Here is a 144,179-nt window from a genome sequence, read left to right as displayed (position 1 = left end):
CATTTCCGTCCACGTATTCATACTTTTTTTCTGAATTTTCTTGATGTCTTTTTCTTTCACCACTGAATCATCGCATCTCCCCGTTTATTTTTCTGTCACACAGACATTACTGTTTCCTTTTCTGAAATTGTATGCTGTTCTGATCTTGCCAGTGTAGAAGCGAAATTTGAGTGAGGCTGGCTCCTCTCGCAGATTCTGGTGTCTTTCGAACCGGACCGAATATTTCCCAACAAACTTCATCATCGGATCGTCGCAGATTAGCCTGTACGAAACTGAGCCGAATCGGCAAAGAGCGACAAACTCGACTCGCTCTTAACCGCGGATTCCTCTTGAAACACATCAATCGCGGTTTCTGCTGCTTGAGCCGCTGAAGAAAGACGCGTTACAGCCTGCTGCCGTTCACTGAAGTGCGGCTTTAAAACGTAGCCTGCTGCGCTCTGTTTCCAACATAAAAGTGATTGCCCTTTCGACAGACTCCGTTCTTGGAGTTGTCGATAGAGATGGGGAGGACCCCGGTTTTAAGCTGGGGGAAAGATTCTGTTCCCTTTCTGCTCTGCTACGGTCGGCAATATATGTCTGCATCAGACGATCTTTTCCGTCCACGTATTCATACTTTTTTTCTGAATTTTCTTGATGTCTTTTTCTTTCACCACTGAATCATCGCATCTCCCCGTTTATTTTTCTGTCACACAGACATTACTGTTTCCTTTTCTGAAATTGTATGCTGTTCTGATCTTGCCAGTGTAGAGGCGAAATTTGAGTGAGGCTGGCTCCTCTCGCAGATTCTGGTGTCTGTCGAACCGGACCGAATATTTCCCAACAAAATTCATCACCGGATCATCGCAGATTAGCCTGTACGAAACTGAGCCGAATCGGCAACGAACGACAAACTCGACTCGCTCTTAACCGCGGATTCCTCTTGAAACACATCAATCGCGGTTTCTGCTGCTTGAGCCGCTGAAGAAAGACGCGTTACAGCCTGCTGCCGTTCACTGAAGTGCGCCTTTAAAACGTAGCCTGCTGCGCTCTGTTTCCAACATAAAAGAGATTAACCGTCTGACAGACACGGTTCCTGGCTTTGTCGATAGAGATGGGGAGGACCCCGGTTTTAAGCTGGGGGAAAGATTCTGTTCCCTTTCTGCTCTGCTACGGTCGGCTATATATGTCTGCATCAGACGATCTTTTCCGTCCACGTATTCATACTTTTTTTCTGAATTTTCTTGATGTCTTTTTCTTTCACCACTGAATCATCGCATCTCCCCGTTTATTTTTCTGTCACACAGACATTACTGTTTCCTTTTCTGAAATTGTATGCTGTTCTGATCTTGCCAGTGTAGAGGCGAAATTTGAGTGAGGCTGGCTCCTCTCGCAGATTCTGGTGTCTGTCGAACCGGACCGAATATTTCCCAACAAACTTCATCACTGGATCATCGCAGATTAGCCTGTACGAAACTGAGCCGAATCGGCAACGAGCGACAAACTCGAATCGCTCTTAACCGCGGATTCCTCTTGAAACACATCAATCGCGGTTTCTGCTGCTTGAGCCGCTGAAGAAAGACGCGTTTCAGCCGGCTGACGTTCACTGAAGTGCGGCTTTAAAACGTAGCCTGCTGCGCTCTGTTTCCAACATAAAAGTGATTACCCGTCTGACAGACTCCGTTCCTGGCTTTGTCGATAGAGATGGGGAGGACCCCGGTTTTAAGCTGGGGGAAAGATTCTGTTCCCTTTCTGCTCTGCTACGGTCGGCAATATATGTCTGCATCAGACGATCTTTTCCGTCCACGTATTCATACTTATTTTCTGAATTTTCTTGATGTCTTTTTCTTTCACCACTGAATCATCGCATCTCCCCGTTTATTTTTCTGTCACACAGACATTACTGTTTCCTTTTCTGAAATTGTATGCTGTTCTGATCTTGCCAGTGTAGAGGCGAAATTTGAGTGAAGCTGGCTCCTCACGCAGATTCTGGTGTCTGTCGAACCGGACCGAATATTTCCCAACAAACTTCATCACCGGATCATCGCAGATTAGCCTGTACGAAACTGAGCCGAATCGGCAACGAGCGACAAACTCGAATCGCTCTTAACCGCGGATTCCTCTTGAAACACATCAATCGCGGTTTCTGCTGCTTGAGCCGCTGAAGAAAGACGCGTTACAGCCTGCTGCCGTTCACTGAAGTGCGGCTTTAAAACGTAGCCTGCTGCGCTCTGTTTCCAACATAAAAGTGATTACCCGTCTGACAGACACGGTTCCTGGCTTTGTCGATAGAGATGGGGAGGACCCCGGTTTTAAGCTGGGGGAAAGATTCTGTTCCCTTTCTGCTCTGCTACGGTCGGCAATATATGTCTGCATCAGACGATCTTTTCCGTCCACGTATTCATACTTTTTTTCTGAATTTTCTTGATGTCTTTTTCTTTCACCACTGAATCATCGCATCTCCCCGTTTATTTTTCTGTCACACAGACATTACTGTTTCCTTTTCTGAAAATGTATGCTGTTCTGATCTTGCCAGTGTAGAGGCGAAATTTGAGTGAGGCTGGCTCCTCTCGCAGATTCTGGTGTCTGTCGAACCGGACCGAATATTTCCCAACAAACTTCATCACCGGATCGTCGCAGATTAGCCTGTACGAAACTGAGCCGAATCGGCAACGAACGACAAACTCGACTCGCTCTTAACCGCGGATTCCTCTTGAAACACATCAATCGCGGTTTCTGCTGCTTGAGCCGCTGAAGAAAGACGCGTTACAACCTGCTGCCGTTCACTGAAGTGCGGCTTTAAAACGTAGCCTGCTGCGCTCTGTTTCCAACATAAAAGTGATTACCCGTCTGACAGACTCCGTTCCTAGAGTTGTCGATAGAGATGAGGAGGACCCGGTTTTAAGCTGGGGGAAAGATTCTGTTCCCGTTCTGCTCTGCTACGGTCGGCAATATATGTCTGCATCAGACGATCTTTTCCGTCCACGTATTCATACATTTTTTCTGAATTTTCTTGATGTCTTTTTCTTTCACCACTGAATCATCGCATCTCCCCGTTTATTTTTCTGTCACACAGACATTACTGTTTCCTTTTCTGAAATTGTATGCTGTTCTGATCTTGCCAGTGTAGAGGCGAAATTTGAGTGAGGCTGGCTCCTCTCGCAGATTCTGGTGTCTGTCGAACCGGACCGAATATTTCCCAACAAACTTCATCACCGGATCATCGCAGATTAGCCTGTAAGAAACTGAGCCGAATCGGCAACGAACGACAAACTCGACTTGCTCTTAACCGCGGATTCCTCTTGAAACACATCAATCGCGGTTTCTGCTGCTTGAGCCGCTGAAGAAAGACGCGTTTCAGCCGACTGACGTTCACTTAAGTGCGGCTTTAAAACGTAGCCTGCTACGATCTGTTTCCAACATAAAAGAGATTAACCGTCTGACAGACACGGTTCCTGGCTTTGTCGATAGAGATGGGGAGGACCCCGGTTTTAAGCTGGGGGAAAGATTCTGTTCCCTTTCTGCTCTGCTACGGTCGGCAATATATGTCTGCATCAGACGATCTTTTCCGTCCACGTATTCATACTTTTTTTCTGAATTTTCTTGATGTCTTTTTCTTTCACCACTGAATCATCGCATCTCCCCGTTTATTTTTCTGTCACACAGACATTACTGTTTCCTTTTCTGAAATTGTATGCTGTTCTGATCTTGCCAGTGTAGAGGCGAAATTTGAGTGAGGCTGGCTCCTCTCGCAGATTCTGGTGTCTGTCGAACCGGACCGAATATTTCCCAACAAACTTCATCACCGGATCGTCGCAGATTAGCCTGTACGAAACTGAGCCGAATCGGCAACGAGCGACAAACTCGAATCGCTCTTAACCGCGGATTCCTCTTGAAACACATCAATCGCGGTTTCTGCTGCTTGAGCCGCTGAAGAAAGACGCGTTTCAGCCTGCTGACGTTCACTGAAGTGCGGCTTTAAAACGTAGCCTGCTGCGCTCTGTTTCCAACATAAAAGTGATTGCCCTTTTGACAGACTCCGTTCCTGGCGTTGTCGATAGAGATGGGGAGGACCCCGGTTTTAAGCTGGGGGAGAGATTCTGTTCCCTTTCTGCTCTGCTACGGTCGGCAATATATGTCTGCATCAGACGATCTTTTCCGTCCACGTATTCATACTTTTTTTCTGAATTTTCTTGATGTCTTTTTCTTTCACCACTGAATCATCGCATCTACCCGTTTATTTTTCTGTCACACAGACATTACTGTTTCCTTTTCTGAAATTGTATGCTGTTCTGATCTTGCCAGTGTAGAGGCGAAATTTGGGTGAAGCTGGCTCCTCTCGCAGATTCTGGTGTCTGTCGAACCGGACCGAATATTTCCCAACAAACTTCATCACCGGATCGTCGCAGATTAGCCTGTACGAAACTGAGCCGAATCGGCAACGAACGACAAACTCGACTCGCTCTTAACCGCGGATTCCTCTTGAAACACATCAATCGCGGTTTCTGCTGCTTGAGCCGCTGAAGAAAGACGCGTTTCAGCCGGCTGACGTTCACTGAAGTGCGGCTTTAAAACGTAGCCTGCTGCGCTCTGTTTCCAACATAAAAGTGATTACCCGTCTGACAGACTCCGTTCTTGGAGTTGTCGATAGAGATGGGGAGGACCCCGGTTTTAAGCTGGGGGAAAGATTCTGTTCCCTTTCTGCTCTGCTACGGTCGGCAATATATGTCTGCATCAGACGATCATTTCCGTCCACGTATTCATACTTTTTTTCTGAATTTTCTTGATGTCTTTTTCTTTCACCACTGAATCATCGCATCTCCCCGTTTATTTTTCTGTCACACAGACATTACTGTTTCCTTTTCTGAAATTGTATGCTGTTCTGATCTTGCCAGTGTAGAAGCGAAATTTGAGTGAGGCTGGCTCCTCTCGCAGATTCTGGTGTCTTTCGAACCGGACCGAATATTTCCCAACAAACTTCATCATCGGATCGTCGCAGATTAGCCTGTACGAAACTGAGCCGAATCGGCAAAGAGCGACAAACTCGACTCGCTCTTAACCGCGGATTCCTCTTGAAACACATCAATCGCGGTTTCTGCTGCTTGAGCCGCTGAAGAAAGACGCGTTACAGCCTGCTGCCGTTCACTGAAGTGCGGCTTTAAAACGTAGCCTGCTGCGCTCTGTTTCCAACATAAAAGTGATTGCCCTTTCGACAGACTCCGTTCTTGGAGTTGTCGATAGAGATGGGGAGGACCCCGGTTTTAAGCTGGGGGAAAGATTCTGTTCCCTTTCTGCTCTGCTACGGTCGGCAATATATGTCTGCATCAGACGATCTTTTCCGTCCACGTATTCATACTTTTTTTCTGAATTTTCTTGATGTCTTTTTCTTTCACCACTGAATCATCGCATCTCCCCGTTTATTTTTCTGTCACACAGACATTACTGTTTCCTTTTCTGAAATTGTATGCTGTTCTGATCTTGCCAGTGTAGAGGCGAAATTTGAGTGAGGCTGGCTCCTCTCGCAGATTCTGGTGTCTGTCGAACCGGACCGAATATTTCCCAACAAACTTCATCACCGGATCGTCGCAGATTAGCCTGTACGAAACTGAGCCGAATCGGCAACGAGCGACAAACTCGAATCGCTCTTAACCGCGGATTCCTCTTGAAACACATCAATCGCGGTTTCTGCTGCTTGAGCCGCTGAAGAAAGACGCGTTTCAGCCTGCTGACGTTCACTGAAGTGCGGCTTTAAAACGTAGACTGCTGCGCTCTGTTTCCAACATAAAAGTGATTGCCCTTTTGACAGACTCCGTTCCTGGCGTTGTCGATAGAGATGGGGAGGACCCCGGTTTTAAGCTGGGGGAGAGATTCTGTTCCCTTTCTGCTCTGCTACGGTCGGCAATATATGTCTGCATCAGACGATCTTTTCCGTCCACGTATTCATACTTTTTTTCTGAATTTTCTTGATGTCTTTTTCTTTCACCACTGAATCATCGCATCTCCCCGTTTATTTTTCTGTCACACAGACATTACTGTTTCCTTTTCTGAAATTGTATGCTGTTCTGATCTTGCCAGTGTAGAGGCGAAATTTGGGTGAAGCTGGCTCCTCTCGCAGATTCTGGTGTCTGTCGAACCGGACCGAATATTTCCCAACAAACTTCATCACCGGATCGTCGCAGATTAGCCTGTACGAAACTGAGCCGAATCGGCAACGAACGACAAACTCGACTCGCTCTTAACCGCGGATTCCTCTTGAAACACATCAATCGCGGTTTCTGCTGCTTGAGCCGCTGAAGAAAGACGCGTTTCAGCCGGCTGACGTTCACTGAAGTGCGGCTTTAAAACGTAGCCTGCTGCGCTCTGTTTCCAACATAAAAGTGATTACCCGTCTGACAGACTCCGTTCTTGGAGTTGTCGATAGAGATGGGGAGGACCCCGGTTTTAAGCTGGGGGAAAGATTCTGTTCCCTTTCTGCTCTGCTACGGTCGGCAATATATGTCTGCATCAGACGATCATTTCCGTCCACGTATTCATACTTTTTTTCTGAATTTTCTTGATGTCTTTTTCTTTCACCACTGAATCATCGCATCTCCCCGTTTATTTTTCTGTCACACAGACATTACTGTTTCCTTTTCTGAAATTGTATGCTGTTCTGATCTTGCCAGTGTAGAAGCGAAATTTGAGTGAGGCTGGCTCCTCTCGCAGATTCTGGTGTCTTTCGAACCGGACCGAATATTTCCCAACAAACTTCATCATCGGATCGTCGCAGATTAGCCTGTACGAAACTGAGCCGAATCGGCAAAGAGCGACAAACTCGACTCGCTCTTAACCGCGGATTCCTCTTGAAACACATCAATCGCGGTTTCTGCTGCTTGAGCCGCTGAAGAAAGACGCGTTACAGCCTGCTGCCGTTCACTGAAGTGCGGCTTTAAAACGTAGCCTGCTGCGCTCTGTTTCCAACATAAAAGTGATTGCCCTTTCGACAGACTCCGTTCTTGGAGTTGTCGATAGAGATGGGGAGGACCCCGGTTTTAAGCTGGGGGAAAGATTCTGTTCCCTTTCTGCTCTGCTACGGTCGGCAATATATGTCTGCATCAGACGATCTTTTCCGTCCACGTATTCATACTTTTTTTCTGAATTTTCTTGATGTCTTTTTCTTTCACCACTGAATCATCGCATCTCCCCGTTTATTTTTCTGTCACACAGACATTACTGTTTCCTTTTCTGAAATTGTATGCTGTTCTGATCTTGCCAGTGTAGAGGCGAAATTTGAGTGAGGCTGGCTCCTCTCGCAGATTCTGGTGTCTGTCGAACCGGACCGAATATTTCCCAACAAACTTCATCACTGGATCATCGCAGATTAGCCTGTACGAAACTGAGCCGAATCGGCAACGAGCGACAAACTCGAATCGCTCTTAACCGCGGATTCCTCTTGAAACACATCAATCGCGGTTTCTGCTGCTTGAGCCGCTGAAGAAAGACGCGTTTCAGCCGGCTGACGTTCACTGAAGTGCGGCTTTAAAACGTAGCCTGCTGCGCTCTGTTTCCAACATAAAAGTGATTACCCGTCTGACAGACTCCGTTCCTGGCTTTGTCGATAGAGATGGGGAGGACCCCGGTTTTAAGCTGGGGGAAAGATTCTGTTCCCTTTCTGCTCTGCTACGGTCGGCAATATATGTCTGCATCAGACGATCTTTTCCGTCCACGTATTCATACTTTTTTTCTGAATTTTCTTGATGTCTTTTTCTTTCACCACTGAATCATCGCATCTCCCCGTTTATTTTTCTGTCACACAGACATTACTGTTTCCTTTTCTGAAATTGTATGCTGTTCTGATCTTGCCAGTGTAGAGGCGAAATTTGAGTGAGGCTGGCTCCTCTCGCAGATTCTGGTGTCTGTCGAACCGGACCGAATATTTCCCAACAAACTTCATCACTGGATCATCGCAGATTAGCCTGTACGAAACTGAGCCGAATCGGCAACGAGCGACAAACTCGAATCGCTCTTAACCGCGGATTCCTCTTGAAACACATCAATCGCGGTTTCTGCTGCTTGAGCCGCTGAAGAAAGACGCGTTTCAGCCGGCTGACGTTCACTGAAGTGCGGCTTTAAAACGTAGCCTGCTGCGCTCTGTTTCCAACATAAAAGTGATTACCCGTCTGACAGACTCCGTTCCTGGCTTTGTCGATAGAGATGGGGAGGACCCCGGTTTTAAGCTGGGGGAAAGATTCTGTTCCCTTTCTGCTCTGCTACGGTCGGCAATATATGTCTGCATCAGACGATCTTTTCCGTCCACGTATTCATACTTTTTTTCTGAATTTTCTTGATGTCTTTTTCTTTCACCACTGAATCATCGCATCTCCCCGTTTATTTTTCTGTCACACAGACATTACTGTTTCCTTTTCTGAAATTGTATGCTGTTCTGATCTTGCCAGTGTAGAGGCGAAATTTGAGTGAGGCTGGCTCCTCTCGCAGATTCTGGTGTCTGTCGAACCGGACCGAATATTTCCCAACAAACTTCATCACCGGATCGTCGCAGATTAGCCTGTACGAAACTGAGCCGAATCGGCAACGAGCGACAAACTCGAATCGCTCTTAACCGCGGATTCCTCTTGAAACACATCAATCGCGGTTTCTGCTGCTTGAGCCGCTGAAGAAAGACGCGTTTCAGCCTGCTGACGTTCACTGAAGTGCGGCTTTAAAACGTAGCCTGCTGCGCTCTGTTTCCAACATAAAAGTGATTGCCCTTTTGACAGACTCCGTTCCTGGCGTTGTCGATAGAGATGGGGAGGACCCCGGTTTTAAGCTGGGGGAGAGATTCTGTTCCCTTTCTGCTCTGCTACGGTCGGCAATATATGTCTGCATCAGACGATCTTTTCCGTCCACGTATTCATACTTTTTTTCTGAATTTTCTTGATGTCTTTTTCTTTCACCACTGAATCATCGCATCTCCCCGTTTATTTTTCTGTCACACAGACATTACTGTTTCCTTTCTGAAATTGTATGCTGTTCTGATCTTGCCAGTGTAGAGGCGAAATTTGGGTGAAGCTGGCTCCTCTCGCAGATTCTGGTGTCTGTCGAACCGGACCGAATATTTCCCAACAAACTTCATCACCGGATCGTCGCAGATTAGCCTGTACGAAACTGAGCCGAATCGGCAACGAACGACAAACTCGACTCGCTCTTAACCGCGGATTCCTCTTGAAACACAACAATCGCGGTTTCTGCTGCTTGAGCCGCTGAAGAAAGACGCGTTTCAGCCGGCTGACGTTCACTGAAGTGCGGCTTTAAAACGTAGCCTGCTGCTCTCTGTTTCCAACATAAAAGTGATTACCCGTCTGACAGACTCCGTTCTTGGAGTTGTCGATAGAGATGGGGAGGACCCCGGTTTTAAGCTGGGGGAAAGATTCTGTTCCCTTTCTGCTCTGCTACGGTCGGCAATATATGTCTGCATCAGACGATCATTTCCGTCCACGTATTCATACTTTTTTTCTGAATTTTCTTGATGTCTTTTTCTTTCACCACTGAATCATCGCATCTCCCCGTTTATTTTTCTGTCACACAGACATTACTGTTTCCTTTTCTGAAATTGTATGCTGTTCTGATCTTGCCAGTGTAGAAGCGAAATTTGAGTGAGGCTGGCTCCTCTCGCAGATTCTGGTGTCTTTCGAACCGGACCGAATATTTCCCAACAAACTTCATCATCGGATCGTCGCAGATTAGCCTGTACGAAACTGAGCCGAATCGGCAAAGAGCGACAAACTCGACTCGCTCTTAACCGCGGATTCCTCTTGAAACACATCAATCGCGGTTTCTGCTGCTTGAGCCGCTGAAGAAAGACGCGTTACAGCCTGCTGCCGTTCACTGAAGTGCGGCTTTAAAACGTAGCCTGCTGCGCTCTGTTTCCAACATAAAAGTGATTGCCCTTTCGACAGACTCCGTTCTTGGAGTTGTCGATAGAGATGGGGAGGACCCCGGTTTTAAGCTGGGGGAAAGATTCTGTTCCCTTTCTGCTCTGCTACGGTCGGCAATATATGTCTGCATCAGACGATCTTTTCCGTCCACGTATTCATACTTTTTTTCTGAATTTTCTTGATGTCTTTTTCTTTCACCACTGAATCATCGCATCTCCCCGTTTATTTTTCTGTCACACAGACATTACTGTTTCCTTTTCTGAAATTGTATGCTGTTCTGATCTTGCCAGTGTAGAGGCGAAATTTGAGTGAGGCTGGCTCCTCTCGCAGATTCTGGTGTCTGTCGAACCGGACCGAATATTTCCCAACAAACTTCATCACTGGATCATCGCAGATTAGCCTGTACGAAACTGAGCCGAATCGGCAACGAGCGACAAACTCGAATCGCTCTTAACCGCGGATTCCTCTTGAAACACATCAATCGCGGTTTCTGCTGCTTGAGCCGCTGAAGAAAGACGCGTTTCAGCCGGCTGACGTTCACTGAAGTGCGGCTTTAAAACGTAGCCTGCTGCGCTCTGTTTCCAACATAAAAGTGATTACCCGTCTGACAGACTCCGTTCCTGGCTTTGTCGATAGAGATGGGGAGGACCCCGGTTTTAAGCTGGGGGAAAGATTCTGTTCCCTTTCTGCTCTGCTACGGTCGGCAATATATGTCTGCATCAGACGATCTTTTCCGTCCACGTATTCATACTTATTTTCTGAATTTTCTTGATGTCTTTTTCTTTCACCACTGAATCATCGCATCTCCCCGTTTATTTTTCTGTCACACAGACATTACTGTTTCCTTTTCTGAAATTGTATGCTGTTCTGATCTTGCCAGTGTAGAGGCGAAATTTGAGTGAGGCTGGCTCCTCACGCAGATTCTGGTGTCTGTCGAACCGGACCGAATATTTCCCAACAAACTTCATCACCGGATCATCGCAGATTAGCCTGTACGAAACTGAGCCGAATCGGCAACGAGCGACAAACTCGAATCGCTCTTAACCGCGGATTCCTCTTGAAACACATCAATCGCGGTTTCTGCTGCTTGAGCCGCTGAAGAAAGACGCGTTACAGCCTGCTGCCGTTCACTGAAGTGCGGCTTTAAAACGTAGCCTGCTGCGCTCTGTTTCCAACATAAAAGTGATTACCCGTCTGACAGACACGGTTCCTGGCTTTGTCGATAGAGATGGGGAGGACCCCGGTTTTAAGCTGGGGGAAAGATTCTGTTCCCTTTCTGCTCTGCTACGGTCGGCAATATATGTCTGCATCAGACGATCTTTTCCGTCCACGTATTCAAACTTTTTTTCTGAATTTTCTTGATGTCTTTTTCTTTCACCACTGAATCATCGCATCTCCCCTTTTATTTTTCTGTAACACAGACATTACTGTTTCCTTTTCTGAAATTGTATGCTGTTCTGATCTTGCCAGTGTAGAGGCGAAATTTGAGTGAGGCTGGCTCCTCTCGCAGATTCTGGTGTCTGTCGAACCGGACCGAATATTTCCCAACAAACTTCATCACCGGATCGTCGCAGATTAGCCTGTACGAAACTGAGCCGAATCGGCAACGAGCGACAAACTCGAATCGCTCTTAACCGCGGATTCCTCTTGAAACACATCAATCGCGGTTTCTGCTGCTTGAGCCGCTGAAGAAAGACGCGTTTCAGCCGGCTGACGTTCACTGAAGTGCGGCTTTAAAACGTAGCCTGCTGCGCTCTGTTTCCAACATAAAAGTGATTACCCGTCTGACAGACACGGTTCCTGGCTTTGTCGATAGAGATGGGGAGGACCCCGGTTTTAAGCTGGGGGAAAGATTCTGTTCCCTTTCTGCTCTGCTACGGTCGGCAATATATGTCTGCATCAGACGATCTTTTCCGTCCACGTATTCAAACTTTTTTTCTGAATTTTCTTGATGTCTTTTTCTTTCACCACTGAATCATCGCATCTCCCCTTTTATTTTTCTGTAACACAGACATTACTGTTTCCTTTTCTGAAATTGTATGCTGTTCTGATCTTGCCAGTGTAGAGGCGAAATTTGAGTGAGGCTGGCTCCTCTCGCAGATTCTGGTGTCTGTCGAACCGGACCGAATATTTCCCAACAAACTTCATCACCGGATCGTCGCAGATTAGCCTGTACGAAACTGAGCCAAATCGGCAACGAGCGACAAACTCGAATCGCTCTTAACCGCGGATTCCTCTTGAAACACATCAATCGCGGTTTCTGCTGCTTGAGCCGCTGAAGAAAGACGCGTTTCAGCCGGCTGACGTTCACTGAAGTGCGGCTTTAAAACGTAGCCTGCTGCGCTCTGTTTCCAACATAAAAGAGATTAACCGTCTGACAGACACGGTTCCTGGCTTTGTCGATAGAGATGGGGAGGACCCCGGTTTTAAGCTGGGGGAAAGATTCTGTTCCCTTTCTGCTCTGCTACGGTCGGCAATATATGTCTGCATCAGACGATCTTTTCCGTCCACGTATTCATACTTTTTTTCTGAATTTTCTTGATGTCTTTTTCTTTCACCACTGAATCATCGCATCTCCCCGTTTATTTTTCTGTCACACAGACATTACTGTTTCCTTTTCTGAAATTGTATGCTGTTCTGATCTTGCCAGTGTAGAGGCGAAATTTGAGTGAGGCTGGCTCCTCTCGCAGATTCTGGTGTCTGTCGAACCGGACCGAATATTTCCCAACAAACTTCATCACCGGATCATCGCAGATTAGCCTGTAAGAAACTGAGCCGAATCGGCAACGAGCGACAAACTCGAATCGCTCTTAACCGCGGATTCCTCTTGAAACACATCAATCGCGGTTTCTGCTGCTTGAGCCGCTGAAGAAAGACGCGTTTCAGCCGGCTGACGTTCACTGAAGTGCGGCTTTAAAACGTAGCCTGCTGCGCTCTGTTTCCAACATAAAAGTGATTGCCCTTTTGACAGACTCCGTTCCTGGCGTTGTCGATAGAGATCGGGAGGACCCCGGTTTTAAGCTGGGGGAAAGATTCTGTTCCCTTTCTGCTCTGCTACGGTCGGCAATATATGTCTGCATCAGACGATCTTTTCCGTCCACGTATTCATACTTTTTTTCTGAATTTTCTTGATGTCTTTTTCTTTCAACACTGAATCATCGCATCTCCCCGTTTATTTTTCTGTCACACAGACATTACTGTTTCCTTTTCTGAAATTGTATGCTGTTCTGATCTTGACAGTGTAGAGGCGAAATTTGAGTGAAGCTGGCTCCTCTCGCAGATTCTGGTGTCTGTCGAACCGGACCGAATATTTCCCAACAAACTTCATCACCGGATCGTCGCAGATTAGCCTGTACGAAACTGAGCCGAATCGGCAACGAGCGACAAACTCGAATCGCTCTTAACCGCGGATTCCTCTTGAAACACATCAATCGCGGTTTCTGCTGCTTGAGCCGCTGAAGAAAGACGCGTTTCAGCCGGCTGACGTTCACTGAAGTGCGGCTTTAAAACGTAGCCTGCTGCGCTCTGTTTCCAACATAAAAGTGATTGCCCTTTTGACAGACTCCGTTCCTGGCGTTGTCGATAGAGATGGGGAGGACCCCGGTTTTAAGCTGGGGGAAAGATTCTGTTCCCTTTCTGCTCTGCTACGGTCGGCAATATATGTCTGCATCAGACGATCTTTTCCGTCCACGTATTCATACTTTTTTTCTGAATTTTCTTGATGTCTTTTTCTTTCACCACTGAATCATCGCATCTCCCCGTTTATTTTTCTGTCACACAGACATTACTGTTTCCTTTTCTGAAATTGTATGCTGTTCTGATCTTGCCAGTGTAGAGGCGAAATTTGAGTGAAGCTGGCTCCTCTCGCAGATTCTGGTGTCTGTCGAACCGGACCGAATATTTCCCAACAAACTTCATCACCGGATCGTCGCAGATTAGCCTGTACGAAACTGAGCCGAATCGGCAACGAACGACAAACTCGACTCGCTCTTAACCGCGGATTCCTCTTGAAACACATCAATCGCGGTTTCTGCTGCTTGAGCCGCTGAAGAAAGACGCGTTACAACCTGCTGCCGTTCACTGAAGTGCGGCTTTAAAACGTAGCCTGCTGCGCTCTGTTTCCAACATAAAAGTGATTACCCGTCTGACAGACTCCGTTCCTAGAGTTGTCGATAGAGATGAGGAGGACCCGGTTTTAAGCTGGGGGAAAGATTCTGTTCCCGTTCTGCTCTGCTACGGTCGGCAATATATGTCTGCATCAGACGATCTTTTCCGTCCACGTATTCATACATTTTTTCTGAATTTTCTTGATGTCTTTTTCTTTCACCACTGAATCATCGCATCTCCCCGTTTATTTTTCTGTCACACAGACATTACTGTTTCCTTTTCTGAAATTGTATGCTGTTCTGATCTTGCCAGTGTAGAGGCGAAATTTGAGTGAGGCTGGCTCCTCTCGCAGATTCTGGTGTCTGTCGAACCGGACCGAATATTTCCCAACAAACTTCATCACCGGATCATCGCAGATTAGCCTGTAAGAAACTGAGCCGAATCGGCAACGAACGACAAACTCGACTTGCTCTTAACCGCGGATTCCTCTTGAAACACATCAATCGCGGTTTCTGCTGCTTGAGCCGCTGAAGAAAGACGCGTTTCAGCCGACTGACGTTCACTTAAGTGCGGCTTTAAAACGTAGCCTGCTACGCTCTGTTTCCAACATAAAAGAGATTAACCGTCTGACAGACACGGTTCCTGGCTTTGTCGATAGAGATGGGGAGGACCCCGGTTTTAAGCTGGGGGAAAGATTCTGTTCCCTTTCTGCTCTGCTACGGTCGGCAATATATGTCTGCATCAGACGATCTTTTCCGTCCACGTATTCATACTTTTTTTCTGAATTTTCTTGATGTCTTTTTCTTTCACCACTGAATCATCGCATCTCCCCGTTTATTTTTCTGTCACACAGACATTACTGTTTCCTTTTCTGAAATTGTATGCTGTTCTGATCTTGCCAGTGTAGAGGCGAAATTTGAGTGAGGCTGGCTCCTCTCGCAGATTCTGGTGTCTGTCGAACCGGACCGAATATTTCCCAACAAACTTCATCACCGGATCGTCGCAGATTAGCCTGTACGAAACTGAGCCGAATCGGCAACGAGCGACAAACTCGAATCGCTCTTAACCGCGGATTCCTCTTGAAACACATCAATCGCGGTTTCTGCTGCTTGAGCCGCTGAAGAAAGACGCGTTTCAGCCTGCTGACGTTCACTGAAGTGCGGCTTTAAAACGTAGCCTGCTGCGCTCTGTTTCCAACATAAAAGTGATTGCCCTTTTGACAGACTCCGTTCCTGGCGTTGTCGATAGAGATGGGGAGGACCCCGGTTTTAAGCTGGGGGAGAGATTCTGTTCCCTTTCTGCTCTGCTACGGTCGGCAATATATGTCTGCATCAGACGATCTTTTCCGTCCACGTATTCATACTTTTTTTCTGAATTTTCTTGATGTCTTTTTCTTTCACCACTGAATCATCGCATCTCCCCGTTTATTTTTCTGTCACACAGACATTACTGTTTCCTTTTCTGAAATTGTATGCTGTTCTGATCTTGCCAGTGTAGAGGCGAAATTTGGGTGAAGCTGGCTCCTCTCGCAGATTCTGGTGTCTGTCGAACCGGACCGAATATTTCCCAACAAACTTCATCACCGGATCGTCGCAGATTAGCCTGTACGAAACTGAGCCGAATCGGCAACGAACGACAAACTCGACTCGCTCTTAACCGCGGATTCCTCTTGAAACACATCAATCGCGGTTTCTGCTGCTTGAGCCGCTGAAGAAAGACGCGTTTCAGCCGGCTGACGTTCACTGAAGTGCGGCTTTAAAACGTAGCCTGCTGCGCTCTGTTTCCAACATAAAAGTGATTACCCGTCTGACAGACTCCGTTCTTGGAGTTGTCGATAGAGATGGGGAGGACCCCGGTTTTAAGCTGGGGGAAAGATTCTGTTCCCTTTCTGCTCTGCTACGGTCGGCAATATATGTCTGCATCAGACGATCATTTCCGTCCACGTATTCATACTTTTTTTCTGAATTTTCTTGATGTCTTTTTCTTTCACCACTGAATCATCGCATCTCCCCGTTTATTTTTCTGTCACACAGACATTACTGTTTCCTTTTCTGAAATTGTATGCTGTTCTGATCTTGCCAGTGTAGAAGCGAAATTTTAGTGAGGCTGGCTCCTCTCGCAGATTCTGGTGTCTTTCGAACCGGACCGAATATTTCCCAACAAACTTCATCATCGGATCGTCGCAGATTAGCCTGTACGAAACTGAGCCGAATCGGCAAAGAGCGACAAACTCGACTCGCTCTTAACCGCGGATTCCTCTTGAAACACATCAATCGCGGTTTCTGCTGCTTGAGCCGCTGAAGAAAGACGCGTTACAGCCTGCTGCCGTTCACTGAAGTGCGGCTTTAAAACGTAGCCTGCTGCGCTCTGTTTCCAACATAAAAGTGATTGCCCTTTCGACAGACTCCGTTCTTGGAGTTGTCGATAGAGATGGGGAGGACCCCGGTTTTAAGCTATGGGAAAGATTCTGTTCCCTTTCTGCTCTGCTACGGTCGGCAATATATGTCTGCATCAGACGATCTTTTCCGTCCACGTATTCATACTTTTTTTCTGAATTTTCTTGATGTCTTTTTCTTTCAACACTGAATCATCGCATCTCCCCCTTTATTTTTCTGTCACACAGACATTACTGTTTCCTTTTCTGAAATTGTATGCTGTTCTGATCTTGCCAGTGTAGAGGCGAAACTTGAGTGAGGCTGGCTCCTCTCGCAGATTCTGGTGTCTGTCGAACCGGACCGAATATTTCCCAACAAACTTCATCACTGGATCATCGCAGATTAGCCTGTACGAAACTGAGCCGAATCGGCAACGAGCGACAAACTCGAATCGCTCTTAACCGCGGATTCCTCTTGAAACACATCAATCGCGGTTTCTGCTGCTTGAGCCGCTGAAGAAAGACGCGTTTCAGCCGGCTGACGTTCACTGAAGTGCGGCTTTAAAACGTAGCCTGCTGCGCTCTGTTTCCAACATAAAAGTGATTACCCGTCTGACAGACTCCGTTCCTGGCTTTGTCGATAGAGATGGGGAGGACCCCGGTTTTAAGCTGGGGGAAAGATTCTGTTCCCTTTCTGCTCTGCTACGGTCGGCAATATATGTCTGCATCAGACGATCTTTTCCGTCCACGTATTCATACTTATTTTCTGAATTTTCTTGATGTCTTTTTCTTTCACCACTGAATCATCGCATCTCCCCGTTTATTTTTCTGTCACACAGACATTACTGTTTCCTTTTCTGAAATTGTATGCTGTTCTGATCTTGCCAGTGTAGAGGCGAAATTTGAGTGAAGCTAGCTCCTCACGCAGATTCTGGTGTCTGTCGAACCGGACCGAATATTTCCCAACAAACTTCATCACCGGATCATCGCAGATTAGCCTGTACGAAACTGAGCCGAATCGGCAACGAGCGACAAACTCGAATCGCTCTTAACCGCGGATTCCTCTTGAAACACATCAATCGCGGTTTCTGCTGCTTGAGCCGCTGAAGAAAGACGCGTTACAGCCTGCTGCCGTTCACTGAAGTGCGGCTTTAAAACGTAGCCTGCTGCGCTCTGTTTCCAACATAAAAGTGATTACCCGTCTGACAGACACGGTTCCTGGCTTTGTCGATAGAGATGGGGAGGACCCCGGTTTTAAGCTGGGGGAAAGATTCTGTTCCCTTTCTGCTCTGCTACGGTCGGCAATATATGTCTGCATCAGACGATCTTTTCCGTCCACGTATTCAAACTTTTTTTCTGAATTTTCTTGATGTCTTTTTCTTTCACCACTGAATCATCGCATCTCCCCTTTTATTTTTCTGTAACACAGACATTACTGTTTCCTTTTCTGAAATTGTATGCTGTTCTGATCTTGCCAGTGTAGAGGCGAAATTTGAGTGAGGCTGGCTCCTCTCGCAGATTCTGGTGTCTGTCGAACCGGACCGAATATTTCCCAACAAACTTCATCACCGGATCGTCGCAGATTAGCCTGTACGAAACTGAGCCGAATCGGCAACGAGCGACAAACTCGAATCGCTCTTAACCGCGGATTCCTCTTGAAACACATCAATCGCGGTTTCTGCTGCTTGAGCCGCTGAAGAAAGACGCGTTTCAGCCTGCTGACGTTCACTGAAGTGCGGCTTTAAAACGTAGCCTGCTGCGCTCTGTTTCCAACATAAAAGTGATTACCCGTCTGACAGACACGGTTCCTGGCTTTGTCGATAGAGATGGGGAGGACCCCGGTTTTAAGCTGGGGGAAAGATTCTGTTCCCTTTCTGCTCTGCTACGGTCGGCAATATATGTCTGCATCAGACGATCTTTTCAGTCCACGTATTCAAACTTTTTTTCTGAATTTTCTTGATGTCTTTTTCTTTCACCACTGAATCATCGCATCTCCCCTTTTATTTTTCTGTAACACAGACATTACTGTTTCCTTTTCTGAAATTGTATGCTGTTCTGATCTTGACAGTGTAGAGGCGAAATTTGAGTGAAGCTGGCTCCTCTCGCAGATTCTGGTGTCTGTCGAACCGGACCGAATATTTCCCAACAAACTTCATCACCGGATCGTCGCAGATTAGCCTGTACGAAACTGAGCCGAATCGGCAACGAGCGACAAACTCGAATCGCTCTTAACCGCGGATTCCTCTTGAAACACATCAATCGCGGTTTCTGCTGCTTGAGCCGCTGAAGAAAGACGCGTTTCAGCCGGCTGACGTTCACTGAAGTGCGGCTTTAAAACGTAGCCTGCTGCGCTCTGTTTCCAACATAAAAGAGATTAACCGTCTGACAGACACGGTTCCTGGCTTTGTCGATAGAGATGGGGAGGACCCCGGTTTTAAGCTATGGGAAAGATTCTGTTCCCTTTCTGCTCTGCTACGGTCGGCAATATATGTCTGCATCAGACGATCTTTTCCGTCCACGTATTCATACTTTTTTTCTGAATTTTCTTGATGTCTTTTTCTTTCACCACTGAATCATCGCATCTCCCCCTTTATTTTTCTGTCACACAGACATTACTGTTTCCTTTTCTGAAATTGTATGCTGTTCTGATCTTGCCAGTGTAGAGGCGAAATTTGAGTGAGGCTGGCTCCTCTCGCAGATTCTGGTGTCTGTCGAACCGGACCGAATATTTCCCAACAAACTTCATCACTGGATCATCGCAGATTAGCCTGTACGAACCTGAGCCGAATCGGCAACGAGCGACAAACTCGAATCGCTCTTAACCGCGGATTCCTCTTGAAACACATCAATCGCGGTTTCTGCTGCTTGAGCCGCTGAAGAAAGACGCGTTTCAGCCGGCTGACGTTCACTGAAGTGCGGCTTTAAAACGTAGCCTGCTGCGCTCTGTTTCCAACATAAAAGTGATTACCCGTCTGACAGACTCCGTTCCTGGCTTTGTCGATAGAGATGGGGAGGACCCCGGTTTTAAGCTGGGGGAAAGATTCTGTTCCCTTTCTGCTCTGCTACGGTCGGCAATATATGTCTGCATCAGACGATCTTTTCCGTCCACGTATTCATACTTATTTTCTGAATTTTCTTGATGTCTTTTTCTTTCACCACTGAATCATCGCATCTCCCCGTTTATTTTTCTGTCACACAGACATTACTGTTTCCTTTTCTGAAATTGTATGCTGTTCTGATCTTGCCAGTGTAGAGGCGAAATTTGAGTGAAGCTAGCTCCTCACGCAGATTCTGGTGTCTGTCGAACCGGACCGAATATTTCCCAACAAACTTCATCACCGGATCATCGCAGATTAGCCTGTACGAAACTGAGCCGAATCGGCAACGAGCGACAAACTCGAATCGCTCTTAACCGCGGATTCCTCTTGAAACACATCAATCGCGGTTTCTGCTGCTTGAGCCGCTGAAGAAAGACGCGTTACAGCCTGCTGCCGTTCACTGAAGTGCGGCTTTAAAACGTAGCCTGCTGCGCTCTGTTTCCAACATAAAAGTGATTACCCGTCTGACAGACACGGTTCCTGGCTTTGTCGATAGAGATGGGGAGGACCCCGGTTTTAAGCTGGGGGAAAGATTCTGTTCCCTTTCTGCTCTGCTACGGTCGGCAATATATGTCTGCATCAGACGATCTTTTCCGTCCACGTATTCAAACTTTTTTTCTGAATTTTCTTGATGTCTTTTTCTTTCACCACTGAATCATCGCATCTCCCCTTTTATTTTTCTGTAACACAGACATTACTGTTTCCTTTTCTGAAATTGTATGCTGTTCTGATCTTGCCAGTGTAGAGGCGAAATTTGAGTGAGGCTGGCTCCTCTCGCAGATTCTGGTGTCTGTCGAACCGGACCGAATATTTCCCAACAAACTTCATCACCGGATCGTCGCAGATTAGCCTGTACGAAACTGAGCCGAATCGGCAACGAGCGACAAACTCGAATCGCTCTTAACCGCGGATTCCTCTTGAAACACATCAATCGCGGTTTCTGCTGCTTGAGCCGCTGAAGAAAGACGCGTTTCAGCCTGCTGACGTTCACTGAAGTGCGGCTTTAAAACGTAGCCTGCTGCGCTCTGTTTCCAACATAAAAGTGATTACCCGTCTGACAGACACGGTTCCTGGCTTTGTCGATAGAGATGGGGAGGACCCCGGTTTTAAGCTGGGGGAAAGATTCTGTTCCCTTTCTGCTCTGCTACGGTCGGCAATATATGTCTGCATCAGACGATCTTTTCCGTCCACGTATTCAAACTTTTTTTCTGAATTTTCTTGATGTCTTTTTCTTTCACCACTGAATCATCGCATCTCCCCTTTTATTTTTCTGTAACACAGACATTACTGTTTCCTTTTCTGAAATTGTATGCTGTTCTGATCTTGACAGTGTAGAGGCGAAATTTGAGTGAGGCTGGCTCCTCTCGCAGATTCTGGTGTCTGTCGAACCGGACCGAATATTTCCCAACAAACTTCATCACCGGATCGTCGCAGATTAGCCTGTACGAAACTGAGCCGAATCGGCAACGAGCGACAAACTCGAATCGCTCTTAACCGCGGATTCCTCTTGAAACACATCAATCGCGGTTTCTGCTGCTTGAGCCGCTGAAGAAAGACGCGTTTCAGCCGGCTGACGTTCACTGAAGTGCGGCTTTAAAACGTAGCCTGCTGCGCTCTGTTTCCAACATAAAAGAGATTAACCGTCTGACAGACACGGTTCCTGGCTTTGTCGATAGAGATGGGGAGGACCCCGGTTTTAAGCTGGGGGAAAGATTCTGTTCCCTTTCTGCTCTGCTACGGTCGGCAATATATGTCTGCATCAGACGATCTTTTCCGTCCACGTATTCATACTTTTTTTCTGAATTTTCTTGATGTCTTTTTCTTTCACCACTGAATCATCGCATCTCCCCGTTTATTTTTCTGTCACACAGACATTACTGTTTCCTTTTCTGAAATTGTATGCTGTTCTGATCTTGCCAGTGTAGAGGCAAAATTTGAGTGAGGCTGGCTCCTCTCGCAGATTCTGGTGTCTGTCGAACCGGACCGAATATTTCCCAACAAACTTCATCACCGGATCATCGCAGATTAGCCTGTACGAAACTGAGCCGAATCGGCAACGAGCGACAAACTCGAATCGCTCTTAACCGCGGATTCCTCTTGAAACACATCAATCGCGGTTTCTGCTGCTTGAGCCGCTGAAGAAAGACGCGTTTCAGCCGGCTGACGTTCACTGAAGTGCGGCTTTAAAACGTAGCCTGCTGCGCTCTGTTTCCAACATAAAAGTGATTGCCCTTTTGACAGACTCCGTTCCTGGCGTTGTCGATAGAGATGGGGAGGACCCCGGTTTTAAGCTGGGGGAAAGATTCTGTTCCCTTTCTGCTCTGCTACGGTCGGCAATATATGTCTGCATCAGACGATCTTTTCCGTCCACGTATTCATACTTTTTTTCTGAATTTTCTTGATGTCTTTTTCTTTCAACACTGAATCATCGCATCTCCCCGTTTATTTTTCTGTCACACAGACATTACTGTTTCCTTTTCTGAAATTGTATGCTGTTCTGATCTTGACAGTGTAGAGGCGAAATTTGAGTGAAGCTGGCTCCTCTCGCAGATTCTGGTGTCTGTCGAACCGGACCGAATATTTCCCAACAAACTTCATCACCGGATCGTCGCAGATTAGCCTGTACGAAACTGAGCCGAATCGGCAACGAGCGACAAACTCGAATCGCTCTTAACCGCGGATTCCTCTTGAAACACATCAATCGCGGTTTCTGCTGCTTGAGCCGCTGAAGAAAGACGCGTTTCAGCCGGCTGACGTTCACTGAAGTGCGGCTTTAAAACGTAGCCTGCTGCGCTCTGTTTCCAACATAAAAGTGATTGCCCTTTTGACAGACTCCGTTCCTGGCGTTGTCGATAGAGATGGGGAGGACCCCGGTTTTAAGCTGGGGGAAAGATTCTGTTCCCTTTCTGCTCTGCTACGGTCGGCAATATATGTCTGCATCAGACGATCTTTTCCGTCCACGTATTCATACTTTTTTTCTGAATTTTCTTGATGTCTTTTTCTTTCACCACTGAATCATCGCATCTCCCCGTTTATTTTTCTGTCACACAGACATTACTGTTTCCTTTTCTGAAATTGTATGCTGTTCTGATCTTGACAGTGTAGAGGCGAAATTTGAGTGAGGATGGCTCCTCTCGCAGATTCTGGTGTCTGTCGAACCGGACCGAATATTTCCCAACAAACTTCATCACCGGATCATCGCAGATTAGCCTGTACGAAACTGAGCCGAATCGGCAACGAACGACAAACTCGACTCGCTCTTAACCGCGGATTCCTCTTGAAACACATCAATCGCGGTTTCTGCTGCTTGAGCCGCTGAAGAAAGACGCGTTACAGCCTGCTGCCGTTCACTGAAGTGCGGCTTTAAAACGTAGCCTGCTGCGCTCTGTTTCCAACATAAAAGTAATTACCCGTCTGACAGACTCCGTTCTTGGAGTTGTCGATAGAGATGGGGAGGACCCCGGTTTTAAGCTGGGGGAAAGATTCTGTTCCCGTTCTGCTCTGCTACGGTCGGCAATATATGTCTGCATCAGACGATCTTTTCCGTCCACGTATTCATACTTTTTTTCTGAATTTTCTTGATGTCTTTTTCTTTCACCACTGAATCATCGCATCTCCCCGTTTATTTTTCTGTCACACAGACATTACTGTTTCCTTTTCTGAAATTGTATGCTGTTCTGATCTTGCCAGTGTAGAGGCGAAATTTGAGTGAGGCTGGCTCCTCTCGCAGATTCTGGTGTCTGTCGAACCGGACCGAATATTTCCCAACAAACTTCATCACCGGATCATCGCAGATTAGCCTGTACGAAACTGAGCCGTATCGGCAACGAGCGACAAACTCGAATCGCTCTTAACCGCGGATTCCTCTTGAAACACATCAATCGCGGTTTCTGCTGCTTGAGCCGCTGAAGAAAGACGCGTTACAACCTGCTGCCGTTCACTGAAGTGCGGCTTTAAAACGTAGCCTGCTGCGCTCTGTTTCCAACATAAAAGTGATTACCCGTCTGACAGACTCCGTTCCTAGAGTTGTCGATAGAGATGAGGAGGACCCGGTTTTAAGCTGGGGGAAAGATTCTGTTCCCGTTCTGCTCTGCTACGGTCGGCAATATATGTCTGCATCAGACGATCTTTTCCGTCCACGTATTCATACATTTTTTCTGAATTTTCTTGATGTCTTTTTCTTTCACCACTGAATCATCGCATCTCCCCGTTTATTTTTCTGTCACACAGACATTACTGTTTCCTTTTCTGAAATTGTATGCTGTTCTGATCTTGCCAGTGTAGAGGCGAAATTTGAGTGAGGCTGGCTCCTCTCGCAGATTCTGGTGTCTGTCGAACCGGACCGAATATTTCCCAACAAACTTCATCACCGGATCATCGCAGATTAGCCTGTAAGAAACTGAGCCGAATCGGCAACGAACGACAAACTCGACTTGCTCTTAACCGCGGATTCCTCTTGAAACACATCAATCGCAGTTTCTGCTGCTTGAGCCGCTGAAGAAAGACGCGTTTCAGCCGACTGACGTTCACTTAAGTGCGGCTTTAAAACGTAGCCTGCTACGCTCTGTTTCCAACATAAAAGAGATTAACCGTCTGACAGACACGGTTCCTGGCTTTGTCGATAGAGATGGGGAGGACCCCGGTTTTAAGCTGGGGGAAAGATTCTGTTCCCTTTCTGCTCTGCTACGGTCGGCAATATATGTCTGCATCAGACGATCTTTTCCGTCCACGTATTCATACTTTTTTTCTGAATTTTCTTGATGTCTTTTTCTTTCACCACTGAATCATCGCATCTCCCCGTTTATTTTTCTGTCACACAGACATTACTGTTTCCTTTTCTGAAATTGTATGCTGTTCTGATCTTGACAGTGTAGAGGCGAAATTTGAGTGAGGCTGGCTCCTCTCGCAGATTCTGGTGTCTGTCGAACCGGACCGAATATTTCCCAACAAACTTCATCACCGGATCATCGCAGATTAGCCTGTACGAAACTGAGCCGAATCGGCAACGAACGACAAACTCGACTCGCTCTTAACCGCGGATTCCTCTTGAAACACATCAATCGCGGTTTCTGCTGCTTGAGCCGCTGAAGAAAGACGCGTTACAGCCTGCTGCCGTTCACTGAAGTGCGGCTTTAAAACGTAGCCTGCTGCGCTCTGTTTCCAACATAAAAGTAATTGCCCGTCTGACAGACTCCGTTCTTGGAGTTGTCGATAGAGATGGGGAGGACCCCGGTTTTAAGCTGGGGGAAAGATTCTGTTCCCTTTCTGCTCTGCTACGGTCGGCAATATATGTCTGCATCAGACGATCTTTTCCGTCCACGTATTCATACTTTTTTTCTGAATTTTCTTGATGTCTTTTTCTTTCACCACTGAATCATCGCATCTCCCCGTTTATTTTTCTGTCACACAGACATTACTGTTTCCTTTTCTGAAATTGTATGCTGTTCTGATCTTGCCAGTGTAGAGGCGAAATTTGAGTGAGGCTGGCTCCTCTCGCAGATTCTGGTGTCTGTCGAACCGGACCGAATATTTCCCAACAAACTTCATCACCGGATCATCGCAGATTAGCCTGTACGAAACTGAGCCGTATCGGCAACGAGCGACAAACTCGAATCGCTCTTAACCGCGGATTCCTCTTGAAACACATCAATCGCGGTTTCTGCTGCTTGAGCCGCTGAAGAAAGACGCGTTACAACCTGCTGCCGTTCACTGAAGTGCGGCTTTAAAACGTAGCCTGCTGCGCTCTGTTTCCAACATAAAAGTGATTACCCGTCTGACAGACTCCGTTCCTAGAGTTGTCGATAGAGATGAGGAGGACCCGGTTTTAAGCTGGGGGAAAGATTCTGTTCCCGTTCTGCTCTGCTACGGTCGGCAATATATGTCTGCATCAGACGATCTTTTCCGTCCACGTATTCATACATTTTTTCTGAATTTTCTTGATGTCTTTTTCTTTCACCACTGAATCATCGCATCTCCCCGTTTATTTTTCTGTCACACAGACATTACTGTTTCCTTTTCTGAAATTGTATGCTGTTCTGATCTTGCCAGTGTAGAGGCGAAATTTGAGTGAGGCTGGCTCCTCTCGCAGATTCTGGTGTCTGTCGAACCGGACCGAATATTTCCCAACAAACTTCATCACCGGATCATCGCAGATTAGCCTGTAAGAAACTGAGCCGAATCGGCAACGAACGACAAACTCGACTTGCTCTTAACCGCGGATTCCTCTTGAAACACATCAATCGCGGTTTCTGCTGCTTGAGCCGCTGAAGAAAGACGCGTTTCAGCCGACTGACGTTCACTTAAGTGCGGCTTTAAAACGTAGCCTGCTACGCTCTGTTTCCAACATAAAAGAGATTAACCGTCTGACAGACACGGTTCCTGGCTTTGTCGATAGAGATGGGGAGGACCCCGGTTTTAAGCTGGGGGAAAGATTCTGTTCCCTTTCTGCTCTGCTACGGTCGGCAATATATGTCTGCATCAGACGATCTTTTCCGTCCACGTATTCATACTTTTTTTCTGAATTTTCTTGATGTCTTTTTCTTTCACCACTGAATCATCGCATCTCCCCGTTTATTTTTCTGTCACACAGACATTACTGTTTCCTTTTCTGAAATTGTATGCTGTTCTGATCTTGACAGTGTAGAGGCGAAATTTGAGTGAGGCTGGCTCCTCTCGCAGATTCTGGTGTCTGTCGAACCGGACCGAATATTTCCCAACAAACTTCATCACCGGATCGTCGCAGATTAGCCTGTACGAAACTGAGCCGAATCGGCAACGAGCGACAAACTCGAATCGCTCTTAACCGCGGATTCCTCTTGAAACACATCAATCGCGGTTTCTGCTGCTTGAGCCGCTGAAGAAAGACGCGTTTCAGCCTGCTGACGTTCACTGAAGTGCGGCTTTAAAACGTAGCCTGCTGCGCTCTGTTTCCAACATAAAAGTGATTGCCCTTTTGACAGACTCCGTTCCTGGCGTTGTCGATAGAGATGGGGAGGACCCCGGTTTTAAGCTGGGGGAATGATTCTGTTCCCTTTCTGCTCTGCTACGGTCGGCAATATATGTCTGCATCAGACGATCTTTTCCGTCCACGTATTCAAACTTTTTTTCTGAATTTTCTTGATGTCTTTTTCTTTCACCACTGAATCATCGCATCTCCCCTTTTATTTTTCTGTAACACAGACATTACAGTTTCCTTTTCTGAAATTGTATGCTGTTCTGATCTTGCCAGTGTAGAGGCGAAATTTGAGTGAGGCTGGCTCCTCTCGCAGATTCTGGTGTCTGTCGAACCGGACCGAATATTTCCCAACAAACTTCATCACCGGATCGTCGCAGATTAGCCTGTACGAAACTGAGCCGAATCGGCAACGAGCGACAAACTCGAATCGCTCTTAACCGCGGATTCCTCTTGAAACACATCAATCGCGGTTTCTGCTGCTTGAGCCGCTGAAGAAAGACGCGTTTCAGCCGGCTGACGTTCACTGAAGTGCGGCTTTAAAACGTAGCCTGCTGCGCTCTGTTTCCAACATAAAAGTGATTGCCCTTTTGACAGACTCCGTTCCTGGCGTTGTCGATAGAGATGGGGAGGACCCCGGTTTTAAGCTGGGGGAAAGATTCTGTTCCCTTTCTGCTCTGCTACGGTCGGCAATATATGTCTGCATCAGACGATCTTTTCCGTCCACGTATTCATACTTTTTTTCTGAATTTTCTTGATGTCTTTTTCTTTCAACACTGAATCATCGCATCTCCCCGTTTATTTTTCTGTCACACAGACATTACTGTTTCCTTTTCTGAAATTGTATGCTGTTCTGATCTTGACAGTGTAGAGGCGAAATTTGAGTGAAGCTGGCTCCTCTCGCAGATTCTGGTGTCTGTCGAACCGGACCGAATATTTCCCAACAAACTTCATCACCGGATCGTCGCAGATTAGCCTGTACGAAACTGAGCCGAATCGGCAACGAGCGACAAACTCGAATCGCTCTTAACCGCGGATTCCTCTTGAAACACATCAATCGCGGTTTCTGCTGCTTGAGCCGCTGAAGAAAGACGCGTTTCAGCCGGCTGACGTTCACTGAAGTGCGGCTTTAAAACGTAGCCTGCTGCGCTCTGTTTCCAACATAAAAGTGATTGCCCTTTTGACAGACTCCGTTCCTGGCGTTGTCGATAGAGATGGGGAGGACCCCGGTTTTAAGCTGGGGGAAAGATTCTGTTCCCTTTCTGCTCTGCTACGGTCGGCAATATATGTCTGCATCAGACGATCTTTTCCGTCCACGTATTCATACTTTTTTTCTGAATTTTCTTGATGTCTTTTTCTTTCACCACTGAATCATCGCATCTCCCCGTTTATTTTTCTGTCACACAGACATTACTGTTTCCTTTTCTGAAATTGTATGCTGTTCTGATCTTGACAGTGTAGAGGCGAAATTTGAGTGAGGCTGGCTCCTCTCGCAGATTCTGGTGTCTGTCGAACCGGACCGAATATTTCCCAACAAACTTCATCACCGGATCATCGCAGATTAGCCTGTACGAAACTGAGCCGAATCGGCAACGAACGACAAACTCGACTCGCTCTTAACCGCGGATTCCTCTTGAAACACATCAATCGCGGTTTCTGCTGCTTGAGCCGCTGAAGAAAGACGCGTTACAGCCTGCTGCCGTTCACTGAAGTGCGGCTTTAAAACGTAGCCTGCTGCGCTCTGTTTCCAACATAAAAGTAATTACCCGTCTGACAGACTCCGTTCTTGGAGTTGTCGATAGAGATGGGGAGGACCCCGGTTTTAAGCTGGGGGAAAGATTCTGTTCCCTTTCTGCTCTGCTACGGTCGGCAATATATGTCTGCATCAGACGATCTTTTCCGTCCACGTATTCATACTTTTTTTCTGAATTTTCTTGATGTCTTTTTCTTTCACCACTGAATCATCGCATCTCCCCGTTTATTTTTCTGTCACACAGACATTACTGTTTCCTTTTCTGAAATTGTATGCTGTTCTGATCTTGCCAGTGTAGAGGCGAAATTTGAGTGAGGCTGGCTCCTCTCGCAGATTCTGGTGTCTGTCGAACCGGACCGAATATTTCCCAACAAACTTCATCACCGGATCATCGCAGATTAGCCTGTAAGAAACTGAGCCGAATCGGCAACGAACGACAAACTCGACTTGCTCTTAACCGCGGATTCCTCTTGAAACACATCAATCGCGGTTTCTGCTGCTTGAGCCGCTGAAGAAAGACGCGTTTCAGCCGACTGACGTTCACTTAAGTGCGGCTTTAAAACGTAGCCTGCTACGCTCTGTTTCCAACATAAAAGAGATTAACCGTCTGACAGACACGGTTCCTGGCTTTGTCGATAGAGATGGGGAGGACCCCGGTTTTAAGCTGGGGGAAAGATTCTGTTCCCTTTCTGCTCTGCTACGGTCGGCAATATATGTCTGCATCAGACGATCTTTTCCGTCCACGTATTCATACTTTTTTTCTGAATTTTCTTGATGTCTTTTTCTTTCACCACTGAATCATCGCATCTCCCCGTTTATTTTTCTGTCACACAGACATTACTGTTTCCTTTTCTGAAATTGTATGCTGTTCTGATCTTGCCAGTGTAGAGGCGAAATTTGAGTGAGGCTGGCTCCTCTCGCAGATTCTGGTGTCTGTCGAACCGGACCGAATATTTCCCAACAAACTTCATCACCGGATCGTCGCAGATTAGCCTGTACGAAACTGAGCCGAATCGGCAACGAGCGACAAACTCGAATCGCTCTTAACCGCGGATTCCTCTTGAAACACATCAATCGCGGTTTCTGCTGCTTGAGCCGCTGAAGAAAGACGCGTTTCAGCCTGCTGACGTTCACTGAAGTGCGGCTTTAAAACGTAGCCTGCTGCGCTCTGTTTCCAACATAAAAGTGATTGCCCTTTTGACAGACTCCGTTCCTGGCGTTGTCGATAGAGATGGGGAGGACCCCGGTTTTAAGCTGGGGGAATGATTCTGTTCCCTTTCTGCTCTGCTACGGTCGGCAATATATGTCTGCATCAGACGATCTTTTCCGTCCACGTATTCAAACTTTTTTTCTGAATTTTCTTGATGTCTTTTTCTTTCACCACTGAATCATCGCATCTCCCCTTTTATTTTTCTGTAACACAGACATTACTGTTTCCTTTTCTGAAATTGTATGCTGTTCTGATCTTGCCAGTGTAGAGGCGAAATTTGAGTGAGGCTGGCTCCTCTCGCAGATTCTGGTGTCTGTCGAACCGGACCGAATATTTCCCAACAAACTTCATCACCGGATCGTCGCAGATTAGCCTGTACGAAACTGAGCCGAATCGGCAACGAGCGACAAACTCGAATCGCTCTTAACCGCGGATTCCTCTTGAAACACATCAATCGCGGTTTCTGCTGCTTGAGCCGCTGAAGAAAGACGCGTTTCAGCCGGCTGACGTTCACTGAAGTGCGGCTTTAAAACGTAGCCTGCTGCGCTCTGTTTCCAACATAAAAGAGATTAACCGTCTGAGAGACACGGTTCCTGGCTTTGTCGATAGAGATGGGGAGGACCCCGGTTTTAAGCTGGGGGAAAGATTCTGTTCCCTTTCTGCTCTGCTACGGTCGGCAATATATGTCTGCATCAGACGATCTTTTCCGTCCACGTATTCATACTTTTTTTCTGAATTTTCTTGATGTCTTTTTCTTTCACCACTGAATCATCGCATCTCCCCGTTTATTTTTCTGTCACACAGACATTACTGTTTCCTTTTCTGAAATTGTATGCTGTTCTGATCTTGCCAGTGTAGAGGCGAAATTTGAGTGAGGCTGGCTCCTCTCGCAGATTCTGGTGTCTGTCGAACCGGACCGAATATTTCCCAACAAACTTCATCACCGGATCATCGCAGATTAGCCTGTACGAAACTGAGCCGAATCGGCAACGAGCGACAAACTCGAATCGCTCTTAACCGCGGATTCCTCTTGAAACACATCAATCGCGGTTTCTGCTGCTTGAGCCGCTGAAGAAAGACGCGTTTCAGCCGGCTGACGTTCACTGAAGTGCGGCTTTAAAACGTAGCCTGCTGCGCTCTGTTTCCAACATAAAAGTGATTGCCCTTTTGACAGACTCCGTTCCTGGCGTTGTCGATAGAGATGGGGAGGACCCTGGTTTTAAGCTGGGGGAAAGATTCTGTTCCCTTTCTGCTCTGCTACGGTCGGCAATATATGTCTGCATCAGACGATCTTTTCCGTCCACGTATTCATACTTTTTTTCTGAATTTTCTTGATGTCTTTTTCTTTCAACACTGAATCATCGCATCTCCCCGTTTATTTTTCTGTCACACAGACATTACTGTTTCCTTTTCTGAAATTGTATGCTGTTCTGATCTTGACAGTGTAGAGGCGAAATTTGAGTGAAGCTGGCTCCTCTCGCAGATTCTGGTGTCTGTCGAACCGGACCGAATATTTCCCAACAAACTTCATCACCGGATCGTCGCAGATTAGCCTGTACGAAACTGAGCCGAATCGGCAACGAGCGACAAACTCGAATCGCTCTTAACCGCGGATTCCTCTTGAAACACATCAATCGCGGTTTCTGCTGCTTGAGCCGCTGAAGAAAGACGCGTTTCAGCCGGCTGACGTTCACTGAAGTGCGGCTTTAAAACGTAGCCTGCTGCGCTCTGTTTCCAACATAAAAGTGATTGCCCTTTTGACAGACTCCGTTCCTGGCGTTGTCGATAGAGATGGGGAGGACCCCGGTTTTAAGCTGGGGGAAAGATTCTGTTCCCTTTCTGCTCTGCTACGGTCGGCAATATATGTCTGCATCAGACGATCTTTTCCGTCCACGTATTCATACTTTTTTTCTGAATTTTCTTGATGTCTTTTTCTTTCACCACTGAATCATCGCATCTCCCCGTTTATTTTTCTGTCACACAGACATTACTGTTTCCTTTTCTGAAATTGTATGCTGTTCTGATCTTGACAGTGTAGAGGCGAAATTTGAGTGAGGCTGGCTCCTCTCGCAGATTCTGGTGTCTGTCGAACCGGACCGAATATTTCCCAACAAACTTCATCACCGGATCATCGCAGATTAGCCTGTACGAAACTGAGCCGAATCGGCAACGAACGACAAACTCGACTCGCTCTTAACCGCGGATTCCTCTTGAAACACCTCAATCGCGGTTTCTGCTGCTTGAGCCGCTGAAGAAAGACGCGTTACAGCCTGCTGCCGTTCACTGAAGTGCGGCTTTAAAACGTAGCCTGCTGCGCTCTGTTTCCAACATAAAAGTAATTACCCGTCTGACAGACTCCGTTCTTGGAGTTGTCGATAGAGATGGGGAGGACCCCGGTTTTAAGCTGGGGGAAAGATTCTGTTCCCTTTCTGCTCTGCTACGGTCGGCAATATATGTCTGCATCAGACGATCTTTTCCGTCCACGTATTCATACTTTTTTTCTGAATTTTCTTGATGTCTTTTTCTTTCACCACTGAATCATCGCATCTCCCCGTTTATTTTTCTGTCACACAGACATTACTGTTTCCTTTTCTGAAATTGTATGCTGTTCTGATCTTGCCAGTGTAGAGGCGAAATTTGAGTGAGGCTGGCTCCTCTCGCAGATTCTGGTGTCTGTCGAACCGGACCGAATATTTCCCAACAAACTTCATCACCGGATCATCGCAGATTAGCCTGTACGAAACTGAGCCGTATCGGCAACGAGCGACAAACTCGAATCGCTCTTAACCGCGGATTCCTCTTGAAACACATCAATCGCGGTTTCTGCTGCTTGAGCCGCTGAAGAAAGACGCGTTACAACCTGCTGCCGTTCACTGAAGTGCGGCTTTAAAACGTAGCCTGCTGCGCTCTGTTTCCAACATAAAAGTGATTACCCGTCTGACAGACTCCGTTCCTAGAGTTGTCGATAGAGATGAGGAGGACCCGGTTTTAAGCTGGGGGAAAGATTCTGTTCCCGTTCTGCTCTGCTACGGTCGGCAATATATGTCTGCATCAGACGATCTTTTCCGTCCACGTATTCATACTTATTTTCTGAATTTTCTTGATGTCTTTTTCTTTCACCACTGAATCATCGCATCTCCCCGTTTATTTTTCTGTCACACAGACATTACTGTTTCCTTTTCTGAAATTGTATGCTGTTCTGATCTTGCCAGTGTAGAGGCGAAATTTGAGTGAGGCTGGCTCCTCTCGCAGATTCTGTTGTCTGTCGAACCGGACCGAATATTTCCCAACAAACTTCATCACCGGATCATCGCAGATTAGCCTGTAAGAAACTGAGCCGAATCGGCAACGAACGACAAACTCGACTTGCTCTTAACCGCGGATTCCTCTTGAAACACATCAATCGCGATTTCTGCTGCTTGAGCCGCTGAAGAAAGACGCGTTTCAGCCGACTGACGTTCACTTAAGTGCGGCTTTAAAACGTAGCCTGCTACGCTCTGTTTCCAACATAAAAGAGATTAACCGTCTGACAGACACGGTTCCTGGCTTTGTCGATAGAGATGGGGAGGACCCCGGTTTTAAGCTGGGGGAAAGATTCTGTTCCCTTTCTGCTCTGCTACGGTCGGCAATATATGTCTGCATCAGACGATCTTTTCCGTCCACGTATTCATACTTTTTTTCTGAATTTTCTTGATGTCTTTTTCTTTCACCACTGAATCATCGCATCTCCCCGTTTATTTTTCTGTCACACAGACATTACTGTTTCCTTTTCTGAAATTGTATGCTGTTCTGATCTTGCCAGTGTAGAGGCGAAATTTGAGTGAGGCTGGCTCCTCTCGCAGATTCTGGTGTCTGTCGAACCGGACCGAATATTTCCCAACAAACTTCATCACCGGATCATCGCAGATTAGCCTGTACGAAACTGAGCCGAATCGGCAACGAGCGACAAACTCGAATCGCTCTTAACCGCGGATTCCTCTTGAAACACATCAATCGCGGTTTCTGCTGCTTGAGCCGCTGAAGAAAGACGCGTTTCAGCCGGCTGACGTTCACTGAAGTGCGGCTTTAAAACGTAGCCTGCTGCGCTCTGTTTCCAACATAAAAGTGATTGCCCTTTTGACAGACTCCGTTCCTGGCGTTGTCGATAGAGATGGGGAGGACCCCGGTTTTAAGCTGGGGGAAAGATTCTGTTCCCTTTCTGCTCTGCTACGGTCGGCAATATATGTCTGCATCAGACGATCTTTTCCGTCCACGTATTCATACTTTTTTTCTGAATTTTCTTGATGTCTTTTTCTTTCAACACTGAATCATCGCATCTCCCCGTTTATTTTTCTGTCACACAGACATTACTGTTTCCTTTTCTGAAATTGTATGCTGTTCTGATCTTGACAGTGTAGAGGCGAAATTTGAGTGAAGCTGGCTCCTCTCGCAGATTCTGGTGTCTGTCGAACCGGACCGAATATTTCCCAACAAACTTCATCACCGGATCGTCGCAGATTAGCCTGTACGAAACTGAGCCGAATCGGCAACGAGCGACAAACTCGAATCGCTCTTAACCGCGGATTCCTCTTGAAACACATCAATCGCGGTTTCTGCTGCTTGAGCCGCTGAAGAAAGACGCGTTTCAGCCGGCTGACGTTCACTGAAGTGCGGCTTTAAAACGTAGCCTGCTGCGCTCTGTTTCCAACATAAAAGTGATTGCCCTTTTGACAGACTCCGTTCCTGGCGTTGTCGATAGAGATGGGGAGGACCCCGGTTTTAAGCTGGGGGAAAGATTCTGTTCCCTTTCTGCTCTGCTACGGTCGGCAATATATGTCTGCATCAGACGGTCTTTTCCGTCCACGTATTCATACTTTTTTTCTGAATTTTCTTGATGTCTTTTTCTTTCACCACTGAATCATCGCATCTCCCCGTTTATTTTTCTGTCACACAGACATTACTGTTTCCTTTTCTGAAATTGTATGCTGTTCTGATCTTGACAGTGTAGAGGCGAAATTTGAGTGAGGCTGGCTCCTCTCGCAGATTCTGGTGTCTGTCGAACCGGACCGAATATTTCCCAACAAACTTCATCACCGGATCATCGCAGATTAGCCTGTACGAAACTGAGCCGAATCGGCAACGAACGACAAACTCGACTCGCTCTTAACCGCGGATTCCTCTTGAAACACATCAATCGCGGTTTCTGCTGCTTGAGCCGCTGAAGAAAGACGCGTTACAGCCTGCTGCCGTTCACTGAAGTGCGGCTTTAAAACGTAGCCTGCTGCGCTCTGTTTCCAACATAAAAGTAATTACCCGTCTGACAGACTCCGTTCTTGGAGTTGTCGATAGAGATGGGGAGGACCCCGGTTTTAAGCTGGGGGAAAGATTCTGTTCCCTTTCTGCTCTGCTACGGTCGGCAATATATGTCTGCATCAGACGATCTTTTCCGTCCACGTATTCATACTTTTTTTCTGAATTTTCTTGATGTCTTTTTCTTTCACCACTGAATCATCGCATCTCCCCGTTTATTTTTCTGTCACACAGACATTACTGTTTCCTTTTCTGAAATTGTATGCTGTTCTGATCTTGCCAGTGTAGAGGCGAAATTTGAGTGAGGCTGGCTCCTCTCGCAGATTCTGGTGTCTGTCGAACCGGACCGAATATTTCCCAACAAACTTCATCACCGGATCATCGCAGATTAGCCTGTACGAAACTGAGCCGTATCGGCAACGAGCGACAAACTCGAATCGCTCTTAACCGCGGATTCCTCTTGAAACACATCAATCGCGGTTTCTGCTGCTTGAGCCGCTGAAGAAAGACGCGTTACAACCTGCTGCCGTTCACTGAAGTGCGGCTTTAAAACGTAGCCTGCTGCGCTCTGTTTCCAACATAAAAGTGATTACCCGTCTGACAGACTCCGTTCCTAGAGTTGTCGATAGAGATGAGGAGGACCCGGTTTTAAGCTGGGGGAAAGATTCTGTTCCCGTTCTGCTCTGCTACGGTCGGCAATATATGTCTGCATCAGACGATCTTTTCCGTCCACGTATTCATACATTTTTTCTGAATTTTCTTGATGTCTTTTTCTTTCACCACTGAATCATCGCATCTCCCCGTTTATTTTTCTGTCACACAGACATTACTGTTTCCTTTTCTGAAATTGTATGCTGTTCTGATCTTGCCAGTGTAGAGGCGAAATTTGAGTGAGGCTGGCTCCTCTCGCAGATTCTGGTGTCTGTCGAACCGGACCGAATATTTCCCAACAAACTTCATCACCGGATCATCGCAGATTAGCCTGTAAGAAACTGAGCCGAATCGGCAACGAACGACAAACTCGACTTGCTCTTAACCGCGGATTCCTCTTGAAACACATCAATCGCGGTTTCTGCTGCTTGAGCCGCTGAAGAAAGACGCGTTTCAGCCGACTGACGTTCACTTAAGTGCGGCTTTAAAACGTAGCCTGCTACGCTCTGTTTCCAACATAAAAGAGATTAACCGTCTGACAGACACGGTTCCTGGCTTTGTCGATAGAGATGGGGAGGACCCCGGTTTTAAGCTGGGGGAAAGATTCTGTTCCCTTTCTGCTCTGCTACGGTCGGCAATATATGTCTGCATCAGACGATCTTTTCCGTCCACGTATTCATACTTTTTTTCTGAATTTTCTTGATGTCTTTTTCTTTCACCACTGAATCATCGCATCTCCCCGTTTATTTTTCTGTCACACAGACATTACTGTTTCCTTTTCTGAAATTGTATGCTGTTCTGATCTTGCCAGTGTAGAGGCGAAATTTGAGTGAGGCTGGCTCCTCTCGCAGATTCTGGTGTCTGTCGAACCGGACCGAATATTTCCCAACAAACTTCATCACCGGATCGTCGCAGATTAGCCTGTACGAAACTGAGCCGAATCGGCAACGAGCGACAAACTCGAATCGCTCTTAACCGCGGATTCCTCTTGAAACACATCAATCGCGGTTTCTGCTGCTTGAGCCGCTGAAGAAAGACGCGTTTCAGCCTGCTGACGTTCACTGAAGTGCGGCTTTAAAACGTAGCCTGCTGCGCTCTGTTTCCAACATAAAAGTGATTGCCCTTTTGACAGACTCCGTTCCTGGCGTTGTCGATAGAGATGGGGAGGACCCCGGTTTTAAGCTGGGGGAATGATTCTGTTCCCTTTCTGCTCTGCTACGGTCGGCAATATATGTCTGCATCAGACGATCTTTTCCGTCCACGTATTCAAACTTTTTTTCTGAATTTTCTTGATGTCTTTTTCTTTCACCACTGAATCATCGCATCTCCCCTTTTATTTTTCTGTAACACAGACATTACTGTTTCCTTTTCTGAAATTGTATGCTGTTCTGATCTTGCCAGTGTAGAGGCGAAATTTGAGTGAGGCTGGCTCCTCTCGCAGATTCTGGTGTCTGTCGAACCGGACCGAATATTTCCCAACAAACTTCATCACCGGATCGTCGCAGATTAGCCTGTACGAAACTGAGCCGAATCGGCAACGAGCGACAAACTCGAATCGCTCTTAACCGCGGATTCCTCTTGAAACACATCAATCGCGGTTTCTGCTGCTTGAGCCGCTGAAGAAAGACGCGTTTCAGCCGGCTGACGTTCACTGAAGTGCGGCTTTAAAACGTAGCCTGCTGCGCTCTGTTTCCAACATAAAAGAGATTAACCGTCTGAGAGACACGGTTCCTGGCTTTGTCGATAGAGATGGGGAGGACCCCGGTTTTAAGCTGGGGGAAAGATTCTGTTCCCTTTCTGCTCTGCTACGGTCGGCAATATATGTCTGCATCAGACGATCTTTTCCGTCCACGTATTCATACTTTTTTTCTGAATTTTCTTGATGTCTTTTTCTTTCACCACTGAATCATCGCATCTCCCCGTTTATTTTTCTGTCACACAGACATTACTGTTTCCTTTTCTGAAATTGTATGCTGTTCTGATCTTGACAGTGTAGAGGCGAAATTTGAGTGAGGCTGGCTCCTCTCGCAGATTCTGGTGTCTGTCGAACCGGACCGAATATTTCCCAACAAACTTCATCACCGGATCATCGCAGATTAGCCTGTACGAAACTGAGCCGAATCGGCAACGAGCGACAAACTCGAATCGCTCTTAACCGCGGATTCCTCTTGAAACACATCAATCGCGGTTTCTGCTGCTTGAGCCGCTGAAGAAAGACGCGTTTCAGCCGGCTGACGTTCACTGAAGTGCGGCTTTAAAACGTAGCCTGCTGCGCTCTGTTTCCAACATAAAAGTGATTGCCCTTTTGACAGACTCCGTTCCTGGCGTTGTCGATAGAGATGGGGAGGACCCCGGTTTTAAGCTGGGGGAAAGATTCTGTTCCCTTTCTGCTCTGCTACGGTCGGCAATATATGTCTGCATCAGACGATCTTTTCCGTCCACGTATTCATACTTTTTTTCTGAATTTTCTTGATGTCTTTTTCTTTCAACACTGAATCATCGCATCTCCCCGTTTATTTTTCTGTCACACAGACATTACTGTTTCCTTTTCTGAAATTGTATGCTGTTCTGATCTTGACAGTGTAGAGGCGAAATTTGAGTGAAGCTGGCTCCTCTCGCAGATTCTGGTGTCTGTCGAACCGGACCGAATATTTCCCAACAAACTTCATCACCGGATCGTCGCAGATTAGCCTGTACGAAACTGAGCCGAATCGGCAACGAGCGACAAACTCGAATCGCTCTTAACCGCGGATTCCTCTTGAAACACATCAATCGCGGTTTCTGCTGCTTGAGCCGCTGAAGAAAGACGCGTTTCAGCCGGCTGACGTTCACTGAAGTGCGGCTTTAAAACGTAGCCTGCTGCGCTCTGTTTCCAACATAAAAGTGATTGCCCTTTTGACAGACTCCGTTCCTGGCGTTGTCGATAGAGATGGGGAGGACCCCGGTTTTAAGCTGGGGGAAAGATTCTGTTCCCTTTCTGCTCTGCTACGGTCGGCAATATATGTCTGCATCAGACGATCTTTTCCGTCCACGTATTCATACTTTTTTTCTGAATTTTCTTGATGTCTTTTTCTTTCACCACTGAATCATCGCATCTCCCCGTTTATTTTTCTGTCACACAGACATTACTGTTTCCTTTTCTGAAATTGTATGCTGTTCTGATCTTGACAGTGTAGAGGCGAAATTTGAGTGAGGCTGGCTCCTCTCGCAGATTCTGGTGTCTGTCGAACCGGACCGAATATTTCCCAACAAACTTCATCACCGGATCATCGCAGATTAGCCTGTACGAAACTGAGCCGAATCGGCAACGAACGACAAACTCGACTCGCTCTTAACCGCGGATTCCTCTTGAAACACATCAATCGCGGTTTCTGCTGCTTGAGCCGCTGAAGAAAGACGCGTTACAGCCTGCTGCCGTTCACTGAAGTGCGGCTTTAAAACGTAGCCTGCTGCGCTCTGTTTCCAACATAAAAGTAATTACCCGTCTGACAGACTCCGTTCTTGGAGTTGTCGATAGAGATGGGGAGGACCCCGGTTTTAAGCTGGGGGAAAGATTCTGTTCCCTTTCTGCTCTGCTACGGTCGGCAATATATGTCTGCATCAGACGATCTTTTCCGTCCATGTATTCATACTTTTTTTCTGAATTTTCTTGATGTCTTTTTCTTTCAACACTGAATCATCGCATCTCCCCGTTTATTTTTCTGTCACACAGACATTACTGTTTCCTTTTCTGAAATTGTATGCTGTTCTGATCTTGCCAGTGTAGAGGCGAAATTTGAGTGAGGCTGGCTCCTCTCGCAGATTCTGGTGTCTGTCGAACCGGACCGAATATTTCCCAACAAACTTCATCACCGGATCATCGCAGATTAGCCTGTACGAAACTGAGCCGTATCGGCAACGAGCGACAAACTCGAATCGCTCTTAACCGCGGATTCCTCTTGAAACACATCAATCGTGGTTTCTGCTGCTTGAGCCGCTGAAGAAAGACGCGTTACAACCTGCTGCCGTTCACTGAAGTGCGGCTTTAAAACGTAGCCTGCTGCGCTCTGTTTCCAACATAAAAGTGATTACCCGTCTGACAGACTCCGTTCCTAGAGTTGTCGATAGAGATGAGGAGGACCCGGTTTTAAGCTGGGGGAAAGATTCTGTTCCCGTTCTGCTCTGCTACGGTCGGCAATATATGTCTGCATCAGACGATCTTTTCCGTCCACGTATTCATACTTATTTTCTGAATTTTCTTGATGTCTTTTTCTTTCACCACTGAATCATCGCATCTCCCCGTTTATTTTTCTGTCACACAGACATTACTGTTTCCTTTTCTGAAATTGTATGCTGTTCTGATCTTGCCAGTGTAGAGGCGAAATTTGAGTGAGGCTGGCTCCTCTCGCAGATTCTGTTGTCTGTCGAACCGGACCGAATATTTCCCAACAAACTTCATCACCGGATCATCGCAGATTAGCCTGTAAGAAACTGAGCCGAATCGGCAACGAACGACAAACTCGACTTGCTCTTAACCGCGGATTCCTCTTGAAACACATCAATCGCGATTTCTGCTGCTTGAGCCGCTGAAGAAAGACGCGTTTCAGCCGACTGACGTTCACTTAAGTGCGGCTTTAAAACGTAGCCTGCTACGCTCTGTTTCCAACATAAAAGAGATTAACCGTCTGACAGACACGGTTCCTGGCTTTGTCGATAGAGATGGGGAGGACCCCGGTTTTAAGCTGGGGGAAAGATTCTGTTCCCTTTCTGCTCTGCTACGGTCGGCAATATATGTCTGCATCAGACGATCTTTTCCGTCCACGTATTCATACTTTTTTTCTGAATTTTCTTGATGTCTTTTTCTTTCACCACTGAATCATCGCATCTCCCCGTTTATTTTTCTGTCACACAGACATTACTGTTTCCTTTTCTGAAATTGTATGCTGTTCTGATCTTGCCAGTGTAGAGGCGAAATTTGAGTGAGGCTGGCTCCTCTCGCAGATTCTGGTGTCTGTCGAACCGGACCGAATATTTCCCAACAAACTTCATCACCGGATCGTCGCAGATTAGCCTGTACGAAACTGAGCCGAATCGGCAACGAGCGACAAACTCGAATCGCTCTTAACCGCGGATTCCTCTTGAAACACATCAATCGCGGTTTCTGCTGCTTGAGCCGCTGAAGAAAGACGCGTTTCAGCCTGCTGACGTTCACTGAAGTGCGGCTTTAAAACGTAGCCTGCTGCGCTCTGTTTCCAACATAAAAGTGATTGCCCTTTTGACAGACTCCGTTCCTGGCGTTGTCGATAGAGATGGGGAGGACCCCGGTTTTAAGCTGGGGGAAAGATTCTGTTCCCTTTCTGCTCTGCTACGGTCGGCAATATATGTCTGCATCAGACGATCATTTCCGTCCACGTATTCATACTTTTTTTCTGAATTTTCTTGATGTCTTTTTCTTTCACCACTGAATCATCGCATCTCCCCGTTTATTTTTCTGTCACACAGACATTACTGTTTCCTTTTCTGAAATTGTATGCTGTTCTGATCTTGCCAGTGTAGAAGCGAAATTTGAGTGAGGCTGGCTCCTCTCGCAGATTCTGGTGTCTTTCGAACCGGACCGAATATTTCCCAACAAACTTCATCATCGGATCGTCGCAGATTAGCCTGTACGAAACTGAGCCGAATCGGCAAAGAGCGACAAACTCGACTCGCTCTTAACCGCGGATTCCTCTTGAAACACATCAATCGCGGTTTCTGCTGCTTGAGCCGCTGAAGAAAGACGCGTTACAGCCTGCTGCCGTTCACTGAAGTGCGGCTTTAAAACGTAGCCTGCTGCGCTCTGTTTCCAACATAAAAGTGATTGCCCTTTCGACAGACTCCGTTCTTGGAGTTGTCGATAGAGATGGGGAGGACCCCGGTTTTAAGCTGGGGGAAAGATTCTGTTCCCTTTCTGCTCTGCTACGGTCGGCAATATATGTCTGCATCAGACGATCTTTTCCGTCCACGTATTCATACTTTTTTTCTGAATTTTCTTGATGTCTTTTTCTTTCAACACTGAATCATCGCATCTCCCCGTTTATTTTTCTGTCACACAGACATTACTGTTTCCTTTTCTGAAATTGTATGCTGTTCTGATCTTGCCAGTGTAGAGGCGAAATTTGAGTGAGGCTGGCTCCTCTCGCAGATTCTGGTGTCTGTCGAACCGGACCGAATATTTCCCAACAAACTTCATCACCGGATCATCGCAGATTAGCCTGTACGAAACTGAGCCGAATCGGCAACGAACGACAAACTCGACTCGCTCTTAACCGCGGATTCCTCTTGAAACACATCAATCGCGGTTTCTGCTGCTTGAGCCGGTGAAGAAAGACGCGTTACAGCCTGCTGCCGTTCACTGAAGTGAGCCTTTAAAACGTAGCCTGCTGCGCTCTGTTTCCAACATAAAAGAGATTAACCGTCTGACAGACACGGTTCCTGGCTTTGTCGATAGAGATGGGGAGGACCCCGGTTTTAAGCTGGGGGAAAGATTCTGTTCCCTTTCTGCTCTGCTACGGTCGGCAATATATGTCTGCATCAGACGATCTTTTCCGTCCACGTATTCATACTTTTTTTCTGAATTTTCTTGATGTCTTTTTCTTTCACCACTGAATCATCGCATCTCCCCGTTTATTTTTCTGTCACACAGACATTACTGTTTCCTTTTCTGAAATTGTATGCTGTTCTGATCTTGCCAGTGTAGAGGCGAAATTTGAGTGAGGCTGGCTCCTCTCGCAGATTCTGGTGTCTGTCGAACCGGACCGAATATTTCCCAACAAACTTCATCACCGGATCATCGCAGATTAGCCTGTACGAAACTGAGCCGAATCGGCAACGAGCGACAAACTCGAATCGCTCTTAACCGCGGATTCCTCTTGAAACACATCAATCGCGGTTTCTGCTGCTTGAGCCGCTGAAGAAAGACGCGTTTCAGCCGGCTGACGTTCACTGAAGTGCGGCTTTAAAACGTAGCCTGCTGCGCTCTGTTTCCAACATAAAAGTGATTGCCCTTTTGACAGACTCCGTTCCTGGCGTTGTCGATAGAGATGGGGAGGACCCCGGTTTTAAGCTGGGGGAAAGATTCTGTTCCCTTTCTGCTCTGCTACGGTCGGCAATATATGTCTGCATCAGACGATCTTTTCCGTCCACGTATTCATACTTTTTTTCTGAATTTTCTTGATGTCTTTTTCTTTCAACACTGAATCATCGCATCTCCCCGTTTATTTTTCTGTCACACAGACATTACTGTTTCCTTTTCTGAAATTGTATGCTGTTCTGATCTTGACAGTGTAGAGGCGAAATTTGAGTGAAGCTGGCTCCTCTCGCAGATTCTGGTGTCTGTCGAACTGGACTGAATATTTCCCAACAAACTTCATCACCGGATCGTCGCAGATTAGCCTATACGAAACTGAGCCGAATCGGCAACGAGCGACAAACTCGAATCGCTCTTAACCGCGGATTCCTCTTGAAACACATCAATCGCGGTTTCTGCTGCTTGAGCCGCTGAAGAAAGATGCGTTTCAGCCGGCTGACGTTCACTGAAGTGCGGCTTTAAAACGTAGCCTGCTGCGCTCTGTTTCCAACATAAAAGTGATTGCCCTTTTGACAGACTCCGTTCCTGGCGTTGTCGATAGAGATGGGGAGGACCCCGGTTTTAAGCTGGGGGAAAGATTCTGTTCCCTTTCTGCTCTGCTACGGTCGGCAATATATGTCTGCATCAGACGGTCTTTTCCGTCCACGTATTCATACTTTTTTTCTGAATTTTCTTGATGTCTTTTTCTTTCACCACTGAATCATCGCATCTCCCCGTTTATTTTTCTGTCACACAGACATTACTGTTTCCTTTTCTGAAATTGTATGCTGTTCTGATCTTGACAGTGTAGAGGCGAAATTTGAGTGAGGCTGGCTCCTCTCGCAGATTCTGGTGTCTGTCGAACCGGACCGAATATTTCCCAACAAACTTCATCACCGGATCATCGCAGATTAGCCTGTACGAAACTGAGCCGAATCGGCAACGAACGACAAACTCGACTCGCTCTTAACCGCGGATTCCTCTTGAAACACATCAATCGCGGTTTCTGCTGCTTGAGCCGCTGAAGAAAGACGCGTTACAGCCTGCTGCCGTTCACTGAAGTGCGGCTTTAAAACGTAGCCTGCTGCGCTCTGTTTCCAACATAAAAGTAATTACCCGTCTGACAGACTCCGTTCTTGGAGTTGTCGATAGAGATGGGGAGGACCCCGGTTTTAAGCTGGGGGAAAGATTCTGTTCCCTTTCTGCTCTGCTACGGTCGGCAATATATGTCTGCATCAGACGATCTTTTCCGTCCACGTATTCATACTTTTTTTCTGAATTTTCTTGATGTCTTTTTCTTTCACCACTGAATCATCGCATCTCCCCGTTTATTTTTCTGTCACACAGACATTACTGTTTCCTTTTCTGAAATTGTATGCTGTTCTGATCTTGCCAGTGTAGAGGCGAAATTTGAGTGAGGCTGGCTCCTCTCGCAGATTCTGGTGTCTGTCGAACCGGACCGAATATTTCCCAACAAACTTCATCACCGGATCATCGCAGATTAGCCTGTACGAAACTGAGCCGTATCGGCAACGAGCGACAAACTCGAATCGCTCTTAACCGCGGATTCCTCTTGAAACACATCAATCGCGGTTTCTGCTGCTTGAGCCGCTGAAGAAAGACGCGTTACAACCTGCTGCCGTTCACTGAAGTACGGCTTTAAAACGTAGCCTGCTGCGCTCTGTTTCCAACATAAAAGTGATTACCCGTCTGACAGACTCCGTTCCTAGAGTTGTCGATAGAGATGAGGAGGACCCGGTTTTAAGCTGGGGGAAAGATTCTGTTCCCGTTCTGCTCTGCTACGGTCGGCAATATATGTCTGCATCAGACGATCTTTTCCGTCCACGTATTCATACATTTTTTCTGAATTTTCTTGATGTCTTTTTCTTTCACCACTGAATCATCGCATCTCCCCGTTTATTTTTCTGTCACACAGACATTACTGTTTCCTTTTCTGAAATTGTATGCTGTTCTGATCTTGCCAGTGTAGAGGCGAAATTTGAGTGAGGCTGGCTCCTCTCGCAGATTCTGGTGTCTGTCGAACCGGACCGAATATTTCCCAACAAACTTCATCACCGGATCATCGCAGATTAGCCTGTAAGAAACTGAGCCGAATCGGCAACGAACGACAAACTCGACTTGCTCTTAACCGCGGATTCCTCTTGAAACACATCAATCGCGGTTTCTGCTGCTTGAGCCGCTGAAGAAAGACGCGTTTCAGCCGACTGACGTTCACTGAAGTGCGGCTTTAAAACGTAGCCTGCTACGCTCTGTTTCCAACATAAAAGAGATTAACCGTCTGACAGACACGGTTCCTGGCTTTGTCGATAGAGATGGGGAGGACCCCGGTTTTAAGCTGGGGGAAAGATTCTGTTCCCTTTCTGCTCTGCTACGGTCGGCAATATATGTCTGCATCAGACGATCTTTTCCGTCCACGTATTCATACTTTTTTTCTGAATTTTCTTGATGTCTTTTTCTTTCAACACTGAATCATCGCATCTCCCCGTTTATTTTTCTGTCACACAGACATTACTGTTTCCTTTTCTGAAATTGTATGCTGTTCTGATCTTGACAGTGTAGAGGCGAAATTTGAGTGAAGCTGGCTCCTCTCGCAGATTCTGGTGTCTGTCGAACTGGACTGAATATTTCCCAACAAACTTCATCACCGGATCGTCGCAGATTAGCCTGTACGAAACTGAGCCGAATCGGCAACGAGCGACAAACTCGAATCGCTCTTAACCGCGGATTCCTCTTGAAACACATCAATCGCGGTTTCTGCTGCTTGAGCCGCTGAAGAAAGATGCGTTTCAGCCGGCTGACGTTCACTGAAGTGCGGCTTTAAAACGTAGCCTGCTGCGCTCTGTTTCCAACATAAAAGTGATTGCCCTTTTGACAGACTCCGTTCCTGGCGTTGTCGATAGAGATGGGGAGGACCCCGGTTTTAAGCTGGGGGAAAGATTCTGTTCCCTTTCTGCTCTGCTACGGTCGGCAATATATGTCTGCATCAGACGGTCTTTTCCGTCCACGTATTCATACTTTTTTTCTGAATTTTCTTGATGTCTTTTTCTTTCACCACTGAATCATCGCATCTCCCCGTTTATTTTTCTGTCACACAGACATTACTGTTTCCTTTTCTGAAATTGTATGCTGTTCTGATCTTGACAGTGTAGAGGCGAAATTTGAGTGAGGCTGGCTCCTCTCGCAGATTCTGGTGTCTGTCGAACCGGACCGAATATTTCCCAACAAACTTCATCACCGGATCATCGCAGATTAGCCTGTACGAAACTGAGCCGTATCGGCAACGAGCGACAAACTCGAATCGCTCTTAACCGCGGATTCCTCTTGAAACACATCAATCGCGGTTTCTGCTGCTTGAGCCGCTGAAGAAAGACGCGTTACAACCTGCTGCCGTTCACTGAAGTACGGCTTTAAAACGTAGCCTGCTGCGCTCTGTTTCCAACATAAAAGTGATTACCCGTCTGACAGACTCCGTTCCTAGAGTTGTCGATAGAGATGAGGAGGACCCGGTTTTAAGCTGGGGGAAAGATTCTGTTCCCGTTCTGCTCTGCTACGGTCGGCAATATATGTCTGCATCAGACGATCTTTTCCGTCCACGTATTCATACATTTTTTCTGAATTTTCTTGATGTCTTTTTCTTTCACCACTGAATCATCGCATCTCCCCGTTTATTTTTCTGTCACACAGACATTACTGTTTCCTTTTCTGAAATTGTATGCTGTTCTGATCTTGCCAGTGTAGAGGCGAAATTTGAGTGAGGCTGGCTCCTCTCGCAGATTCTGGTGTCTGTCGAACCGGACCGAATATTTCCCAACAAACTTCATCACCGGATCATCGCAGATTAGCCTGTAAGAAACTGAGCCGAATCGGCAACGAACGACAAACTCGACTTGCTCTTAACCGCGGATTCCTCTTGAAACACATCAATCGCGGTTTCTGCTGCTTGAGCCGCTGAAGAAAGACGCGTTTCAGCCGACTGACGTTCACTGAAGTGCGGCTTTAAAACGTAGCCTGCTACGCTCTGTTTCCAACATAAAAGAGATTAACCGTCTGACAGACACGGTTCCTGGCTTTGTCGATAGAGATGGGGAGGACCCCGGTTTTAAGCTGGGGGAAAGATTCTGTTCCCTTTCTGCTCTGCTACGGTCGGCAATATATGTCTGCATCAGACGATCTTTTCCGTCCACGTATTCATACTTTTTTTCTGAATTTTCTTGATGTCTTTTTCTTTCAACACTGAATCATCGCATCTCCCCGTTTATTTTTCTGTCACACAGACATTACTGTTTCCTTTTCTGAAATTGTATGCTGTTCTGATCTTGACAGTGTAGAGGCGAAATTTGAGTGAAGCTGGCTCCTCTCGCAGATTCTGGTGTCTGTCGAACTGGACTGAATATTTCCCAACAAACTTCATCACCGGATCGTCGCAGATTAGCCTGTACGAAACTGAGCCGAATCGGCAACGAGCGACAAACTCGAATCGCTCTTAACCGCGGATTCCTCTTGAAACACATCAATCGCGGTTTCTGCTGCTTGAGCCGCTGAAGAAAGATGCGTTTCAGCCGGCTGACGTTCACTGAAGTGCGGCTTTAAAACGTAGCCTGCTGCGCTCTGTTTCCAACATAAAAGTGATTGCCCTTTTGACAGACTCCGTTCCTGGCGTTGTCGATAGAGATGGGGAGGACCCCGGTTTTAAGCTGGGGGAAAGATTCTGTTCCCTTTCTGCTCTGCTACGGTCGGCAATATATGTCTGCATCAGACGGTCTTTTCCGTCCACGTATTCATACTTTTTTTCTGAATTTTCTTGATGTCTTTTTCTTTCACCACTGAATCATCGCATCTCCCCGTTTATTTTTCTGTCACACAGACATTACTGTTTCCTTTTCTGAAATTGTATGCTGTTCTGATCTTGACAGTGTAGAGGCGAAATTTGAGTGAGGCTGGCTCCTCTCGCAGATTCTGGTGTCTGTCGAACCGGACCGAATATTTCCCAACAAACTTCATCACCGGATCATCGCAGATTAGCCTGTACGAAACTGAGCCGAATCGGCAACGAACGACAAACTCGACTCGCTCTTAACCGCGGATTCCTCTTGAAACACATCAATCGCGGTTTCTGCTGCTTGAGCCGCTGAAGAAAGACGCGTTACAGCCTGCTGCCGTTCACTGAAGTGCGGCTTTAAAACGTAGCCTGCTGCGCTCTGTTTCCAACATAAAAGTAATTACCCGTCTGACAGACTCCGTTCTTGGAGTTGTCGATAGAGATGGGGAGGACCCCGGTTTTAAGCTGGGGGAAAGATTCTGTTCCCTTTCTGCTCTGCTACGGTCGGCAATATATGTCTGCATCAGACGATCTTTTCGGTCCACGTATTCATACTTTTTTTCTGAATTTTCTTGATGTCTTTTTCTTTCACCACTGAATCATCGCATCTCCCCGTTTATTTTTCTGTCACACAGACATTACTGTTTCCTTTTCTGAAATTGTATGCTGTTCTGATCTTGCCAGTGTAGAGGCGAAATTTGAGTGAGGCTGGCTCCTCTCGCAGATTCTGGTGTCTGTCGAACCGGACCGAATATTTCCCAACAAACTTCATCACCGGATCATCGCAGATTAGCCTGTACGAAACTGAGCCGTATCGGCAACGAGCGACAAACTCGAATCGCTCTTAACCGCGGATTCCTCTTGAAACACATCAATCGCGGTTTCTGCTGCTTGAGCCGCTGAAGAAAGACGCGTTACAACCTGCTGCCGTTCACTGAAGTACGGCTTTAAAACGTAGCCTGCTGCGCTCTGTTTCCAACATAAAAGTGATTACCCGTCTGACAGACTCCGTTCCTAGAGTTGTCGATAGAGATGAGGAGGACCCGGTTTTAAGCTGGGGGAAAGATTCTGTTCCCGTTCTGCTCTGCTACGGTCGGCAATATATGTCTGCATCAGACGATCTTTTCCGTCCACGTATTCATACATTTTTTCTGAATTTTCTTGATGTCTTTTTCTTTCACCACTGAATCATCGCATCTCCCCGTTTATTTTTCTGTCACACAGACATTACTGTTTCCTTTTCTGAAATTGTATGCTGTTCTGATCTTGCCAGTGTAGAGGCGAAATTTGAGTGAGGCTGGCTCCTCTCGCAGATTCTGGTGTCTGTCGAACCAGACCGAATATTTCCCAACAAACTTCATCACCGGATCATCGCAGATTAGCCTGTAAGAAACTGAGCCGAATCGGCAACGAACGACAAACTCGACTTGCTCTTAACCGCGGATTCCTCTTGAAACACATCAATCGCGGTTTCTGCTGCTTGAGCCGCTGAAGAAAGACGCGTTTCAGCCGACTGACGTTCACTGAAGTGCGGCTTTAAAACGTAGCCTGCTACGCTCTGTTTCCAACATAAAAGAGATTAACCGTCTGACAGACACGGTTCCTGGCTTTGTCGATAGAGATGGGGAGGACCCCGGTTTTAAGCTGGGGGAAAGATTCTGTTCCCTTTCTGCTCTGCTACGGTCGGCAATATATGTCTGCATCAGACGATCTTTTCCGTCCACGTATTCATACTTTTTTTCTGAATTTTCTTGATGTCTTTTTCTTTCACCACTGAATCATCGCATCTCCCCGTTTATTTTTCTGTCACACAGACATTACTGTTTCCTTTTCTGAAATTGTATGCTGTTCTGATCTTGCCAGTGTAGAGGCGAAATTTGAGTGAGGCTGGCTCCTCTCGCAGATTCTGGTGTCTGTCGAACCGGACCGAATATTTCCCAACAAACTTCATCACCGGATCGTCGCAGATTAGCCTATACGAAACTGAGCCGAATCGGCAACGAGCGACAAACTCGAATCGCTCTTAACCGCGGATTCCTCTTGAAACACATCAATCGCGGTTTCTGCTGCTTGAGCCGCTGAAGAAAGACGCGTTTCAGCCTGCTGACGTTCACTGAAGTGCGGCTTTAAAACGTAGCCTGCTGCGCTCTGTTTCCAACATAAAAGTGATTGCCCTTTTGACAGACTCCGTTCCTGGCGTTGTCGATAGAGATGGGGAGGACCCCGGTTTTAAGCTGGGGGAGAGATTCTGTTCCCTTTCTGCTCTGCTACGGTCGGCAATATATGTCTGCATCAGACGATCTTTTCCGTCCACGTATTCATACATTTTTTCTGAATTTTCTTGATGTCTTTTTCTTTCACCACTGAATCATCGCATCTCCCCGTTTATTTTTCTGTCACACAGACATTACTGTTTCCTTTTCTGAAATTGTATGCTGTTCTGATCTTGCCAGTGTAGAGGCGAAATTTGAGTGAGGCTGGCTCCTCTCGCAGATTCTGGTGTCTGTCGAACCGGACCGAATATTTCCCAACAAACTTCATCACTGGATCATCGCAGATTAGCCTGTACGAAACTGAGCCGAATCGGCAACGAGCGACAAACTCGAATCGCTCTTAACCGCGGATTCCTCTTGAAACACATCAATCGCGGTTTCTGCTGCTTGAGCCGCTGAAGAAAGACGCGTTTCAGCCGGCTGACGTTCACTGAAGTGCGGCTTTAAAACGTAGCCTGCTGCGCTCTGTTTCCAACATAAAAGTGATTACCCGTCTGACAGACTCCGTTCCTGGCTTTGTCGATAGAGATGGGGAGGACCCCGGTTTTAAGCTGGGGGAAAGATTCTGTTCCCTTTCTGCTCTGCTACGGTCGGCAATATATGTCTGCATCAGACGATCTTTTCCGTCCACGTATTCATACTTATTTTCTGAATTTTCTTGATGTCTTTTTCTTTCACCACTGAATCATCGCATCTCCCCGTTTATTTTTCTGTCACACAGACATTACTGTTTCCTTTTCTGAAATTGTATGCTGTTCTGATCTTGCCAGTGTAGAGGCGAAATTTGAGTGAAGCTGGCTCCTCACGCAGATTCTGGTGTCTGTCGAACCGGACCGAATATTTCCCAACAAACTTCATCACCGGATCATCGCAGATTAGCCTGTACGAAACTGAGCCGAATCGGCAACGAGCGACAAACTCGAATCGCTCTTAACCGCGGATTCCTCTTGAAACACATCAATCGCGGTTTCTGCTGCTTGAGCCGCTGAAGAAAGACGCGTTACAGCCTGCTGCCGTTCACTGAAGTGCGGCTTTAAAACGTAGCCTGCTGCGCTCTGTTTCCAACATAAAAGTGATTACCCGTCTGACAGACACGGATCCTGGCTTTGTCGATAGAGATGGGGAGGACCCCGGTTTTAAGCTGGGGGAAAGATTCTGTTCCCTTTCTGCTCTGCTACGGTCGGCAATATATGTCTGCATCAGACGATCTTTTCCGTCCACGTATTCAAACTTTTTTTCTGAATTTTCTTGATGTCTTTTTCTTTCACCACTGAATCATCGCATCTCCCCTTTTATTTTTCTGTAACACAGACATTACTGTTTCCTTTTCTGAAATTGTATGCTGTTCTGATCTTGCCAGTGTAGAGGCGAAATTTGAGTGAGGCTGGCTCCTCTCGCAGATTCTGGTGTCTGTCGAACCGGACCGAATATTTCCCAACAAACTTCATCACCGGATCGTCGCAGATTAGCCTGTACGAAACTGAGCCGAATCGGCAACGAGCGACAAACTCGAATCGCTCTTAACCGCGGATTCCTCTTGAAACACATCAATCGCGGTTTCTGCTGCTTGAGCCGCTGAAGAAAGACGCGTTTCAGCCGGCTGACGTTCACTGAAGTGCGGCTTTAAAACGTAGCCTGCTGCGCTCTGTTTCCAACATAAAAGAGATTAACCGTCTGACAGACACGGTTCCTGGCTTTGTCGATAGAGATGGGGAGGACCCAGGTTTTAAGCTGGGGGAAAGATTCTGTTCCCTTTCTGCTCTGCTACGGTCGGCAATATATGTCTGCATCAGACGATCTTTTCCGTCCACGTATTCATACTTTTTTTCTGAATTTTCTTGATGTCTTTTTCTTTCACCACTGAATCATCGCATCTCCCCGTTTATTTTTCTGTCACACAGACATTACTGTTTCCTTTTCTGAAATTGTATGCTGTTCTGATCTTGCCAGTGTAGAGGCGAAATTTGAGTGAGGCTGGCTCCTCTCGCAGATTCTGGTGTCTGTCGAACCGGACCGAATATTTCCCAACAAACTTCATCACCGGATCATCGCAGATTAGCCTGTACGAAACTGAGCCGAATCGGCAACGAGCGACAAACTCGAATCGCTCTTAACCGCGGATTCCTCTTGAAACACATCAATCGCGGTTTCTGCTGCTTGAGCCGCTGAAGAAAGACGCGTTTCAGCCGGCTGACGTTCACTGAAGTGCGGCTTTAAAACGTAGCCTGCTGCGCTCTGTTTCCAACATAAAAGTGATTACCCGTCTGACAGACTCCGTTCCTGGCTTTGTCGATAGAGATGGGGAGGACCCCGGTTTTAAGCTGGGGAAAGATTCTGTTCCCTTTCTGCTCTGCTACGGTCGGCAATATATGTCTGCATCAGACGATCTTTTCCGTCCACGTATTCATACTTATTTTCTGAATTTTCTTGATGTCTTTTTCTTTCACCACTGAATCATCGCATCTCCCCGTTTATTTTTCTGTCACACAGACATTACTGTTTCCTTTTCTGAAATTGTATGCTGTTCTGATCTTGACAGTGTAGAGGCGAAATTTGAGTGAGGCTGGCTCCTCTCGCAGATTCTGGTGTCTGTCGAACCGGACCGAATATTTCCCAACAAACTTCATCACCGGATCGTCGCAGATTAGCCTGTACGAAACTGAGCCGAATCGGCAACGAGCGACAAACTCGAATCGCTCTTAACCGCGGATTCCTCTTGAAACACATCAATCGCGGTTTCTGCTGCTTGAGCCGCTGAAGAAAGACGCGTTTCAGCCGGCTGACGTTCACTGAAGTGCGGCTTTAAAACGTAGCCTGCTGCGCTCTGTTTCCAACATAAAAGTGATTGCCCTTTTGACAGACTCCGTTCCTGGCGTTGTCGATAGAGATGGGGAGGACCCCGGTTTTACGCTGGGGGAAAGATTCTGTTCCCTTTCTGCTCTGCTACGGTCGGCAATATATGTCTGCATCAGACGATCTTTTCCGTCCACGTATTCATACTTTTTTTCTGAATTTTCTTGATGTCTTTTTCTTTCAACACTGAATCATCGCATCTCCCCGTTTATTTTTCTGTCACACAGACATTACTGTTTCCTTTTCTGAAATTGTATGCTGTTCTGATCTTGACAGTGTAGAGGAGAAATTTGAGTGAGGCTGGCTCCTCTCGCAGATTCTGGTGTCTGTCGAACCGGACCGAATATTTCCCAACAAACTTCATCACCGGATCGTCGCAGATTAGCCTGTACGAAACTGAGCCGAATCGGCAACGAGCGACAAACTCGAATCGCTCTTAACCGCGGATTCCTCTTGAAACACATCAATCGCGGTTTCTGCTGCTTGAGCCGCTGAAGAAAGACGCGTTTCAGCCGGCTGACGTTCACTGAAGTGCGGCTTTAAAACGTAGCCTGCTGCGCTCTGTTTCCAACATAAAAGTGATTGCCCTTTTGACAGACTCCGTTCCTGGCGTTGTCGATAGAGATGGGGAGGACCCCGGTTTTAAGCTGGGGGAAAGATTCTGTTCCCTTTCTGCTCTGCTACGGTCGGCAATATATGTCTGCATCAGACGATCTTTTCCGTCCACGTATTCATACTTTTTTTCTGAATTTTCTTGATGTCTTTTTCTTTCAACACTGAATCATCGCATCTCCCCGTTTATTTTTCTGTCACACAGACATTACTGTTTCCTTTTCTGAAATTGTATGCTGTTCTGATCTTGCCAGTGTAGAGGCGAAATTTGAGTGAAGCTGGCTCCTCTCGCAGATTCTGGTGTCTGTCGAACCGGACCGAATATTTCCCAACAAACTTCATCACCGGATCGTCGCAGATTAGCCTGTACGAAACTGAGCCGAATCGGCAACGAGCGACAAACTCGAATCGCTCTTAACCGCGGATTCCTCTTGAAACACATCAATCGCGGTTTCTGCTGCTTGAGCCGCTGAAGAAAGACGCGTTTCAGCCGGCTGACGTTCACTGAAGTGCGGCTTTAAAACGTAGCCTGCTGCGCTCTGTTTCCAACATAAAAGTGATTGCCCTTTTGACAGACTCCGTTCCTGGCGTTGTCGATAGAGATGGGGAGGACCCCGGTTTTAAGCTGGGGGAAAGATTCTGTTCCCTTTCTGCTCTGCTACGGTCGGCAATATATGTCTGCATCAGACGATCTTTTCCGTCCACGTATTCATACTTTTTTTCTGAATTTTCTTGATGTCTTTTTCTTTCACCACTGAATCATCGCATCTCCCCGTTTATTTTTCTGTCACACAGACATTACTGTTTCCTTTTCTGAAATTGTATGCTGTTCTGATCTTGACAGTGTAGAGGCGAAATTTGAGTGAGGCTGGCTCCTCTCGCAGATTCTGGTGTCTGTCGAACCGGACCGAATATTTCCCAACAAACTTCATCACCGGATCATCGCAGATTAGCCTGTACGAAACTGAGCCGAATCGGCAACGAACGACAAACTCGAATCGCTCTTAACCGCGGATTCCTCTTGAAACACATCAATCGCGGTTTCTGCTGCTTGAGCCGCTGAAGAAAGACGCGTTACAGCCTGCTGACGTTCACTGAAGTGCGGCTTTAAAACGTAGCCTGCTGCGCTCTGTTTCCAACATAAAAGTAATTACCCGTCTGACAGACTCCGTTCTTGGAGTTGTCGATAGAGATGGGGAGGACCCCGGTTTTAAGCTGGGGGAAAGATTCTGTTCCCTTTCTGCTCTGCTACGGTCGGCAATATATGTCTGCATCAGACGATCTTTTCCGTCCACGTATTCATACTTTTTTTCTGAATTTCCTTGATGTCTTTTTCTTTCACCACTGAATCATCGCATCTCCCCGTTTATTTTTCTGTAACATAGACATTACTGTTTCCTTTTCTGAAATTGTATGCTGTTCTGATCTTGCCAGTGTAGAGGCGAAATTTGAGTGAAGCTGGCTCCTCACGCAGATTCTGGTGTCTGTCGAACCGGACCGAATATTTCCCAACAAACTTCATCACCGGATCATCGCAGATTAGCCTGTACGAAACTGAGCCGAATCGGCAACGAACGACAAACTCGACTCGCTCTTAACCGCGGATTCCTCTTGAAACACATCAATCGCGGTTTCTGCTGCTTGAGCCGCTGAAGAAAGACGCGTTTCAGCCTGCTGCCGTTCACTGAAGTGCGGCTTTAAAACGTAGCCTGCTGCGCTCTGTTTCCAACATAAAATGATTGCCCTTTTGACAGACTCCGTTCCTGGCTTTGTCGATAGAGATGGGGAGGACCCCGGTTTTAAGCTGGGGGAAAGATTCTGTTCCCTTTCTGCTCTGCTACGGTCGGCAATATATGTCTGCATCAGACGATCTTTTCCGTCCACGTATTCATACTTTTTTTCTGAATTTTCTTGATGTCTTTTTCTTTCACCACTGAATCATCGCATCTCCCCGTTTATTTTTCTGTCACACAGACATTACTGTTTCCTTTTCTGAAATTGTATGCTGTTCTGATCTTGACAGTGTAGAGGCGAAATTTGAGTGAGGCTGGCTCCTCTCGCAGATTCTGGTGTCTGTCGAACCGGACCGAATATTTCCCAACAAACTTCATCACCGGATCGTCGCATATTAGCCTGTACGAAACTGAGCCGAATCGGCAACGAGCGACAAACTCGAATCGCTCTTAACCGCGGATTCCTCTTGAAACACATCAATCGCGGTTTCTGCTGCTTGAGCCGCTGAAGAAAGACGCGTTTCAGCCGGCTGACGTTCACTGAAGTGCGGCTTTAAAACGTAGCCTGCTGCGCTCTGTTTCCAACATAAAAGTGATTGCCCTTTTGACAGACTCCGTTCCTGGCGTTGTCGATAGAGATGGGGAGGACCCCGGTTTTACGCTGGGGGAAAGATTCTGTTCCCTTTCTGCTCTGCTACGGTCGGCAATATATGTCTGCATCAGACGATCTTTTCCGTCCACGTATTCATACTTTTTTTCTGAATTTTCTTGATGTCTTTTTCTTTCAACACTGAATCATCGCATCTCCCCGTTTATTTTTCTGTCACACAGACATTACTGTTTCCTTTTCTGAAATTGTATGCTGTTCTGATCTTGACAGTGTAGAGGAGAAATTTGAGTGAGGCTGGCTCCTCTCGCAGATTCTGGTGTCTGTCGAACCGGACCGAATATTTCCCAACAAACTTCATCACCGGATCGTCGCAGATTAGCCTGTACGAAACTGAGCCGAATCGGCAACGAGCGACAAACTCGAATCGCTCTTAACCGCGGATTCCTCTTGAAACACATCAATCGCGGTTTCTGCTGCTTGAGCCGCTGAAGAAAGACGCGTTTCAGCCGGCTGACGTTCACTGAAGTGCGGCTTTAAAACGTAGCCTGCTGCGCTCTGTTTCCAACATAAAAGTGATTGCCCTTTTGACAGACTCCGTTCCTGGCGTTGTCGATAGAGATGGGGAGGACCCCGGTTTTAAGCTGGGGGAAAGATTCTGTTCCCTTTCTGCTCTGCTACGGTCGGCAATATATGTCTGCATCAGACGATCTTTTCCGTCCACGTATTCATACTTTTTTTCTGAATTTTCTTGATGTCTTTTTCTTTCACCACTGAATCATCGCATCTCCCCGTTTATTTTTCTGTCACACAGACATTACTGTTTCCTTTTCTGAAATTGTATGCTGTTCTGATCTTGCCAGTGTAGAGGCGAAATTTGAGTGAGGCTGGCTCCTCTCGCAGATTCTGGTGTCTGTCGAACCGGACCGAATATTTCCCAACAAACTTCATCACCGGATCATCGCAGATTAGCCTGTACGAAACTGAGCCGAATCGGTAACGAGCGACAAACTCGAATCGCTCTTAACCGCGGATTCCTCTTGAAACACATCAATCGCGGTTTCTGCTGCTTGAGCCGCTGAAGAAAGACGCGTTTCAGCCGGCTGACGTTCACTGAAGTGCGGCTTTAAAACGTAGCCTGCTGCGCTCTGTTTCCAACATAAAAGTGATTGCCCTTTTGACAGACTCCGTTCCTGGCGTTGTCGATAGAGATGGGGAGGACCCCGGTTTTAAGCTGGGGGAAAGATTCTGTTCCCTTTCTGCTCTGCTACGGTCGGCAATATATGTCTGCATCAGACGATCTTTTCCGTCCACGTATTCATACTTTTTTTCTGAATTTTCTTGATGTCTTTTTCTTTCAACACTGAATCATCGCATCTCCCCGTTTATTTTTCTTTCACACAGACATTACTGTTTCCTTTTCTGAAATTGTATGCTGTTCTGATCTTGCCAGTGTAGAGGCGAAATTTGAGTGAGGCTGGCTCCTCTCGCAGATTCTGGTGTCTGTCGAACCGGACCGAATATTTCCCAACAAACTTCATCACCGGATCATCGCAGATTAGCCTGTACGAAACTGAGCCGAATCGGCAACGAGCGACAAACTCGAATCGCTCTTAACCGCGGATTCCTCTTGAAACACATCAATCGCGGTTTCTGCTGCTTGAGCCGCTGAAGAAAGACGCGTTTCAGCCGGCTGACGTTCACTGAAGTGCGGCTTTAAAACGTAGCCTGCTGCGCTCTGTTTCCAACATAAAAGTGATTGCCCTTTTGACAGACTCCGTTCCTGGCGTTGTCGATAGAGATGGGGAGGACCCCGGTTTTAAGCTGGGGGAAAGATTCTGTTCCCTTTCTGCTCTGCTACGGTCGGCAATATATGTCTGCATCAGACGATCTTTTCCGTCCACGTATTCATACTTTTTTTCTGAATTTTCTTGATGTCTTTTTCTTTCAACACTGAATCATCGCATCTCCCCGTTTATTTTTCTGTCACACAGACATTACTGTTTCCTTTTCTGAAATTGTATGCTGTTCTGATCTTGCCAGTGTAGAGGCGAAATTTGAGTGAAGCTGGCTCCTCTCGCAGATTCTGGTGTCTGTCGAACCGGACCGAATATTTCCCAACAAACTTCATCACCGGATCGTCGCAGATTAGCCTGTACGAAACTGAGCCGAATCGGCAACGAGCGACAAACTCGAATCGCTCTTAACCGCGGATTCCTCTTGAAACACATCAATCGCGGTTTCTGCTGCTTGAGCCGCTGAAGAAAGACGCGTTTCAGCCGGCTGACGTTCACTGAAGTGCGGCTTTAAAACGTAGCCTGCTGCGCTCTGTTTCCAACATAAAAGTGATTGCCCTTTTGACAGACTCCGTTCCTGGCGTTGTCGATAGAGATGGGGAGGACCCCGGTTTTAAGCTGGGGGAAAGATTCTGTTCCCTTTCTGCTCTGCTACGGTCGGCAATATATGTCTGCATCAGACGATCTTTTCCGTCCACGTATTCATACTTTTTTTCTGAATTTTCTTGATGTCTTTTTCTTTCACCACTGAATCATCGCATCTCCCCGTTTATTTTTCTGTCACACAGACATTACTGTTTCCTTTTCTGAAATTGTATGCTGTTCTGATCTTGACAGTGTAGAGGCGAAATTTGAGTGAGGCTGGCTCCTCTCGCAGATTCTGGTGTCTGTCGAACCGGACCGAATATTTCCCAACAAACTTCATCACCGGATCATCGCAGATTAGCCTGTACGAAACTGAGCCGAATCGGCAACGAACGACAAACTCGAATCGCTCTTAACCGCGGATTCCTCTTGAAACACATCAATCGCGGTTTCTGCTGCTTGAGCCGCTGAAGAAAGACGCGTTACAGCCTGCTGCCGTTCACTGAAGTGCGGCTTTAAAACGTAGCCTGCTGCGCTCTGTTTCCAACATAAAAGTAATTACCCGTCTGACAGACTCCGTTCTTGGAGTTGTCGATAGAGATGGGGAGGACCCCGGTTTTAAGCTGGGGGAAAGATTCTGTTCCCTTTCTGCTCTGCTACGGTCGGCAATATATGTCTGCATCAGACGATCTTTTCCGTCCACGTATTCATACTTTTTTTCTGAATTTCCTTGATGTCTTTTTCTTTCACCACTGAATCATCGCATCTCCCCGTTTATTTTTCTGTAACATAGACATTACTGTTTCCTTTTCTGAAATTGTATGCTGTTCTGATCTTGCCAGTGTAGAGGCGAAATTTGAGTGAAGCTGGCTCCTCACGCAGATTCTGGTGTCTGTCGAACCGGACCGAATATTTCCCAACAAACTTCATCACCGGATCATCGCAGATTAGCCTGTACGAAACTGAGCCGAATCGGCAACGAACGACAAACTCGACTCGCTCTTAACCGCGGATTCCTCTTGAAACACATCAATCGCGGTTTCTGCTGCTTGAGCCGCTGAAGAAAGACGCGTTTCAGCCTGCTGCCGTTCACTGAAGTGCGGCTTTAAAACGTAGCCTGCTGCGCTCTGTTTCCAACATAAAATGATTGCCCTTTTGACAGACTCCGTTCCTGGCTTTGTCGATAGAGATGGGGAGGACCCCGGTTTTAAGCTGGGGGAAAGATTCTGTTCCCTTTCTGCTCTGCTACGGTCGGCAATATATGTCTGCATCAGACGATCTTTTCCGTCCACGTATTCATACTTTTTTTCTGAATTTTCTTGATGTCTTTTTCTTTCACCACTGAATCATCGCATCTCCCCGTTTATTTTTCTGTCACACAGACATTACTGTTTCCTTTTCTGAAATTGTATGCTGTTCTGATCTTGCCAGTGTAGAGGCGAAATTTGAGTGAGGCTGGCTCCTCTCGCAGATTCTGGTGTCTGTCGAACCGGACCGAATATTTCCCAACAAACTTCATCACCGGATCATCGCAGATTAGCCTGTACGAAACTGAGCCGAATCGGCAACGAGCGACAAACTCGAATCGCTCTTAACCGCGGATTCCTCTTGAAACACATCAATCGCGGTTTCTGCTGCTTGAGCCGCTGAAGAAAGACGCGTTACAGCCTGCTGCCGTTCACTGAAGTGCGGCTTTAAAACGTAGCCTGCTGCGCTCTGTTTCCAACATAAAAGTGATTACCCGTCTGACAGACTCCGTTCTTGGAGTTGTCGATAGAGATGGGGAGGACCCCGGTTTTAAGCTGGGGGAAAGATTCTGTTCCCTTTCTGCTCTGCTACAGTCGGCAATATATGTCTGCATCAGACGATCTTTTCCGTCCACGTATTCATACTTTTTTTTCTGAATTTTCTTGATGTCTTTTTCTTTCACCACTGAATCATCGCATCTCCCCGTTTATTTTTCTGTCACACAGACATTACTGTTTCCTTTTCTGAAATTGTATGCTGTTCTGATCTTGCCAGTGTAGAGGCGAAATTTGAGTGAGGCTGGCTCCTCTCGCAGATTCTGGTGTCTGTCGAACCGGACCGAATATTTCCCAACAAACTTCATCACCGGATCATCGCAGATTAGCCTGTACGAAACTGAGCCGTAACGGCAACGAGCGACAAACTCGAATCGCTCTTAACCGCGGATTCCTCTTGAAACACATCAATCGCGGTTTCTGCTGCTTGAGCCGCTGAAGAAAGACGCGTTACAGCCTGCTGCCGTTCACTGAAGTGCGGCTTTAAAACGTAGCCTGCTGCGCTCTGTTTCCAACATAAAAGTGATTACCCGTCTGACAGACACGGTTCCTGGCTTTGTCGATAGAGATGGGGAGGACCCCGGTTTTAAGCTGGGGGAAAGATTCTGTTCCCTTTCTGCTCTGCTACGGTCGGCAATATATGTCTGCATCAGACGATCTTTTCCGTCCACGTATTCATACTTTTTTTCTGAATTTTCTTGATGTCTTTTTCTTTCACCACTGAATCATCGCATCTCCCCGTTTATTTTTCTGTCACATAGACATTACTGTTTCCTTTTCTGAAATTGTATGCTGTTCTGATCTTGCCAGTGTAGAGGCGAAATTTGAGTGAAGCTGGCTCCTCACGCAGATTCTGGTGTCTGTCGAACCGGACCGAATATTTCCCAACAAACTTCATCACCGGTTCATCGCAGATTAGCCTGTACGAAACTGAGCCGAATCGGCAACGAACGACAAACTCGACTCGCTCTTAACCGCGGATTCCTCTTGAAACACATCAATCGCGGTTTCTGCTGCTTGAGCCGCTGAAGAAAGACGCGTTACAGCCTGCTGCCGTTCACTGAAGTGCGGCTTTAAAACGTAGCCTGCTGCGCTCTGTTTCCAACATAAAAGTGATTGCCCTTTTGACAGACTCCGTTCCTGGCGTTGTCGATAGAGATGGGGAGGACCCCGGTTTTAAGCTGGGGGAAAGATTCTGTTCCCTTTCTGCTCTGCTACGGTCGGCAATATATGTCTGCATCAGACGATCTTTTCCGTCCACGTATTCATACTTTTTTTCTGAATTTTCTTGATGTCTTTTTCTTTCACCACTGAATCATCGCATCTCCCCGTTTATTTTTCTGTCACACAGACATTACTGTTTCCTTTTCTGAAATTGTATGCTGTTCTGATCTTGCCAGTGTAGAGGCGAAATTTGAGTGAGGCTGGCTCCTCTCGCAGATTCTGGTGTCTGTCGAACCGGACCGAATATTTCCCAACAAACTTCATCACCGGATCATCGCAGATTAGCCTGTAAGAAACTGAGCCGAATCGGCAACGAGCGACAAACTCGAATCGCTCTTAACCGCGGATTCCTCTTGAAACACATCAATCGCGGTTTCTGCTGCTTGAGCCGCTGAAGAAAGACGCGTTACAGCCTGCTGCCGTTCACTGAAGTGCGGCTTTAAAACGTAGCCTGCTGCGCTCTGTTTCCAACATAAAATGATTGCCCTTTTGACAGACTCCGTTCCTGGCTTTGTCGATAGAGATGGGGAGGACCCCGGTTTTAAGCTGGGGGAAAGATTCTGTTCCCTTTCTGCTCTGCTACGGTCGGCAATATATGTCTGCATCAGACGATCTTTTCCGTCCACGTATTCATACTTTTTTTCTGAATTTTCTTGATGTCTTTTTCTTTCACCACTGAATCATCGCATCTCCCCGTTTATTTTTCTGTCACACAGACATTACTGTTTCCTTTTCTGAAATTGTATGCTGTTCTGATCTTGCCAGTGTAGAGGCGAAATTTGAGTGAGGCTGGCTCCTCTCGCAGATTCTGGTGTCTGTCGAACCGGACCGAATATTTCCCAACAAACTTCATCACCGGATCATCGCAGATTAGCCTGTACGAAACTGAGCCGAATCGGCAACGAGCGACAAACTCGAATCGCTCTTAACCGCGGATTCCTCTTGAAACACATCAATCGCGGTTTCTGCTGCTTGAGCCGCTGAAGAAAGACGCGTTACAGCCTGCTGCCGTTCACTGAAGTGCGGCTTTAAAACGTAGCCTGCTGCGCTCTGTTTCCAACATAAAAGTGATTACCCGTCTGACAGACTCCGTTCTTGGAGTTGTCGATAGAGATGGGGAGGACCCCGGTTTTAAGCTGGGGGAAAGATTCTGTTCCCTTTCTGCTCTGCTACAGTCGGCAATATATGTCTGCATCAGACGATCTTTTCCGTCCACGTATTCATACTTTTTTTTCTGAATTTTCTTGATGTCTTTTTCTTTCACCACTGAATCATCGCATCTCCCCGTTTATTTTTCTGTCACACAGACATTACTGTTTCCTTTTCTGAAATTGTATGCTGTTCTGATCTTGCCAGTGTAGAGGCGAAATTTGAGTGAGGCTGGCTCCTCTCGCAGATTCTGGTGTCTGTCGAACCGGACCGAATATTTCCCAACAAACTTCATCACCGGATCATCGCAGATTAGCCTGTACGAAACTGAGCCGTAACGGCAACGAGCGACAAACTCGAATCGCTCTTAACCGCGGATTCCTCTTGAAACACATCAATCGCGGTTTCTGCTGCTTGAGCCGCTGAAGAAAGACGCGTTACAGCCTGCTGCCGTTCACTGAAGTGCGGCTTTAAAACGTAGCCTGCTGCGCTCTGTTTCCAACATAAAAGTGATTACCCGTCTGACAGACACGGTTCCTGGCTTTGTCGATAGAGATGGGGAGGACCCCGGTTTTAAGCTGGGGGAAAGATTCTGTTCCCTTTCTGCTCTGCTACGGTCGGCAATATATGTCTGCATCAGACGATCTTTTCCGTCCACGTATTCATACTTATTTTCTGAATTTTCTTGATGTCTTTTTCTTTCACCACTGAATCATCGCATCTCCCCGTTTATTTTTCTGTCACATAGACATTACTGTTTCCTTTTCTGAAATTGTATGCTGTTCTGATCTTGCCAGTGTAGAGGCGAAATTTGAGTGAAGCTGGCTCCTCACGCAGATTCTGGTGTCTGTCGAACCGGACCGAATATTTCCCAACAAACTTCATCACCGGTTCATCGCAGATTAGCCTGTACGAAACTGAGCCGAATCGGCAACGAACGACAAACTCGACTCGCTCTTAACCGCGGATTCCTCTTGAAACACATCAATCGCGGTTTCTGCTGCTTGAGCCGCTGAAGAAAGACGCGTTACAGCCTGCTGCCGTTCACTGAAGTGCGGCTTTAAAACGTAGCCTGCTGCGCTCTGTTTCCAACATAAAAGTGATTGCCCTTTTGACAGACTCCGTTCCTGGCGTTGTCGATAGAGATGGGGAGGACCCCGGTTTTAAGCTGGGGGAAAGATTCTGTTCCCTTTCTGCTCTGCTACGGTCGGCAATATATGTCTGCATCAGACGATCTTTTCCGTCCACGTATTCATACTTTTTTTCTGAATTTTCTTGATGTCTTTTTCTTTCACCACTGAATCATCGCATCTCCCCGTTTATTTTTCTGTCACACAGACATTACTGTTTCCTTTTCTGAAATTGTATGCTGTTCTGATCTTGCCAGTGTAGAGGCGAAATTTGAGTGAGGCTGGCTCCTCTCGCAGATTCTGGTGTCTGTCGAACCGGACCGAATATTTCCCAACAAACTTCATCACCGGATCATCGCAGATTAGCCTGTAAGAAACTGAGCCGAATCGGCAACGAGCGACAAACTCGAATCGCTCTTAACCGCGGATTCCTCTTGAAACACATCAATCGCGGTTTCTGCTGCTTGAGCCGCTGAAGAAAGACGCGTTTCAGCCGGCTGACGTTCACTGAAGTGCGGCTTTAAAACGTAGCCTGCTGCGCTCTGTTTCCAACATAAAAGAGATTAACCGTCTGACAGACACGGTTCCTGGCTTTGTCGATAGAGATGGGGAGGACCCCGGTTTTAAGCTGGGGGAAAGATTCTGTTCCCTTTCTGCTCTGCTACGGTCGGCAATATATGTCTGCATCAGACGATCTTTTCCGTCCACGTATTCATACTTTTTTTCTGAATTTTCTTGATGTCTTTTTCTTTCACCACTGAATCATCGCATCTCCCCGTTTATTTTTCTGTCACACAGACATTACTGTTTCCTTTTCTGAAAATGTATGCTGTTCTGATCTTGCCAGTGTAGAGGCGAAATTTGAGTGAAGCTGGCTCCTCTCGCAGATTCTGGTGTCTGTCGAACCGGACCGAATATTTCCCAACAAACTTCATCACCGGATCGTCGCAGATTAGCCTGTACGAAACTGAGCCGAATCGGCAACGAACGACAAACTCGACTCGCTCTTAACCGCGGATTCCTCTTGAAACACATCAATCGCGGTTTCTGCTGCTTGAGCCGCTGAAGAAAGACGCGTTACAACCAGCTGCCGTTCACTGAAGTGCGGCTTTAAAACGTAGCCTGCTGCGCTCTGTTTCCAACATAAAAGTGATTACCAGTCTGACAGACTCCGTTCCTAGAGTTGTCGATAGAGATGAGGAGGACCCGGTTTTAAGCTGGGGGAAAGATTCTGTTCCCGTTCTGCTCTGCTACGGTCGGCAATATATGTCTGCATCAGACGATCTTTTCCGTCCACGTATTCATACTTTTTTTCTGAATTTTCTTGATGTCTTTTTCTTTCACCACTGAATCATCGCATCTCCCCGTTTATTTTTCTGTCACACAGACATTACTGTTTCCTTTTCTGAAATTGTATGCTGTTCTGATCTTGCCAGTGTAGAGGCGAAATTTGAGTGAAGCTGGCTCCTCTCGCAGATTCTGGTGTCTGTCGAACCGGACCGAATATTTCCCAACAAACTTCATCACCGGATCGTCGCAGATTAGCCTGTACGAAACTGAGCCGAATCGGCAACGAGCGACAAACTCGAATCGCTCTTAACCGCGGATTCCTCTTGAAACACATCAATCGCGGTTTCTGCTGCTTGAGCCGCTGAAGAAAGACGCGTTTCAGCCGGCTGACGTTCACTGAATTGCGGCTTTAAAACGTAGCCTGCTGCGCTCTGTTTCCAACATAAAAGTGATTACCCGTCTGACAGACTCCGTTCCTGGCGTTGTCGATAGAGATGGGGAGGACCCCGGTTTTAAGCTGGGGGAAAGATTCTGTTCCCTTTCTGCTCTGCTACGGTCGGCAATATATGTCTGCATCAGACGATCTTTTCCGTCCACGTATTCATACTTTTTTTCTGAATTTTCTTGATGTCTTTTTCTTTCAACACTGAATCATCGCATCTCCCCGTTTATTTTTCTGTCACACAGACATTACTGTTTCCTTTTCTGAAATTGTATGCTGTTCTGATCTTGCCAGTGTAGAGGCGAAATTTGAGTGAGGCTGGCTCCTCTCGCAGATTCTGGTGTCTGTCGAACCGGACCGAATATTTCCCAACAAACTTCATCACCGGATCATCGCAGATTAGCCTGTACGAAACTGAGCCGAATCGGCAACGAACGACAAACTCGACTCGCTCTTAACCGCGGATTCCTCTTGAAACACATCAATCGCGGTTTCTGCTGCTTGAGCCGCTGAAGAAAGACGCGTTACAGCCTGCTGCCGTTCACTGAAGTGCGGCTTTAAAACGTAGCCTGCTGCGCTCTGTTTCCAACATAAAAGTAATTACCCGTCTGACAGACTCCGTTCTTGGAGTTGTCGATAGAGATGGGGAGGACCCCGGTTTTAAGCTGGGGGAAAGATTCTGTTCCCTTTCTGCTCTGCTACGGTCGGCAATATATGTCTGCATCAGACGATCTTTTCCGTCCACGTATTCATACTTTTTTTCTGAATTTTCTTGATGTCTTTTTCTTTCACCACTGAATCATCGCATCTCCCCGTTTATTTTTCTGTCACACAGACATTACTGTTTCCTTTTCTGAAATTGTATGCTGTTCTGATCTTGCCAGTGTAGAGGCGAAATTTGAGTGAGGCTGGCTCCTCTCGCAGATTCTGGTGTCTGTCGAACCGGACCGAATATTTCCCAACAAACTTCATCACCGGATCATCGCAGATTAGCCTGTACGAAACTGAGCCGTAACGGCAACGAGCGACAAACTCGAATCGCTCTTAACCGCGGATTCCTCTTGAAACACATCAATCGCGGTTTCTGCTGCTTGAGCCGCTGAAGAAAGACGCGTTACAGCCTGCTGCCGTTCACTGAAGTGCGGCTTTAAAACGTAGCCTGCTGCGCTCTGTTTCCAACATAAAAGTGATTACCCGTCTGACAGACTCCGTTCCTAGAGTTGTCGATAGAGATGGGGAGGACCCTGATGTTAGTGTGGGGGAAAGATTCTGCTCCCTTTCTGCTCTGCTACCGTGTGCAATGGATGTCTGCATCAGACGTTCACCACCATCAACGTTTTCATCCTTTTTTTCTGACCGATTTGGGTGTCTGTTACTTTTCTCCCTGGAACATCTTCTCTCCCCGTTTATTTTTCAATCACACGGACCTTCCTCATTCCTTTCCCAAAATTGTATGCTCTTCTTATTTTAGCAATGTAGATGCAAATTGAAATTTGAGTGAAGCTGGCTCCTCTCGCAGATTCTGGTGTCTGTCGAACCGGACCGAATATTTCCCAACAATCTTCATCACCGGAGCATCGAAAATGAGCCCGTACGAAAGTGAGCCGAATCGGCAACGAACGTCAAACTCGAATCGCTCTTAGTCGCGGATTCACCTTGAAACGCATCAATCGCGGTTTCTGCTTCTTGAGCCGCTGAAGAAAGACGCGCTTCAGCCTGCTGCCTTTCACTGAAGAGCGGCTTTAAAACTTAGCCTGCTGCGGTCTGTTTCCAACATAAAAGTGATTACCCTTTTGACAGACTCCGTTCGTGGCGTTGTCGATAGAGATGGGGAGGACCCCGGTTTTAAGCTGGGGGAAAGATTCTGTTCCCTTTCTGCTCTGCTACGGTCGGCAATAAATGTCTGCATCAGACGATCTTTTCCGTTCACGTATTCATTCTTTTTTTCTGAATTTTCTAGATGTCTTTTTCTTTCACCACTGAATCATTGCATCTCCCCGTTTATTTTTCCGTCACACAGACATTACTGATTCCTTTTCTGAAATTGTATGCTGTTCTGATCTTGCCAGTGTAGAGGCGAAATTTGAGTGAGGCTGGCTCCTCTCGCAGATTCTGGTGTCTGTCGAACCGGACCGAATATTTCCCAACAAACTTCATCACCGGATCATCGCAGATTAGCCTGTACGAAACTGAGCCGAATCGGCAACGAACGACAAACTCGACTCGCTCTTAACCGCGGATTCCTCTTGAAACACATCAATCGCGGTTTCTGCTGCTTGAGCCGCTGAAGAAAGACGCGTTACAGCCTGCTGCCGTTCACTGAAGTGCGGCTTTAAAACGTAGCCTGCTGCGCTCTGTTTCCAACATAAAAGTGATTACCCGTCTGACAGACTCCGTTCCTAGAGTTGTCGATAGAGATGAGGAGGACCCGGTTTTAAGCTGGGGGAAAGATTTTGTTCCCGTTCTCCTCTGCTACGTTCGGCAATATATGTCTGCATCATACGATCTTTTACGTCCACGAATTCATAATTTTTTCTGAATTTTCTTGATGTCTTTTTCTTTCACCACTGAATCATCGCATCTCCCCGTTTGTTTTTCTGTCACACAGACATTACTGTTTCCTTTTCTGAAATTGTATGCTGTTCTGATCTTGCCAGTGTAGAAGCGAAATTTGAGTGAAGCTGGCTCCTCTCGCAGATTCTGTTGTCTGTCGAACCGGACCGAATATTTCCCAACAAACTTCATCACCGGATCATCGCAGATTAGCCTGTACGAAACTGAGCCGAATCGGCAACGAACGACAAACTCGACTCGCTCTTAACCGCGGATTCCACTTGAAACACATCAATCGCGGTTTCTGCTGCTTGAGCCGCTGAAGAAAGACGCGTTACAGCCTGCTGCCGTTCACTGAAGTGCGGCTTTAAAACGTAGCCTGCTGCGCTCTGTTTCCAACATAAAAGAGATTACCCGTCTGACAGACACGGTTCCTGGCTTTGTCGATAGAGATGGGGAGGACCCCGGTTTTAAGCTGGGGGAAAGATTCTGTTCCCTTTCTGCTCTGCTACGGTCGGCAATATATGTCTGCATCAGACGATCTTTTCCGTCCACGTATTCATACTTTTTTTCTGAATTTTCTTGATGTCTTTTTCTTTCACCACTGAATCATCGCATCTCCCCGTTTATTTTTCTGTCACACAGACATTACTGTTTCCTTTTCTGAAATTGTATGCTGTTCTGATCTTGCCAGTGTAGAGGCGAAATTTGAGTGAGGCTGGCTCCTCTCGCAGATTCTGGTGTCTGTCGAACCGGACCGAATATTTCCCAACAAACTTCATCACCGGATCGTCGCAGATTAGCCTGTACGAAACTGAGCCGAATCGGCAACGAGCGACAAACTCGAATCGCTCTTAACCGCGGATTCCTCTTGAAACACATCAATCGCGGTTTCTGCTGCTTGAGCCGCTGAAGAAAGACGCGTTTCAGCCTGCTGCCGTTCACTGAAGTGCGGCTTTAAAACGTAGCCTGCTGCGCTCTGTTTCCAACATAAAAGTGATTGCCCTTTTGACAGACTCCGTTCCTGGCGTTGTCGATAGAGATGGGGAGGACCCCGGTTTTAAGCTGGGGGAAAGATTCTGTTCCCTTTCTGCTCTGCTACGGTCGGCAATATATGTCTGCATCAGACGATCTTTTCCGTCCACGTATTCATACTTTTTTTCTGAATTTTCTTGATGTCTTTTTCTTTCACCACTGAATCATCGCATCTCCCCGTTTATTTTTCTGTCACACAGACATTACTGTTTCCTTTTCTGAAATTGTATGCTGTTCTGATCTTGCCAGTGTAGAGGCGAAATTTGAGTGAGGCTGGCTCCTCTCGCAGATTCTGGTGTCTGTCGAACCGGACCGAATATTTCCCAACAAACTTCATCACCGGATCATCGCAGATTAGCCTGTACGAAACTGAGCCGAATCGGCAACGAACGACAAACTCGACTCGCTCTTAACCGCGGATTCCTCTTGAAACACATCAATCGCGGTTTCTGCTGCTTGAGCCGCTGAAGAAAGACGCGTTACAGCCTGCTGACGTTCACTGAAGTGCGCCTTTAAAACGTAGCCTGCTGCGCTCTGTTTCCAACATAAAAGAGATTAACCGTCTGACAGACACGGTTCCTGGCTTTGTCGATAGAGATGGGGAGGACCCCGGTTTTAAGCTGGGGGAAAGATTCTGTTCCCTTTCTGCTCTGCTACGGTCGGCAATATATGTCTGCATCAGACGATCTTTTCCGTCCACGTATTCATACTTTTTTTCTGAATTTTCTTGATGTCTTTTTCTTTCACCACTGAATCATCGCATCTCCCCGTTTATTTTTCTGTCACACAGACATTACTGTTTCCTTTTCTGAAATTGTATGCTGTTCTGATCTTGCCAGTGTAGAGGCGAAATTTGAGTGAGGCTGGCTCCTCTCGCAGATTCTGGTGTCTGTCGAACCGGACCGAATATTTCCCAACAAACTTCATCACTGGATCATCGCAGATTAGCCTGTACGAAACTGAGCCGAATCGGCAACGAGCGACAAACTCGACTCGCTCTTAACCGCGGATTCCTCTTGAAACACATCAATCGCGGTTTCTGCTGCTTGAGCCGCTGAAGAAAGACGCGTTTCAGCCGGCTGACGTTCACTGAAGTGCGGCTTTAAAACGTAGCCTGCTGCGCTCTGTTTCCAACATAAAAGTGATTACCCGTCTGACAGACTCCGTTCCTGGCGTTGTCGATAGAGATGGGGAGGACCCCGGTTTTAAGCTGGGGGAAAGATTCTGTTCCCTTTCTGCTCTGCTACGGTCGGCAATATATGTCTGCATCAGACGATCTTTTCCGTCCACGTATTCATACTTTTTTTCTGAATTTTCTTGATGTCTTTTTCTTTCACCACTGAATCATCGCATCTCCCCGTTTATTTTTCTGTCACACAGACATTACTGTTTCCTTTTCTGAAATTGTATGCTGTTCTGATCTTGCCAGTGTAGAGGCGAAATTTGAGTGAAGCTGGCTCCTCACGCAGATTCTGGTGTCTGTCGAACCGGACCGAATATTTCCCAACAAACTTCATCACCGGATCATCGCAGATTAGCCTGTACGAAACTGAGCCGAATCGGCAACGAGCGACAAACTCGAATCGCTCTTAACCGCGGATTCCTCTTGAAACACATCAATCGCGGTTTCTGCTGCTTGAGCCGCTGAAGAAAGACGCGTTACAGCCTGCTGCCGTTCACTGAAGTGCGGCTTTAAAACGTAGCCTGCTGCGCTCTGTTTCCAACATAAAAGTGATTACCCGTCTGACAGACACGGTTCCTGGCTTTGTCGATAGAGATGGGGAGGACCCCGGTTTTAAGCTGGGGGAAAGATTCTGTTCCCTTTCTGCTCTGCTACGGTCGGCAATATATGTCTGCATCAGACGATCTTTTCCGTCCACGTATTCATACTTTTTTTCTGAATTTTCTTGATGTCTTTTTCTTTCACCACTGAATCATCGCATCTCCCCGTTTATTTTTCTGTCACACAGACATTACTGTTTCCTTTTCTGAAATTGTATGCTGTTCTGATCTTGCCAGTGTAGAAGCGAAATTTGAGTGAGGCTGGCTCCTCTCGCAGATTCTGGTGTCTTTCGAACCGGACCGAATATTTCCCAACAAACTTCATCATCGGATCGTCGCAGATTAGCCTGTACGAAACTGAGCCGAATCGGCAAAGAGCGACAAACTCGACTCGCTCTTAACCGCGGATTCCTCTTGAAACACATCAATCGCGGTTTCTGCTGCTTGAGCCGCTGAAGAAAGACGCGTTACAGCCGGCTGACGTTCACTGAAGTGCGGCTTTAAAACGTAGCCTGCTGCGCTCTGTTTCCAACATAAAAGTGATTACCCGTCTGACAGACTCCGTTCCTAGAGTTGTCGATAGAGATGGGGAGGACCCCGGTTTTAAGCTGGGGGAAAGATTCTGTTCCCTTTCTGCTCTGCTACGGTCGGCAATATATGTCTGCATCAGACGATCTTTTCCGTCCACGTATTCATACTTTTTTTCTGAATTTTCTTGATGTCTTTTTCTTTCACCACTGAATCATCGCATCTCCCCGTTTATTTTTCTGTCACACAGACATTACTGTTTCCTTTTCTGAAATTGTATGCTGTTCTGATCTTGCCAGTGTAGAGGCGAAATTTGAGTGAGGCTGGCTCCTCTCGCAGATTCTGGTGTCTGTCGAACCGGACCGAATATTTCCCAACAAACTTCATCACTGGATCATCGCAGATTAGCCTGTACGAAACTGAGCCGAATCGGCAACGAGCGACAAACTCGAATCGCTCTTAACCGCGGATTCCTCTCGAAACACATCAATCGCGGTTTCTGCTGCTTGAGCCGCTGAAGAAAGACGCGTTACAGCCTGCTGACGTTCACTGAAGTGCGGCTTTAAAACGTAGCCTGCTGCGCTCTGTTTCCAACATAAAAGTGATTACCCGTCTGACAGACTCCGTTCCTGGCTTTGTCGATAGAGATGGGGAGGACCCCGGTTTTAAGCTGGGGGAAAGATTCTGTTCCCTTTCTGCTCTGCTACGGTCGGCAATATATGTCTGCATCAGACGATCTTTTCCGTCCACGTATTCATACTTATTTTCTGAATTTTCTTGATGTCTTTTTCTTTCACCACTGAATCATCGCATCTCCCCGTTTATTTTTCTGTCACACAGACATTACTGTTTCCTTTTCTGAAATTGTATGCTGTTCTGATCTTGCCAGTGTAGAGGCGAAATTTGAGTGAAGCTAGCTCCTCACGCAGATTCTGGTGTCTGTCGAACCGGACCGAATATTTCCCAACAAACTTCATCACCGGATCATCGCAGATTAGCCTGTACGAAACTGAGCCGAATCGGCAACGAACGACAAACTCGAATCGCTCTTAACCGCGGATTCCTCTTGAAACACATCAATCGCGGTTTCTGCTGCTTGAGCCGCTGAAGAAAGACGCGTTACAGCCTGCTGCCGTTCACTGAAGTGCGGCTTTAAAACGTAGCCTGCTGCGCTCTGTTTCCAACATAAAAGTGATTACCCGTCTGACAGACACGGTTCCTGGCTTTGTCGATAGAGATGGGGAGGACCCCGGTTTTAAGCTGGGGGAAAGATTCTGTTCCCTTTCTGCTCTGCTACGGTCGGCAATATATGTCTGCATCAGACGATCTTTTCCGTCCACGTATTCAAACTTTTTTTCTGAATTTTCTTGATGTCTTTTTCTTTCACCACTGAATCATCGCATCTCCCCGTTTATTTTTCTGTCACACAGACATTACTGTTTCCTTTTCTGAAATTGTATGCTGTTCTGATCTTGCCAGTGTAGAGGCGAAATTTGGGTGAAGCTGGCTCCTCTCGCAGATTCTGGTGTCTGTCGAACCGGACCGAATATTTCCCAACAAACTTCATCACCGGATCGTCGCAGATTAGCCTGTACGAAACTGAGCCGAATCGGCAACGAACGACAAACTCGACTCGCTCTTAACCGCGGATTCCTCTTGAAACACATCAATCGCGGTTTCTGCTGCTTGAGCCGCTGAAGAAAGACGCGTTTCAGCCGGCTGACGTTCACTGAAGTGCGGCTTTAAAACGTAGCCTGCTGCGCTCTGTTTCCAACATAAAAGTGATTACCCGTCTGACAGACTCCGTTCTTGGAGTTGTCCATAGAGAAGGGGAGGACCCCGGTTTTAAGCTGGGGGAAAGATTCTGTTCCCTTTCTGCTCTGCTACGGTCGGCAATATATGTCTGCATCAGACGATCATTTCCGTCCACGTATTCATACTTTTTTTCTGAATTTTCTTGATGTCTTTTTCTTTCACCACTGAATCATCGCATCTCCCCGTTTATTTTTCTGTCACACAGACATTACTGTTTCCTTTTCTGAAATTGTATGCTGTTCTGATCTTGCCAGTGTAGAAGCGAAATTTGAGTGAGGCTGGCTCCTCTCGCAGATTCTGGTGTCTTTCGAACCGGACCGAATATTTCCCAACAAACTTTATCATCGGATCGTCGCAGATTAGCCTGTACGAAACTGAGCCGAATCGGCAAAGAGCGACAAACTCGACTCGCTCTTAACCGCGGATTCCTCTTGAAACACATCAATCGCGGTTTCTGCTGCTTGAGCCGCTGAAGAAAGACGCGTTACAGCCTGCTGCCGTTCACTGAAGTGCGGCTTTAAAACGTAGCCTGCTGCGCTCTGTTTCCAACATAAAAGTGATTGCCCTTTCGACAGACTCCGTTCTTGGAGTTGTCGATAGAGATGGGGAGGACCCCGGTTTTAAGCTGGGGGAAAGATTCTGTTCCCTTTCTGCTCTGCTACGGTCGGCAATATATGTCTGCATCAGACGATCTTTTCCGTCCACGTATTCATACTTTTTTTCTGAATTTTCTTGATGTCTTTTTCTTTCACCACTGAATCATCGCATCTCCCCGTTTATTTTTCTGTCACACAGACATTACTGTTTCCTTTTCTGAAATTGTATGCTGTTCTGATCTTGCCAGTGTAGAGGCGAAATTTGAGTGAGGCTGGCTCCTCTCGCAGATTCTGGTGTCTGTCGAACCGGACCGAATATTTCCCAACAAACTTCATCACTGGATCATCGCAGATTAGCCTGTACGAAACTGAGCCGAATCGGCAACGAGCGACAAACTCGAATCGCTCTTAACCGCGGATTCCTCTTGAAACACATCAATCGCGGTTTCTGCTGCTTGAGCCGCTGAAGAAAGACGCGTTTCAGCCGGCTGACGTTCACTGAAGTGCGGCTTTAAAACGTAGCCTGCTGCGCTCTGTTTCCAACATAAAAGTGATTACCCGTCTGACAGACTCCGTTCCTGGCTTTGTCGATAGAGATGGGGAGGACCCCGGTTTTAAGCTGGGGGAAAGATTCTGTTCCCTTTCTGCTCTGCTACGGTCGGCAATATATGTCTGCATCAGACGATCTTTTCCGTCCACGTATTCATACTTATTTTCTGAATTTTCTTGATGTCTTTTTCTTTCACCACTGAATCATCGCATCTCCCCGTTTATTTTTCTGTCACACAGACATTACTGTTTCCTTTTCTGAAATTGTATGCTGTTCTGATCTTGCCAGTGTAGAGGCGAAATTTGAGTGAAGCTAGCTCCTCACGCAGATTCTGGTGTCTGTCGAACCGGACCGAATATTTCCCAACAAACTTCATCACCGGATCATCGCAGATTAGCCTGTACGAAACTGAGCCGAATCGGCAACGAGCGACAAACTCGAATCGCTCTTAACCGCGGATTCCTCTTGAAACACATCAATCGCGGTTTCTGCTGCTTGAGCCGCTGAAGAAAGACGCGTTACAGCCTGCTGCCGTTCACTGAAGTGCGGCTTTAAAACGTAGCCTGCTGCGCTCTGTTTCCAACATAAAAGTGATTACCCGTCTGACAGACACGGTTCCTGGCTTTGTCGATAGAGATGGGGAGGACCCCGGTTTTAAGCTGGGGGAAAGATTCTGTTCCCTTTCTGCTCTGCTACGGTCGGCAATATATGTCTGCATCAGACGATCTTTTCCGTCCACGTATTCAAACTTTTTTTCTGAATTTTCTTGATGTCTTTTTCTTTCACCACTGAATCATCGCATCTCCCCGTTTATTTTTCTGTCACACAGACATTACTGTTTCCTTTTCTGAAATTGTATGCTGTTCTGATCTTGCCAGTGTAGAGGCGAAATTTGGGTGAAGCTGGCTCCTCTCGCAGATTCTGGTGTCTGTCGAACCGGACCGAATATTTCCCAACAAACTTCATCACCGGATCGTCGCAGATTAGCCTGTACGAAACTGAGCCGAATCGGCAACGAACGACAAACTCGACTCGCTCTTAACCGCGGATTCCTCTTGAAACACATCAATCGCGGTTTCTGCTGCTTGAGCCGCTGAAGAAAGACGCGTTTCAGCCGGCTGACGTTCACTGAAGTGCGGCTTTAAAACGTAGCCTGCTGCGCTCTGTTTCCAACATAAAAGTGATTACCCGTCTGACAGACTCCGTTCTTGGAGTTGTCCATAGAGAAGGGGAGGACCCCGGTTTTAAGCTGGGGGAAAGATTCTGTTCCCTTTCTGCTCTGCTACGGTCGGCAATATATGTCTGCATCAGACGATCATTTCCGTCCACGTATTCATACTTTTTTTCTGAATTTTCTTGATGTCTTTTTCTTTCACCACTGAATCATCGCATCTCCCCGTTTATTTTTCTGTCACACAGACATTACTGTTTCCTTTTCTGAAATTGTATGCTGTTCTGATCTTGCCAGTGTAGAAGCGAAATTTGAGTGAGGCTGGCTCCTCTCGCAGATTCTGGTGTCTTTCGAACCGGACCGAATATTTCCCAACAAACTTCATCATCGGATCGTCGCAGATTAGCCTGTACGAAACTGAGCCGAATCGGCAAAGAGCGACAAACTCGACTCGCTCTTAACCGCGGATTCCTCTTGAAACACATCAATCGCGGTTTCTGCTGCTTGAGCCGGTGAAGAAAGACGCGTTACAGCCTGCTGCCGTTCACTGAAGTGCGGCTTTAAAACGTAGCCTGCTGCGCTCTGTTTCCAACATAAAAGTGATTGCCCTTTCGACAGACTCCGTTCTTGGAGTTGTCGATAGAGATGGGGAGGACCCCGGTTTTAAGCTGGGGGAAAGATTCTGTTCCCTTTCTGCTCTGCTACGGTCGGCAATATATGTCTGCATCAGACGATCTTTTCCGTCCACGTATTCATACTTTTTTTCTGAATTTTCTTGATGTCTTTTTCTTTCACCACTGAATCATCGCATCTCCCCGTTTATTTTTCTGTCACACAGACATTACTGTTTCCTTTTCTGAAATTGTATGCTGTTCTGATCTTGCCAGTGTAGAGGCGAAATTTGAGTGAAGCTAGCTCCTCTCGCAGATTCTGGTGTCTGTCGAACCGGACCGAATATTTCCCAACAAACTTCATCACCGGATCATCGCAGATTAGCCTGTACGAAACTGAGCCGAATCGGCAACGAGCGACAAACTCGAATCGCTCTTAACCGCGGATTCCTCTTGAAACACATCAATCGCGGTTTCTGCTGCTTGAGCCGCTGAAGAAAGACGCGTTACAGCCTGCTGCCGTTCACTGAAGTGCGGCTTTAAAACGTAGCCTGCTGCGCTCTGTTTCCAACATAAAAGTGATTACCCGTCTGACAGACACGGTTCCTGGCTTTGTCGATAGAGATGGGGAGGACCCCGGTTTTAAGCTGGGGGAAAGATTCTGTTCCCTTTCTGCTCTGCTACGGTCGGCAATATATGTCTGCATCAGACGATCTTTTCCGTCCACGTATTCAAACTTTTTTTCTGAATTTTCTTGATGTCTTTTTCTTTCACCACTGAATCATCGCATCTCCCCTTTTATTTTTCTGTAACACAGACATTACTGTTTCCTTTTCTGAAATTGTATGCTGTTCTGATCTTGCCAGTGTAGAGGCGAAATTTGAGTGAGGCTGGCTCCTCTCGCAGATTCTGGTGTCTGTCGAACCGGACCGAATATTTCCCAACAAACTTCATCACCGGATCGTCGCAGATTAGCCTGTACGAAACTGAGCCGAATCGGCAACGAGCGACAAACTCGAATCGCTCTTAACCGCGGATTCCTCTTGAAACACATCAATCGCGGTTTCTGCTGCTTGAGCCGCTGAAGAAAGACGCGTTTCAGCCGGCTGACGTTCACTGAAGTGCGGCTTTAAAACGTAGCCTGCTGCGCTCTGTTTCCAACATAAAAGTGATTACCCGTCTGACAGACACGGTTCCTGGCTTTGTCGATAGAGATGGGGAGGACCCCGGTTTTAAGCTGGGGGAAAGATTCTGTTCCCTTTCTGCTCTGCTACGGTCGGCAGTATATGTCTGCATCAGACGATCTTTTCCGTCCACGTATTCAAACTTTTTTTCTGAATTTTCTTGATGTCTTTTTCTTTCACCACTGAATCATCGCATCTCCCCTTTTATTTTTCTGTAACACAGACATTACTGTTTCCTTTTCTGAAATTGTATGCTGTTCTGATCTTGCCAGTGTAGAGGCGAAATTTGAGTGAGGCTGGCTCCTCTCGCAGATTCTGGTGTCTGTCGAACCGGACCGAATATTTCCCAACAAACTTCATCACCGGATCGTCGCAGATTAGCCTGTACGAAACTGAGCCGAATCGGCAACGAGCGACAAACTCGAATCGCTCTTAACCGCGGATTCCTCTTGAAACACATCAATCGCGGTTTCTGCTGCTTGAGCCGCTGAAGAAAGACGCGTTTCAGCCGGCTGACGTTCACTGAAGTGCGGCTTTAAAACGTAGCCTGCTGCGCTCTGTTTCCAACATAAAAGTGATTGCCCTTTTGACAGACTCCGTTCCTGGCGTTGTCGATAGAGATGGGGAGGACCCCGGTTTTAAGCTGGGGGAAAGATTCTGTTCCCTTTCTGCTCTGCTACGGTCGGCAATATATGTCTGCATCAGACGATCTTTTCCGTCCACGTATTCATACTTTTTTTCTGAATTTTCTTGATGTCTTTTTCTTTCACCACTGAATCATCGCATCTCCCCGTTTATTTTTCTGTCACACAGACATTACTGTTTCCTTTTCTGAAATTGTATGCTGTTCTGATCTTGCCAGTGTAGAGGCGAAATTTGAGTGAAGCTGGCTCCTCTCGCAGATTCTGGTGTCTGTCGAACCGGACCGAATATTTCCCAACAAACTTCATCACCGGATCGTCGCAGATTAGCCTGTACGAAACTGAGCCGAATCGGCAACGAGCGACAAACTCGAATCGCTCTTAACCGCGGATTCCTCTTGAAACACATCAATCGCGGTTTCTGCTGCTTGAGCCGCTGAAGAAAGACGCGTTTCAGCCTGCTGCCGTTCACTGAAGTGCGGTTTTAAAACGTAGCCTGCTGCGCTCTGTTTCCAACATAAAAGAGATTAACCGTCTGACAGACACGGTTCCTGGCTTTGTCGATAGAGATGGGGAGGACCCCGGTTTTAAGCTGGGGGAAAGATTCTGTTCCCTTTCTGCTCTGCTACGGTCGGCAATATATGTCTGCATCAGACGATCTTTTCCGTCCACGTATTCATACTTTTTTTCTGAATTTTCTTGATGTCTTTTTCTTTCACCACTGAATCATCGCATCTCCCCGTTTATTTTTCTGTCACACAGACATTACTGTTTCCTTTTCTGAAATTGTATGCTGTTCTGATCTTGCCAGTGTAGAGGCGAAATTTGAGTGAGGCTGGCTCCTCTCGCAGATTCTGGTGTCTGTCGAACCGGACCGAATATTTCCCAACAAACTTCATCACCGGATCATCGCAGATTAGCCTGTACGAAACTGAGCCGTATCGGCAACGAGCGACAAACTCGAATCGCTCTTAACCGCGGATTCCTCTTGAAACACATCAATCGCGGTTTCTGCTGCTTGAGCCGCTGAAGAAAGACGCGTTACAACCTGCTGCCGTTCACTGAAGTGCGGCTTTAAAACGTAGCCTGCTGCGCTCTGTTTCCAACATAAAAGTGATTACCCGTCTGACAGACTCCGTTCCTAGAGTTGTCGATAGAGATGAGGAGGACCCGGTTTTAAGCTGGGGGAAAGATTCTGTTCCCGTTCTGCTCTGCTACGGTCGGCAATATATGTCTGCATCAGACGATCTTTTCCGTCCACGTATTCATACATTTTTTCTGAATTTTCTTGATGTCTTTTTCTTTCACCACTGAATCATCGCATCTCCCCGTTTATTTTTCTGTCACACAGACATTACTGTTTCCTTTTCTGAAATTGTATGCTGTTCTGATCTTGCCAGTGTAGAGGCGAAATTTGAGTGAGGCTGGCTCCTCTCGCAGATTCTGGTGTCTGTCGAACCGGACCGAATATTTCCCAACAAACTTCATCACCGGATCATCGCAGATTAGCCTGTAAGAAACTGAGCCGAATCGGCAACGAACGACAAACTCGACTTGCTCTTAACCGCGGATTCCTCTTGAAACACATCAATCGCGGTTTCTGCTGCTTGAGCCGCTGAAGAAAGACGCGTTTCAGCCGACTGACGTTCACTTAAGTGCGGCTTTAAAACGTAGCCTGCTACGCTCTGTTTCCAACATAAAAGAGATTAACCGTCTGACAGACACGGTTCCTGTCTTTGTCGATAGAGATGGGGAGGACCCCGGTTTTAAGCTGGGGGAAAGATTCTGTTCCCTTTCTGCTCTGCTACGGTCGGCAATATATGTCTGCATCAGACGATCTTTTCCGTCCACGTATTCATACTTTTTTTCTGAATTTTCTTGATGTCTTTTTCTTTCACCACTGAATCATCGCATCTCCCCGTTTATTTTTCTGTCACACAGACATTACTGTTTCCTTTTCTGAAATTGTATGCTGTTCTGATCTTGCCAGTGTAGAGGCGAAATTTGAGTGAGGCTGGCTCCTCTCGCAGATTCTGGTGTCTGTCGAACCGGACCGAATATTTCCCAACAAACTTCATCACCGGATCGTCGCAGATTAGCCTGTACGAAACTGAGCCGAATCGGCAACGAGCGACAAACTCGAATCGCTCTTAACCGCGGATTCCTCTTGAAACACATCAATCGCGGTTTCTGCTGCTTGAGCCGCTGAAGAAAGACGCGTTTCAGCCTGCTGACGTTCACTGAATTGCGGCTTTAAAACGTAGCCTGCTGCGCTCTGTTTCCAACATAAAAGTGATTGCCCTTTTGACAGACTCCGTTCCTGGCGTTGTCGATAGAGATGGGGAGGACCCCGGTTTTAAGCTGGGGGAATGATTCTGTTCCCTTTCTGCTCTGCTACGGTCGGCAATATATGTCTGCATCAGACGATCTTTTCCGTCCACGTATTCAAACTTTTTTTCTGAATTTTCTTGATGTCTTTTTCTTTCAACACTGAATCATCGCATCTCCCCTTTTATTTTTCTGTAACACAGACATTACTGTTTCCTTTTCTGAAATTGTATGCTGTTCTGATCTTGCCAGTGTAGAGGCGAAATTTGAGTGAGGCTGGCTCCTCTCGCAGATTCTGGTGTCTGTCGAACCGGACCGAATATTTCCCAACAAACTTCATCACCGGATCGTCGCAGATTAGCCTGTACGAAACTGAGCCGAATCGGCAACGAGCGACAAACTCGAATCGCTCTTAACCGCGGATTCCTCTTGAAACACATCAATCGCGGTTTCTGCTGCTTGAGCCGCTGAAGAAAGACGCGTTTCAGCCGGCTGACGTTCACTGAAGTGCGGCTTTAAAACGTAGCCTGCTGCGCTCTGTTTCCAACATAAAAGAGATTAACCGTCTGAGAGACACGGTTCCTGGCTTTGTCGATAGAGATGGGGAGGACCCCGGTTTTAAGCTGGGGGAAAGATTCTGTTCCCTTTCTGCTCTGCTACGGTCGGCAATATATGTCTGCATCAGACGATCTTTTCCGTCTACGTATTCATACTTTTTTTCTGAATTTTCTTGATGTCTTTTTCTTACACCACTGAATCATCGCATCTCCCCGTTTATTTTTCTGTCACACAGACATTACTGTTTCCTTTTCTGAAATTGTATGCTGTTCTGATCTTGCCAGTGTAGAGGCGAAATTTGAGTGAGGCTGGCTCCTCTCGCAGATTCTGGTGTCTGTCGAACTGGACCGAATATTTCCCAACAAACTTCATCACCGGATCATCGCAGATTAGCCTGTACGAAACTGAGCCGAATCGGCAACGAGCGACAAACTCGAATCGCTCTTAACCGCGGATTCCTCTTGAAACACATCAATCGCGGTTTCTGCTGCTTGAGCCGCTGAAGAAAGACGCGTTTCAGCCGGCTGACGTTCACTGAAGTGCGGCTTTAAAACGTAGCCTGCTGCGCTCTGTTTCCAACATAAAAGAGATTAACCGTCTGAGAGACACGGTTCCTGGCTTTGTCGATAGAGATGGGGAGGACCCCGGTTTTAAGCTGGGGGAAAGATTCTGTTCCCTTTCTGCTCTGCTACGGTCGGCAATATATGTCTGCATCAGACGATCTTTTCCGTCTACGTATTCATACTTTTTTTCTGAATTTTCTTGATGTCTTTTTCTTTCACCACTGAATCATCGCATCTCCCCGTTTATTTTTCTGTCACACAGACATTACTGTTTCCTTTTCTGAAATTGTATGCTGTTCTGATCTTGCCAGTGTAGAGGCGAAATTTGAGTGAGGCTGGCTCCTCTCGCAGATTCTGGTGTCTGTCGAACCGGACCGAATATTTCCCAACAAACTTCATCACCGGATCATCGCAGATTAGCCTGTACGAAACTGAGCCGAATCGGCAACGAGCGACAAACTCGAATCGCTCTTAACCGCAGATTCCTCTTGAAACACATCAATCGCGGTTTCTGCTGCTTGAGCCGCTGAAGAAAGACGCGTTTCAGCCGGCTGACGTTCACTGAAGTGCGGCTTTAAAACGTAGCCTGCTGCGCTCTGTTTCCAACATAAAAGTGATTGCCCTTTTGACAGACTCCGTTCCTGGCGTTGTCGATAGAGATGGGGAGGACCCCGGTTTTAAGCTGGGGGAAAGATTCTGTTCCCTTTCTGCTCTGCTACGGTCGGCAATATATGTCTGCATCAGACGATCTTTTCCGTCCACGTATTCATACTTTTTTTCTGAATTTTCTTGATGTCTTTTTCTTTCAACACTGAATCATCGCATCTCCCCGTTTATTTTTCTGTCACACAGACATTACTGTTTCCTTTTCTGAAATTGTATGCTGTTCTGATCTTGACAGTGTAGAGGCGAAATTTGAGTGAAGCTGGCTCCTCTCGCAGATTCTGGTGTCTGTCGAACCGGACCGAATATTTCCCAACAAACTTCATCACCGGATCGTCGCAGATTAGCCTGTACGAAACTGAGCCGAATCGGCAACGAGCGACAAACTCGAATCGCTCTTAACCGCGGATTCCTCTTGAAACACATCAATCGCGGTTTCTGCTGCTTGAGCCGCTGAAGAAAGACGCGTTTCAGCCGGCTGACGTTCACTGAAGTGCGGCTTTAAAACGTAGCCTGCTGCGCTCTGTTTCCAACATAAAAGTGATTGCCCTTTTGACAGACTCCGTTCCTGGCGTTGTCGATAGAGATGGGGAGGACCCCGGTTTTAAGCTGGGGGAAAGATTCTGTTCCCTTTCTGCTCTGCTACGGTCGGCAATATATGTCTGCATCAGACGATCTTTTCCGTCCACGTATTCATACTTTTTTTCTGAATTTTCTTGATGTCTTTTTCTTTCACCACTGAATCATCGCATCTCCCCGTTTATTTTTCTGTCACACAGACATTACTGTTTCCTTTTCTGAAATTGTATGCTGTTCTGATCTTGCCAGTGTAGAGGCGAAATTTGAGTGAGGCTGGCTCCTCTCGCAGATTCTGGTGTCTGTCGAACCGGACCGAATATTTCCCAACAAACTTCATCACCGGATCATCGCAGATTAGCCTGTACGAAACTGAGCCGTATCGGCAACGAGCGACAAACTCGAATCGCTCTTAACCGCGGATTCCTCTTGAAACACATCAATCGCGGTTTCTGCTGCTTGAGCCGCTGAAGAAAGACGCGTTACAACCTGCTGCCGTTCACTGAAGTGCGGCTTTAAAACGTAGCCTGCTGCGCTCTGTTTCCAACATAAAAGAGATTAACCGTCTGACAGACACGGTTCCTGGCTTTGTCGATAGAGATGGGGAGGACCCCGGTTTTAAGCTGGGGGAAAGATTCTGTTCCCGTTCTGCTCTGCTACGGTCGGCAATATATGTCTGCATCAGACGATCTTTTCCGTCCACGTATTCATACATTTTTTCTGAATTTTCTTGATGTCTTTTTCTTTCACCACTGAATCATCGCATCTCCCCGTTTATTTTTCTGTCACACAGACATTACTGTTTCCTTTTCTGAAATTGTATGCTGTTCTGATCTTGCCAGTGTAGAGGCGAAATTTGAGTGAGGCTGGCTCCTCTCGCAGATTCTGGTGTCTTTCGAACCGGACCGAATATTTCCCAACAAACTTCATCATCGGATCGTCGCAGATTAGCCTGTACGAAACTGAGCCGAATCGGCAAAGAGCGACAAACTCGACTCGCTCTTAACCGCGGATTCCTCTTGAAACACATCAATCGCGGTTTCTGCTGCTTGAGCCGCTGAAGAAAGACGCGTTACAGCCTGCTGCCGTTCACTGAAGTGCGGCTTTAAAACGTAGCCTGCTGCGCTCTGTTTCCAACATAAAAGTGATTGCCCTTTCGACAGACTCCGTTCTTGGAGTTGTCGATAGAGATGGGGAGGACCCCGGTTTTAAGCTGGGGGAAAGATTCTGTTCCCTTTCTGCTCTGCTACGGTCGGCAATATATGTCTGCATCAGACGATCATTTCCGTCCACGTATTCATACTTTTTTTCTGAATTTTCTTGATGTCTTTTTCTTTCAACACTGAATCATCGCATCTCCCCGTTTATTTTTCTGTCACACAGACATTACTGTTTCCTTTTCTGAAATTGTATGCTGTTCTGATCTTGCCAGTGTAGAGGCGAAATTTGAGTGAGGCTGGCTCCTCTCGCAGATTCTGGTGTCTGTCGAACCGGACCGAATATTTCCCAACAAACTTCATCACCGGATCATCGCAGATTAGCCTGTACGAAACTGAGCCGAATCGGCAACGAACGACAAACTCGACTCGCTCTTAACCGCGGATTCCTCTTGAAACACATCAATCGCGGTTTCTGCTGCTTGAGCCGCTGAAGAAAGACGCGTTACAGCCTGCTGCCGTTCACTGAAGTGCGCCTTTAAAACGTAGCCTGCTGCGCTCTGTTTCCAACATAAAAGAGATTAACCGTCTGACAGACACGGTTCCTGGCTTTGTCGATAGAGATGGGGAGGACCCCGGTTTTAAGCTGGGGGAAAGATTCTGTTCCCTTTCTGCTCTGCTACGGTCGGCAATATATGTCTGCATCAGACGATCTTTTCCGTCCACGTATTCATACTTTTTTTCTGAATTTTCTTGATGTCTTTTTCTTTCACCACTGAATCATCGCATCTCCCCGTTTATTTTTCTGTCACACAGACATTACTGTTTCCTTTTCTGAAATTGTATGCTGTTCTGATCTTGCCAGTGTAGAGGCGAAATTTGAGTGAGGCTGGCTCCTCTCGCAGATTCTGGTGTCTGTCGAACCGGACCGAATATTTCCCAACAAACTTCATCACCGGATCATCGCAGATTAGCCTGTACGAAACTGAGCCGAATCGGCGACGAGCGACAAACTCGAATCGCTCTTAACCGCGGATTCCTCTTGAAACACATCAATCGCGGTTTCTGCTGCTTGAGCCGCTGAAGAAAGACGCGTTTCAGCCGGCTGACGTTCACTGAAGTGCGGCTTTAAAACGTAGCCTGCTGCGCTCTGTTTCCAACATAAAAGTGATTGCCCTTTTGACAGACTCCGTTCCTGGCTTTGTCGATAGAGATGGGGAGGACCCCGGTTTTAAGCTGGGGGAAAGATTCTGTTCCCTTTCTGCTCTGCTACGGTCGGCAATATATGTCTGCATCAGACGATCTTTTCCGTCCACGTATTCATACTTTTTTTCTGAATTTTCTTGATGTCTTTTTCTTTCACCACTGAATCATCGCATCTCCCCGTTTATTTTTCTGTCACACAGACATTACTGTTTCCTTTTCTGAAATTGTATGCTGTTCTGATCTTGCCAGTGTAGAAGCGAAATTTGAGTGAGGCTGGCTCCTCTCGCAGATTCTGGTGTCTTTCGAACCGGACCGAATATTTCCCAACAAACTTCATCATCGGATCGTCGCAGATTAGCCTGTACGAAACTGAGCCGAATCGGCAAAGAGCGACAAACTCGACTCGCTCTTAACCGCGGATTCCTCTTGAAACACATCAATCGCGGTTTCTGCTGCTTGAGCCGGTGAAGAAAGACGCGTTACAGCCTGCTGCCGTTCACTGAAGTGCGGCTTTAAAACGTAGCCTGCTGCGCTCTGTTTCCAACATAAAAGTGATTGCCCTTTCGACAGACTCCGTTCTTGGAGTTGTCGATAGAGATGGGGAGGACCCCGGTTTTAAGCTGGGGGAAAGATTCTGTTCCCTTTCTGCTCTGCTACGGTCGGCAATATGTGTCTGCATCAGACGATCTTTTCCGTCCACGTATTCATACTTTTTTTCTGAATTTTCTTGATGTCTTTTTCTTTCACCACTGAATCATCGCATCTCCCCGTTTATTTTTCTGTCACACAGACATTACTGTTTCCTTTTCTGAAATTGTATGCTGTTCTGATCTTGCCAGTGTAGAGGCGAAATTTGAGTGAAGCTAGCTCCTCTCGCAGATTCTGGTGTCTGTCGAACCGGACCGAATATTTCCCAACAAACTTCATCACCGGATCATCGCAGATTAGCCTGTACGAAACTGAGCCGAATCGGCAACGAGCGACAAACTCGAATCGCTCTTAACCGCGGATTCCTCTTGAAACACATCAATCGCGGTTTCTGCTGCTTGAGCCGCTGAAGAAAGACGCGTTACAGCCTGCTGCCGTTCACTGAAGTGCGGCTTTAAAACGTAGCCTGCTGCGCTCTGTTTGCAACATAAAAGTGATTACCCGTCTGACAGACACGGTTCCTGGCTTTGTCGATAGAGATGGGGAGGACCCCGGTTTTAAGCTGGGGGAAAGATTCTGTTCCCTTTCTGCTCTGCTACGGTCGGCAATATATGTCTGCATCAGACGATCTTTTCCGTCCACGTATTCAAACTTTTTTTCTGAATTTTCTTGATGTCTTTTTCTTTCACCACTGAATCATCGCATCTCCCCTTTTATTTTTCTGTAACACAGACATTACTGTTTCCTTTTCTGAAATTGTATGCTGTTCTGATCTTGCCAGTGTAGAGGCGAAATTTGAGTGAGGCTGGCTCCTCTCGCAGATTCTGGTGTCTGTCGAACCGGACCGAATATTTCCCAACAAACTTCATCACCGGATCGTCGCAGATTAGCCTGTACGAAACTGAGCCGAATCGGCAACGAGCGACAAACTCGAATCGCTCTTAACCGCGGATTCCTCTTGAAACACATCAATCGCGGTTTCTGCTGCTTGAGCCGCTGAAGAAAGACGCGTTTCAGCCGGCTGACGTTCACTGAAGTGCGGCTTTAAAACGTAGCCTGCTGCGCTCTGTTTCCAACATAAAAGTGATTACCCGTCTGACAGACACGGTTCCTGGCTTTGTCGATAGAGATGGGGAGGACCCCGGTTTTAAGCTGGGGGAAAGATTCTGTTCCCTTTCTGCTCTGCTACGGTCGGCAATATATGTCTGCATCAGACGATCTTTTCCGTCCACGTATTCAAACTTTTTTTCTGAATTTTCTTGATGTCTTTTTCTTTCACCACTGAATCATCGCATCTCCCCTTTTATTTTTCTGTAACACAGACATTACTGTTTCCTTTTCTGAAATTGTATGCTGTTCTGATCTTGCAAGTGTAGAGGCGAAATTTGAGTGAGGCTGGGTCCTCTCGCAGATTCTGGTGTCTGTCGAACCGGACCGAATATTTCCCAACAAACTTCATCACCGGATCATCGCAGATTAGCCTGTACGAAACTGAGCCGAATCGGCAACGAGCGACAAACTCGAATCGCTCTTAACCGCGGATTCCTCTTGAAACACATCAATCGCGGTTTCTGCTGCTTGAGCCGCTGAAGAAAGACGCGTTTCAGCCGGCTGACGTTCACTGAAGTGCGGCTTTAAAACGTAGCCTGCTGCGCTCTGTTTCCAACATAAAAGTGATTGCCCTTTTGACAGACTCCGTTCCTGGCGTTGTCGATAGAGATGGGGAGGACCCCGGTTTTAAGCTGGGGGAAAGATTCAGTTCCCTTTCTGCTCTGCTACGGTCGGCAATATATGTCTGCATCAGACGATCTTTTCCGTCCACGTATTCATACTTTTTTTCTGAATTTTCTTGATGTCTTTTTCTTTCATCACTGAATCATCGCATCTCCCCGTTTATTTTTCTGTCACACAGACATTACTGTTTCCTTTTCTGAAATTGTATGCTGTTCTGATCTTGCCAGTGTAGAGGCGAAATTTGAGTGAAGCTGGCTCCTCTCGCAGATTCTGGTGTCTGTCGAACCGGACCGAATATTTCCCAACAAACTTCATCACCGGATCGTCGCAGATTAGCCTGTACGAAACTGAGCCGAATCGGCAACGAGCGACAAACTCGAATCGCTCTTAACCGCGGATTCCTCTTGAAACACATCAATCGCGGTTTCTGCTGCTTGAGCCGCTGAAGAAAGACGCGTTTCAGCCTGCTGCCGTTCACTGAAGTGCGGCTTTAAAACGTAGCCTGCTGCGCTCTGTTTCCAACATAAAAGTGATTACCCGTCTGACAGACACGGTTCCTGGCTTTGTCGATAGAGATGGGGAGGACCCCGGTTTTAAGCTGGGGGAAAGATTCTGTTCCCTTTCTGCTCTGCTACGGTCGGCAATATATGTCTGCATCAGACGATCTTTTCCGTCCACGTATTCATACTTTTTTTCTGAATTTTCTTGATGTCTTTTTCTTTCACCACTGAATCATCGCATCTCCCCGTTTATTTTTCTGTCACACAGACATTACTGTTTCCTTTTCTGAAATTGTATGCTGTTCTGATCTTGCCAGTGTAGAGGCGAAATTTGAGTGAGGCTGGCTCCTCTCGCAGATTCTGGTGTCTGTCGAACCGGACCGAATATTTCCCAACAAACTTCATCACCGGATCATCGCAGATTAGCCTGTACGAAACTGAGCCGTATCGGCAACGAGCGACAAACTCGAATCGCTCTTAACCGCGGATTCCTCTTGAAACACATCAATCGCGGTTTCTGCTGCTTGAGCCGCTGAAGAAAGACGCGTTACAACCTGCTGCCGTTCACTGAAGTGCGGCTTTAAAACGTAGCCTGCTGCGCTCTGTTTCCAACATAAAAGTGATTACCCGTCTGACAGACTCCGTTCCTAGAGTTGTCGATAGAGATGAGGAGGACCCTGTTTTAAGCTGGGGGAAAGATTCTGTTCCCGTTCTGCTCTGCTACGGTCGGCAATATATGTCTGCATCAGACGATCTTTTCCGTCCACGTATTCAAACTTTTTTTCTGAATTTTCTTGATGTCTTTTTCTTTCACCACTGAATCATCGCATCTCCCCTTTTATTTTTCTGTAACACAGACATTACTGTTTCCTTTTCTGAAATTGTATGCTGTTCTGATCTTGCCAGTGTAGAGGCGAAATTTGAGTGAGGCTGGCTCCTCTCGCAGATTCTGGTGTCTGTCGAACCGGACCGAATATTTCCCAACAAACTTCATCACCGGATCGTCGCAGATTAGCCTGTACGAAACTGAGCCGAATCGGCAACGAGCGACAAACTCGAATCGCTCTTAACCGCGGATTCCTCTTGAAACACATCAATCGCGGTTTCTGCTGCTTGAGCCGCTGAAGAAAGACGCGTTTCAGCCGGCTGACGTTCACTGAAGTGCGGCTTTAAAACGTAGCCTGCTGCGCTCTGTTTCCAACATAAAAGTGATTACCCGTCTGACAGACACGGTTCCTGGCTTTGTCGATAGAGATGGGGAGGACCCCGGTTTTAAGCTGGGGGAATGATTCTGTTCCCTTTCTGCTCTGCTACGGTCGGCAATATATGTCTGCATCAGACGATCTTTTCCGTCCACGTATTCAAACTTTTTTTCTGAATTTTCTTGATGTCTTTTTCTTTCAACACTGAATCATCGCATCTCCCCGTTTATTTTTCTGTAACACAGACATTACTGTTTCCTTTTCTGAAATTGTATGCTGTTCTGATCTTGCCAGTGTAGAGGCGAAATTTGAGTGAGGCTGGCTCCTCTCGCAGATTCTGGTGTCTGTCGAACCGGACCGAATATTTCCCAACAAACTTCATCACCGGATCGTCGCAGATTAGCCTGTACGAAACTGAGCCGAATCGGCAACGAGCGACAAACTCGAATCGCTCTTAACCGCGGATTCCTCTTGAAACACATCAATCGCGGTTTCTGCTGCTTGAGCCGCTGAAGAAAGACGCGTTTCAGCCGGCTGACGTTCACTGAAGTGCGGCTTTAAAACGTAGCCTGCTGCGCTCTGTTTCCAACATAAAAGAGATTAACCGTCTGAGAGACACGGTTCCTGGCTTTGTCGATAGAGATGGGGAGGACCCCGGTTTTAAGCTGGGGGAAAGATTCTGTTCCCTTTCTGCTCTGCTACGGTCGGCAATATATGTCTGCATCAGACGATCTTTTCCGTCTACGTATTCATACTTTTTTTCTGAATTTTCTTGATGTCTTTTTCTTTCACCACTGAATCATCGCATCTCCCCGTTTATTTTTCTGTCACACAGACATTACTGTTTCCTTTTCTGAAATTGTATGCTGTTCTGATCTTGCCAGTGTAGAGGCGAAATTTGAGTGAGGCTGGCTCCTCTCGCAGATTCTGGTGTCTGTCGAACCGGACCGAATATTTCCCAACAAACTTCATCACCGGATCATCGCAGATTAGCCTGTACGAAACTGAGCCGAATCGGCAACGAGCGACAAACTCGAATCGCTCTTAACCGCGGATTCCTCTTGAAACACATCAATCGCGGTTTCTGCTGCTTGAGCCGCTGAAGAAAGACGCGTTTCAGCCGGCTGACGTTCACTGAAGTGCGGCTTTAAAACGTAGCCTGCTGCGCTCTGTTTCCAACATAAAAGAGATTAACCGTCTGAGAGACACGGTTCCTGGCTTTGTCGATAGAGATGGGGAGGACCCCGGTTTTAAGCTGGGGGAAAGATTCTGTTCCCTTTCTGCTCTGCTACGGTCGGCAATATATGTCTGCATCAGACGATCTTTTCCGTCTACGTATTCATACTTTTTTTCTGAATTTTCTTGATGTCTTTTTCTTTCACCACTGAATCATCGCATCTCCCCGTTTATTTTTCTGTCACACAGACATTACTGTTTCCTTTTCTGAAATTGTATGCTGTTCTGATCTTGCCAGTGTAGAGGCGAAATTTGAGTGAGGCTGGCTCCTCTCGCAGATTCTGGTGTCTGTCGAACCGGACCGAATATTTCCCAACAAACTTCATCACCGGATCATCGCAGATTAGCCTGTACGAAACTGAGCCGAATCGGCAACGAGCGACAAACTCGAATCGCTCTTAACCGCGGATTCCTCTTGAAACACATCAATCGCGGTTTCTGCTGCTTGAGCCGCTGAAGAAAGACGCGTTTCAGCCGGCTGACGTTCACTGAAGTGCGGCTTTAAAACGTAGCCTGCTGCGCTCTGTTTCCAACATAAAAGTGATTGCCCTTTTGACAGACTCCGTTCCTGGCGTTGTCGATAGAGATGGGGAGGACCCCGGTTTTAAGCTGGGGGAAAGATTCTGTTCCCTTTCTGCTCTGCTACGGTCGGCAATATATGTCTGCATCAGACGATCTTTTCCGTCCACGTATTCATACTTTTTTTCTGAATTTTCTTGATGTCTTTTTCTTTCACCACTGAATCATCGCATCTCCCCGTTTATTTTTCTGTCACACAGACATTACTGTTTCCTTTTCTGAAATTGTATGCTGTTCTGATCTTGCCAGTGTAGAGGCGAAATTTGAGTGAGGCTGGCTCCTCTCGCAGATTCTGGTGTCTGTCGAACCGGACCGAATATTTCCCAACAAACTTCATCACCGGATCATCGCAGATTAGCCTGTACGAAACTGAGCCGTATCGGCAACGAGCGACAAACTCGAATCGCTCTTAACCGCGGATTCCTCTTGAAACACATCAATCGCGGTTTCTGCTGCTTGAGCCGCTGAAGAAAGACGCGTTACAACCTGCTGCCGTTCACTGAAGTGCGGCTTTAAAACTTAGCCTGCTGCGCTCTGTTTCCAACATAAAAGAGATTAACCGTCTGACAGACACGGTTCCTGGCTTTGTCGATAGAGATGGGGAGGACCCCGGTTTTAAGCTGGGGGAAAGATTCTGTTCCCGTTCTGCTCTGCTACGGTCGGCAATATATGTCTGCATCAGACGATCTTTTCCGTCCACGTATTCATACATTTTTTCTGAATTTTCTTGATGTCTTTTTCTTTCACCACTGAATCATCGCATCTCCCCGTTTATTTTTCTGTCACACAGACATTACTGTTTCCTTTTCTGAAATTGTATGCTGTTCTGATCTTGCCAGTGTAGAGGCGAAATTTGAGTGAGGCTGGCTCCTCTCGCAGATTCTGGTGTCTTTCGAACCGGACCGAATATTTCCCAACAAACTTCATCATCGGATCGTCGCAGATTAGCCTGTACGAAACTGAGCCGAATCGGCAAAGAGCGACAAACTCGACTCGCTCTTAACCGCGGATTCCTCTTGAAACACATCAATCGCGGTTTCTGCTGCTTGAGCCGCTGAAGAAAGACGCGTTACAGCCTGCTGCCGTTCACTGAAGTGCGGCTTTAAAACGTAGCCTGCTGCGCTCTGTTTCCAACATAAAAGTGATTGCCCTTTCGACAGACTCCGTTCTTGGAGTTGTCGATAGAGATGGGGAGGACCCCGGTTTTAAGCTGGGGGAAAGATTCTGTTCCCTTTCTGCTCTGCTACGGTCGGCAATATATGTCTGCATCAGACGATCATTTCCGTCCACGTATTCATACTTTTTTTCTGAATTTTCTTGATGTCTTTTTCTTTCAACACTGAATCATCGCATCTCCCCGTTTATTTTTCTGTCACACAGACATTACTGTTTCCTTTTCTGAAATTGTATGCTGTTCTGATCTTGCCAGTGTAGAGGCGAAATTTGAGTGAGGCTGGCTCCTCTCGCAGATTCTGGTGTCTGTCGAACCGGACCGAATATTTCCCAACAAACTTCATCACCGGATCATCGCAGATTAGCCTGTACGAAACTGAGCCGAATCGGCAACGAACGACAAACTCGACTCGCTCTTAACCGCGGATTCCTCTTGAAACACATCAATCGCGGTTTCTGCTGCTTGAGCCGCTGAAGAAAGACGCGTTTCAGCCGGCTGACGTTCACTGAAGTGCGGCTTTAAAACGTAGCCTGCTGCGCTCTGTTTCCAACATAAAAGAGATTAACCGTCTGAGAGACACGGTTCCTGGCTTTGTCGATAGAGATGGGGAGGACCCCGGTTTTAAGCTGGGGGAAAGATTCTGTTCCCTTTCTGCTCTGCTACGGTCGGCAATATATGTCTGCATCAGACGATCTTTTCCGTCTACGTATTCATACTTTTTTTCTGAATTTTCTTGATGTCTTTTTCTTTCACCACTGAATCATCGCATCTCCCCGTTTATTTTTCTGTCACACAGACATTACTGTTTCCTTTTCTGAAATTGTATGCTGTTCTGATCTTGCCAGTGTAGAGGCGAAATTTGAGTGAGGCTGGCTCCTCTCGCAGATTCTGGTGTCTGTCGAACCGGACCGAATATTTCCCAACAAACTTCATCACCGGATCATCGCAGATTAGCCTGTACGAAACTGAGCCGAATCGGCAACGAGCGACAAACTCGAATCGCTCTTAACCGCGGATTCCTCTTGAAACACATCAATCGCGGTTTCTGCTGCTTGAGCCGCTGAAGAAAGACGCGTTTCAGCCGGCTGACGTTCACTGAAGTGCGGCTTTAAAACGTAGCCTGCTGCGCTCTGTTTCCAACATAAAAGTGATTGCCCTTTTGACAGACTCCGTTCCTGGCGTTGTCGATAGAGATGGGGAGGACCCCGGTTTTAAGCTGGGGGAAAGATTCTGTTCCCTTTCTGCTCTGCTACGGTCGGCAATATATGTCTGCATCAGACGATCTTTTCCGTCCACGTATTCATACTTTTTTTCTGAATTTTCTTGATGTCTTTTTCTTTCAACACTGAATCATCGCATCTCCCCGTTTATTTTTCTGTCACACAGACATTACTGTTTCCTTTTCTGAAATTGTATGCTGTTCTGATCTTGACAGTGTAGAGGCGAAATTTGAGTGAAGCTGGCTCCTCTCGCAGATTCTGGTGTCTGTCGAACCGGACCGAATATTTCCCAACAAACTTCATCACCGGATCGTCGCAGATTAGCCTGTACGAAACTGAGCCGAATCGGCAACGAGCGACAAACTCGAATCGCTCTTAACCGCGGATTCCTCTTGAAACACATCAATCGCGGTTTCTGCTGCTTGAGCCGCTGAAGAAAGACGCGTTTCAGCCGGCTGACGTTCACTGAAGTGCGGCTTTAAAACGTAGCCTGCTGCGCTCTGTTTCCAACATAAAAGTGATTGCCCTTTTGACAGACTCCGTTCCTGGCGTTGTCGATAGAGATGGGGAGGACCCCGGTTTTAAGCTGGGGGAAAGATTCTGTTCCCTTTCTGCTCTGCTACGGTCGGCAATATATGTCTGCATCAGACGATCTTTTCCGTCCACGTATTCATACTTTTTTTCTGAATTTTCTTGATGTCTTTTTCTTTCACCACTGAATCATCGCATCTCCCCGTTTATTTTTCTGTCACACAGACATTACTGTTTCCTTTTCTGAAATTGTATGCTGTTCTGATCTTGCCAGTGTAGAGGCGAAATTTGAGTGAGGCTGGCTCCTCTCGCAGATTCTGGTGTCTGTCGAACCGGACCGAATATTTCCCAACAAACTTCATCACCGGATCATCGCAGATTAGCCTGTACGAAACTGAGCCGTATCGGCAACGAGCGACAAACTCGAATCGCTCTTAACCGCGGATTCCTCTTGAAACACATCAATCGCGGTTTCTGCTGCTTGAGCCGCTGAAGAAAGACGCGTTACAACCTGCTGCCGTTCACTGAAGTGCGGCTTTAAAACGTAGCCTGCTGCGCTCTGTTTCCAACATAAAAGAGATTAACCGTCTGACAGACACGGTTCCTGGCTTTGTCGATAGAGATGGGGAGGACCCCGGTTTTAAGCTGGGGGAAAGATTCTGTTCCCGTTCTGCTCTGCTACGGTCGGCAATATATGTCTGCATCAGACGATCTTTTCCGTCCACGTATTCATACATTTTTTCTGAATTTTCTTGATGTCTTTTTCTTTCACCACTGAATCATCGCATCTCCCCGTTTATTTTTCTGTCACACAGACATTACTGTTTCCTTTTCTGAAATTGTATGCTGTTCTGATCTTGCCAGTGTAGAGGCGAAATTTGAGTGAGGCTGGCTCCTCTCGCAGATTCTGGTGTCTTTCGAACCGGACCGAATATTTCCCAACAAACTTCATCATCGGATCGTCGCAGATTAGCCTGTACGAAACTGAGCCGAATCGGCAAAGAGCGACAAACTCGACTCGCTCTTAACCGCGGATTCCTCTTGAAACACATCAATCGCGGTTTCTGCTGCTTGAGCCGCTGAAGAAAGACGCGTTACAGCCTGCTGCCGTTCACTGAAGTGCGGCTTTAAAACGTAGCCTGCTGCGCTCTGTTTCCAACATAAAAGTGATTGCCCTTTCGACAGACTCCGTTCTTGGAGTTGTCGATAGAGATGGGGAGGACCCCGGTTTTAAGCTGGGGGAAAGATTCTGTTCCCTTTCTGCTCTGCTACGGTCGGCAATATATGTCTGCATCAGACGATCATTTCCGTCCACGTATTCATACTTTTTTTCTGAATTTTCTTGATGTCTTTTTCTTTCAACACTGAATCATCGCATCTCCCCGTTTATTTTTCTGTCACACAGACATTACTGTTTCCTTTTCTGAAATTGTATGCTGTTCTGATCTTGCCAGTGTAGAGGCGAAATTTGAGTGAGGCTGGCTCCTCTCGCAGATTCTGGTGTCTGTCGAACCGGACCGAATATTTCCCAACAAACTTCATCACCGGATCATCGCAGATTAGCCTGTACGAAACTGAGCCGTATCGGCAACGAGCGACAAACTCGAATCGCTCTTAACCGCGGATTCCTCTTGAAACACATCAATCGCGGTTTCTGCTGCTTGAGCCGCTGAAGAAAGACGCGTTACAACCTGCTGCCGTTCACTGAAGTGCGGCTTTAAAACGTAGCCTGCTGCGCTCTGTTTCCAACATAAAAGAGATTAACCGTCTGACAGACACGGTTCCTGGCTTTGTCGATAGAGATGGGGAGGACCCCGGTTTTAAGCTGGGGGAAAGATTCTGTTCCCGTTCTGCTCTGCTACGGTCGGCAATATATGTCTGCATCAGACGATCTTTTCCGTCCACGTATTCATACATTTTTTCTGAATTTTCTTGATGTCTTTTTCTTTCACCACTGAATCATCGCATCTCCCCGTTTATTTTTCTGTCACACAGACATTACTGTTTCCTTTTCTGAAATTGTATGCTGTTCTGATCTTGCCAGTGTAGAGGCGAAATTTGAGTGAGGCTGGCTCCTCTCGCAGATTCTGGTGTCTTTCGAACCGGACCGAATATTTCCCAACAAACTTCATCATCGGATCGTCGCAGATTAGCCTGTACGAAACTGAGCCGAATCGGCAAAGAGCGACAAACTCGACTCGCTCTTAACCGCGGATTCCTCTTGAAACACATCAATCGCGGTTTCTGCTGCTTGAGCCGCTGAAGAAAGACGCGTTACAGCCTGCTGCCGTTCACTGAAGTGCGGCTTTAAAACGTAGCCTGCTGCGCTCTGTTTCCAACATAAAAGTGATTGCCCTTTCGACAGACTCCGTTCTTGGAGTTGTCGATAGAGATGGGGAGGACCCCGGTTTTAAGCTGGGGGAAAGATTCTGTTCCCTTTCTGCTCTGCTACGGTCGGCAATATATGTCTGCATCAGACGATCATTTCCGTCCACGTATTCATACTTTTTTTCTGAATTTTCTTGATGTCTTTTTCTTTCAACACTGAATCATCGCATCTCCCCGTTTATTTTTCTGTCACACAGACATTACTGTTTCCTTTTCTGAAATTGTATGCTGTTCTGATCTTGCCAGTGTAGAGGCGAAATTTGAGTGAGGCTGGCTCCTCTCGCAGATTCTGGTGTCTGTCGAACCGGACCGAATATTTCCCAACAAACTTCATCACCGGATCATCGCAGATTAGCCTGTACGAAACTGAGCCGAATCGGCAACGAACGACAAACTCGACTCGCTCTTAACCGCGGATTCCTCTTGAAACACATCAATCGCGGTTTCTGCTGCTTGAGCCGCTGAAGAAAGACGCGTTACAGCCTGCTGCCGTTCACTGAAGTGCGCCTTTAAAACGTAGCCTGCTGCGCTCTGTTTCCAACATAAAAGAGATTAACCGTCTGACAGACACGGTTCCTGGCTTTGTCGATAGAGATGGGGAGGACCCCGGTTTTAAGCTGGGGGAAAGATTCTGTTCCCTTTCTGCTCTGCTACGGTCGGCAATATATGTCTGCATCAGACGATCTTTTCCGTCCACGTATTCATACTTTTTTTCTGAATTTTCTTGATGTCTTTTTCTTTCACCACTGAATCATCGCATCTCCCCGTTTATTTTTCTGTCACACAGACATTACTGTTTCCTTTTCTGAAATTGTATGCTGTTCTGATCTTGCCAGTGTAGAGGCGAAATTTGAGTGAGGCTGGCTCCTCTCGCAGATTCTGGTGTCTGTCGAACCGGACCGAATATTTCCCAACAAACTTCATCACCGGATCATCGCAGATTAGCCTGTACGAAACTGAGCCGAATCGGCGACGAGCGACAAACTCGAATCGCTCTTAACCGCGGATTCCTCTTGAAACACATCAATCGCGGTTTCTGCTGCTTGAGCCGCTGAAGAAAGACGCGTTTCAGCCGGCTGACGTTCACTGAAGTGCGGCTTTAAAACGTAGCCTGCTGCGCTCTGTTTCCAACATAAAAGTGATTGCCCTTTTGACAGACTCCGTTCCTGGCTTTGTCGATAGAGATGGGGAGGACCCCGGTTTTAAGCTGGGGGAAAGATTCTGTTCCCTTTCTGCTCTGCTACGGTCGGCAATATATGTCTGCATCAGACGATCTTTTCCGTCCACGTATTCATACTTTTTTTCTGAATTTTCTTGATGTCTTTTTCTTTCACCACTGAATCATCGCATCTCCCCGTTTATTTTTCTGTCACACAGACATTACTGTTTCCTTTTCTGAAATTGTATGCTGTTCTGATCTTGCCAGTGTAGAAGCGAAATTTGAGTGAGGCTGGCTCCTCTCGCAGATTCTGGTGTCTTTCGAACCGGACCGAATATTTCCCAACAAACTTCATCATCGGATCGTCGCAGATTAGCCTGTACGAAACTGAGCCGAATCGGCAAAGAGCGACAAACTCGACTCGCTCTTAACCGCGGATTCCTCTTGAAACACATCAATCGCGGTTTCTGCTGCTTGAGCCGGTGAAGAAAGACGCGTTACAGCCTGCTGCCGTTCACTGAAGTGCGGCTTTAAAACGTAGCCTGCTGCGCTCTGTTTCCAACATAAAAGTGATTACCCGTCTGACAGACACGGTTCCTGGCTTTGTCGATAGAGATGGGGAGGACCCCGGTTTTAAGCTGGGGGAAAGATTCTGTTCCCTTTCTGCTCTGCTACGGTCGGCAATATGTGTCTGCATCAGACGATCTTTTCCGTCCACGTATTCATACTTTTTTTCTGAATTTTCTTGATGTCTTTTTCTTTCACCACTGAATCATCGCATCTCCCCGTTTATTTTTCTGTCACACAGACATTACTGTTTCCTTTTCTGAAATTGTATGCTGTTCTGATCTTGCCAGTGTAGAGGCGAAATTTGAGTGAAGCTAGCTCCTCTCGCAGATTCTGGTGTCTGTCGAACCGGACCGAATATTTCCCAACAAACTTCATCACCGGATCATCGCAGATTAGCCTGTACGAAACTGAGCCGAATCGGCAACGAGCGACAAACTCGAATCGCTCTTAACCGCGGATTCCTCTTGAAACACATCAATCGCGGTTTCTGCTGCTTGAGCCGCTGAAGAAAGACGCGTTACAGCCTGCTGCCGTTCACTGAAGTGCGGCTTTAAAACGTAGCCTGCTGCGCTCTGTTTCCAACATAAAAGTGATTACCCGTCTGACAGACACGGTTCCTGGCTTTGTCGATAGAGATGGGGAGGACCCCGGTTTTAAGCTGGGGGAAAGATTCTGTTCCCTTTCTGCTCTGCTACGGTCGGCAATATATGTCTGCATCAGACGATCTTTTCCGTCCACGTATTCAAACTTTTTTTCTGAATTTTCTTGATGTCTTTTTCTTTCACCACTGAATCATCGCATCTCCCCTTTTATTTTTCTGTAACACAGACATTACTGTTTCCTTTTCTGAAATTGTATGCTGTTCTGATCTTGCCAGTGTAGAGGCGAAATTTGAGTGAGGCTGGCTCCTCTCGCAGATTCTGGTGTCTGTCGAACCGGACCGAATATTTCCCAACAAACTTCATCACCGGATCGTCGCAGATTAGCCTGTACGAAACTGAGCCGAATCGGCAACGAGCGACAAACTCGAATCGCTCTTAACCGCGGATTCCTCTTGAAACACATCAATCGCGGTTTCTGCTGCTTGAGCCGCTGAAGAAAGACGCGTTTCAGCCGGCTGACGTTCACTGAAGTGCGGCTTTAAAACGTAGCCTGCTGCGCTCTGTTTCCAACATAAAAGAGATTAACCGTCTGAGAGACACGATTCCTGGCTTTGTCGATAGAGATGGGGAGGACCCCGGTTTTAAGCTGGGGGAAAGATTCTGTTCCCTTTCTGCTCTGCTACGGTCGGCAATATATGTCTGCATCAGACGATCTTTTCCGTCTACGTATTCATACTTTTTTTCTGAATTTTCTTGATGTCTTTTTCTTTCACCACTGAATCATCGCATCTCCCCGTTTATTTTTCTGTCACACAGACATTACTGTTTCCTTTTCTGAAATTGTATGCTGTTCTGATCTTGCCAGTGTAGAGGCGAAATTTGAGTGAAGCTGGCTCCTCTCGCAGATTCTGGTGTCTGTCGAACCGGACCGAATATTTCCCAACAAACTTCATCACCGGATCGTCGCAGATTAGCCTGTACGAAACTGAGCCGAATCGGCAACGAGCGACAAACTCGAATCGCTCTTAACCGCGGATTCCTCTTGAAACACATCAATCGCGGTTTCTGCTGCTTGAGCCGCTGAAGAAAGACGCGTTTCAGCCTGCTGCCGTTCACTGAAGTGCGGCTTTAAAACGTAGCCTGCTGCGCTCTGTTTCCAACATAAAAGTGATTACCCGTCTGACAGACACGGTTCCTGGCTTTGTCGATAGAGATGGGGAGGACCCCGGTTTTAAGCTGGGGGAAAGATTCTGTTCCCTTTCTGCTCTGCTACGGTCGGCAATATATGTCTGCATCAGACGATCTTTTCCGTCCACGTATTCATACTTATTTTCTGAATTTTCTTGATGTCTTTTTCTTTCACCACTGAATCATCGCATCTCCCCGTTTATTTTTCTGTCACACAGACATTACTGTTTCCTTTTCTGAAATTGTATGCTGTTCTGATCTTGCCAGTGTAGAGGCGAAATTTGAGTGAGGCTGGCTCCTCTCGCAGATTCTGGTGTCTGTCGAACCGGACCGAATATTTCCCAACAAACTTCATCACCGGATCATCGCAGATTAGCCTGTACGAAACTGAGCCGAATCGGCAACGAGCGACAAACTCGAATCGCTCTTAACCGCGGATTCCTCTTGAAACACATCAATCGCGGTTTCTGCTGCTTGAGCCGCTGAAGAAAGACGCGTTTCAGCCGGCTGACGTTCACTGAAGTGCGGCTTTAAAACGTAGCCTGCTGCGCTCTGTTTCCAACATAAAAGTGATTGCCCTTTTGACAGAATCCGTTCCTGGCGTTGTCGATAGAGATGGGGAGGACCCCGGTTTTAAGCTGGGGGAAAGATTCTGTTCCCTTTCTGCTCTGCTACGGTCGGCAATATATGTCTGCATCAGACGATCTTTTCCGTCCACGTATTCATACTTTTTTTCTGAATTTTCTTGATGTCTTTTTCTTTCACCACTGAATCATCGCATCTCCCCGTTTATTTTTCTGTCACACAGACATTACTGTTTCCTTTTCTGAAATTGTATGCTGTTCTGATCTTGCCAGTGTAGAGGCGAAATTTGAGTGAGGCTGGCTCCTCTCGCAGATTCTGGTGTCTGTCGAACCGGACCGAATATTTCCCAACAAACTTCATCACCGGATCATCGCAGATTAGCCTGTACGAAACTGAGCCGTATCGGCAACGAGCGACAAACTCGAATCGCTCTTAACCGCGGATTCCTCTTGAAACACATCAATCGCGGTTTCTGCTGCTTGAGCCGCTGAAGAAAGACGCGTTACAACCTGCTGCCGTTCACTGAAGTGCGGCTTTAAAACTTAGCCTGCTGCGCTCTGTTTCCAACATAAAAGAGATTAACCGTCTGACAGACACGGTTCCTGGCTTTGTCGATAGAGATGGGGAGGACCCCGGTTTTAAGCTGGGGGAAAGATTCTGTTCCCGTTCTGCTCTGCTACGGTCGGCAATATATGTCTGCATCAGACGATCTTTTCCGTCCACGTATTCATACATTTTTTCTGAATTTTCTTGATGTCTTTTTCTTTCACCACTGAATCATCGCATCTCCCCGTTTATTTTTCTGTCACACAGACATTACTGTTTCCTTTTCTGAAATTGTATGCTGTTCTGATCTTGCCAGTGTAGAGGCGAAATTTGAGTGAGGCTGGCTCCTCTCGCAGATTCTGGTGTCTTTCGAACCGGACCGAATATTTCCCAACAAACTTCATCATCGGATCGTCGCAGATTAGCCTGTACGAAACTGAGCCGAATCGGCAAAGAGCGACAAACTCGACTCGCTCTTAACCGCGGATTCCTCTTGAAACACATCAATCGCGGTTTCTGCTGCTTGAGCCGCTGAAGAAAGACGCGTTACAGCCTGCTGCCGTTCACTGAAGTGCGGCTTTAAAACGTAGCCTGCTGCGCTCTGTTTCCAACATAAAAGTGATTGCCCTTTCGACAGACTCCGTTCTTGGAGTTGTCGATAGAGATGGGGAGGACCCCGGTTTTAAGCTGGGGGAAAGATTCTGTTCCCTTTCTGCTCTGCTACGGTCGGCAATATATGTCTGCATCAGACGATCATTTCCGTCCACGTATTCATACTTTTTTTCTGAATTTTCTTGATGTCTTTTTCTTTCAACACTGAATCATCGCATCTCCCCGTTTATTTTTCTGTCACACAGACATTACTGTTTCCTTTTCTGAAATTGTATGCTGTTCTGATCTTGCCAGTGTAGAGGCGAAATTTGAGTGAGGCTGGCTCCTCTCGCAGATTCTGGTGTCTGTCGAACCGGACCGAATATTTCCCAACAAACTTCATCACCGGATCATCGCAGATTAGCCTGTACGAAACTGAGCCGAATCGGCAACGAACGACAAACTCGACTCGCTCTTAACCGCGGATTCCTCTTGAAACACATCAATCGCGGTTTCTGCTGCTTGAGCCGCTGAAGAAAGACGCGTTTCAGCCGGCTGACGTTCACTGAAGTGCGGCTTTAAAACGTAGCCTGCTGCGCTCTGTTTCCAACATAAAAGAGATTAACCGTCTGAGAGACACGGTTCCTGGCTTTGTCGATAGAGATGGGGAGGACCCCGGTTTTAAGCTGGGGGAAAGATTCTGTTCCCTTTCTGCTCTGCTACGGTCGGCAATATATGTCTGCATCAGACGATCTTTTCCGTCTACGTATTCATACTTTTTTTCTGAATTTTCTTGATGTCTTTTTCTTTCACCACTGAATCATCGCATCTCCCCGTTTATTTTTCTGTCACACAGACATTACTGTTTCCTTTTCTGAAATTGTATGCTGTTCTGATCTTGCCAGTGTAGAGGCGAAATTTGAGTGAGGCTGGCTCCTCTCGCAGATTCTGGTGTCTGTCGAACCGGACCGAATATTTCCCAACAAACTTCATCACCGGATCATCGCAGATTAGCCTGTACGAAACTGAGCCGAATCGGCAACGAGCGACAAACTCGAATCGCTCTTAACCGCGGATTCCTCTTGAAACACATCAATCGCGGTTTCTGCTGCTTGAGCCTCTGAAGAAAGACGCGTTTCAGCCGGCTGACGTTCACTGAAGTGCGGCTTTAAAACGTAGCCTGCTGCGCTCTGTTTCCAACATAAAAGTGATTGCCCTTTTGACAGACTCCGTTCCTGGCGTTGTCGATAGAGATGGGGAGGACCCCGGTTTTAAGCTGGGGGAAAGATTCTGTTCCCTTTCTGCTCTGCTACGGTCGGCAATATATGTCTGCATCAGACGATCTTTTCCGTCCACGTATTCATACTTTTTTTCTGAATTTTCTTGATGTCTTTTTCTTTCAACACTGAATCATCGCATCTCCCCGTTTATTTTTCTGTCACACAGACATTACTGTTTCCTTTTCTGAAATTGTATGCTGTTCTGATCTTGACAGTGTAGAGGCGAAATTTGAGTGAAGCTGGCTCCTCTCGCAGATTCTGGTGTCTGTCGAACCGGACCGAATATTTCCCAACAAACTTCATCACCGGATCGTCGCAGATTAGCCTGTACGAAACTGAGCCGAATCGGCAACGAGCGACAAACTCGAATCGCTCTTAACCGCGGATTCCTCTTGAAACACATCAATCGCGGTTTCTGCTGCTTGAGCCGCTGAAGAAAGACGCGTTTCAGCCGGCTGACGTTCACTGAAGTGCGGCTTTAAAACGTAGCCTGCTGCGCTCTGTTTCCAACATAAAAGTGATTGCCCTTTTGACAGACTCCGTTCCTGGCGTTGTCGATAGAGATGGGGAGGACCCCGGTTTTAAGCTGGGGGAAAGATTCTGTTCCCTTTCTGCTCTGCTACGGTCGGCAATATATGTCTGCATCAGACGATCTTTTCCGTCCACGTATTCATACTTTTTTTCTGAATTTTCTTGATGTCTTTTTCTTTCACCACTGAATCATCGCATCTCCCCGTTTATTTTTCTGTCACACAGACATTACTGTTTCCTTTTCTGAAATTGTATGCTGTTCTGATCTTGCCAGTGTAGAGGCGAAATTTGAGTGAGGCTGGCTCCTCTCGCAGATTCTGGTGTCTGTCGAACCGGACCGAATATTTCCCAACAAACTTCATCACCGGATCATCGCAGATTAGCCTGTACGAAACTGAGCCGTATCGGCAACGAGCGACAAACTCGAATCGCTCTTAACCGCGGATTCCTCTTGAAACACATCAATCGCGGTTTCTGCTGCTTGAGCCGCTGAAGAAAGACGCGTTACAACCTGCTGCCGTTCACTGAAGTGCGGCTTTAAAACGTAGCCTGCTGCGCTCTGTTTCCAACATAAAAGAGATTAACCGTCTGACAGACACGGTTCCTGGCTTTGTCGATAGAGATGGGGAGGACCCCGGTTTTAAGCTGGGGGAAAGATTCTGTTCCCGTTCTGCTCTGCTACGGTCGGCAATATATGTCTGCATCAGACGATCTTTTCCGTCCACGTATTCATACATTTTTTCTGAATTTTCTTGATGTCTTTTTCTTTCACCACTGAATCATCGCATCTCCCCGTTTATTTTTCTGTCACACAGACATTACTGTTTCCTTTTCTGAAATTGTATGCTGTTCTGATCTTGCCAGTGTAGAGGCGAAATTTGAGTGAGGCTGGCTCCTCTCGCAGATTCTGGTGTCTTTCGAACCGGACCGAATATTTCCCAACAAACTTCATCATCGGATCGTCGCAGATTAGCCTGTACGAAACTGAGCCGAATCGGCAAAGAGCGACAAACTCGACTCGCTCTTAACCGCGGATTCCTCTTGAAACACATCAATCGCGGTTTCTGCTGCTTGAGCCGCTGAAGAAAGACGCGTTACAGCCTGCTGCCGTTCACTGAAGTGCGGCTTTAAAACGTAGCCTGCTGCGCTCTGTTTCCAACATAAAAGTGATTGCCCTTTCGACAGACTCCGTTCTTGGAGTTGTCGATAGAGATGGGGAGGACCCCGGTTTTAAGCTGGGGGAAAGATTCTGTTCCCTTTCTGCTCTGCTACGGTCGGCAATATATGTCTGCATCAGACGATCATTTCCGTCCACGTATTCATACTTTTTTTCTGAATTTTCTTGATGTCTTTTTCTTTCAACACTGAATCATCGCATCTCCCCGTTTATTTTTCTGTCACACAGACATTACTGTTTCCTTTTCTGAAATTGTATGCTGTTCTGATCTTGCCAGTGTAGAGGCGAAATTTGAGTGAGGCTGGCTCCTCTCGCAGATTCTGGTGTCTGTCGAACCGGACCGAATATTTCCCAACAAACTTCATCACCGGATCATCGCAGATTAGCCTGTACGAAACTGAGCCGAATCGGCAACGAACGACAAACTCGACTCGCTCTTAACCGCGGATTCCTCTTGAAACACATCAATCGCGGTTTCTGCTGCTTGAGCCGCTGAAGAAAGACGCGTTACAGCCTGCTGCCGTTCACTGAAGTGCGCCTTTAAAACGTAGCCTGCTGCGCTCTGTTTCCAACATAAAAGAGATTAACCGTCTGACAGACACGGTTCCTGGCTTTGTCGATAGAGATGGGGAGGACCCCGGTTTTAAGCTGGGGGAAAGATTCTGTTCCCTTTCTGCTCTGCTACGGTCGGCAATATATGTCTGCATCAGACGATCTTTTCCGTCCACGTATTCATACTTTTTTTCTGAATTTTCTTGATGTCTTTTTCTTTCACCACTGAATCATCGCATCTCCCCGTTTATTTTTCTGTCACACAGACATTACTGTTTCCTTTTCTGAAATTGTATGCTGTTCTGATCTTGCCAGTGTAGAGGCGAAATTTGAGTGAGGCTGGCTCCTCTCGCAGATTCTGGTGTCTGTCGAACCGGACCGAATATTTCCCAACAAACTTCATCACCGGATCATCGCAGATTAGCCTGTACGAAACTGAGCCGAATCGGCGACGAGCGACAAACTCGAATCGCTCTTAACCGCGGATTCCTCTTGAAACACATCAATCGCGGTTTCTGCTGCTTGAGCCGCTGAAGAAAGACGCGTTTCAGCCGGCTGACGTTCACTGAAGTGCGGCTTTAAAACGTAGCCTGCTGCGCTCTGTTTCCAACATAAAAGTGATTGCCCTTTCGACAGACTCCGTTCTTGGAGTTGTCGATAGAGATGGGGAGGACCCCGGTTTTAAGCTGGGGGAAAGATTCTGTTCCCTTTCTGCTCTGCTACGGTCGGCAATATATGTCTGCATCAGACGATCTTTTCCGTCCACGTATTCATACTTTTTTTCTGAATTTTCTTGATGTCTTTTTCTTTCACCACTGAATCATCGCATCTCCCCGTTTATTTTTCTGTCACACAGACATTACTGTTTCCTTTTCTGAAATTGTATGCTGTTCTGATCTTGCCAGTGTAGAGGCGAAATTTGAGTGAAGCTAGCTCCTCTCGCAGATTCTGGTGTCTGTCGAACCGGACCGAATATTTCCCAACAAACTTCATCACCGGATCATCGCAGATTAGCCTGTACGAAACTGAGCCGAATCGGCAACGAGCGACAAACTCGAATCGCTCTTAACCGCGGATTCCTCTTGAAACACATCAATCGCGGTTTCTGCTGCTTGAGCCGCTGAAGAAAGACGCGTTACAGCCTGCTGCCGTTCACTGAAGTGCGGCTTTAAAACGTAGCCTGCTGCGCTCTGTTTCCAACATAAAAGTGATTACCCGTCTGACAGACACGGTTCCTGGCTTTGTCGATAGAGATGGGGAGGACCCCGGTTTTAAGCTGGGGGAAAGATTCTGTTCCCTTTCTGCTCTGCTACGGTCGGCAATATATGTCTGCATCAGACGATCTTTTCCGTCCACGTATTCAAACTTTTTTTCTGAATTTTCTTGATGTCTTTTTCTTTCACCACTGAATCATCGCATCTCCCCTTTTATTTTTCTGTAACACAGACATTACTGTTTCCTTTTCTGAAATTGTATGCTGTTCTGATCTTGCCAGTGTAGAGGCGAAATTTGAGTGAAGCTGGCTCCTCTCGCAGATTCTGGTGTCTGTCGAACCGGACCGAATATTTCCCAACAAACTTCATCACCGGATCGTCGCAGATTAGCCTGTACGAAACTGAGCCGAATCGGCAACGAGCGACAAACTCGAATCGCTCTTAACCGCGGATTCCTCTTGAAACACATCAATCGCGGTTTCTGCTGCTTGAGCCGCTGAAGAAAGACGCGTTTCAGCCGGCTGACGTTCACTGAAGTGCGGCTTTAAAACGTAGCCTGCTGCGCTCTGTTTCCAACATAAAAGTGATTGCCCTTTTGACAGACTCCGTTCCTGGCGTTGTCGATAGAGATGGGGAGGACCCCGGTTTTAAGCTGGGGGAAAGATTCTGTTCCCTTTCTGCTCTGCTACGGTCGGCAATATATGTCTGCATCAGACGATCTTTTCCGTCCACGTATTCATACTTTTTTTCTGAATTTTCTTGATGTCTTTTTCTTTCAACACTGAATCATCGCATCTCCCCGTTTATTTTTCTGTCACACAGACATTACTGTTTCCTTTTCTGAAATTGTATGCTGTTCTGATCTTGCCAGTGTAGAGGCGAAATTTGAGTGAAGCTGGCTCCTCTCGCAGATTCTGGTGTCTGTCGAACCGGACCGAATATTTCCCAACAAACTTCATCACCGGATCGTCGCAGATTAGCCTGTACGAAACTGAGCCGAATCGGCAACGAGCGACAAACTCGAATCGCTCTTAACCGCGGATTCCTCTTGAAACACATCAATCGCGGTTTCTGCTGCTTGAGCCGCTGAAGAAAGACGCGTTTCAGCCTGCTGCCGTTCACTGAAGTGCGGCTTTAAAACGTAGCCTGCTGCGCTCTGTTTCCAACATAAAAGTGATTACCCGTCTGACAGACACGGTTCCTGGCTTTGTCGATAGAGATGGGGAGGACCCCGGTTTTAAGCTGGGGGAAAGATTCTGTTCCCTTTCTGCTCTGCTACGGTCGGCAATATATGTCTGCATCAGACGATCTTTTCCGTCCACGTATTCATACTTATTTTCTGAATTTTCTTGATGTCTTTTTCTTTCACCACTGAATCATCGCATCTCCCCGTTTATTTTTCTGTCACACAGACATTACTGTTTCCTTTTCTGAAATTGTATGCTGTTCTGATCTTGCCAGTGTAGAGGCGAAATTTGAGTGAGGCTGGCTCCTCTCGCAGATTCTGGTGTCTGTCGAACCGGACCGAATATTTCCCAACAAACTTCATCACCGGATCATCGCAGATTAGCCTGTACGAAACTGAGCCGTATCGGCAACGAGCGACAAACTCGAATCGCTCTTAACCGCGGATTCCTCTTGAAACACATCAATCGCGGTTTCTGCTGCTTGAGCCGCTGAAGAAAGACGCGTTACAACCTGCTGCCGTTCACTGAAGTGCGGCTTTAAAACGTAGCCTGCTGCGCTCTGTTTCCAACATAAAAGTGATTACCCGTCTGACAGACTCCGTTCCTAGAGTTGTCGATAGAGATGAGGAGGACCCGGTTTTAAGCTGGGGGAAAGATTCTGTTCCCGTTCTGCTCTGCTACGGTCGGCAATATATGTCTGCATCAGACGATCTTTTCCGTCCACGTATTCAAACTTTTTTTCTGAATTTTCTTGATGTCTTTTTCTTTCACCACTGAATCATCGCATCTCCCCTTTTATTTTTCTGTAACACAGACATTACTGTTTCCTTTTCTGAAATTGTATGCTGTTCTGATCTTGCCAGTGTAGAGGCGAAATTTGAGTGAGGCTGGCTCCTCTCGCAGATTCTGGTGTCTGTCGAACCGGACCGAATATTTCCCAACAAACTTCATCACCGGATCGTCGCAGATTAGCCTGTACGAAACTGAGCCGAATCGGCAACGAGCGACAAACTCGAATCGCTCTTAACCGCGGATTCCTCTTGAAACACATCAATCGCGGTTTCTGCTGCTTGAGCCGCTGAAGAAAGACGCGTTTCAGCCGGCTGACGTTCACTGAAGTGCGGCTTTAAAACGTAGCCTGCTGCGCTCTGTTTCCAACATAAAAGTGATTACCCGTCTGACAGACACGGTTCCTGGCTTTGTCGATAGAGATGGGGAGGACCCCGGTTTTAAGCTGGGGGAAAGATTCTGTTCCCTTTCTGCTCTGCTACGGTCGGCAATATATGTCTGTATCAGACGATCTTTTCCGTCCACGTATTCAAACTTTTTTTCTGAATTTTCTTGATGTCTTTTTCTTTCACCACTGAATCATCGCATCTCCCCTTTTATTTTTCTGTAACACAGACATTACTGTTTCCTTTTCTGAAATTGTATGCTGTTCTGATCTTGCCAGTGTAGAGGCGAAATTTGAGTGAGGCTGGCTCCTCTCGCAGATTCTGGTGTCTGTCGAACCGGACCGAATATTTCCCAACAAACTTCATCACCGGATCATCGCAGATTAGCCTGTACGAAACTGAGCCGAATCGGCAACGAGCGACAAACTCGAATCGCTCTTAACCGCGGATTCCTCTTGAAACACATCAATCGCGGTTTCTGCTGCTTGAGCCGCTGAAGAAAGACGCGTTTCAGCCGGCTGACGTTCACTGAAGTGCGGCTTTAAAACGTAGCCTGCTGCGCTCTGTTTCCAACATAAAAGTGATTGCCCTTTTGACAGACTCCGTTCCTGGCGTTGTCGATAGAGATGGGGAGGACCCCGGTTTTAAGCTGGGGGAAAGATTCAGTTCCCTTTCTGCTCTGCTACGGTCGGCAATATATGTCTGCATCAGACGATCTTTTCCGTCCACGTATTCATACTTTTTTTCTGAATTTTCTTGATGTCTTTTTCTTTCAACACTGAATCATCGCATCTCCCCGTTTATTTTTCTGTCACACAGACATTACTGTTTCCTTTTCTGAAATTGTATGCTGTTCTGATCTTGCCAGTGTAGAGGCGAAATTTGAGTGAAGCTGGCTCCTCTCGCAGATTCTGGTGTCTGTCGAACCGGACCGAATATTTCCCAACAAACTTCATCACCGGATCGTCGCAGATTAGCCTGTACGAAACTGAGCCGAATCGGCAACGAGCGACAAACTCGAATCGCTCTTAACCGCGGATTCCTCTTGAAACACATCAATCGCGGTTTCTGCTGCTTGAGCCGCTGAAGAAAGACGCGTTTCAGCCTGCTGCCGTTCACTGAAGTGCGGCTTTAAAACGTAGCCTGCTGCGCTCTGTTTCCAACATAAAAGAGATTAACCGTCTGACAGACACGGTTCCTGGCTTTGTCGATAGAGATGGGGAGGACCCCGGTTTTAAGCTGGGGGAAAGATTCTGTTCCCTTTCTGCTCTGCTACGGTCGGCAATATATGTCTGCATCAGACGATCTTTTCCGTCCACGTATTCATACTTTTTTTCTGAATTTTCTTGATGTCTTTTTCTTTCACCACTGAATCATCGCATCTCCCCGTTTATTTTTCTGTCACACAGACATTACTGTTTCCTTTTCTGAAATTGTATGCTGTTCTGATCTTGCCAGTGTAGAGGCGAAATTTGAGTGAGGCTGGCTCCTCTCGCAGATTCTGGTGTCTGTCGAACCGGACCGAATATTTCCCAACAAACTTCATCACCGGATCATCGCAGATTAGCCTGTACGAAACTGAGCCGTATCGGCAACGAGCGACAAACTCGAATCGCTCTTAACCGCGGATTCCTCTTGAAACACATCAATCGCGGTTTCTGCTGCTTGAGCCGCTGAAGAAAGACGCGTTACAACCTGCTGCCGTTCACTGAAGTGCGGCTTTAAAACGTAGCCTGCTGCGCTCTGTTTCCAACATAAAAGTGATTACCCGTCTGACAGACTCCGTTCCTAGAGTTGTCGATAGAGATGAGGAGGACCCGGTTTTAAGCTGGGGGAAAGATTCTGTTCCCGTTCTGCTCTGCTACGGTCGGCAATATATGTCTGCATCAGACGATCTTTTCCGTCCACGTATTCATACATTTTTTCTGAATTTTCTTGATGTCTTTTTCTTTCACCACTGAATCATCGCATCTCCCCGTTTATTTTTCTGTCACACAGACATTACTGTTTCCTTTTCTGAAATTGTATGCTGTTCTGATCTTGCCAGTGTAGAGGCGAAATTTGAGTGAGGCTGGCTCCTCTCGCAGATTCTGGTGTCTGTCGAACCGGACCGAATATTTCCCAACAAACTTCATCACCGGATCATCGCAGATTAGCCTGTAAGAAACTGAGCCGAATCGGCAACGAACGACAAACTCGACTTGCTCTTAACCGCGGATTCCTCTTGAAACACATCAATCGCGGTTTCTGCTGCTTGAGCCGCTGAAGAAAGACGCGTTTCAGCCGACTGACGTTCACTGAAGTGCGGCTTTAAAACGTAGCCTGCTACGCTCTGTTTCCAACATAAAAGAGATTAACCGTCTGACAGACACGGTTCCTGTCTTTGTCGATAGAGATGGGGAGGACCCCGGTTTTAAGCTGGGGGAAAGATTCTGTTCCCTTTCTGCTCTGCTACGGTCGGCAATATATGTCTGCATCAGACGATCTTTTCCGTCCACGTATTCATACTTTTTTTCTGAATTTTCTTGATGTCTTTTTCTTTCAACACTGAATCATCGCATCTCCCCGTTTATTTTTCTGTCACACAGACATTACTGTTTCCTTTTCTGAAATTGTATGCTGTTCTGATCTTGCCAGTGTAGAGGCGAAATTTGAGTGAGGCTGGCTCCTCTCGCAGATTCTGGTGTCTGTCGAACCGGACCGAATATTTCCCAACAAACTTCATCACCGGATCGTCGCAGATTAGCCTGTACGAAACTGAGCCGAATCGGCAACGAGCGACAAACTCGAATCGCTCTTAACCGCGGATTCCTCTTGAAACACATCAATCGCGGTTTCTGCTGCTTGAGCCGCTGAAGAAAGACGCGTTTCAGCCTGCTGACGTTCACTGAAGTGCGGCTTTAAAACGTAGCCTGCTGCGCTCTGTTTCCAACATAAAAGTGATTGCCCTTTTGACAGACTCCGTTCCTGGCGTTGTCGATAGAGATGGGGAGGACCCCGGTTTTAAGCTGGGGGAATGATTCTGTTCCCTTTCTGCTCTGCTACGGTCGGCAATATATGTCTGCATCAGACGATCTTTTCCGTCCACGTATTCAAACTTTTTTTCTGAATTTTCTTGATGTCTTTTTCTTTCACCACTGAATCATCGCATCTCCCCTTTTATTTTTCTGTAACACAGACATTACTGTTTCCTTTTCTGAAATTGTATGCTGTTCTGATCTTGCCAGTGTAGAGGCGAAATTTGAGTGAGGCTGGCTCCTCTCGCAGATTCTGGTGTCTGTCGAACCGGACCGAATATTTCCCAACAAACTTCATCACCGGATCGTCGCAGATTAGCCTGTACGAAACTGAGCCGAATCGGCAACGAGCGACAAACTCGAATCGCTCTTAACCGCGGATTCCTCTTGAAACACATCAATCGCGGTTTCTGCTGCTTGAGCCGCTGAAGAAAGACGCGTTTCAGCCGGCTGACGTTCACTGAAGTGCGGCTTTAAAACGTAGCCTGCTGCGCTCTGTTTCCAACATAAAAGAGATTAACCGTCTGAGAGACACGGTTCCTGGCTTTGTCGATAGAGATGGGGAGGACCCCGGTTTTAAGCTGGGGGAAAGATTCTGTTCCCTTTCTGCTCTGCTACGGTCGGCAATATATGTCTGCATCAGACGATCTTTTCCGTCTACGTATTCATACTTTTTTTCTGAATTTTCTTGATGTCTTTTTCTTTCACCACTGAATCATCGCATCTCCCCGTTTATTTTTCTGTCACACAGACATTACTGTTTCCTTTTCTGAAATTGTATGCTGTTCTGATCTTGCCAGTGTAGAGGCGAAATTTGAGTGAGGCTGGCTCCTCTCGCAGATTCTGGTGTCTGTCGAACCGGACCGAATATTTCCCAACAAACTTCATCACCGGATCATCGCAGATTAGCCTGTACGAAACTGAGCCGAATCGGCAACGAGCGACAAACTCGAATCGCTCTTAACCGCGGATTCCTCTTGAAACACATCAATCGCGGTTTCTGCTGCTTGAGCCGCTGAAGAAAGACGCGTTTCAGCCGGCTGACGTTCACTGAAGTGCGGCTTTAAAACGAAGCCTGCTGCGCTCTGTTTCCAACATAAAAGAGATTAACCGTCTGAGAGACACGGTTCCTGGCTTTGTCGATAGAGATGGGGAGGACCCCGGTTTTAAGCTGGGGGAAAGATTCTGTTCCCTTTCTGCTCTGCTACGGTCGGCAATATATGTCTGCATCAGACGATCTTTTCCGTCTACGTATTCATACTTTTTTTCTGAATTTTCTTGATGTCTTTTTCTTTCACCACTGAATCATCGCATCTCCCCGTTTATTTTTCTGTCACACAGACATTACTGTTTCCTTTTCTGAAATTGTATGCTGTTCTGATCTTGCCAGTGTAGAGGCGAAATTTGAGTGAGGCTGGCTCCTCTCGCAGATTCTGGTGTCTGTCGAACCGGACCGAATATTTCCCAACAAACTTCATCACCGGATCATCGCAGATTAGCCTGTACGAAACTGAGCCGAATCGGCAACGAGCGACAAACTCGAATCGCTCTTAACCGCGGATTCCTCTTGAAACACATCAATCGCGGTTTCTGCTGCTTGAGCCGCTGAAGAAAGACGCGTTTCAGCCGGCTGACGTTCACTGAAGTGCGGCTTTAAAACGTAGCCTGCTGCGCTCTGTTTCCAACATAAAAGTGATTGCCCTTTTGACAGACTCCGTTCCTGGCGTTGTCGATAGAGATGGGGAGGACCCCGGTTTTAAGCTGGGGGAAAGATTCTGTTCCCTTTCTGCTCTGCTACGGTCGGCAATATATGTCTGCATCAGACGATCTTTTCCGTCCACGTATTCATACTTTTTTTCTGAATTTTCTTGATGTCTTTTTCTTTCACCACTGAATCATCGCATCTCCCCGTTTATTTTTCTGTCACACAGACATTACTGTTTCCTTTTCTGAAATTGTATGCTGTTCTGATCTTGCCAGTGTAGAGGCGAAATTTGAGTGAGGCTGGCTCCTCTCGCAGATTCTGGTGTCTGTCGAACCGGACCGAATATTTCCCAACAAACTTCATCACCGGATCATCGCAGATTAGCCTGTACGAAACTGAGCCGTATCGGCAACGAGCGACAAACTCGAATCGCTCTTAACCGCGGATTCCTCTTGAAACACATCAATCGCGGTTTCTGCTGCTTGAGCCGCTGAAGAAAGACGCGTTACAACCTGCTGCCGTTCACTGAAGTGCGGCTTTAAAACGTAGCCTGCTGCGCTCTGTTTCCAACATAAAAGAGATTAACCGTCTGACAGACACGGTTCCTGGCTTTGTCGATAGAGATGGGGAGGACCCCGGTTTTAAGCTGGGGGAAAGATTCTGTTCCCGTTCTGCTCTGCTACGGTCGGCAATATATGTCTGCATCAGACGATCTTTTCCGTCCACGTATTCATACATTTTTTCTGAATTTTCTTGATGTCTTTTTCTTTCACCACTGAATCATCGCATCTCCCCGTTTATTTTTCTGTCACACAGACATTACTGTTTCCTTTTCTGAAATTGTATGCTGTTCTGATCTTGCCAGTGTAGAGGCGAAATTTGAGTGAGGCTGGCTCCTCTCGCAGATTCTGGTGTCTTTCGAACCGGACCGAATATTTCCCAACAAACTTCATCATCGGATCGTCGCAGATTAGCCTGTACGAAACTGAGCCGAATCGGCAAAGAGCGACAAACTCGACTCGCTCTTAACCGCGGATTCCTCTTGAAACACATCAATCGCGGTTTCTGCTGCTTGAGCCGCTGAAGAAAGACGCGTTACAGCCTGCTGCCGTTCACTGAAGTGCGGCTTTAAAACGTAGCCTGCTGCGCTCTGTTTCCAACATAAAAGTGATTGCCCTTTCGACAGACTCCGTTCTTGGAGTTGTCGATAGAGATGGGGAGGACCCCGGTTTTAAGCTGGGGGAAAGATTCTGTTCCCTTTCTGCTCTGCTACGGTCGGCAATATATGTCTGCATCAGACGATCTTTTCCGTCCACGTATTCATACTTTTTTTCTGAATTTTCTTGATGTCTTTTTCTTTCAACACTGAATCATCGCATCTCCCCGTTTATTTTTCTGTCACACAGACATTACTGTTTCCTTTTCTGAAATTGTATGCTGTTCTGATCTTGCCAGTGTAGAGGCGAAATTTGAGTGAGGCTGGCTCCTCTCGCAGATTCTGGTGTCTGTCGAACCGGACCGAATATTTCCCAACAAACTTCATCACCGGATCATCGCAGATTAGCCTGTACGAAACTGAGCCGAATCGGCAACGAACGACAAACTCGACTCGCTCTTAACCGCGGATTCCTCTTGAAACACATCAATCGCGGTTTCTGCTGCTTGAGCCGCTGAAGAAAGACGCGTTACAGCCTGCTGCCGTTCACTGAAGTGCGCCTTTAAAACGTAGCCTGCTGCGCTCTGTTTCCAACATAAAAGAGATTAACCGTCTGACAGACACGGTTCCTGGCTTTGTCGATAGAGATGGGGAGGACCCCGGTTTTAAGCTGGGGGAAAGATTCTGTTCCCTTTCTGCTCTGCTACGGTCGGCAATATATGTCTGCATCAGACGATCTTTTCCGTCCACGTATTCATACTTTTTTTCTGAATTTTCTTGATGTCTTTTTCTTTCAACACTGAATCATCGCATCTCCCCGTTTATTTTTCTGTCACACAGACATTACTGTTTCCTTTTCTGAAATTGTATGCTGTTCTGATCTTGCCAGTGTAGAGGCGAAATTTGAGTGAAGCTGGCTCCTCTCGCAGATTCTGGTGTCTGTCGAACCGGACCGAATATTTCCCAACAAACTTCATCACCGGATCGTCGCAGATTAGCCTGTACGAAACTGAGCCGAATCGGCAACGAGCGACAAACTCGAATCGCTCTTAACCGCGGATTCCTCTTGAAACACATCAATCGCGGTTTCTGCTGCTTGAGCCGCTGAAGAAAGACGCGTTTCAGCCGGCTGACGTTCACTGAAGTGCGGCTTTAAAACGTAGCCTGCTGCGCTCTGTTTCCAACATAAAAGTGATTGCCCTTTTGACAGACTCCGTTCCTGGCGTTGTCGATAGAGATGGGGAGGACCCCGGTTTTAAGCTGGGGGAAAGATTCTGTTCCCTTTCTGCTCTGCTACGGTCGGCAATATATGTCTGCATCAGACGGTCTTTTCCGTCCACGTATTCATACTTTTTTTCTGAATTTTCTTGATGTCTTTTTCTTTCACCACTGAATCATCGCATCTCCCCGTTTATTTTTCTGTCACACAGACATTACTGTTTCCTTTTCTGAAATTGTATGCTGTTCTGATCTTGACAGTGTAGAGGCGAAATTTGAGTGAGGCTGGCTCCTCTCGCAGATTCTGGTGTCTGTCGAACCGGACCGAATATTTCCCAACAAACTTCATCACCGGATCATCGCAGATTAGCCTGTACGAAACTGAGCCGAATCGGCAACGAACGACAAACTCGACTCGCTCTTAACCGCGGATTCCTCTTGAAACACATCAATCGCGGTTTCTGCTGCTTGAGCCGCTGAAGAAAGACGCGTTACAGCCTGCTGCCGTTCACTGAAGTGCGGCTTTAAAACGTAGCCTGCTGCGCTCTGTTTCCAACATAAAAGTAATTACCCGTCTGACAGACTCCGTTCTTGGAGTTGTCGATAGAGATGGGGAGGACCCCGGTTTTAAGCTGGGGGAAAGATTCTGTTCCCTTTCTGCTCTGCTACGGTCGGCAATATATGTCTGCATCAGACGATCTTTTCCGTCCACGTATTCATACTTATTTTCTGAATTTTCTTGATGTCTTTTTCTTTCACCACTGAATCATCGCATCTCCCCGTTTATTTTTCTGTCACACAGACATTACTGTTTCCTTTTCTGAAATTGTATGCTGTTCTGATCTTGCCAGTGTAGAGGCGAAATTTGAGTGAGGCTGGCTCCTCTCGCAGATTCTGGTGTCTGTCGAACCGGACCGAATATTTCCCAACAAACTTCATCACCGGATCATCGCAGATTAGCCTGTACGAAACTGAGCCGTATCGGCAACGAGCGACAAACTCGAATCGCTCTTAACCGCGGATTCCTCTTGAAACACATCAATCGCGGTTTCTGCTGCTTGAGCCGCTGAAGAAAGGCGTTACAACCTGCTGCCGTTCACTGAAGTGCGGCTTTAAAACGTAGCCTGCTGCGCTCTGTTTCCAACATAAAAGAGATTAACCGTCTGACAGACACGGTTCCTGGCTTTGTCGATAGAGATGGGGAGGACCCCGGTTTTAAGCTGGGGGAAAGATTCTGTTCCCGTTCTGCTCTGCTACGGTCGGCAATATATGTCTGCATCAGACGATCTTTTCCGTCCACGTATTCATACATTTTTTCTGAATTTTCTTGATGTCTTTTTCTTTCACCACTGAATCATCGCATCTCCCCGTTTATTTTTCTGTCACACAGACATTACTGTTTCCTTTTCTGAAATTGTATGCTGTTCTGATCTTGCCAGTGTAGAGGCGAAATTTGAGTGAGGCTGGCTCCTCTCGCAGATTCTGGTGTCTGTCGAACCGGACCGAATATTTCCCAACAAACTTCATCACCGGATCATCGCAGATTAGCCTGTACGAAACTGAGCCGTATCGGCAACGAGCGACAAACTCGAATCGCTCTTAACCGCGGATTCCTCTTGAAACACATCAATCGCGGTTTCTGCTGCTTGAGCCGCTGAAGAAAGACGCGTTACAGCCTGCTGCCGTTCACTGAAGTGCGGCTTTAAAACGTAGCCTGCTGCGCTCTGTTTCCAACATAAAAGAGATTAACCGTCTGACAGACACGGTTCCTGGCTTTGTCGATAGAGATGGGGAGGACCCCGGTTTTAAGCTGGGGGAAAGATTCTGTTCCCGTTCTGCTCTGCTACGGTCGGCAATATATGTCTGCATCAGACGATCTTTTTCGTCCACGTATTCATACATTTTTTCTGAATTTTCTTGATGTCTTTTTCTTTCACCACTGAATCATCGCATCTCCCCGTTTATTTTTCTGTCACACAGACATTACTGTTTCCTTTTCTGAAATTGTATGCTGTTCTGATCTTGCCAGTGTAGAGGCGAAATTTGAGTGAGGCTGGCTCCTCTCGCAGATTCTGGTGTCTTTCGAACCGGACCGAATATTTCCCAACAAACTTCATCATCGGATCGTCGCAGATTAGCCTGTACGAAACTGAGCCGAATCGGCAAAGAGCGACAAACTCGACTCGCTCTTAACCGCGGATTCCTCTTGAAACACATCAATCGCGGTTTCTGCTGCTTGAGCCGCTGAAGAAAGACGCGTTACAGCCTGCTGCCGTTCACTGAAGTGCGGCTTTAAAACGTAGCCTGCTGCGCTCTGTTTCCAACATAAAAGTGATTGCCCTTTCGACAGACTCCGTTCTTGGAGTTGTCGATAGAGATGGGGAGGACCCCGGTTTTAAGCTGGGGGAAAGATTCTGTTCCCTTTCTGCTCTGCTACGGTCGGCAATATATGTCTGCATCAGACGATCATTTCCGTCCACGTATTCATACTTTTTTTCTGAATTTTCTTGATGTCTTTTTCTTTCAACACTGAATCATCGCATCTCCCCGTTTATTTTTCTGTCACACAGACATTACTGTTTCCTTTTCTGAAATTGTATGCTGTTCTGATCTTGCCAGTGTAGAGGCGAAATTTGAGTGAGGCTGGCTCCTCTCGCAGATTCTGGTGTCTGTCGAACCGGACCGAATATTTCCCAACAAACTTCATCACCGGATCATCGCAGATTAGCCTGTACGAAACTGAGCCGAATCGGCAACGAACGACAAACTCGACTCGCTCTTAACCGCGGATTCCTCTTGAAACACATCAATCGCGGTTTCTGCTGCTTGAGCCGCTGAAGAAAGACGCGTTACAGCCTGCTGCCGTTCACTGAAGTGCGCCTTTAAAACGTAGCCTGCTGCGCTCTGTTTCCAACATAAAAGAGATTAACCGTCTGACAGACACGGTTCCTGGCTTTGTCGATAGAGATGGGGAGGACCCCGGTTTTAAGCTGGGGGAAAGATTCTGTTCCCTTTCTGCTCTGCTACGGTCGGCAATATATGTCTGCATCAGACGATCTTTTCCGTCCACGTATTCATACTTTTTTTCTGAATTTTCTTGATGTCTTTTTCTTTCACCACTGAATCATCGCATCTCCCCGTTTATTTTTCTGTCACACAGACATTACTGTTTCCTTTTCTGAAATTGTATGCTGTTCTGATCTTGCCAGTGTAGAGGCGAAATTTGAGTGAGGCTGGCTCCTCTCGCAGATTCTGGTGTCTGTCGAACCGGACCGAATATTTCCCAACAAACTTCATCACCGGATCATCGCAGATTAGCCTGTACGAAACTGAGCCGAATCGGCGACGAGCGACAAACTCGAATCGCTCTTAACCGCGGATTCCTCTTGAAACACATCAATCGCGGTTTCTGCTGCTTGAGCCGCTGAAGAAAGACGCGTTTCAGCCGGCTGACGTTCACTGAAGTGCGGCTTTAAAACGTAGCCTGCTGCGCTCTGTTTCCAACATAAAAGTGATTGCCCTTTTGACAGACTCCGTTCCTGGCTTTGTCGATAGAGATGGGGAGGACCCCGGTTTTAAGCTGGGGGAAAGATTCTGTTCCCTTTCTGCTCTGCTACGGTCGGCAATATATGTCTGCATCAGACGATCTTTTCCGTCCACGTATTCATACTTTTTTTCTGAATTTTCTTGATGTCTTTTTCTTTCACCACTGAATCATCGCATCTCCCCGTTTATTTTTCTGTCACACAGACATTACTGTTTCCTTTTCTGAAATTGTATGCTGTTCTGATCTTGCCAGTGTAGAAGCGAAATTTGAGTGAGGCTGGCTCCTCTCGCAGATTCTGGTGTCTTTCGAACCGGACCGAATATTTCCCAACAAACTTCATCATCGGATCGTCGCAGATTAGCCTGTACGAAACTGAGCCGAATCGGCAAAGAGCGACAAACTCGACTCGCTCTTAACCGCGGATTCCTCTTGAAACACATCAATCGCGGTTTCTGCTGCTTGAGCCGGTGAAGAAAGACGCGTTACAGCCTGCTGCCGTTCACTGAAGTGCGGCTTTAAAACGTAGCCTGCTGCGCTCTGTTTCCAACATAAAAGTGATTGCCCTTTTGACAGACTCCGTTCCTGGCGTTGTCGATAGAGATGGGGAGGACCCCGGTTTTAAGCTGGGGGAAAGATTCTGTTCCCTTTCTGCTCTGCTACGGTCGGCAATATATGTCTGCATCAGACGATCTTTTCCGTCCACGTATTCATACTTTTTTTCTGAATTTTCTTGATGTCTTTTTCTTTCACCACTGAATCATCGCATCTCCCCGTTTATTTTTCTGTCACACAGACATTACTGTTTCCTTTTCTGAAATTGTATGCTGTTCTGATCTTGCCAGTGTAGAGGCGAAATTTGAGTGAGGCTGGCTCCTCTCGCAGATTCTGGTGTCTGTCGAACCGGACCGAATATTTCCCAACAAACTTCATCACCGGATCATCGCAGATTAGCCTGTACGAAACTGAGCCGTATCGGCAACGAGCGACAAACTCGAATCGCTCTTAACCGCGGATTCCTCTTGAAACACATCAATCGCGGTTTCTGCTGCTTGAGCCGCTGAAGAAAGACGCGTTACAACCTGCTGCCGTTCACTGAAGTGCGGCTTTAAAACGTAGCCTGCTGCGCTCTGTTTCCAACATAAAAGAGATTAACCGTCTGACAGACACGGTTCCTGGCTTTGTCGATAGAGATGGGGAGGACCCCGGTTTTAAGCTGGGGGAAAGATTCTGTTCCCTTTCTGCTCTGCTACGGTCGGCAATATATGTCTGCATCAGACGATCTTTTCCGTCCACGTATTCATACTTTTTTTCTGAATTTTCTTGATGTCTTTTTCTTTCACCACTGAATCATCGCATCTCCCCGTTTATTTTTCTGTCACACAGACATTACTGTTTCCTTTTCTGAAATTGTATGCTGTTCTGATCTTGCCAGTGTAGAGGCGAAATTTGAGTGAGGCTGGCTCCTCTCGCAGATTCTGGTGTCTGTCGAACCGGACCGAATATTTCCCAACAAACTTCATCACCGGATCATCGCAGATTAGCCTGTACGAAACTGAGCCGAATCGGCGACGAGCGACAAACTCGAATCGCTCTTAACCGCGGATTCCTCTTGAAACACATCAATCGCGGTTTCTGCTGCTTGAGCCGCTGAAGAAAGACGCGTTTCAGCCGGCTGACGTTCACTGAAGTGCGGCTTTAAAACGTAGCCTGCTGCGCTCTGTTTCCAACATAAAAGTGATTGCCCTTTTGACAGACTCCGTTCCTGGCTTTGTCGATAGAGATGGGGAGGACCCCGGTTTTAAGCTGGGGGAAAGATTCTGTTCCCTTTCTGCTCTGCTACGGTCGGCAATATATGTCTGCATCAGACGATCTTTTCCGTCCACGTATTCATACTTTTTTTCTGAATTTTCTTGATGTCTTTTTCTTTCACCACTGAATCATCGCATCTCCCCGTTTATTTTTCTGTCACACAGACATTACTGTTTCCTTTTCTGAAATTGTATGCTGTTCTGATCTTGCCAGTGTAGAAGCGAAATTTGAGTGAGGCTGGCTCCTCTCGCAGATTCTGGTGTCTTTCGAACCGGACCGAATATTTCCCAACAAACTTCATCATCGGATCGTCGCAGATTAGCCTGTACGAAACTGAGCCGAATCGGCAAAGAGCGACAAACTCGACTCGCTCTTAACCGCGGATTCCTCTTGAAACACATCAATCGCGGTTTCTGCTGCTTGAGCCGGTGAAGAAAGACGCGTTACAGCCTGCTGCCGTTCACTGAAGTGCGGCTTTAAAACGTAGCCTGCTGCGCTCTGTTTCCAACATAAAAGTGATTGCCCTTTTGACAGACTCCGTTCCTGGCGTTGTCGATAGAGATGGGGAGGACCCCGGTTTTAAGCTGGGGGAAAGATTCTGTTCCCTTTCTGCTCTGCTACGGTCGGCAATATATGTCTGCATCAGACGATCTTTTCCGTCCACGTATTCATACTTTTTTTCTGAATTTTCTTGATGTCTTTTTCTTTCACCACTGAATCATCGCATCTCCCCGTTTATTTTTCTGTCACACAGACATTACTGTTTCCTTTTCTGAAATTGTATGCTGTTCTGATCTTGCCAGTGTAGAGGCGAAATTTGAGTGAGGCTGGCTCCTCTCGCAGATTCTGGTGTCTGTCGAACCGGACCGAATATTTCCCAACAAACTTCATCACCGGATCATCGCAGATTAGCCTGTACGAAACTGAGCCGTATCGGCAACGAGCGACAAACTCGAATCGCTCTTAACCGCGGATTCCTCTTGAAACACATCAATCGCGGTTTCTGCTGCTTGAGCCGCTGAAGAAAGACGCGTTACAACCTGCTGCCGTTCACTGAAGTGCGGCTTTAAAACGTAGCCTGCTGCGCTCTGTTTCCAACATAAAAGAGATTAACCGTCTGACAGACACGGTTCCTGGCTTTGTCGATAGAGATGGGGAGGACCCCGGTTTTAAGCTGGGGGAAAGATTCTGTTCCCGTTCTGCTCTGCTACGGTCGGCAATATATGTCTGCATCAGACGATCTTTTCCGTCCACGTATTCATACATTTTTTCTGAATTTTCTTGATGTCTTTTTCTTTCACCACTGAATCATCGCATCTCCCCGTTTATTTTTCTGTCACACAGACATTACTGTTTCCTTTTCTGAAATTGTATGCTGTTCTGATCTTGCCAGTGTAGAGGCGAAATTTGAGTGAGGCTGGCTCCTCTCGCAGATTCTGGTGTCTTTCGAACCGGACCGAATATTTCCCAACAAACTTCATCATCGGATCGTCGCAGATTAGCCTGTACGAAACTGAGCCGAATCGGCAAAGAGCGACAAACTCGACTCGCTCTTAACCGCGGATTCCTCTTGAAACACATCAATCGCGGTTTCTGCTGCTTGAGCCGCTGAAGAAAGACGCGTTACAGCCTGCTGCCGTTCACTGAAGTGCGGCTTTAAAACGTAGCCTGCTGCGCTCTGTTTCCAACATAAAAGTGATTGCCCTTTCGACAGACTCCGTTCTTGGAGCTGTCGATAGAGATGGGGAGGACCCCGGTTTTAAGCTGGGGGAAAGATTCTGTTCCCTTTCTGCTCTGCTACGGTCGGCAATATATGTCTGCATCAGACGATCATTTCCGTCCACGTATTCATACTTTTTTTCTGAATTTTCTTGATGTCTTTTTCTTTCAACACTGAATCATCGCATCTCCCCGTTTATTTTTCTGTCACACAGACATTACTGTTTCCTTTTCTGAAATTGTATGCTGTTCTGATCTTGCCAGTGTAGAGGCGAAATTTGAGTGAGGCTGGCTCCTCTCGCAGATTCTGGTGTCTGTCGAACCGGACCGAATATTTCCCAACAAACTTCATCACCGGATCATCGCAGATTAGCCTGTACGAAACTGAGCCGAATCGGCAACGAACGACAAACTCGACTCGCTCTTAACCGCGGATTCCTCTTGAAACACATCAATCGCGGTTTCTGCTGCTTGAGCCGCTGAAGAAAGACGCGTTACAGCCTGCTGCCGTTCACTGAAGTGCGCCTTTAAAACGTAGCCTGCTGCGCTCTGTTTCCAACATAAAAGAGATTAACCGTCTGACAGACACGGTTCCTGGCTTTGTCGATAGAGATGGGGAGGACCCCGGTTTTAAGCTGGGGGAAAGATTCTGTTCCCTTTCTGCTCTGCTACGGTCGGCAATATATGTCTGCATCAGACGATCTTTTCCGTCCACGTATTCATACTTTTTTTCTGAATTTTCTTGATGTCTTTTTCTTTCACCACTGAATCATCGCATCTCCCCGTTTATTTTTCTGTCACACAGACATTACTGTTTCCTTTTCTGAAATTGTATGCTGTTCTGATCTTGCCAGTGTAGAGGCGAAATTTGAGTGAGGCTGGCTCCTCTCGCAGATTCTGGTGTCTGTCGAACCGGACCGAATATTTCCCAACAAACTTCATCACCGGATCATCGCAGATTAGCCTGTACGAAACTGAGCCGAATCGGCGACGAGCGACAAACTCGAATCGCTCTTAACCGCGGATTCCTCTTGAAACACATCAATCGCGGTTTCTGCTGCTTGAGCCGCTGAAGAAAGACGCGTTTCAGCCGGCTGACGTTCACTGAAGTGCGGCTTTAAAACGTAGCCTGCTGCGCTCTGTTTCCAACATAAAAGTGATTGCCCTTTTGACAGACTCCGTTCCTGGCTTTGTCGATAGAGATGGGGAGGACCCCGGTTTTAAGCTGGGGGAAAGATTCTGTTCCCTTTCTGCTCTGCTACGGTCGGCAATATATGTCTGCATCAGACGATCTTTTCCGTCCACGTATTCATACTTTTTTTCTGAATTTTCTTGATGTCTTTTTCTTTCACCACTGAATCATCGCATCTCCCCGTTTATTTTTCTGTCACACAGACATTACTGTTTCCTTTTCTGAAATTGTATGCTGTTCTGATCTTGCCAGTGTAGAAGCGAAATTTGAGTGAGGCTGGCTCCTCTCGCAGATTCTGGTGTCTTTCGAACCGGACCGAATATTTCCCAACAAACTTCATCATCGGATCGTCGCAGATTAGCCTGTACGAAACTGAGCCGAATCGGCAAAGAGCGACAAACTCGACTCGCTCTTAACCGCGGATTCCTCTTGAAACACATCAATCGCGGTTTCTGCTGCTTGAGCCGGTGAAGAAAGACGCGTTACAGCCTGCTGCCGTTCACTGAAGTGCGGCTTTAAAACGTAGCCTGCTGCGCTCTGTTTCCAACATAAAAGTGATTGCCCTTTTGACAGACTCCGTTCCTGGCGTTGTCGATAGAGATGGGGAGGACCCCGGTTTTAAGCTGGGGGAAAGATTCTGTTCCCTTTCTGCTCTGCTACGGTCGGCAATATATGTCTGCATCAGACGATCTTTTCCGTCCACGTATTCATACTTTTTTTCTGAATTTTCTTGATGTCTTTTTCTTTCACCACTGAATCATCGCATCTCCCCGTTTATTTTTCTGTCACACAGACATTACTGTTTCCTTTTCTGAAATTGTATGCTGTTCTGATCTTGCCAGTGTAGAGGCGAAATTTGAGTGAGGCTGGCTCCTCTCGCAGATTCTGGTGTCTGTCGAACCGGACCGAATATTTCCCAACAAACTTCATCACCGGATCATCGCAGATTAGCCTGTACGAAACTGAGCCGTATCGGCAACGAGCGACAAACTCGAATCGCTCTTAACCGCGGATTCCTCTTGAAACACATCAATCGCGGTTTCTGCTGCTTGAGCCGCTGAAGAAAGACGCGTTAAAACCTGCTGCCGTTCACTGAAGTGCGGCTTTAAAACGTAGCCTGCTGCGCTCTGTTTCCAACATAAAAGAGATTAACCGTCTGACAGACACGGTTCCTGGCTTTGTCGATAGAGATGGGGAGGACCCCGGTTTTAAGCTGGGGGAAAGATTCTGTTCCCGTTCTGCTCTGCTACGGTCGGCAATATATGTCTGCATCAGACGATCTTTTCCGTCCACGTATTCATACATTTTTTCTGAATTTTCTTGATGTCTTTTTCTTTCACCACTGAATCATCGCATCTCCCCGTTTATTTTTCTGTCACACAGACATTACTGTTTCCTTTTCTGAAATTGTATGCTGTTCTGATCTTGACAGTGTAGAGGCGAAATTTGAGTGAGGCTGGCTCCTCTCGCAGATTCTGGTGTCTGTCGAACCGGACCGAATATTTCCCAACAAACTTCATCACCGGATCATCGCAGATTAGCCTGTACGAAACTGAGCCGAATCGGCAACGAACGACAAACTCGACTCGCTCTTAACCGCGGATTCCTCTTGAAACACATCAATCGCGGTTTCTGCTGCTTGAGCCGCTGAAGAAAGACGCGTTACAGCCTGCTGCCGTTCACTGAAGTGCGCCTTTAAAACGTAGCCTGCTGCGCTCTGTTTCCAACATAAAAGAGATTAACCGTCTGACAGACACGGTTCCTGGCTTTGTCGATAGAGATGGGGAGGACCCCGGTTTTTAGCTGGGGGAAAGATTCTGTTCCCTTTCTGCTCTGCTACGGTCGGCAATATATGTCTGCATCAGACGATCTTTTCCGTCCACGTATTCATACTTTTTTTCTGAATTTTCTTGATGTCTTTTTCTTTCACCACTGAATCATCGCATCTCCCCGTTTATTTTTCTGTCACACAGACATTACTGTTTCCTTTTCTGAAATTGTATGCTGTTCTGATCTTGCCAGTGTAGAGGCGAAATTTGAGTGAGGCTGGCTCCTCTCGCAGATTCTGGTGTCTGTCGAACCGGACCGAATATTTCCCAACAAACTTCATCACCGGATCATCGCAGATTAGCCTGTACGAAACTGAGCCGAATCGGCGACGAGCGACAAACTCGAATCGCTCTTAACCGCGGATTCCTCTTGAAACACATCAATCGCGGTTTCTGCTGCTTGAGCCGCTGAAGAAAGACGCGTTTCAGCCGGCTGACGTTCACTGAAGTGCGGCTTTAAAACGTAGCCTGCTGCGCTCTGTTTCCAACATAAAAGTGATTGCCCTTTTGACAGACTCCGTTCCTGGCTTTGTCGATAGAGATGGGGAGGACCCCGGTTTTAAGCTGGGGGAAAGATTCTGTTCCCTTTCTGCTCTGCTACGGTCGGCAATATATGTCTGCATCAGACGATCTTTTCCGTCCACGTATTCATACTTTTTTTCTGAATTTTCTTGATGTCTTTTTCTTTCACCACTGAATCATCGCATCTCCCCGTTTATTTTTCTGTCACACAGACATTACTGTTTCCTTTTCTGAAATTGTATGCTGTTCTGATCTTGCCAGTGTAGAAGCGAAATTTGAGTGAGGCTGGCTCCTCTCGCAGATTCTGGTGTCTTTCGAACCGGACCGAATATTTCCCAACAAACTTCATCATCGGATCGTCGCAGATTAGCCTGTACGAAACTGAGCCGAATCGGCAAAGAGCGACAAACTCGACTCGCTCTTAACCGCGGATTCCTCTTGAAACACATCAATCGCGGTTTCTGCTGCTTGAGCCGGTGAAGAAAGACGCGTTACAGCCTGCTGCCGTTCACTGAAGTGCGGCTTTAAAACGTAGCCTGCTGCGCTCTGTTTCCAACATAAAAGTGATTGCCCTTTTGACAGACTCCGTTCCTGGCGTTGTCGATAGAGATGGGGAGGACCCCGGTTTTAAGCTGGGGGAAAGATTCTGTTCCCTTTCTGCTCTGCTACGGTCGGCAATATATGTCTGCATCAGACGATCTTTTCCGTCCACGTATTCATACTTTTTTTCTGAATTTTCTTGATGTCTTTTTCTTTCACCACTGAATCATCGCATCTCCCCGTTTATTTTTCTGTCACACAGACATTACTGTTTCCTTTTCTGAAATTGTATGCTGTTCTGATCTTGCCAGTGTAGAGGCGAAATTTGAGTGAGGCTGGCTCCTCTCGCAGATTCTGGTGTCTGTCGAACCGGACCGAATATTTCCCAACAAACTTCATCACCGGATCATCGCAGATTAGCCTGTACGAAACTGAGCCGTATCGGCAACGAGCGACAAACTCGAATCGCTCTTAACCGCGGATTCCTCTTGAAACACATCAATCGCGGTTTCTGCTGCTTGAGCCGCTGAAGAAAGACGCGTTACAACCTGCTGCCGTTCACTGAAGTGCGGCTTTAAAACGTAGCCTGCTGCGCTCTGTTTCCAACATAAAAGAGATTAACCGTCTGACAGACACGGTTCCTGGCTTTGTCGATAGAGATGGGGAGGACCCCGGTTTTAAGCTGGGGGAAAGATTCTGTTCCCGTTCTGCTCTGCTACGGTCGGCAATATATGTCTGCATCAGACGATCTTTTCCGTCCACGTATTCATACATTTTTTCTGAATTTTCTTGATGTCTTTTTCTTTCACCACTGAATCATCGCATCTCCCCGTTTATTTTTCTGTCACACAGACATTACTGTTTCCTTTTCTGAAATTGTATGCTGTTCTGATCTTGCCAGTGTAGAGGCGAAATTTGAGTGAGGCTGGCTCCTCTCGCAGATTCTGGTGTCTTTCGAACCGGACCGAATATTTCCCAACAAACTTCATCATCGGATCGTCGCAGATTAGCCTGTACGAAACTGAGCCGAATCGGCAAAGAGCGACAAACTCGACTCGCTCTTAACCGCGGATTCCTCTTGAAACACATCAATCGCGGTTTCTGCTGCTTGAGCCGCTGAAGAAAGACGCGTTACAGCCTGCTGCCGTTCACTGAAGTGCGGCTTTAAAACGTAGCCTGCTGCGCTCTGTTTCCAACATAAATGTGATTGCCCTTTCGACAGACTCCGTTCTTGGAGTTGTCGATAGAGATGGGGAGGACCCCGGTTTTAAGCTGGGGGAAAGATTCTGTTCCCTTTCTGCTCTGCTACGGTCGGCAATATATGTCTGCATCAGACGATCATTTCCGTCCACGTATTCATACTTTTTTTCTGAATTTTCTTGATGTCTTTTTCTTTCAACACTGAATCATCGCATCTCCCCGTTTATTTTTCTGTCACACAGACATTACTGTTTCCTTTTCTGAAATTGTATGCTGTTCTGATCTTGCCAGTGTAGAGGCGAAATTTGAGTGAGGCTGGCTCCTCTCGCAGATTCTGGTGTCTGTCGAACCGGACCGAATATTTCCCAACAAACTTCATCACCGGATCATCGCAGATTAGCCTGTACGAAACTGAGCCGAATCGGCAACGAACGACAAACTCGACTCGCTCTTAACCGCGGATTCCTCTTGAAACACATCAATCGCGGTTTCTGCTGCTTGAGCCGCTGAAGAAAGACGCGTTACAGCCTGCTGCCGTTCACTGAAGTGCGCCTTTAAAACGTAGCCTGCTGCGCTCTGTTTCCAACATAAAAGAGATTAACCGTCTGACAGACACGGTTCCTGGCTTTGTCGATAGAGATGGGGAGGACCCCGGTTTTAAGCTGGGGGAAAGATTCTGTTCCCTTTCTGCTCTGCTACGGTCGGCAATATATGTCTGCATCAGACGATCTTTTCCGTCCACGTATTCATACTTTTTTTCTGAATTTTCTTGATGTCTTTTTCTTTCAACACTGAATCATCGCATCTCCCCGTTTATTTTTCTGTCACACAGACATTACTGTTTCCTTTTCTGAAATTGTATGCTGTTCTGATCTTGCCAGTGTAGAGGCGAAATTTGAGTGAAGCTGGCTCCTCTCGCAGATTCTGGTGTCTGTCGAACCGGACCGAATATTTCCCAACAAACTTCATCACCGGATCGTCGCAGATTAGCCTGTACGAAACTGAGCCGAATCGGCAACGAGCGACAAACTCGAATCGCTCTTAACCGCGGATTCCTCTTGAAACACATCAATCGCGGTTTCTGCTGCTTGAGCCGCTGAAGAAAGACGCGTTTCAGCCGGCTGACGTTCACTGAAGTGCGGCTTTAAAACGTAGCCTGCTGCGCTCTGTTTCCAACATAAAAGTGATTGCCCTTTTGACAGACTCCGTTCCTGGCGTTGTCGATAGAGATGGGGAGGACCCCGGTTTTAAGCTGGGGGAAAGATTCTGTTCCCTTTCTGCTCTGCTACGGTCGGCAATTTATGTCTGCATCAGACGGTCTTTTCCGTCCACGTATTCATACTTTTTTTCTGAATTTTCTTGATGTCTTTTTCTTTCACCACTGAATCATCGCATCTCCCCGTTTATTTTTCTGTCACACAGACATTACTGTTTCCTTTTCTGAAATTGTATGCTGTTCTGATCTTGACAGTGTAGAGGCGAAATTTGAGTGAGGCTGGCTCCTCTCGCAGATTCTGGTGTCTGTCGAACCGGACCGAATATTTCCCAACAAACTTCATCACCGGATCATCGCAGATTAGCCTGTACGAAACTGAGCCGAATCGGCAACGAACGACAAACTCGACTCGCTCTTAACCGCGGATTCCTCTTGAAACACATCAATCCTGGTTTCTGCTGCTTGAGCCGCTGAAGAAAGACGCGTTACAGCCTGCTGCCGTTCACTGAAGTGCGGCTTTAAAACGTAGCCTGCTGCGCTCTGTTTCCAACATAAAAGTAATTACCCGTCTGACAGACTCCGTTCTTGGAGTTGTCGATAGAGATGGGGAGGACCCCGGTTTTAAGCTGGGGGAAAGATTCTGTTCCCTTTCTGCTCTGCTACGGTCGGCAATATATGTCTGCATCAGACGATCTTTTCCGTCCACGTATTCATACTTATTTTCTGAATTTTCTTGATGTCTTTTTCTTTCACCACTGAATCATCGCATCTCCCCGTTTATTTTTCTGTCACACAGACATTACTGTTTCCTTTTCTGAAATTGTATGCTGTTCTGATCTTGCCAGTGTAGAGGCGAAATTTGAGTGAGGCTGGCTCCTCTCGCAGATTCTGGTGTCTGTCGAACCGGACCGAATATTTCCCAACAAACTTCATCACCGGATCATCGCAGATTAGCCTGTACGAAACTGAGCCGTATCGGCAACGAGCGACAAACTCGAATCGCTCTTAACCGCGGATTCCTCTTGAAACACATCAATCGCGGTTTCTGCTGCTTGAGCCGCTGAAGAAAGACGCGTTACAACCTGCTGCCGTTCACTGAAGTGCGGCTTTAAAACGTAGCCTGCTGCGCTCTGTTTCCAACATAAAAGAGATTAACCGTCTGACAGACACGGTTCCTGGCTTTGTCGATAGAGATGGGGAGGACCCCGGTTTTAAGCTGGGGGAAAGATTCTGTTCCCGTTCTGCTCTGCTACGGTCGGCAATATATGTCTGCATCAGACGATCTTTTCCGTCCACGTATTCATACATTTTTTCTGAATTTTCTTGATGTCTTTTTCTTTCACCACTGAATCATCGCATCTCCCCGTTTATTTTTCTGTCACACAGACATTACTGTTTCCTTTTCTGAAATTGTATGCTGTTCTGATCTTGCCAGTGTAGAGGCGAAATTTGAGTGAGGCTGGCTCCTCTCGCAGATTCTGGTGTCTTTCGAACCGGACCGAATATTTCCCAACAAACTTCATCATCGGATCGTCGCAGATTAGCCTGTACGAAACTGAGCCGAATCGGCAAAGAGCGACAAACTCGACTCGCTCTTAACCGCGGATTCCTCTTGAAACACATCAATCGCGGTTTCTGCTGCTTGAGCCGCTGAAGAAAGACGCGTTACAGCCTGCTGCCGTTCACTGAAGTGCGGCTTTAAAACGTAGCCTGCTGCGCTCTGTTTCCAACATAAAAGTGATTGCCCTTTCGACAGACTCCGTTCTTGGAGTTGTCGATAGAGATGGGGAGGACCCCGGTTTTAAGCTGGGGGAAAGATTCTGTTCCCTTTCTGCTCTGCTACGGTCGGCAATATATGTCTGCATCAGACGATCATTTCCGTCCACGTATTCATACTTTTTTTCTGAATTTTCTTGATGTCTTTTTCTTTCAACACTGAATCATCGCATCTCCCCGTTTATTTTTCTGTCACACAGACATTACTGTTTCCTTTTCTGAAATTGTATGCTGTTCTGATCTTGCCAGTGTAGAGGCGAAATTTGAGTGAGGCTGGCTCCTCTCGCAGATTCTGGTGTCTGTCGAACCGGACCGAATATTTCCCAACAAACTTCATCACCGGATCATCGCAGATTAGCCTGTACGAAACTGAGCCGAATCGGCAACGAACGACAAACTCGACTCGCTCTTAACCGCGGATTCCTCTTGAAACACATCAATCGCGGTTTCTGCTGCTTGAGCCGCTGAAGAAAGACGCGTTACAGCCTGCTGCCGTTCACTGAAGTGCGCCTTTAAAACGTAGCCTGCTGCGCTCTGTTTCCAACATAAAAGAGATTAACCGTCTGACAGACACGGTTCCTGGCTTTGTCGATAGAGATGGGGAGGACCCCGGTTTTAAGCTGGGGGAAAGATTCTGTTCCCTTTCTGCTCTGCTACGGTCGGCAATATATGTCTGCATCAGACGATCTTTTCCGTCCACGTATTCATACTTTTTTTCTGAATTTTCTTGATGTCTTTTTCTTTCACCACTGAATCATCGCATCTCCCCGTTTATTTTTCTGTCACACAGACATTACTGTTTCCTTTTCTGAAATTGTATGCTGTTCTGATCTTGCCAGTGTAGAGGCGAAATTTGAGTGAGGCTGGCTCCTCTCGCAGATTCTGGTGTCTGTCGAACCGGACCGAATATTTCCCAACAAACTTCAACACCGGATCATCGCAGATTAGCCTGTACGAAACTGAGCCGAATCGGCGACGAGCGACAAACTCGAATCGCTCTTAACCGCGGATTCCTCTTGAAACACATCAATCGCGGTTTCTGCTGCTTGAGCCGCTGAAGAAAGACGCGTTTCAGCCGGCTGACGTTCACTGAAGTGCGGCTTTAAAACGTAGCCTGCTGCGCTCTGTTTCCAACATAAAAGTGATTGCCCTTTTGACAGACTCCGTTCCTGGCTTTGTCGATAGAGATGGGGAGGACCCCGGTTTTAAGCTGGGGGAAAGATTCTGTTCCCTTTCTGCTCTGCTACGGTCGGCAATATATGTCTGCATCAGACGATCTTTTCCGTCCACGTATTCATACTTTTTTTCTGAATTTTCTTGATGTCTTTTTCTTTCACCACTGAATCATCGCATCTCCCCGTTTATTTTTCTGTCACACAGACATTACTGTTTCCTTTTCTGAAATTGTATGCTGTTCTGATCTTGCCAGTGTAGAAGCGAAATTTGAGTGAGGCTGGCTCCTCTCGCAGATTCTGGTGTCTTTCGAACCGGACCGAATATTTCCCAACAAACTTCATCATCGGATCGTCGCAGATTAGCCTGTACGAAACTGAGCCGAATCGGCAAAGAGCGACAAACTCGACTCGCTCTTAACCGCGGATTCCTCTTGAAACACATCAATCGCGGTTTCTGCTGCTTGAGCCGCTGAAGAAAGACGCGTTACAGCCTGCTGCCGTTCACTGAAGTGCGGCTTTAAAACGTAGCCTGCTGCGCTCTGTTTCCAACATAAAAGTGATTGCCCTTTCGACAGACTCCGTTCTTGGAGTTGTCGATAGAGATGGGGAGGACCCCGGTTTTAAGCTGGGGGAAAGATTCTGTTCCCTTTCTGCTCTGCTACGGTCGGCAATATATGTCTGCATCAGACGATCTTTTCCGTCCACGTATTCATACTTTTTTTCTGAATTTTCTTGATGTCTTTTTCTTTCACCACTGAATCATCGCATCTCCCCGTTTATTTTTCTGTCACACAGACATTACTGTTTCCTTTTCTGAAATTGTATGCTGTTCTGATCTTGCCAGTGTAGAGGCGAAATTTGAGTGAAGCTAGCTCCTCTCGCAGATTCTGGTGTCTGTCGAACCGGACCGAATATTTCCCAACAAACTTCATCACCGGATCATCGCAGATTAGCCTGTACGAAACTGAGCCGAATCGGCAACGAGCGACAAACTCGAATCGCTCTTAACCGCGGATTCCTCTTGAAACACATCAATCGCGGTTTCTGCTGCTTGAGCCGCTGAAGAAAGACGCGTTACAGCCTGCTGCCGTTCACTGAAGTGCGGCTTTAAAACGTAGCCTGCTGCGCTCTGTTTCCAACATAAAAGTGATTACCCGTCTGACAGACACGGTTCCTGGCTTTGTCGATAGAGATGGGGAGGACCCCGGTTTTAAGCTGGGGGAAAGATTCTGTTCCCTTTCTGCTCTGCTACGGTCGGCAATATATGTCTGCATCAGACGATCTTTTCCGTCCACGTATTCAAACTTTTTTTCTGAATTTTCTTGATGTCTTTTTCTTTCACCACTGAATCATCGCATCTCCCCTTTTATTTTTCTGTAACACAGACATTACTGTTTCCTTTTCTGAAATTGTATGCTGTTCTGATCTTGCCAGTGTAGAGGCGAAATTTGAGTGAGGCTGGCTCCTCTCGCAGATTCTGGTGTCTGTCGAACCGGACCGAATATTTCCCAACAAACTTCATCACCGGATCGTCGCAGATTAGCCTGTACGAAACTGAGCCGAATCGGCAACGAGCGACAAACTCGAATCGCTCTTAACCGCGGATTCCTCTTGAAACACATCAATCGCGGTTTCTGCTGCTTGAGCCGCTGAAGAAAGACGCGTTTCAGCCGGCTGACGTTCACTGAAGTGCGGCTTTAAAACGTAGCCTGCTGCGCTCTGTTTCCAACATAAAAGTGATTACCCGTCTGACAGACACGGTTCCTGGCTTTGTCGATAGAGATGGGGAGGACCCCGGTTTTAAGCTGGGGGAAAGATTCTGTTCCCTTTCTGCTCTGCTACGGTCGGCAATATATGTCTGCATCAGACGATCTTTTCCGTCCACGTATTCATACTTTTTTTCTGAATTTTCTTGATGTCTTTTTCTTTCACCACTGAATCATCGCATCTCCCCTTTTATTTTTCTGTAACACAGACATTACTGTTTCCTTTTCTGAAATTGTATGCTGTTCTGATCTTGCCAGTGTAGAGGCGAAATTTGAGTGAGGCTGGCTCCTCTCGCAGATTCTGGTGTCTGTCGAACCGGACCGAATATTTCCCAACAAACTTCATCACCGGATCATCGCAGATTAGCCTGTACGAAACTGAGCCGAATCGGCGACGAGCGACAAACTCGAATCGCTCTTAACCGCGGATTCCTCTTGAAACACATCAATCGCGGTTTCTGCTGCTTGAGCCGCTGAAGAAAGACGCGTTTCAGCCGGCTGACGTTCACTGAAGTGCGGCTTTAAAACGTAGCCTGCTGCGCTCTGTTTCCAACATAAAAGTGATTGCCCTTTTGACAGACTCCGTTCCTGGCGTTGTCGATAGAGATGGGGAGGACCCCGGTTTTAAGCTGGGGGAAAGATTCTGTTCCCTTTCTGCTCTGCTACGGTCGGCAATATATGTCTGCATCAGACGATCTTTTCCGTCCACGTATTCATACTTTTTTTCTGAATTTTCTTGATGTCTTTTTCTTTCAACACTGAATCATCGCATCTCCCCGTTTATTTTTCTGTCACACAGACATTACTGTTTCCTTTTCTGAAATTGTATGCTGTTCTGATCTTGCCAGTGTAGAGGCGAAATTTGAGTGAAGCTGGCTCCTCTCGCAGATTCTGGTGTCTGTCGAACCGGACCGAATATTTCCCAACAAACTTCATCACCGGATCGTCGCAGATTAGCCTGTACGAAACTGAGCCGAATCGGCAACGAGCGACAAACTCGAATCGCTCTTAACCGCGGATTCCTCTTGAAACACATCAATCGCGGTTTCTGCTGCTTGAGCCGCTGAAGAAAGACGCGTTTCAGCCTGCTGCCGTTCACTGAAGTGCGGCTTTAAAACGTAGCCTGCTGCGCTCTGTTTCCAACATAAAAGTGATTGCCCTTTTGACAGACTCCGTTCCTGGCGTTGTCGATAGAGATGGGGAGGACCCCGGTTTTAAGCTGGGGGAATGATTCTGTTCCCTTTCTGCTCTGCTACGGTCGGCAATATATGTCTGCATCAGACGATCTTTTCCGTCTACGTATTCATACTTTTTTTCTGAATTTTCTTGATGTCTTTTTCTTTCACCACTGAATCATCGCATCTCCCCGTTTATTTTTCTGTCACACAGACATTACTGTTTCCTTTTCTGAAATTGTATGCTGTTCTGATCTTGCCAGTGTAGAGGCGAAATTTGAGTGAGGCTGGCTCCTCTCGCAGATTCTGGTGTCTGTCGAACCGGACCGAATATTTCCCAACAAACTTCATCACCGGATCATCGCAGATTAGCCTGTACGAAACTGAGCCGAATCGGCAACGAGCGACAAACTCGAATCGCTCTTAACCGCGGATTCCTCTTGAAACACATCAATCGCGGTTTCTGCTGCTTGAGCCGCTGAAGAAAGACGCGTTTCAGCCGGCTGACGTTCACTGAAGTGCGGCTTTAAAACGTAGCCTGCTGCGCTCTGTTTCCAACATAAAAGAGATTAACCGTCTGAGAGACACGGTTCCTGGCTTTGTCGATAGAGATGGGGAGGACCCCGGTTTTAAGCTGGGGGAAAGATTCTGTTCCCTTTCTGCTCTGCTACGGTCGGCAATATATGTCTGCATCAGACGATCTTTTCCGTCTACGTATTCATACTTTTTTTCTGAATTTTCTTGATGTCTTTTTCTTTCACCACTGAATCATCGCATCTCCCCGTTTATTTTTCTGTCACACAGACATTACTGTTTCCTTTTCTGAAATTGTATGCTGTTCTGATCTTGCCAGTGTAGAGGCGAAATTTGAGTGAGGCTGGCTCCTCTCGCAGATTCTGGTGTCTGTCGAACCGGACCGAATATTTCCCAACAAACTTCAACACCGGATCATCGCAGATTAGCCTGTACGAAACTGAGCCGAATCGGCGACGAGCGACAAACTCGAATCGCTCTTAACCGCGGATTCCTCTTGAAACACATCAATCGCGGTTTCTGCTGCTTGAGCCGCTGAAGAAAGACGCGTTTCAGCCGGCTGACGTTCACTGAAGTGCGGCTTTAAAACGTAGCCTGCTGCGCTCTGTTTCCAACATAAAAGTGATTGCCCTTTTGACAGACTCCGTTCCTGGCTTTGTCGATAGAGATGGGGAGGACCCCGGTTTTAAGCTGGGGGAAAGATTCTGTTCCCTTTCTGCTCTGCTACGGTCGGCAATATATGTCTGCATCAGACGATCTTTTCCGTCCACGTATTCATACTTTTTTTCTGAATTTTCTTGATGTCTTTTTCTTTCACCACTGAATCATCGCATCTCCCCGTTTATTTTTCTGTCACACAGACATTACTGTTTCCTTTTCTGAAATTGTATGCTGTTCTGATCTTGCCAGTGTAGAAGCGAAATTTGAGTGAGGCTGGCTCCTCTCGCAGATTCTGGTGTCTTTCGAACCGGACCGAATATTTCCCAACAAACTTCATCATCGGATCGTCGCAGATTAGCCTGTACGAAACTGAGCCGAATCGGCAAAGAGCGACAAACTCGACTCGCTCTTAACCGCGGATTCCTCTTGAAACACATCAATCGCGGTTTCTGCTGCTTGAGCCGCTGAAGAAAGACGCGTTACAGCCTGCTGCCGTTCACTGAAGTGCGGCTTTAAAACGTAGCCTGCTGCGCTCTGTTTCCAACATAAAAGTGATTGCCCTTTCGACAGACTCCGTTCTTGGAGTTGTCGATAGAGATGGGGAGGACCCCGGTTTTAAGCTGGGGGAAAGATTCTGTTCCCTTTCTGCTCTGCTACGGTCGGCAATATATGTCTGCATCAGACGATCTTTTCCGTCCACGTATTCATACTTTTTTTCTGAATTTTCTTGATGTCTTTTTCTTTCACCACTGAATCATCGCATCTCCCCGTTTATTTTTCTGTCACACAGACATTACTGTTTCCTTTTCTGAAATTGTATGCTGTTCTGATCTTGCCAGTGTAGAGGCGAAATTTGAGTGAAGCTAGCTCCTCTCGCAGATTCTGGTGTCTGTCGAACCGGACCGAATATTTCCCAACAAACTTCATCACCGGATCATCGCAGATTAGCCTGTACGAAACTGAGCCGAATCGGCAACGAGCGACAAACTCGAATCGCTCTTAACCGCGGATTCCTCTTGAAACACATCAATCGCGGTTTCTGCTGCTTGAGCCGCTGAAGAAAGACGCGTTACAGCCTGCTGCCGTTCACTGAAGTGCGGCTTTAAAACGTAGCCTGCTGCGCTCTGTTTCCAACATAAAAGTGATTACCCGTCTGACAGACACGGTTCCTGGCTTTGTCGATAGAGATGGGGAGGACCCCGGTTTTAAGCTGGGGGAAAGATTCTGTTCCCTTTCTGCTCTGCTACGGTCGGCAATATATGTCTGCATCAGACGATCTTTTCCGTCCACGTATTCAAACTTTTTTTCTGAATTTTCTTGATGTCTTTTTCTTTCACCACTGAATCATCGCATCTCCCCTTTTATTTTTCTGTAACACAGACATTACTGTTTCCTTTTCTGAAATTGTATGCTGTTCTGATCTTGCCAGTGTAGAGGCGAAATTTGAGTGAGGCTGGCTCCTCTCGCAGATTCTGGTGTCTGTCGAACCGGACCGAATATTTCCCAACAAACTTCATCACCGGATCGTCGCAGATTAGCCTGTACGAAACTGAGCCGAATCGGCAACGAGCGACAAACTCGAATCGCTCTTAACCGCGGATTCCTCTTGAAACACATCAATCGCGGTTTCTGCTGCTTGAGCCGCTGAAGAAAGACGCGTTTCAGCCGGCTGACGTTCACTGAAGTGCGGCTTTAAAACGTAGCCTGCTGCGCTCTGTTTCCAACATAAAAGTGATTACCCGTCTGACAGACACGGTTCCTGGCTTTGTCGATAGAGATGGGGAGGACCCCGGTTTTAAGCTGGGGGAAAGATTCTGTTCCCTTTCTGCTCTGCTACGGTCGGCAATATATGTCTGCATCAGACGATCTTTTCCGTCCACGTATTCATACTTTTTTTCTGAATTTTCTTGATGTCTTTTTCTTTCACCACTGAATCATCGCATCTCCCCTTTTATTTTTCTGTAACACAGACATTACTGTTTCCTTTTCTGAAATTGTATGCTGTTCTGATCTTGCCAGTGTAGAGGCGAAATTTGAGTGAGGCTGGCTCCTCTCGCAGATTCTGGTGTCTGTCGAACCGGACCGAATATTTCCCAACAAACTTCATCACCGGATCATCGCAGATTAGCCTGTACGAAACTGAGCCGAATCGGCGACGAGCGACAAACTCGAATCGCTCTTAACCGCGGATTCCTCTTGAAACACATCAATCGCGGTTTCTGCTGCTTGAGCCGCTGAAGAAAGACGCGTTTCAGCCGCTGACGTTCACTGAAGTGCGGCTTTAAAACGTAGCCTGCTGCGCTCTGTTTCCAACATAAAAGTGATTGCCCTTTTGACAGACTCCGTTCCTGGCGTTGTCGATAGAGATGGGGAGGACCCCGGTTTTAAGCTGGGGGAAAGATTCTGTTCCCTTTCTGCTCTGCTACGGTCGGCAATATATGTCTGCATCAGACGATCTTTTCCGTCCACGTATTCATACTTTTTTTCTGAATTTTCTTGATGTCTTTTTCTTTCAACACTGAATCATCGCATCTCCCCGTTTATTTTTCTGTCACACAGACATTACTGTTTCCTTTTCTGAAATTGTATGCTGTTCTGATCTTGCCAGTGTAGAGGCGAAATTTGAGTGAAGCTGGCTCCTCTCGCAGATTCTGGTGTCTGTCGAACCGGACCGAATATTTCCCAACAAACTTCATCACCGGATCGTCGCAGATTAGCCTGTACGAAACTGAGCCGAATCGGCAACGAGCGACAAACTCGAATCGCTCTTAACCGCGGATTCCTCTTGAAACACATCAATCGCGGTTTCTGCTGCTTGAGCCGCTGAAGAAAGACGCGTTTCAGCCTGCTGCCGTTCACTGAAGTGCGGCTTTAAAACGTAGCCTGCTGCGCTCTGTTTCCAACATAAAAGTGATTGCCCTTTTGACAGACTCCGTTCCTGGCGTTGTCGATAGAGATGGGGAGGACCCCGGTTTTAAGCTGGGGGAATGATTCTGTTCCCTTTCTGCTCTGCTACGGTCGGCAATATATGTCTGCATCAGACGATCTTTTCCGTCTACGTATTCATACTTTTTTTCTGAATTTTCTTGATGTCTTTTTCTTTCACCACTGAATCATCGCATCTCCCCGTTTATTTTTCTGTCACACAGACATTACTGTTTCCTTTTCTGAAATTGTATGCTGTTCTGATCTTGCCAGTGTAGAGGCGAAATTTGAGTGAGGCTGGCTCCTCTCGCAGATTCTGGTGTCTGTCGAACCGGACCGAATATTTCCCAACAAACTTCATCACCGGATCATCGCAGATTAGCCTGTACGAAACTGAGCCGAATCGGCAACGAGCGACAAACTCGAATCGCTCTTAACCGCGGATTCCTCTTGAAACACATCAATCGCGGTTTCTGCTGCTTGAGCCGCTGAAGAAAGACGCGTTTCAGCCGGCTGACGTTCACTGAAGTGCGGCTTTAAAACGTAGCCTGCTGCGCTCTGTTTCCAACATAAAAGAGATTAACCGTCTGAGAGACACGGTTCCTGGCTTTGTCGATAGAGATGGGGAGGACCCCGGTTTTAAGCTGGGGGAAAGATTCTGTTCCCTTTCTGCTCTGCTACGGTCGGCAATATATGTCTGCATCAGACGATCTTTTCCGTCTACGTATTCATACTTTTTTTCTGAATTTTCTTGATGTCTTTTTCTTTCACCACTGAATCATCGCATCTCCCCGTTTATTTTTCTGTCACACAGACATTACTGTTTCCTTTTCTGAAATTGTATGCTGTTCTGATCTTGCCAGTGTAGAGGCGAAATTTGAGTGAGGCTGGCTCCTCTCGCAGATTCTGGTGTCTGTCGAACCGGACCGAATATTTCCCAACAAACTTCATCACCGGATCATCGCAGATTAGCCTGTACGAAACTGAGCCGAATCGGCAACGAGCGACAAACTCGAATCGCTCTTAACCGCGGATTCCTCTTGAAACACATCAAACGCGGTTTCTGCTGCTTGAGCCGCTGAAGAAAGACGCGTTTCAGCCGGCTGACGTTCACTGAAGTGCGGCTTTAAAACGTAGCCTGCTGCGCTCTGTTTCCAACATAAAAGTGATTGCCCTTTTGACAGACTCCGTTCCTGGCGTTGTCGATAGAGATGGGGAGGACCCCGGTTTTAAGCTGGGGGAAAGATTCTGTTCCCTTTCTGCTCTGCTACGGTCGGCAATATATGTCTGCATCAGACGATCTTTTCCGTCCACGTATTCATACTTTTTTTCTGAATTTTCTTGATGTCTTTTTCTTTCAACACTGAATCATCGCATCTCCCCGTTTATTTTTCTGTCACACAGACATTACTGTTTCCTTTTCTGAAATTGTATGCTGTTCTGATCTTGACAGTGTAGAGGCGAAATTTGAGTGAAGCTGGCTCCTCTCGCAGATTCTGGTGTCTGTCGAACCGGACCGAATATTTCCCAACAAACTTCATCACCGGATCGTCGCAGATTAGCCTGTACGAAACTGAGCCGAATCGGCAACGAGCGACAAACTCGAATCGCTCTTAACCGCGGATTCCTCTTGAAACACATCAATCGCGGTTTCTGCTGCTTGAGCCGCTGAAGAAAGACGCGTTTCAGCCGGCTGACGTTCACTGAAGTGCGGCTTTAAAACGTAGCCTGCTGCGCTCTGTTTCCAACATAAAAGTGATTGCCCTTTTGACAGACTCCGTTCCTGGCGTTGTCGATAGAGATGGGGAGGACCCCGGTTTTAAGCTGGGGGAAAGATTCTGTTCCCTTTCTGCTCTGCTACGGTCGGCAATATATGTCTGCATCAGACGATCTTTTCCGTCCACGTATTCATACTTTTTTTCTGAATTTTCTTGATGTCTTTTTCTTTCACCACTGAATCATCGCATCTCCCCGTTTATTTTTCTGTCACACAGACATTACTGTTTCCTTTTCTGAAATTGTATGCTGTTCTGATCTTGCCAGTGTAGAGGCGAAATTTGAGTGAGGCTGGCTCCTCTCGCAGATTCTGGTGTCTGTCGAACCGGACCGAATATTTCCCAACAAACTTCATCACCGGATCATCGCAGATTAGCCTGTACGAAACTGAGCCGTATCGGCAACGAGCGACAAACTCGAATCGCTCTTAACCGCGGATTCCTCTTGAAACACATCAATCGCGGTTTCTGCTGCTTGAGCCGCTGAAGAAAGACGCGTTACAACCTGCTGCCGTTCACTGAAGTGCGGCTTTAAAACGTAGCCTGCTGCGCTCTGTTAACAACATAAAAGAGATTAACCGTCTGACAGACACGGTTCCTGGCTTTGTCGATAGAGATGGGGAGGACCCCGGTTTTAAGCTGGGGGAAAGATTCTGTTCCCGTTCTGCTCTGCTACGGTCGGCAATATATGTCTGCATCAGACGATCTTTTCCGTCCACGTATTCATACATTTTTTCTGAATTTTCTTGATGTCTTTTTCTTTCACCACTGAATCATCGCATCTCCCCGTTTATTTTTCTGTCACACAGACATTACTGTTTCCTTTTCTGAAATTGTATGCTGTTCTGATCTTGCCAGTGTAGAGGCGAAATTTGAGTGAGGCTGGCTCCTCTCGCAGATTCTGGTGTCTTTCGAACCGGACCGAATATTTCCCAACAAACTTCATCATCGGATCGTCGCAGATTAGCCTGTACGAAACTGAGCCGAATCGGCAAAGAGCGACAAACTCGACTCGCTCTTAACCGCGGATTCCTCTTGAAACACATCAATCGCGGTTTCTGCTACTTGAGTCGCTGAAGAAAGACGCGTTACAGCCTGCTGCCGTTCACTGAAGTGCGGCTTTAAAACGTAGCCTGCTGCGCTCTGTTTCCAACATAAAAGTGATTGCCCTTTCGACAGACTCCGTTCTTGGAGTTGTCGATAGAGATGGGGAGGACCCCGGTTTTAAGCTGGGGGAAAGATTCTGTTCCCTTTCTGCTCTGCTACGGTCGGCAATATATGTCTGCATCAGACGATCATTTCCGTCCACGTATTCATACTTTTTTTCTGAATTTTCTTGATGTCTTTTTCTTTCAACACTGAATCATCGCATCTCCCCGTTTATTTTTCTGTCACACAGACATTACTGTTTCCTTTTCTGAAATTGTATGCTGTTCTGATCTTGCCAGTGTAGAGGCGAAATTTGAGTGAGGCTGGCTCCTCTCGCAGATTCTGGTGTCTGTCGAACCGGACCGAATATTTCCCAACAAACTTCATCACCGGATCATCGCAGATTAGCCTGTACGAAACTGAGCCGAATCGGCAACGAACGACAAACTCGACTCGCTCTTAACCGCGGATTCCTCTTGAAACACATCAATCGCGGTTTCTGCTGCTTGAGCCGCTGAAGAAAGACGCGTTACAGCCTGCTGCCGTTCACTGAAGTGCGCCTTTAAAACGTAGCCTGCTGCGCTCTGTTTCCAACATAAAAGAGATTAACCGTCTGACAGACACGGTTCCTGGCTTTGTCGATAGAGATGGGGAGGACCCCGGTTTTAAGCTGAGGGAAAGATTCTGTTCCCTTTCTGCTCTGCTACGGTCGGCAATATATGTCTGCATCAGACGATCTTTTCCGTCCACGTATTCATACTTTTTTTCTGAATTTTCTTGATGTCTTTTTCTTTCACCACTGAATCATCGCATCTCCCCGTTTATTTTTCTGTCACACAGACATTACTGTTTCCTTTTCTGAAATTGTATGCTGTTCTGATCTTGCCAGTGTAGAGGCGAAATTTGAGTGAGGCTGGCTCCTCTCGCAGATTCTGGTGTCTGTCGAACCGGACCGAATATTTCCCAACAAACTTCATCACCGGATCATCGCAGATTAGCCTGTACGAAACTGAGCCGAATCGGCGACGAGCGACAAACTCGAATCGCTCTTAACCGCGGATTCCTCTTGAAACACATCAATCGCGGTTTCTGCTGCTTGAGCCGCTGAAGAAAGACGCGTTTCAGCCGGCTGACGTTCACTGAAGTGCGGCTTTAAAACGTAGCCTGCTGCGCTCTGTTTCCAACATAAAAGTGATTGCCCTTTTGACAGACTCCGTTCCTGGCGTTGTCGATAGAGATGGGGAGGACCCCGGTTTTAAGCTGGGGGAAAGATTCTGTTCCCTTTCTGCTCTGCTACGGTCGGCAATATATGTCTGCATCAGACGATCTTTTCCGTCCACGTATTCATACTTTTTTTCTGAATTTTCTTGATGTCTTTTTCTTTCAACACTGAATCATCGCATCTCCCCGTTTATTTTTCTGTCACACAGACATTACTGTTTCCTTTTCTGAAATTGTATGCTGTTCTGATCTTGCCAGTGTAGAGGCGAAATTTGAGTGAAGCTGGCTCCTCTCGCAGATTCTGGTGTCTGTCGAACCGGACCGAATATTTCCCAACAAACTTCATCACCGGATCGTCGCAGATTAGCCTGTACGAAACTGAGCCGAATCGGCAACGAGCGACAAACTCGAATCGCTCTTAACCGCGGATTCCTCTTGAAACACATCAATCGCGGTTTCTGCTGCTTGAGCCGCTGAAGAAAGACGCGTTTCAGCCGGCTGACGTTCACTGAAGTGCGGCTTTAAAACGTAGCCTGCTGCGCTCTGTTTCCAACATAAAAGTGATTGCCCTTTTGACAGACTCCGTTCCTGGCGTTGTCGATAGAGATGGGGAGGACCACGGTTTTAAGCTGGGGGAAAGATTCTGTTCCCTTTCTGCTCTGCTACGGTCGGCAATATATGTCTGCATCAGACGGTCTTTTCCGTCCACGTATTCATACTTTTTTTCTGAATTTTCTTGATGTCTTTTTCTTTCACCACTGAATCATCGCATCTCCCCGTTTATTTTTCTGTCACACAGACATTACTGTTTCCTTTTCTGAAATTGTATGCTGTTCTGATCTTGCCAGTGTAGAGGCGAAATTTGAGTGAGGCTGGCTCCTCTCGCAGATTCTGGTGTCTTTCGAACCGGACCGAATATTTCCCAACAAACTTCATCATCGGATCGTCGCAGATTAGCCTGTACGAAACTGAGCCGAATCGGCAAAGAGCGACAAACTCGACTCGCTCTTAACCGCGGATTCCTCTTGAAACACATCAATCGCGGTTTCTGCTGCTTGAGCCGCTGAAGAAAGACGCGTTACAGCCTGCTGCCGTTCACTGAAGTGCGGCTTTAAAACGTAGCCTGCTGCGCTCTGTTTCCAACATAAAAGTGATTGCCCTTTCGACAGACTCCGTTCTTGGAGTTGTCGATAGAGATGGGGAGGACCCCGGTTTTAAGCTGGGGGAAAGATTCTGTTCCCTTTCTGCTCTGCTACGGTCGGCAATATATGTCTGCATCAGACGATCATTTCCGTCCACGTATTCATACTTTTTTTCTGAATTTTCTTGATGTCTTTTTCTTTCAACACTGAATCATCGCATCTCCCCGTTTATTTTTCTGTCACACAGACATTACTGTTTCCTTTTCTGAAATTGTATGCTGTTCTGATCTTGCCAGTGTAGAGGCGAAATTTGAGTGAGGCTGGCTCCTCTCGCAGATTCTGGTGTCTGTCGAACCGGACCGAATATTTCCCAACAAACTT

The sequence above is a fragment of the Cyrtonyx montezumae genome, unplaced genomic scaffold, assembly GCF_038088225.1.
Source record: "Cyrtonyx montezumae isolate F1298 unplaced genomic scaffold, pur_monq_1.0 scaffold_68, whole genome shotgun sequence".
NCBI lineage: Eukaryota > Metazoa > Chordata > Aves > Galliformes > Odontophoridae > Cyrtonyx > Cyrtonyx montezumae.
Note: the sequence above shows the minus strand (reverse complement) of the source record.